This window comes from Anopheles arabiensis, assembly GCF_016920715.1.
Source record: "Anopheles arabiensis isolate DONGOLA chromosome Y unlocalized genomic scaffold, AaraD3 chrY_contig0002, whole genome shotgun sequence".
NCBI lineage: Eukaryota > Metazoa > Arthropoda > Insecta > Diptera > Culicidae > Anopheles > Anopheles arabiensis.
This window is the reverse complement of record NW_024412076.1, coordinates 47845-190785: the sequence shown is the minus strand read 5'-3', so window position 1 is coordinate 190785 and position 142941 is coordinate 47845. Positions and strand designations below refer to the sequence as shown.

General features: G+C 40.7%; 20 protein-coding genes, 2 long non-coding RNA genes and 4 pseudogenes across 22 annotated transcripts; 15 read left to right on the top strand and 11 right to left on the bottom strand.

The window, feature by feature from the left end:
* Positions 1-42644: 42644 nt before the first annotated feature.
* LOC120906958 lies at positions 42645-45554 on the bottom strand. Its single transcript, XM_040319010.1, is given in 1 exon segment — positions 42645-45554. A coding segment is annotated over 1 exon segment (2910 nt).
* A 5572-nt stretch (positions 45555-51126) lies between these two features.
* Positions 51127-51565, bottom strand: LOC120906967 (histone H2A). The gene has a single exon (XM_040319016.1). The coding sequence runs from the start codon at positions 51520-51522 to the stop codon at positions 51148-51150; it is 375 nt and encodes a 124-aa protein (XP_040174950.1). The 5' UTR covers positions 51523-51565; the 3' UTR covers positions 51127-51147.
* A 5907-nt stretch (positions 51566-57472) lies between these two features.
* LOC120906977 (histone H4-like) lies at positions 57473-57809 on the top strand. Its single transcript, XM_040319025.1, has one exon. The coding sequence runs from the start codon at positions 57497-57499 to the stop codon at positions 57806-57808; it is 312 nt and encodes a 103-aa protein (XP_040174959.1). The 5' UTR covers positions 57473-57496; the 3' UTR covers position 57809.
* A 4781-nt stretch (positions 57810-62590) lies between these two features.
* Positions 62591-63029, bottom strand: LOC120906972 (histone H2A). The gene has a single exon (XM_040319022.1). The coding sequence runs from the start codon at positions 62984-62986 to the stop codon at positions 62612-62614; it is 375 nt and encodes a 124-aa protein (XP_040174956.1). The 5' UTR covers positions 62987-63029; the 3' UTR covers positions 62591-62611.
* Positions 63030-68908: 5879 nt separating this feature from the next.
* On the top strand, positions 68909-69345 carry LOC120906968 (histone H2B). Its single transcript, XM_040319017.1, has one exon. The coding sequence runs from the start codon at positions 68951-68953 to the stop codon at positions 69323-69325; it is 375 nt and encodes a 124-aa protein (XP_040174951.1). The 5' UTR covers positions 68909-68950; the 3' UTR covers positions 69326-69345.
* Positions 69110-71337, top strand: LOC120906978 (histone H4). The gene is made up of 2 exons (XM_040319027.1): positions 69110-69118; positions 71025-71337. Exon 2 carries the CDS (start codon positions 71025-71027, stop codon positions 71334-71336), a length of 312 nt encoding a protein of 103 aa, XP_040174961.1. The 5' UTR covers positions 69110-69118; the 3' UTR covers position 71337.
* Positions 70269-84295, bottom strand: LOC120906957. Its single transcript, XM_040319009.1, has 4 exons — positions 83887-84295; positions 76137-76487; positions 71117-71315; positions 70269-70816 (listed from the first exon to the last, which is right to left on the bottom strand). Exons 1-4 carry the CDS (start codon positions 84289-84291, stop codon positions 70359-70361), a joined length of 1413 nt encoding a protein of 470 aa, XP_040174943.1. The 5' UTR covers positions 84292-84295; the 3' UTR covers positions 70269-70358.
* LOC120906971 (histone H2A) lies at positions 76110-76548 on the bottom strand. Its single transcript, XM_040319020.1, has one exon. It carries the CDS (start codon positions 76503-76505, stop codon positions 76131-76133), a length of 375 nt encoding a protein of 124 aa, XP_040174954.1. The 5' UTR covers positions 76506-76548; the 3' UTR covers positions 76110-76130.
* LOC120906969 (late histone H2B.L4-like) lies at positions 82459-82868 on the top strand. Its single transcript, XM_040319018.1, has one exon. The coding sequence runs from the start codon at positions 82474-82476 to the stop codon at positions 82846-82848; it is 375 nt and encodes a 124-aa protein (XP_040174952.1). The 5' UTR covers positions 82459-82473; the 3' UTR covers positions 82849-82868.
* A 227-nt stretch (positions 84296-84522) lies between the features above and the next one.
* Positions 84523-84859, top strand: LOC120906976 (histone H4). Its single transcript, XM_040319024.1, has one exon. The coding sequence runs from the start codon at positions 84547-84549 to the stop codon at positions 84856-84858; it is 312 nt and encodes a 103-aa protein (XP_040174958.1). The 5' UTR covers positions 84523-84546; the 3' UTR covers position 84859.
* Positions 84860-89619: 4760 nt separating this feature from the next.
* LOC120906973 (histone H2A) lies at positions 89620-90055 on the bottom strand. Its single transcript, XM_040319023.1, has one exon. The coding sequence runs from the start codon at positions 90016-90018 to the stop codon at positions 89644-89646; it is 375 nt and encodes a 124-aa protein (XP_040174957.1). The 5' UTR covers positions 90019-90055; the 3' UTR covers positions 89620-89643.
* Positions 90056-95941: 5886 nt separating this feature from the next.
* Positions 95942-96380, top strand: LOC120906974 (annotated as a pseudogene).
* On the top strand, positions 96145-98371 carry LOC120906979 (histone H4). The gene is made up of 2 exons (XM_040319028.1): positions 96145-96153; positions 98059-98371. The coding sequence occupies exon 2, from the start codon at positions 98059-98061 to the stop codon at positions 98368-98370; it is 312 nt and encodes a 103-aa protein (XP_040174962.1). The 5' UTR covers positions 96145-96153; the 3' UTR covers position 98371.
* LOC120906956 lies at positions 97303-105641 on the bottom strand. Its single transcript, XM_040319007.1, has 4 exons — positions 105233-105641; positions 103170-103520; positions 98151-98349; positions 97303-97850 (listed from the first exon to the last, which is right to left on the bottom strand). The coding sequence occupies exons 1-4, from the start codon at positions 105635-105637 to the stop codon at positions 97393-97395; spliced, it is 1413 nt and encodes a 470-aa protein (XP_040174941.1). The 5' UTR covers positions 105638-105641; the 3' UTR covers positions 97303-97392.
* On the bottom strand, positions 103143-103581 carry LOC120906970 (histone H2A). Its single transcript, XM_040319019.1, has one exon. It carries the CDS (start codon positions 103536-103538, stop codon positions 103164-103166), a length of 375 nt encoding a protein of 124 aa, XP_040174953.1. The 5' UTR covers positions 103539-103581; the 3' UTR covers positions 103143-103163.
* LOC120906975 lies at positions 103775-104213 on the top strand (annotated as a pseudogene).
* Positions 105642-106208: 567 nt separating the features above from the next.
* LOC120906955 lies at positions 106209-107149 on the top strand. Its single transcript, XM_040319006.1, has one exon. The coding sequence runs from the start codon at positions 106265-106267 to the stop codon at positions 107147-107149; it is 885 nt and encodes a 294-aa protein (XP_040174940.1). The 5' UTR covers positions 106209-106264.
* A 2257-nt stretch (positions 107150-109406) lies between these two features.
* LOC120906954 lies at positions 109407-111335 on the top strand. Its single transcript, XM_040319005.1, has one exon. The coding sequence runs from the start codon at positions 109878-109880 to the stop codon at positions 111333-111335; it is 1458 nt and encodes a 485-aa protein (XP_040174939.1). The 5' UTR covers positions 109407-109877.
* Positions 111336-111581: 246 nt separating this feature from the next.
* On the top strand, positions 111582-112027 carry LOC120906952 (histone H2B-like). Its single transcript, XM_040319004.1, has one exon. It carries the CDS (start codon positions 111582-111584, stop codon positions 112005-112007), a length of 426 nt encoding a protein of 141 aa, XP_040174938.1. The 3' UTR covers positions 112008-112027.
* A 924-nt stretch (positions 112028-112951) lies between these two features.
* Positions 112952-113451, bottom strand: LOC120906960 (annotated as a pseudogene).
* Positions 113452-113682: 231 nt separating this feature from the next.
* On the top strand, positions 113683-121853 carry LOC120906951 (annotated as a pseudogene).
* On the bottom strand, positions 118791-119229 carry LOC120906962 (histone H2A). The gene has a single exon (XM_040319013.1). It carries the CDS (start codon positions 119184-119186, stop codon positions 118812-118814), a length of 375 nt encoding a protein of 124 aa, XP_040174947.1. The 5' UTR covers positions 119187-119229; the 3' UTR covers positions 118791-118811.
* On the top strand, positions 119415-119862 carry LOC120906961 (histone H2B). Its single transcript, XM_040319012.1, has one exon. The coding sequence runs from the start codon at positions 119468-119470 to the stop codon at positions 119840-119842; it is 375 nt and encodes a 124-aa protein (XP_040174946.1). The 5' UTR covers positions 119415-119467; the 3' UTR covers positions 119843-119862.
* On the bottom strand, positions 120785-121289 carry LOC120906959 (histone H3). The gene has a single exon (XM_040319011.1). The coding sequence runs from the start codon at positions 121283-121285 to the stop codon at positions 120875-120877; it is 411 nt and encodes a 136-aa protein (XP_040174945.1). The 5' UTR covers positions 121286-121289; the 3' UTR covers positions 120785-120874.
* A 15073-nt stretch (positions 121854-136926) lies between the features above and the next one.
* LOC120906963 lies at positions 136927-137489 on the top strand. Its single transcript, XR_005740233.1, has 2 exons — positions 136927-137022; positions 137187-137489. It is a non-coding gene; the product is annotated as an uncharacterized LOC120906963 (long non-coding RNA).
* Positions 137490-139122: 1633 nt separating this feature from the next.
* Positions 139123-139665, top strand: LOC120906965. Its single transcript, XR_005740235.1, has 2 exons — positions 139123-139488; positions 139555-139665. It is a non-coding gene; the product is annotated as an uncharacterized LOC120906965 (long non-coding RNA).
* Positions 139666-142941: the final 3276 nt, after the last annotated feature.

The following is a 142941-nucleotide window of genomic DNA, read 5'->3' as shown; positions in this document are numbered from 1 at the left end:
AGATATCTTAGTTTCTAAGGATTCAGAATGAAGAAAACGACTGTTCAGAGTGAAGATATCTTTGTTTCTATGGATTCTGAATGAAGAAAATCGACTGTTCAGAGTGAGGATATCTTAGTTTCTATGGATTCAGAATGAAGAAAACGACTGTTCAGAGTGAAGATATTTTAGTTTCTAAGGATTCAGAATGAAGAAAACGACTGTTCAGAGTGAAGATATCTTAGTTTCTAAGGATTCAGAATGAAGAAAACGACTGTTCAGAGTGAAGATATTTTAGTTTCTATGGATTCAGAATGAAGAAAACGACTGTTCAGAGTGAAGATATTTTAGTTTCTATGGATTCAGAATGAAGAAAACGACTGTTCAGAGTGAAGATATCTTAGTTTATATGGATTCAGAATGAAGAAAACGACTGTTCAGAGTGAAGATATCTTAGTTTCTATGGATTCAGAATGAAGAAAACGACTGTTTAGAGTGAAGATATCTTAGTTTCTAAGGATTCAGAATGAAGAAAACGACTGTTTGGAGTGAAGATATCTTTGTTTCTATGGATTCAGAATGAAGAAGACGACTGTTCGGAGTGAAGATATCTTTGTTTCTATGGATTCAGAATGAAGAAAACGACTGTTCAGAGTGAAGATATCTTAGTTTCTACGGATTCAGAATGAAGAAAACGACTGTTCAGAGTGAAGATATCTTAGTTTCTATGGATTCAGAATGAAGAAAACGACTGTTCAGAGTGAAGATATTTTAGTTTCTAAGGATTCAGAATGAAGAAAACGACTGTTCAGAGTGAAGATATCTTAGTTTCTAAGGATTCAGAATGAAGAAAACGACTGTTCAGAGTGAAGATATTTTAGTTTCTATGGATTCAGAATGAAGAAAACGACTGTTCAGAGTGAAGATATTTTAGTTTCTATGGATTCAGAATGAAGAAAACGACTGTTCAGAGTGAAGATATTTTAGTTTCTATGGATTCAGAATGAAGAAAACGACTGTTCAGAGTGAAGATATCTTAGTTTCAATGGATTCAGAATGAAGTAAACGACTGTTCAGAGTGAAGATATCTTAGTTTCTTTGGATTCAGAATGAAGAAAACGACTGTTCAGAGTGAAGATATCTTAGTTTCTACGGATTCTGAATGAAGAAAACGACTGTTCGGAGTGAAGATATCTTAGTTTCTATGGATTCAGAATGAAGAAAACGACTGTTCAGAGTGAAGATATTTTAGTTTCTATGGATTCAGAATGAAGAAAACGACTGTTCAGAGTGAAGATATCTTAGTTTCTACGGATTCTGAATGAAGAAAACGACTGTTCAGAGTGAGGATATCTTAGTTTCTATGGATTCAGAATGAAGAAAACGACTGTTCAGAGTGAAGATATTTTAGTTTCTAAGGATTCAGAATGAAGAAAACGACTGTTCAGAGTGAAGATATCTTAGTTTCTAAGGATTCAGAATGAAGAAAACGACTGTTCAGAGTGAAGATATTTTTAGTTTCTATGGATTCAGAATGAAGAAAACGACTGTTCAGAGTGAAGATATTTTTAGTTTCTATGGATTCAAAAGAAGAAAACGACTGTTCAGAGTGAAGATATCTTAGTTTATATGGATTCAGAATGAAGAAAACGACTGTTCAGAGTGAAGATATCTTAGTTTCTATGGATTCAGAATGAAGAAAACGACTGTTCAGAGTGAAGATATCTTAGTTTCTAAGGATTCAGAATGAAGAAAACGACTGTTTGGAGTGAAGATATCTTTGTTTCTATGGATTCAGAATGAAGAAGACGACTGTTCAGAGTGAAGATATCTTAGTTTCTACGGATTCAGAATGAAGAAAACGACTGTTTAGAGTGAAGATATCTTAGTTTCTTTGGATTCAGAATGAATAAAATGACTGTTCAGAGTGAAGATATCTTAGTTCATACGGATTCAGAATGAATAAAACGACTTTTTAGAGTGAAGATATCTTAGTTTCTAAGGATTCAGAATGAATAAAATGACTGTTCAGAGTGAAGATATCTTAGTTTCAATGGATTCAGAATGAAGAAAACGACTGTTCAGAGTGAAGATATCTTAGTTTCTATGGATTCAGAATGAAGAAGACGACTGTTCAGAGTGAAGATATCTTAGTTTCTATGGATTCAGAATGAAGAAAACGACTGTTCAGAGTGAAGATATCTTAGTTTCTACGGATTCTGAATGAAGAAAACGACTGTTCAGAGTGAGGATATCTTAGTTTCTATGGATTCAGAATGAAGAAAACGACTGTTCAGAGTGAAGATATTTTAGTTTCTAAGGATTCAGAATGAAGAAAACGACTGTTCAGAGTGAAGATATCTTAGTTCATACGGATTCAGAATGAATAAAACGACTTTTAGAGTGAAGATATCTTAGTTTCTAAGGATTCAGAATGAATAAAATGACTGTTCAGAGTGAAGATATTTTAGTTTCTATGGATTCAGATTAAAGTAAACGACTGTTCAGAGTGAAGATATCTTAGTTTCTTTGGATTCAGAATGAATAAAATGACTGTTCAGAGTGAAGATATCTTAGTTCATACGGATTCAGAATGAATAAAACGACTGTTTAGAGTGAAGATATCTTAGTTTCTAAGGATTCAGAATGAATAAAATGACTGTTCAGAGTGAAGATATCTTAGTTTCAATGGATTCAGAATGAAGAAAACGACTGTTCAGAGTGAAGATATCTTAGTTTCTATGGATTCAGAATGAAGAAGACGACTGTTCAGAGTGAAGATATCTTAGTTTCTATGGATTCAGAATGAAGAAAACGACTGTTCAGAGTGAAGATATCTTAGTTTCTACGGATTCTGAATGAAGAAAACGACTGTTCAGAGTGAGGATATCTTAGTTTCTATGGATTCAGAATGAAGAAAACGACTGTTCAGAGTGAAGATATTTTAGTTTCTAAGGATTCAGAATGAAGAAAACGACTGTTCAGAGTGAAGATATCTTAGTTCATACGGATTCAGAATGAATAAAACGACTTTTAGAGTGAAGATATCTTAGTTTCTAAGGATTCAGAATGAATAAAATGACTGTTCAGAGTGAAGATATTTTAGTTTCTATGGATTCAGATTGAAGTAAACGACTGTTCAGAGTGAAGATATCTTAGTTTCTAAGGATTCAGAATGAAGAAAATGACTGTTCAGAAGGAAGATATTTTAGTTTCTATGGATTCAGAATGAAGAAAACGACTGTTTGGAGTGAAGATATCTTAGTTTCTATGGATTCAGAATGAAGAAAACGACTGTTCAGAGTGAGGATATCTTAGTTTCTATGGATTCAGAATGAAGAAGACGACTGTTCAGAGTGAAGATATTTTAGTTTCTAAGGATTCAGAATGAAGAAAACGACTGTTCAGAGTGAAGATATCTTAGTTTCTAAGGATTCAGAATGAAGAAAACGACTGTTCAGAGTGAAGATATTTTTAGTTTCTATGGATTCAGAATGAAGAAAACGACTGTTCAGAGTGAAGATATCTTAGTTTCTATGGATTCAGAATGAAGAAGACGACTGTTCAGAGTGAAGATATCTTAGTTTCTATGGATTCAGAATGAATAAAACGACTTTTTAGAGTGAAGATATCTTAGTTTCTAAGGATTCAGAATGAAGAAAACGACTGTTCAGAGTGAAGATATTTTAGTTTCTATGGATTCAGATTGAAGTAAACGACTGTTCAGAGTGAAGATATCTTAGTTTCTAAGGATTCAGAATGAAGAAAATGACTGTTCAGAAGGAAGATATTTTAGTTTCTATGGATTCAGAATGAAGAAAACGACTGTTTGGAGTGAAGATATCTTAGTTTCTACGGATTCAGAATGAAGAAAACGACTGTTCAGAGTGAAGATATCTTTGTTTCTATGGATTCAGAATGAAGAAAACGACTGTTCAGAGTGAAGATATTTTAGTTTCTACGGATTCAGAATGAAGAAAACGACTGTTCAGAGTGAAGATATCTTAGTTTCAACGGATTCAGAATGAAAAACAACTGTTCAGAGTGAAGATATCTTAGTTCATATGGATTCAGAATGAAGAAAACGACTGTTCAGAGTGAAGATATTTTAGTTTCTAAGGATTCAGAATGAAGAAAACGACTGTTCAGAGTGAAGATATCTTAGTTTCTAAGGATTCAGAATGAAGAAAACGACTGTTCAGAGTGAAGATATTTTAGTTTCTATGGATTCAGAATGAAGAAAACGACTGTTTAGAGTGAAGATATCTTAGTTTCTAAGGATTCAGAATGAAGAAAACGACTGTTTAGAGTGAAGATATCTTAGTTTCTACGGATTCAGAATGAAGAAAAAACGACTGTTCAGAGTGAAGATATCTTAGTTTCTAAGGATTCAGAATGAAGAAAACGACTGTTTAGAGTGAAGATATCTTAGTTTCTATGGATTCAGAATGAAGAAAACGACTGTTCAGAGTGAAGATATCTTAGTTTCAACGGATTCAGAATGAAAAAACAACTGTTCAGAGTGAAGATATCTTAGTTCATATGGATTCAGAATGAAGAAAACGACTGTTCAGAGTGAAGATATCTTAGTTTCTACGGATTCAGAATGAAGAAAACGACTGTTCAGAGTGAAGATATCTTAGTTTCAACGGATTCAGAATGAAAAAACAACTGTTCAGAGTGAAGATATCTTAGTTCATATGGATTCAGAATGAAGAAAACGACTGTTCAGAGTGAAGATATCTTAGTTTCTATGGATTCAGAATGAAGAAAACGACTGTTCAGAGTGAAGATATCTTAGTTTCTATGGATTCAGAATGAAGAAAACGACTGTTCAGAGTGAGGATATCTTAGTTTCTATGGATTCAGAATGAAGAAAACGACTGTTCAGAGTGAAGATATTTTAGTTTCTATGGATTCAGAATGAAGAAAACGACTGTTCAGAGTGAGGATATCTTAGTTTCTATGGATTCAGAATGAAGAAGACGACTGTTCAGAGTGAAGATATCTTAGTTTCTATGGATTCAGAATGAAGAAAACGACTGTTCAGAGTGAAGATATTTTAGTTTCTACGGATTCAGAATGAAGAAAACGACTGTTCAGAGTGAAGATATCTTAGTTTCAACGGATTCAGAATGAAAAACAACTGTTCAGAGTGAAGATATCTTAGTTCATATGGATTCAGAATGAAGAAAACGACTGTTCAGACTGAAGATATTTTAGTTTCTACGGATTCAGAATGAAGAAAACGACTGTTCAGAGTGAAGATATCTTAGTTTCAACGGATTCAGAATGAAAAAACAACTGTTCAGAGTGAAGATATCTTAGTTCATATGGATTCAGAATGAAGAAAACGACTGTTCAGAGTGAAGATATTTTAGTTTCTAAGGATTCAGAATGAAGAAAACGACTGTTCAGAGTGAAGATATCTTAGTTTCTAAGGATTCAGAATGAAGAAAACGACTGTTCAGAGTGAAGATATTTTAGTTTCTATGGATTCAGAATGAAGAAAACGACTGTTTAGAGTGAAGATATCTTAGTTTCTAAGGATTCAGAATGAAGAAAACGACTGTTCAGAGTGAAGATATCTTAGTTTCTACGGGATTCAGAATGAAAAAACGACTGTTCAGAGTGAAGATATCTTAGTTTCTATGGATTCAGAATGAAGAAAACGACTGTTCAGAGTGAGGATATCTTAGTTTCTAAGGATTCAGAATGAAGAAAACGACTGTTCAGAGTGAAGATATTTTAGTTTCTAAGGATTCAGAATGAAGAAAACGACTGTTCAGAGTGAAGATATCTTAGTTTCTAAGGATTCAGAATGAAGAAAACGACTGTTCAGAGTGAAGATATTTTAGTTTCTACGGATTCAGAATGAAGAAAACGACTGTTCAGAGTGAAGATATCTTAGTTTCTAACGGATTCAGAATGAAAACAACTGTTCAGAGTGAAGATATCTTAGTTTCTATGGATTCAGAATGAAGAAAACGACTGTTCAGAGTGAAGATATCTTAGTTTCTATGGATTCAGAATGAAGAAAACGACTGTTCAGAGTGAAGATATCTTAGTTTCTACGGATTCAGAATGAATAAAACGACTGTTCAGAGTGAAGATATCTTAGTTCTTTGGATTCAGAATGAAGAAAACGACTGTTCAGAGTGAAGATATTTTAGTTTCTACGGATTCAGAATGAAGAAAACGACTGTTCAGAGTGAAGATATTTTAGTTTCAACGGATTCAGAATGAAGAAAACGACTGTTCAGAGTGAAGATATCTTAGTTTCTATGGATTCAGAATGAAGAAAACGACTGTTCAGAGTGAAGATATCTTAGTTTCTAAGGATTCAGAATGAAGAAAACGACTGTTCAGAGTGAAGATATTTTAGTTTCTAAGGATTTAGAATGAAGTAAACGACTGTTCAGAGTGAAGATATCTTAGTTTCTAAGGATTCAGAATGAAAGAAAACGACTGTTCAGAGTGAAGATATCTTAGTTTCTAAGGATTCAGAATGAAGAAAACGACTGTTCAGAGTGAAGATATCTTAGTTTCAACGGATTCAGAATGAAGAAAACGACTGTTCAGAGTGAAGATATCTTAGTTTCTACGGATTCAGAATAAAGTAAACGACTGTTCAGAGTGAAGATATCTTAGTTTATACGGATTCAGAATGAAGAAAACGACTGTTCAGAGTGAAGATTTCTTAGTTTTGGATTCAGAATGAAGAAACGACTGTTCAGAGGAAGATATCTTAGTTTCTTTGGATTCAGAAGAAAACGACTGTTCAGAGTGAAGATTTCTTAGTTTCTTTGGATTCAGAAAGAAGAAAACGACTGTTCAGAGTGAAGATATCTTAGTTTCTATGGATTCAGAAGAAGAAACGACTGATGAATGGAGAAGATTTCTTAGTTTCTATGGATTCAGAAGAAGAAACGACTGTGGAGGAGAAGATTTCTTAGTTTCTTTGTTTTAGAAAGAAGAATCTGTTGATGAGAGATTTCTTAGTTTCTTTGATTCAGAAGAAGAAACACTGTTGAGTGAAGATATCTTAGTTTCTTTGTTTCAGAATGAAGAAACGACTGATGGAGGAGAAGATTTCTTAGTTTCTTTGTTTCAGAAAGAAGAAACTGGTTGAGAGTGAAGATTTCTTAGTTTCTTTGCATTCAGAATGAAGAAACGACTGTTCAGAGTAGATATTTTAGTTTCTTTGGATTTGGAATGAAGAAACTGACTGTTATAGAGTGAAGATTTCTTAGTTTCTTTGCATTCAGAATGAAGAAACGACTGTTCAGAGTAGAGATTCTTAGTTTCTTTGCATTCAGAATGAAGAAACGACTGTTAAAAAGTTATTTCTTAGTTTCTATGGATTTTGAAATGAAGAAACGACTGTTCAGAGTAGAAGATTTCTTAGTTTCTTTTGCATTTGGAATGAAGAATCTGGATGTTATAAGTAGAGAATTCTTAGTTTCTTTTTATTCTGAATGAAGAATCTGGACTGTTATAAAAAGTGATTTCTTAGTTTCTTTGCATTTGGAATGAAGAATCTGGATGTTTAGATGCTACTCGGTGGCTAGCAATATCGAAGTAACTGAGTTACACACTTTCGTTGACGCTTCGGAGAAAGCGTTCGCAGCAGTAGTGTACTTAAGAACATTATTAGAATAGGGGATTGACGTAAACATAGTGGCGGCAAAACGAGAGTGGCACCAATAAAACCACTCTCAATTCCTAAGCTGGAACTTCAAGCAGCAGTACTCGGAGTCAGACTCGCCGAGACTGTTAAGGAGGAATTAAGAATTACCACTGATAGGGACTATTATTGGTCAGATTCCAAAACCGTCCTAGGATGGAACAATGCCGATCCACAAAAGTACAAACAATTTGTGGCGGTAAGAATTGGAGAGATTTTAGATACTACCAATGCTAATCAATGGAAGTGGGTCTCCTCCGAAAGTAATCCTGTAGACGAAGCAACCAAGGTAGTTACAAGAAAATCTATATGGCTGATTGGCCCAGTATTTCTTAAACAAAGCGAAATTGAATATAGGGACCCCAAGCTAATCATTACTCATGAAGAAATCCGTCCAAATCTTATGATTAAAACCATAGAGAAGAGAACATTCAACTTTATAAAAACCGAATGGTGTTCAAATTGGCTAAGACTGAAGAGATCACTGGCAATCAATTTAAAATATATAGAATTTTGAAAAGCAAGGTCAAGCGATTAGCATTTTCCCCGATAGTAGAAAAGGAAAACCTGGATAAAGCAGAAAAACTCCTATTGCAAAAGGCACAATGGGAGATATACGAAGATGATTTAGTTCAGCTTTCACTCAATGGACAAGTCTCTAAAAACAGCACAATAAAGAATCTCAATCCACAAGTAATAGAAGGACTACTACGAGCAAGGGGACGATTAGCAAATATATGCTTCCTCTCCGATGACGTGAAACAACCCATAATATTACCCAAGAGGCATCACGTGACAGAATTGATCATACAGCATTATCATGAACGCTACATGCATAAAAAGATGGAAGCGGTTATTGCGGCAATCCGGCAAAGGTTTTGGGTAATCGACCTTAGGGCCGTGGTAAGAAGCGTGATCAGCAAATGCCAGCGTTGCAAAATGAACGCGCACGTCCCATTGCCCCGATGATGGCACCCTTCCAGAAAGCCGAGCCGCTGTGTTCAAAAACCCGTCACCCATACAGGTGTAGATTACTTTGGACCCATGACAGTGTCAATCGGAAGAAGGGTAGAAAAAGATGGGGAGCGATATTCACGTGTATGACAACGCGCGCTATACATCAAGAAATCGCTAAAGACTTAAGTACAAATTCCTTTATAATTTGCCTAAAAAATGTGCAGCATAGGCGTGGAAAGATTTGTCACATATACAGTGACAATGGTACAAACTTCGTTGGGGCAAACAGGCAAATAACGGAACTCATCGAAAGATGTGCAACCAACGGTATCAAATGGCACTTCAATCCCCCGGCCGCGCCTCACTTTGGAGGTGTATGGGAGAGAATGGTCCGAGAGGTCAAGAGCTTGCTGCCAAATAATGATAATATGCCAGAAGAAGTATTAAGATCGGCCTTTATCGAGATCGAATTTATTCTCAATAATAGACCTCTTACTCACATCCCCCTCGAAACTGAAGACGACGAACCTCTCACACCGTTTCACTTCTTGATAGAGTGTTCCGGAGAGGCCGAACCTACGCCAGCCGGGATTTCAGCAGCTAAAGCTAGCAGAAACAACTGAAAGAAGGCACAAGTTATCACCCAAAACTATTGGGAACGTTGGTTGAAGGAGTACCTCCCAACATTAGCCAAACGAGAAAAGTGGATAGAACGCTCAGACCCAATACAACCTGATGACTTAGTCGTCTTCCCAGACGAACAACGCGTGGGTAGGTGGTTAAAGGGCCGGGTAGTAGAAGTTTATCCCGCTAAAGACGGGCAAGTTAGATCCGCAAAGATTAAAGTTGAAAACGGCGAATACAAACGCCCTGTTATCAACTTATCAGTACTAGAAGTAAAGGGCAAGAAAATTGCAGACGTACCTTCGTGGGGAGTTAAAAGACCAGTCAACATCGCCTACGTCAAGAAATTAGCTGAACACTAAAAACTCCTCCTGCAAAAGGAGGAAGCATCTCGTAAAACCTTATAATGGCCCGGTATCTATGCATTATAAGCCTGTTAGCCGCATGGAAACTAACAGACAATCTTTCAGTTAAACCAGTTGAAGAAGCTGGTATATTCTTCGACCACGAAGGAACGCTTCTCTTGAAAAGGGGTGTGTGGGAAACAACCTTCCACACGAAAATACACCCCGAAAATGACACAGAGACTTTACTGACAATGGAGAAAGAGGTGACCACAGTATTCAAGGCACTGAGCGACATTCTTAAGCGACTAATCTTCTAAATTTGAAATTGACATTACAACAAAACATTCGACACGCACTTCATCTCTCACAGACTGCAGTAAAAGACGAACCAAACGATCTAGCGGCATATTTGGATTTTTGAAAGGTATTCTTTTGGAGAAGACGATATCGACGAACAGTAAGCCTTCTTTAGAGCTTCTGAAGACCAGAAATTGAAACATATATCGGAAGACATGACTCATAAAATCAAGCAGGGTGACAGACTTAGAAACGAACTAAATATGAAAATAGACCACATGAACGAAGGTATTTAGAGTCTTAATAAAAGCTTCAATGAAAACCAAAAAACGTACTTATAAAGCATGTCACAGAAACAATCATGCTAGCTGAAGACATAGTACAATACATTACGACAAGGTATCTAGAGTTAGAAATCCAGCCCCTTAGCATATTCGACTCGACGAAAATTTCCAAGAAGATACAATCAAGGTTACCCGATGGGTATATAATTCTAGACCACCCCGAATTTCTAGCAAAGAGTTATTTAGGGGAGAAATAATAGTACATATTGAAAACGTCATCGTTTCGCAAGAGAGATTCGAAATATTCCATATCACTGTAATACCAAACCTTAAAAACTTTACAACTCTGGACTTAGATGAAAATGTAATAGCTATAAACGATATACACTATATATACCCTACAGATATTAAGCGATACAATAGCACTCATCACGTGTCCTCCGATGTAGCCGTTAGAAGAGATTTGGATTGTTTATCCTCATCTTTCAGACATATAAAAACAGAATGCTTGTGTGGTATAAAACCAATTAAAAACTCAATAACCAAATTTGTAAAGCTCTCCCAGCCGAACAAAATCCTATACTACTCTTCTCATCCTAACGAAATATACCTCAAATGTAACAAAACACTGACACATCCCGCGTATCAAGCTGGGGTAATAACACTTAGCCAAGACTGTAAAATACAGACCAAGAACATAGAAATCCAGCCAACCATGAAAATTGAAGCTGTAGAAACAAAATGTATTTCAAGCCGCTGGCCAAAATACTGAATTTAAGCGCAGAGCAAAAAGAAGAAACAAATAGGGATCAGCTCTACCTCATGATAATTACAAGTACAATAGCCTGCGTCGCCTCTTTAATATTTGGAATAACCATAGCATTTATTATCAAACAAGTACGAGCTAAAATGTACACTTTACGCCCCCGCCGTTTAAACCGTCACCAAATAGTAACCCCTCTACGAGGAATTACGGGGGTCAGGATGTTGATGACAGCGCCGCATAATTAGGTCATGACGGCCTGGGAACTGACCGACCGAACGAAAACAATTGTAAGCAAATCTAATGTAAACAATATCGACCAAATAAAAACTGCTGATCGCGATCGATCAGCAGAAAATTAGTTTATAAGTTAGGAATAAGCATGAATAAATCGACTTTCAACCACAAGAACTCAAAGACTAAGCTGTTTGTCTGTTCCAAGCCAAGTCGGACGGTAAAATCCTCCTGTCTTGGCGCTTCCCAACGAGTTCAGACTCGGTGCGGAAAATATATGGTGGCTCCAGAGAGGATTAAAAGAGACCTCGCAACGTACAAGTCGGAGGTTAACTTCCGATCTTGAAACCCAGAGTCGGCAGGAACATACATGTCGGAGCTTCCGATCTTGACGAACGTATTCCTGACCGATAGAGAAAAACAACCGGCGCTCCAAAGGAGGAAGGTTCGTAAAAGCGGAAAACATCGCGAATGTATAATAGTAGCCAAAAACGTAAAGTGCAACAAACCAAACGAGTGCAAAAAAACGCCTGAAACAGTGCTTAAGAAGTCCAAGGTACAGAGACAGAATTCAGTAAGGCGCCGTACGATCACCGATATATTGTGATTGAATAAAGACACCGGTGGTAAAAAACGACGTTCGCTATATCGTATCGGTCGTACCACAGGTTTGTAAACAAAACAAAAAGGGTGTGTGTGTGCAGTGAAACGCAACCTCTGAAAGGGCGTTTAAAAACGGACGACCTGAGAACATCTGATCGAAAATCATTACGTAGCGTACTAGTAACAAAGTGCAGTGTAAACAATTACGCGTGTGGCACACATTCGCAGTGAGAACGTAGTAAAACCCACAAGACGCTAACGACCGCGGTCTACGGACGTTCCCGTAAAGCACCGGCAGTGTACTCCAATTACAACAACACAAGTAAATGTGCGGATCAAGAAAAGATCAACAGTTGGGGAATGTAACAATACGGGACGTGCATACAAAAAGAAATCTTCGAGCTAAATCGTATCCGGCTTTAGCATTTCCGGGAAACCACAAACATAAAGGTGTTGATAAGAGTGCGAACTAGTGGAGTAGTACGTGTCCAGCTTATTGACGTGTGTTGATACGGTGATCGGTAGCCAATGGTCATCGCCCCGGAAGACCCGATTATCTAACGAAAAGCGTGGCGGCAATACTACCCAAGCAGCGGATCTGAAGGCGACCAGAAGACAGGGGTACTGACGACACCGCGGGGGATCACCTGAAGACGACCTCGAGCAGGACAAGCAGGGGCGTTGTAAGAGCAGCAACGACACGACGACACCCATCCAGATCGGCAGCGACAGCCCAGTTACTTTATCCACCGGTTACGCAAAGTGAGTAGTATGGATATCATATTTCAAAGCAACCCGAAAGGCAATTGCAAGCTATGCAAGAACCCCGATGAGTGGGACACACAAGTTAATTGTATCGAGTGTGACAGATGGTTACATCTCAAATGTCTGAAGCTAGAAGGTCCCGTTAAAAAATATGTGTGTCCAAAATGCTACACAATAGCTGAGGAACGCAAGGGAAATAGGGAGGCCTTAATGCAAACAGAGAGGCTACTAAAAGAAAAAAACTGAAGCGGAAAAAAAGAACTAGAGAAGAAAACGAAAGGTGTGAGAAGGAAATCGAAAGACTAGAAGACATATTAAGAAATGAAGAAATACATAACCAATCCGACACAACTCACCTACAAGACGACCTACAGACACTTACAACAAACGTAAATAAAATGGCAAACTTGGGTTTTGCTCCACGCAAGAAGACAGTTTTAAAACTTCCGGATTTCTATGGCAATTATAGAACATGGCCTCGTTTAAACTACTGTTCGAAGAAACCACTCGAACAGAAAAATTTACGAATTTGGAAAACCTTGCACGGCTCCAAATTCACCTTAAGGGAGATGCATTGCGATCCGTTAGCGGGTTGATGTTGAACCCAAGTAACGTGGATGCAATCTTGGAAAGATTGGGGAGGTTATATGGCAACCCAGTTAGCATTTTTAACGCCTTACTAAAAGACCTTATGGTGGTTAAACGGGCATCTTTGGAAAATCCATCTTCGATTATTGAGTTCTGTAACGCACTGAATAACATGGTGGAAAATATGACCATGTTGAACCAAACGGAGTACTTGATGGACCAAAGGCTCCTTATAGATCTGGTCGCAAAACTCTCTCCGGACCTTAAAACCAGGTGGCTCAGAGATTCACTTAACGAGGAAGGTGACAAAATCAAAACCTTGAAAGATTTCAGCAAATGGTTGAAACCAACAGAAGACGTGGCGATCACACTTCTTGCTATGGAAGGTGGTCAAAGAGACAGACCGGCGAGGCTGAATACTCACTATTCAGCCAGCCATCAAATTCTCAAATAAAAGCTGTCTAATTTGCAGCCGTCCTCATGAAACCATATCTTGTTACAAGCTAAAGAATGCCTCAGTAAACGAAAGATGGAAAATGCTGAAGGAGAAAAACGTTTGCACTAACTGCTGCAAATTCTCTAACCATGCGGCCATTAACTGTCGCTCAAGGCCGCAGTGTACAGTGGATGGTTGTGGACGACGACACAACACCATATTGCATGAAGAAAAATTCAACTCAATGGGCGCGGCGTCAAAAGCACATTTAAATTTTCATCAAAACTCGGAACAATACCTATTTCAAGTTCTGCCAATAACTGTCTATAACGAAAACAACTCCATCGAAACATTTGCATTGATAGACCCAGGATCCTCAACGAGCCTCATGACAGAAAGCCTAAGACAAAAACTAAATCTGCATGGCCCAAGGAAGCCGTTAACACTTTCGTGGACAAATGGATGCAACCAGGTAGAGGATACAAGCACGTCGGTATCTCTGAAACTCAGAGGTCCAAACGGCAGGCTGCTTTATGTCAAGGACATTAGGACAGTAAATGAACTGGACCTACCCACTCAAAGCATCAATGCAAACGTGTTGAAGAGAGAAAAAAAGACGGTAAGTATTTCAAGCTACAAAAATGCTAAACCCACCATTCTGTTAGGACTTCCACATGCTTATTACACGCAAGCTGTGGAGTCCAAATCAGAGCGCCCAATGAACCAGTGGCACACAAAACACGCATTGGTTGGGTCGTATTTGGAAAGTGCAGAGATGGTGATGCAAAAGAAAATCAACATCTTTTCACAATACAGGATAAGAAAGAGGAGGAAGAAAAGTCAATGAGGGACCTGATGAAAGGTTTTTTCAACAGAAGAATTGGGCGTAAGGGAAACCAAATTCACCCCAAAATCAAAGGACCATGAAAGAGCCCTAAGTGTAATGAATGACACACTGAAATAAACAAATAATCAGTATGAGATTGGCCTACTTTGGAAAGATCCCAATGTATCCTTACCAAGCAGCTACGCACAGGCGCTAAGAAGGCTCGAAAGCCAAGAACGGAAAATGAAAGGTAATGACGAGATGAAAACCTGGTATAAAAATCAAATTACTGATTATGTTCAGAAAGGTTACGCTCGTAAACTAACACCATTTGAATTGCTGAATAGAGATCCAAAGATCAATTACATTCCCCATTTTATGGTCATCAATCCAAATAAGCCAACTCCAAAACCAAGACTGGTTTTCGATGCAGCTGCAAAGAACGAAGGGATTTCACTTAACTCTACTCTCTTGTCCGGACCAGACGCCACTACGTCAATTTTTGAGTATTAATCCGCTTTCGCGAATACCCTATCGCCTGTTCAGGGGACATCAAGGAGATGTTCCATCAGATACGGATCCGCAAAGAAGATCAAGTGGCTCAACGATTTTTATTCAGGGATAATCCACGCAACGAACCCCAAGTATACGTTATGAACGTCATGACCTTCGGTGCCACATGCTCTCCTGCTTGTGCCCAGTTCGTTAAAAATGAAAACGACTTAAAATATAAAGACAAATACCCCACTGCAGTGGAAGCAATAGTAAAAACCACTATGTTGATGATTATCTTGATAGTTTTCGGACTATCAATGATGCAATCAAGACTATTAACGAGGTTTGCCTCATACATGATAGAGCGCATGTCTTTATGAGAAATTTCGTTTCTAACTGTCAGGAGGTAATAAGAAGCATCCCAGATGATAGATCCTCACAACAAGAGCTGCTGCACATCTCTAATAAAGATATGAATTTTGAGAAAATTTTGGGGCAATACTGGGACAAAACAAACGATGTGTTAAGGTATAAGCTTAAGCATACCCCGTGTTCCATAATTTCAAAAAGAGCCTACTTGATGAAAATATATGATCCATTGGGGCTAGCGGCAAACTATACTACGCAAGCGAAGGTCATCATCCAAGAAATTTGGAAAACAGAACTGGATTGGGATAGCCCAGTACCAGAACGCATAATGGAACAATGGCAAAGATGGAAAGAAAGAATAAAGGAACTAGAACACATACAAATACCTAGATGCTACTCGGTGGCTAGCAATATCGAAGTAACTGAGTTACACACTTTCGTTGACGCTTCGGAGAAAGCGTTCGCAGCAGTAGTGTACTTAAGAACATTATTAGAATAGGGGATTGACGTAAACATAGTGGCGGCAAAAACGAGAGTGGCACCAATAAAACCACTCTCAATTCCTAAGCTGGAACTTCAAGCAGCAGTACTCGGAGTCAGACTCGCCGAGACTGTTAAGGAGGAATTAAGAATTACCACTGATAGGGACTATTATTGGTCAGATTCCAAAACCGTCCTAGGATGGAACAATGCCGATCCACAAAAGTACAAACAATTTGTGGCGGTAAGAATTGGAGAGATTTTAGATACTACCAATGCTAATCAATGGAAGTGGGTCTCCTCCGAAAGTAATCCTGTAGACGAAGCAACCAAGGTAGTTACAAGAAAATCTATATGGCTGATTGGCCCAGTATTTCTTAAACAAAGCGAAATTGAATATAGGGACCCCAAGCTAATCATTACTCATGAAGAAATCCGTCCAAATCTTATGATTAAAACCATAGAGAAGAGAACATTCAACTTTATAAAAACCGAATGGTGTTCAAATTGGCTAAGACTGAAGAGATCACTGGCAATCAATTTAAAATACATAGAATTTTGAAAAGCAAGGTCAAGCGATTAGCATTTTCCCCGATAGTAGAAAAGGAAAACCTGGATAAAGCAGAAAAACTCCTATTGCAAAAGGCACAATGGGAGATATACGAAGATGATTTAGTTCAGCTTTCACTCAATGGACAAGTCTCTAAAAACAGCACAATAAAGAATCTCAATCCACAAGTAATAGAAGGACTACTACGAGCAAGGGGACGATTAGCAAATATATGCTTCCTCTCCGATGACGTGAAACAACCCATAATATTACCCAAGAGGCATCACGTGACAGAATTGATCATACAGCATTATCATGAACGCTACATGCATAAAAAGATGGAAGCGGTTATTGCGGCAATCCGGCAAAGGTTTTGGGTAATCGACCTTAGGGCCGTGGTAAGAAGCGTGATCAGCAAATGCCAGCGTTGCAAAAATGAACGCGCACGTCCCATTGCCCCGATGATGGCACCCTTCCAGAAAGCCGAGCCGCTGTGTTCAAAAACCCGTCACCCATACAGGTGTAGATTACTTTGGACCCATGACAGTGTTAATCGGAAGAAGGGTAGAAAAAGATGGGGAGCGATATTCACGTGTATGACAACGCGCGCTATACATCAAGAAATCGCTAAAGACTTAAGTACAAATTCCTTTATAATTTGCCTAAAAATGTGCAGCATAGGCGTGGAAAGATTTGTCACATATACAGTGACAATGGTACAAACTTCGTTGGGGCAAACAGGCAAATAACGGAACTCATCGAAAGATGTGCAACCAACGGTATCAAATGGCACTTCAATCCCCCGGCCGCGCCTCACTTTGGAGGTGTATGGGAGAGAATGGTCCGAGAGGTCAAGAGCTTGCTGCCAAATAATGATAATATGCCAGAAGAAGTATTAAGATCGGCCTTTATCGAGATCGAATTTATTCTCAATAATAGACCTCTTACTCACATCCCCCTCGAAACTGAAGACGACGAACCTCTCACACCGTTTCACTTCTTGATAGAGTGTTCCGGAGAGGCCGAACCTACGCCAGCCGGGATTTCAGCAGCTAAAGCTAGCAGAAACAACTGAAAGAAGGCACAAGTTATCACCCAAAACTATTGGGAACGTTGGTTGAAGGAGTACCTCCCAACATTAGCCAAACGAGAAAAGTGGATAGAACGCTCAGACCCAATACAACCTGATGACTTAGTCGTCTTCCCAGACGAACAACGCGTGGGTAGGTGGTTAAAGGGCCGGGTAGTAGAAGTTTATCCCGCTAAAGACGGGCAAGTTAGATCCGCAAAGATTAAAGTTGAAAACGGCGAATACAAACGCCCTGTTATCAACTTATCAGTACTAGAAGTAAAGGGCAAGAAAATTGCAGACGTACCTTCGTGGGGAGTTAAAAGACCAGTCAACATCGCCTACGTCAAGAAATTAGCTGAACAATTAAAACTCCTCCTGCAAAAAGGAGGAAGCATCTCGTAAAACCTTATAATGGCCCGGTATCTATGCATTATAAGCCTGTTAGCCGCATGGAAACTAACAGACAATCTTTCAGTTAAACCAGTTGAAGAAGCTGGTATATTCTTCGACCACGAAGGAACGCTTCTCTTGAAAAGGGGTGTGTGGGAAACAACCTTCCACACGAAAATACACCCCGAAAATGACACAGAGACTTTACTGACAATGGAGAAAGAGGTGACCACAGTATTCAAGGCACTGAGCGACATTCTTAAGCGACTAATCTTCTAAATTTGAAATTGACATTACAACAAAACATTCGACACGCACTTCATCTCTCACAGACTGCAGTAAAAAGACGAACCAAACGATCTAGCGGCATATTTGGATTTTTGAAAGGTATTCTTTTGGAGAAGACGATATTGACGAACAGTAAGCCTTCTTTAGAGCTTCTGAAGACCAGAAATTGAAACATATATCGGAAGACATGACTCATAAAATCAAGCAGGGTGACAGACTTAGAAACGAACTAAATATGAAAATAGACCACATGAACGAAGGTATTTAGAGTCTTAATAAAAGCTTCAATGAAAACCAAAAAACGTACTTATAAAGCATGTCACAGAAACAATCATGCTAGCTGAAGACATAGTACAATACATTACGACAAGGTATCTAGAGTTAGAAATCCAGCCCCTTAGCATATTCGACTCGACGAAAATTTCCAAGAAGATACAATCAAGGTTACCCGATGGGTATATAATTCTAGACCACCCCGAATTTCTAGCAAAGAGTTATTTAGGGGAGAAATAATAGTACATATTGAAAACGTCATCGTTTCGCAAGAGAGATTCGAAATATTCCATATCACTGTAATACCAAACCTTAAAAACTTTACAACTCTGGACTTAGATGAAAATGTAATAGCTATAAACGATATACACTATATATACCCTACAGATATTAAGCGATACAATAGCACTCATCACGTGTCCTCCGATGTAGCCGTTAGAAGAGATTTGGATTGTTTATCCTCATCTTTCAGACATATAAAAACAGAATGCTTGTGTGGTATAAAACCAATTAAAAACTCAATAACCAAATTTGTAAAGCTCTCCCAGCCGAACAAAATCCTATACTACTCTTCTCATCCTAACGAAATATACCTCAAATGTAACAAAACACTGACACATCCCGCGTATCAAGCTGGGGTAATAACACTTAGCCAAGACTGTAAAATACAGACCAAGAACATAGAAATCCAGCCAACCATGAAAATTGAAGCTGTAGAAACAAAAATGTATTTCAAGCCGCTGGCCAAAATACTGAATTTAAGCGCAGAGCAAAAAGAAGAAACAAATAGGGATCAGCTCTACCTCATGATAATTACAAGTACAATAGCCTGCGTCGCCTCTTTAATATTTGGAATAACCATAGCATTTATTATCAAACAAGTACGAGCTAAAATGTACACTTTACGCCCCCGCCGTTTAAACCGTCACCAAATAGTAACCCCTCTACGAGGAATTACGGGGGTCAGGATGTTGATGACAGCGCCGCATAATTAGGTCATGACGGCCTGGGAACTGACCGACCGAACGAAAACAATTGTAAGCAAATCTAATGTAAACAATATCGACCAAATAAAAACTGCTGATCGCGATCGATCAGCAGAAAATTAGTTTATAAGTTAGGAATAAGCATGAATAAATCGACTTTCAACCACAAAAACTCAAAGACTAAGTTGTTTGTCTGTTCCAAGCCAAGTCGGACGGTAAAATCCTCCTGTCTTGGCGCTTCCCAACGAGTTCAGACTCGGTGCGGAAAATATATGGTGGCTCCAGAGAGGATTAAAAGAGACCTCGCAACGTACAAGTCGGAGGTTAACTTCCGATCTTGAAACCCAGAGTCGGCAGGAACATACATGTCGGAGCTTCCGATCTTGACGAACGTATTCCTGACCGATAGAGAAAAACAACCGGCGCTCCAAAGGAGGAGGGTTCGTAAAAGCGGAAAACATCGCGAATGTATAATAGTAGCCAAAAACGTAAAGTGCAACAAACCAAACGAGTGCAAAAAAAACGCCTGAAACAGTGCTTAAGAAGTCCAAGGTACAGAGACAGAATTCAGTAAGGCGCCGTACGATCACCGATATATTGTGATTGAATAAAGACACCGGTGGTAAAAAACGACGTTCGCTATATCGTTTCGGTCGTACCACAGGTTTGTAAACAAAACAAAAGGGTGTGTGTGTGCAGTGAAACGCAACCTCTGAAAGGGCGTTTAAAAACGGACGACCTGAGAACATCTGATCGAAAATCATTACGTAGCGTACTAGTAACAAAGTGCAGTGTAAACAATTACGCGTGTGGCACACATTCGCAGTGAGAACGTAGTAAAACCCACAAGACGCTAACGACCGCGGTCTACGGACGTTCCCGTAAAGCACCGGCAGTGTACTCCAATTACAACAACACAAGTAAATGTGCGGATCAAGAAAAGATCAACAGTTGGGGAATGTAACAATACGGGACGTGCATACAAAAAGAAATCTTCGAGCTAAACCGTATCCGGCTTTAGCATTTCCGGGAAACCACAAACATAAAGGTGTTGATAAGAGTGCGAACTAGTGGAGTAGTACGTGTCCAGCTTATTGACGTGTGTTGATACGGTGATCGGTAGCCAATGGTCATCGCCCCGGAAGACCCGATTATCTAACGAAAAAGCGTGGCGGCAATACTACCCAAGCAGCGGATCTGAAGGCGACCAGAAGACAGGGGTACTGACGACACCGCGGGGGATCACCTGAAGACGACCTCGAGCAGGACAAGCAGGGGCGTTGTAAGAGCAGCAACGACACGACGACACCCATCCAGATCGGCAGCGACAGCCCAGTTACTTTATCCACCGGTTACGCAAAGTGAGTAGTATGGATATCATATTTAAAAGCAACCCGAAAGGCAATTGCAAGCTATGCAAGAACCCCGATGAGTGGGACACACAAGTTAATTGTATCGAGTGTGACAGATGGTTACATCTCAAATGTCTGAAGCTAGAAGGTCCCGTTAAAAAAATATGTGTGTCTAAAATGCTACACAATAGCTGAGGAACGCAAGGGAAATAGGGAGGCCTTAATGCAAACAGAGAGGCTACTAAAAGAAAAAACTGAAGCGGAAAAAGAACTAGAGAAGAAAACGAAAGGTGTGAGAAGGAAATCGAAAGACTAGAAGACATATTAAGAAATGAAGAAATACATAACCAATCCGACACAACTCACCTACAAGACGACCTACAGACACTTACAACAAACGTAAATAAAATGGCAAACTTGGGTTTTGCTCCACGCAAGAAGACAGTTTTAAAACTTCCGGATTTCTATGGCAATTATAGAACATGGCCTCGTTTTAAACTACTGTTCGAAGAAACCACTCGAACAGAAAAATTTACGAATTTGGAAAACCTTGCACGGCTCCAAATTCACCTTAAGGGAGATGCATTGCGATCCGTTAGCGGGTTGATGTTGAACCCAAGTAACGTGGATGCAATCTTGGAAAGATTGGGGAGGTTATATGGCAACCCAGTTAGCATTTTTAACGCCTTACTAAAAGACCTTATGGTGGTTAAACGGGCATCTTTGGAAAATCCATCTTCGATTATTGAGTTCTGTAACGCACTGAATAACATGGTGGAAAATATGACCATGTTGAACCAAACGGAGTACTTGATGGACCAAAGGCTCCTTATAGATCTGGTCGCAAAACTCTCTCCGGACCTTAAAACCAGGTGGCTCAGAGATTCACTTAACGAGGAAGGTGACAAAATCAAAACCTTGAAAGATTTCAGCAAATGGTTGAAACCAACAGAAGACGTGGCGATCACACTTCTTGCTATGGAAGGTGGTCAAAGAGACAGACCGGCGAGGCTGAATACTCACTATTCAGCCAGCCATCAAATTCTCAAATAAAAGCTGTCTAATTTGCAGCCGTCCTCATGAAACCATATCTTGTTACAAGCTAAAGAATGCCTCAGTAAACGAAAGATGGAAAATGCTGAAGGAGAAAAACGTTTGCACTAACTGCTGCAAATTCTCTAACCATGCGGCCATTAACTGTCGCTCAAGGCCGCAGTGTACAGTGGATGGTTGTGGACGACGACACAACACCATATTGCATGAAGAAAAATTCAACTCAATGGGCGCGGCGTCAAAAGCACATTTAAATTTTCATCAAAACTCGGAACAATACCTATTTCAAGTTCTGCCAATAACTGTCTATAACGAAAACAACTCCATCGAAACATTTGCATTGATAGACCCAGGATCCTCAACGAGCCTCATGACAGAAAGCCTAAGACAAAAACTAAATCTGCATGGCCCAAGGAAGCCGTTAACACTTTCGTGGACAAATGGATGCAACCAGGTAGAGGATACAAGCACGTCGGTATCTCTGAAACTCAGAGGTCCAAACGGCAGGCTGCTTTATGTCAAGGACATTAGGACAGTAAATGAACTGGACCTACCCACTCAAAGCATCAATGCAAACGTGTTGAAGAGAAAAAAAAAGACGGTAAGTATTTCAAGCTACAAAAATGCTAAACCCACCATTCTGTTAGGACTTCCACATGCTTATTACACGCAAGCTGTGGAGTCCAAATCAGGAGCGCCCAATGAACCAGTGGCACACAAAACACGCATTGGTTGGGTCGTATTTGGAAAGTGCAGAGATGGTGATGCAAAAGAAAATCAACATCTTTTCACAATACAGGATAAGAAAGAGGAGGAAGAAAAAGTCAATGAGGGACCTGATGAAAAGGTTTTTTCAACAGAAGAATTGGGCGTAAGGGAAACCAAATTCACCCCAAAATCAAAGGACCATGAAAGAGCCCTAAGTGTAATGAATGACACACTGAAATAAACAAATAATCAGTATGAGATTGGCCTACTTTGGAAAGATCCCAATGTATCCTTACCAAGCAGCTACGCACAGGCGCTAAGAAGGCTCGAAAGCCAAGAACGGAAAATGAAAGGTAATGACGAGATGAAAACCTGGTATAAAAATCAAATTACTGATTATGTTCAGAAAGGTTACGCTCGTAAACTAACACCATTTGAATTGCTGAATAGAGATCCAAAGATCAATTACATTCCCCATTTTATGGTCATCAATCCAAATAAGCCAACTCCAAAACCAAGACTGGTTTTCGATGCAGCTGCAAAGAACGAAGGGATTTCACTTAACTCTACTCTCTTGTCCGGACCAGACGCCACTACGTCAATTTTTGGAGTATTAATCCGCTTTCGCGAATACCCTATCGCCTGTTCAGGGGACATCAAGGAGATGTTCCATCAGATACGGATCCGCAAAGAAGATCAAGTGGCTCAACGATTTTTATTCAGGGATAATCCACACAACGAACCCCAAGTATACGTTATGAACGTCATGACCTTCGGTGCCACATGCTCTCCTGCTTGTGCCCAGTTCGTTAAAAATGAAAACGACTTAAAATATAAAGACAAATACCCCACTGCAGTGGAAGCAATAGTAAAAACCACTATGTTGATGATTATCTTGATAGTTTTCGGACTATCAATGATGCAATCAAGACTATTAACGAGGTTTGCCTCATACATGATAGAGCGCATGTCTTTATGAGAAATTTCGTTTCTAACTGTCAGGAGGTAATAAGAAGCATCCCAGATGATAGATCCTCACAACAAGAGCTGCTGCACATCTCTAATAAAGATATGAATTTTGAGAAAATTTTGGGGCAATACTGGGACAAAACAAACGATGTGTTAAGGTATAAGCTTAAGCATACCCCGTGTTCCATAATTTCAAAAGAGCCTACTTGATGAAAATATATGATCCATTGGGGCTAGCGGCAAACTATACTACGCAAGCGAAGGTCATCATCCAAGAAATTTGGAAAACAGAACTGGATTGGGATAGCCCAGTACCAGAACGCATAATGGAACAATGGCAAAGATGGAAAGAAAGAATAAAGGAACTAGAACACATACAAATACCTAGATGCTACTCGGTGGCTAGCAATATCGAAGTAACTGAGTTACACACTTTCGTTGACGCTTCGGAGATAGCGTTCGCAGCAGTAGTGTACTTAAGAACATTATTAGAATAGGGGATTGACGTAAACATAGTGGCGGCAAAAACGAGAGTGGCACCAATAAAACCACTCTCAATTCCTAAGCTGGAACTTCAAGCAGCAGTACTCGGAGTCAGACTCGCCGAGACTGTTAAGGAGGAATTAAGAATTACCACTGATAGGGACTATTATTGGTCAGATTCCAAAACCGTCCTAGGATGGAACAATGCCGATCCACAAAAGTACAAACAATTTGTGGCGGTAAGAATTGGAGAGATTTTAGATACTACCAATGCTAATCAATGGAAGTGGGTCTCCTCCGAAAGTAATCCTGCAGACGAAGCAACCAAGGTAGTTACAAGAAAATCTATATGGCTGATTGGCCCAGTATTTCTTAAACAAAGCGAAATTGAATATAGGGACCCCAAGCTAATCATTACTCATGAAGAAATCCGTCCAAATCTTATGATTAAAACCATAGAGAAGAGAACATTCAACTTTATAAAAACCGAATGGTGTTCAAATTGGCTAAGACTGAAGAGATCACTGGCAATCAATTTAAAATATATAGAATTTTTGAAAAGCAAGGTCAAGCGATTAGCATTTTCCCCGATAGTAGAAAAGGAAAACCTGGATAAAGCAGAAAAACTCCTATTGCAAAAGGCACAATGGGAGATATACGAAGATGATTTAGTTCAGCTTTCACTCAATGGACAAGTCTCTAAAAACAGCACAATAAAGAATCTCAATCCACAAGTAATAGAAGGACTACTACGAGCAAGGGGACGATTAGCAAATATATGCTTCCTCTCCGATGACGTGAAACAACCCATAATATTACCCAAGAGGCATCACGTGACAGAATTGATCATACAGCATTATCATGAACGCTACATGCATAAAAAGATGGAAGCGGTTATTGCGGCAATCCGGCAAAGGTTTTGGGTAATCGACCTTAGGGCCGTGGTAAGAAGCGTGATCAGCAAATGCCAGCGTTGCAAAAATGAACGCGCACGTCCCATTGCCCCGATGATGGCACCCTTCCAGAAAGCCGAGCCGCTGTGTTCAAAAACCCGTCACCCATACAGGTGTAGATTACTTTGGACCCATGACAGTGTCAATCGGAAGAAGGGTAGAAAAAGATGGGGAGCGATATTCACGTGTATGACAACGCGCGCTATACATTAAGAAATCGCTAAAGACTTAAGTACAAATTCCTTTATAATTTGCCTAAAAATGTGCAGCATAGGCGTGGAAAGATTTGTCACATATACAGTGACAATGGTACAAACTTCGTTGGGGCAAACAGGCAAATAACGGAACTCATCGAAAGATGTGCAACCAACGGTATCAAATGGCACTTCAATCCCCCGGCCGCGCCTCACTTTGGAGGTGTATGGGAGATAATGGTCCGAGAGGTCAAGAGCTTGCTGCCAAATAATGATAATATGCCAGAAGAAGTATTAAGATCGGCCTTTATCGAGATCGAATTTATTCTCAATAATAGACCTCTTACTCACATCCCCCCTCGAAACTGAAGACGACGAACCTCTCACACCGTTTCACTTCTTGATAGAGTGTTCCGGAGAGGCCGAACCTACGCCAGCCGGGATTTCAGCAGCTGAAGCTAGCAGAAACAACTGAAAGAAGGCACAAGTTATCACCCAAAACTATTGGGAACGTTGGTTGAAGGAGTACCTCCCAACATTAGCCAAACGAGAAAAGTGGATAGAACGCTCAGACCCAATACAACCTGATGACTTAGTCGTCTTCCCAGACGAACAACGCGTGGGTAGGTGGTTAAAGGGCCGGGTAGTAGAAGTTTATCCCGCTAAAGACGGGCAAGTTAGATCCGCAAAGATTAAAGTTGAAAACGGCGAATACAAACGCCCTGTTATCAACTTATCAGTACTAGAAGTAAAGGGCAAGAAAATTGCAGACGTACCTTCGTGGGGAGTTAAAAGACCAGTCAACATCGCCTACGTCAAGAAATTAGCTGAACAATTAAAAACTCCTCCTGCAAAAAGGAGGAAGCATCTCGTAAAACCTTATAATGGCCCGGTATCTATGCATTATAAGCCTGTTAGCCGCATGGAAACTAACAGACAATCTTTCAGTTAAACCAGTTGAAGAAGCTGGTATATTCTTCGACCACGAAGGAACGCTTCTCTTGAAAAGGGGTGTGTGGGAAACAACCTTCCACACGAAAATACACCCCGAAAATGACACAGAGACTTTACTGACAATGGAGAAAGAGGTGACCACAGTATTCAAGGCACTGAGCGACATTCTTAAGCGACTAATCTTCTAAATTTGAAATTGACATTACAACAAAACATTCGACACGCACTTCATCTCTCACAGACTGCAGTAAAAAGACGAACCAAACGATCTAGCGGCATATTTGGATTTTTGAAAGGTATTCTTTTGGAGAAGACGATATTGACGAACAGTAAGCCTTCTTTAGAGCTTCTGAAGACCAGAAATTGAAACATATATCGGAAGACATGACTCATAAAATCAAGCAGGGTGACAGACTTAGAAACGAACTAAATATGAAAATAGACCACATGAACGAAGGTATTTAGAGTCTTAATAAAAGCTTCAATGAAAACAAAAAAAAACGTACTTATAAAGCATGTCACAGAAACAATCATGCTAGCTGAAGACATAGTACAATACATTACGACAAGGTATCTAGAGTTAGAAATCCAGCCCCTTAGCATATTCGACTCGACGAAAATTTCCAAGAAGATACAATCAAGGTTACCCGATGGGTATATAATTCTAGACCACCCCCGAATTTCTAGCAAAGAGTTATTTAGGGGAGAAATAATAGTACATATTGAAAACGTCATCGTTTCGCAAGAGAGATTCGAAATATTCCATATCATTGTAATACCAAACCTTAAAAACTTTACAACTCTGGACTTAGATGAAAATGTAATAGCTATAAACGATATACACTATATATACCCTACAGATATTAAGCGATACAATAGCACTCATCACGTGTCCTCCGATGTAGCCGTTAGAAGAGATTTGGATTGTTTATCCTCATCTTTCAGACATATAAAAACAGAATGCTTGTGTGGTATAAAACCAATTAAAAACTCAATAACCAAATTTGTAAAGCTCTCCCAGCCGAACAAAATCCTATACTACTCTTCTCATCCTAACGAAATATACCTCAAATGTAACAAAACACTGACACATCCCGCGTATCAAGCTGGGGTAATAACACTTAGCCAAGACTGTAAAATACAGACCAAGAACATAGAAATCCAGCCAACCATGAAAATTGAAGCTGTAGAAACAAAAATGTATTTCAAGCCGCTGGCCAAAATACTGAATTTAAGCGCAGAGCAAAAAGAAGAAACAAATAGGGATCAGCTCTACCTCATGATAATTACAAGTACAATAGCCTGCGTCGCCTCTTTAATATTTGGAATAACCATAGCATTTATTATCAAACAAGTACGAGCTAAAATGTACACTTTACGCCCCCCGCCGTTTAAACCGTCACCAAATAGTAACCCCTCTACGAGGAATTACGGGGGTCAGGATGTTGATGACAGCGCCGCATAATTAGGTCATGACGGCCTGGGAACTGACCGACCGAACGAAAACAATTGTAAGCAAATCTAATGTAAACGATATCGACCAAATAAAAACTGCTGATCGCAATCGATCAGCAGAAAATTAGTTTATAAGTTAGGAATAAGCATGAATAAATCGACTTTCAACCACAAGAACGCAAAGACTAAGTTGTTTGTCTGTTCCAAGCCAAGTCGGACGGTAATATCCTCGTGTCTTGGCGCTTCCTAACGAGTTCAGACTCGGTGCGGAAAATATATGGTGGCTCCAGAGAGGATTAATAGAGACCTCGCAACGTACAAGTCGGAGGTTAACTTCCGATCTTGAAACCCAGAGTCGGCAGGAACATACAAGTCGGAGCTTCCGATCTTGACGAACGTATTCCTGACCGATAGAGAAAAACAACCGGCGCTCCAAAGGAGGAAGGTTCGTAAAAGCGGAAAACATCGCGAATGTATAATAGTAGCCAAAAACGTAAAGTGCAACAAACCAAACGAGTGCAAAAAAAAACGCCTGAAACAGTGCTTAAGAAGTCCAAGGTACAGAGACAGAATTCAGTAAGGCGCCGTACGATCACCGATATATTGTGATTGAATAAAGACACCGGTGGTAAAAAAAAACGACGTTCGCTATATCGTATCGGTCGTACCACAGGTTTGTAAACAAAACAAAAAGGGTGTGTGTGTGCAGTGAAACGCAACCTCTGAAAGGGCGTTTAAAAACGGACGACCTGAGAACATCTGATCGAAAATCATTACGTAGCGTACTAGTAACAAAGTGCAGTGTAAACAATTACGCGTGTGGCACACATTCGCAGTGAGAACGTAGTAAAACCCACAAGACGCTAACGAACGCGGTCTACGGACGTTCCCGTAAAGCACCGGCAGTGTACTCCAATTACAACAACACAAGTAAATGTGCGGATCAAGAAAAGATCAACAGTTGGGGAATGTAACAATACGGGACGTGCATACAAAAAGAAATCTTCGAGCTAAACCGTATCCGGCTTTAGCATTTCCGGGAAACCACAAACATAAAGGTGTTGATAAGAGTGCGAACTAGTGGAGTAGTACGTGTCCAGCTTATTGACGTGTGTTGATACGGTGATCGGTAGCCAATGGTCATCGCCCCGGAAGACCCGATTATCTAACGAAAAAGCGTGGCGGCAATACTACCCAAGCAGCGGATCTGAAGGCGACCAGAAGACAGGGGTACTGACGACACCGCGGGGGATCACCTGAAGACGACCTCGAGCAGGACAAGCAGGGGCGTTGTAAGAGCAGCAACGACACGACGACACCCATCCAGATCGGCAGCGACAGCCCAGTTACTTTATCCACCGGTTACGCAAAGTGAGTAGTATGGATATCATATTTAAAAGCAACCCGAAAGGCAATTGCAAGCTATGCAAGAACCCCGATGAGTGGGACACACAAGTTAATTGTATCGAGTGTGACAGATGGTTACATCTCAAATGTCTGAAGCTAGAAGGTCCCGTTAAAAAATATGTGTGTCCAAAATGCTACACAATAGCTGAGGAACGCAAGGGAAATAGGGAGGCCTTAATGCAAACAGAGAGGCTACTAAAAGAAAAAACTGAAGCGGAAAAAAGAACTAGAGAAGAAAACGAAAGGTGTGAGAAGGACACAACTCACCTACAAGACGACCTACAGACACTTACAACAAACGTAAATAAAATGGCAAACTTGGGTTTTGCTCCACGCAAGAAGACAGTTTTAAAACTTCCGGATTTCTATGGCAATTATAGAACATGGCCTCGTTTTAAACTACTGTTCGAAGAAACCACTCGAACAGAAAAATTTACGAATTTGGAAAACCTTGCACGGCTCCAAATTCACCTTAAGGGAGATGCATTGCGATCCGTTAGCGGGTTGATGTTGAACCCAAGTAACGTGGATGCAATCTTGGAAAGATTGGGGAGGTTATATGGCAACCCAGTTAGCATTTTTAACGCCTTACTAAAAGACCTTATGGTGGTTAAACGGGCATCTTTGGAAAATCCATCTTCGATTATTGAGTTCTGTAACGCACTGAATAACATGGTGGAAAATATGACCATGTTGAACCAAACGGAGTACTTGATGGACCAAAGGCTCCTTATAGATCTGGTCGCAAAACTCTCTCCGGACCTTAAAACCAGGTGGCTCAGAGATTCACTTAACGAGGAAGGTGACAAAATCAAAACCTTGAAAGATTTCAGCAAATGGTTGAAACCAACAGAAGACGTGGCGATCACACTTCTTGCTATGGAAGGTGGTCAAAGAGACAGACCGGCGAGGCTGAATACTCACTATTCAGCCAGCCATCAAATTCTCAAATAAAAGCTGTCTAATTTGCAGCCGTCCTCATGAAACCATATCTTGTTACAAGCTAAAGAATGCCTCAGTAAACGAAAGATGGAAAATGCTGAAGGAGAAAAACGTTTGCACTAACTGCTGCAAATTCTCTAACCATGCGGCCATTAACTGTCGCTCAAGGCCGCAGTGTACAGTGGATGGTTGTGGACGACGACACAACACCATATTGCATGAAGAAAAATTCAACTCAATGGGCGCGGCGTCAAAAGCACATTTAAATTTTCATCAAAACTCGGAACAATACCTATTTCAAGTTCTGCCAATAACTGTCTATAACGAAAACAACTCCATCGAAACATTTGCATTGATAGACCCAGGATCCTCAACGAGCCTCATGACAGAAAGCCTAAGACAAAAACTAAATCTGCATGGCCCAAGGAAGCCGTTAACACTTTCGTGGACAAATGGATGCAACCAGGTAGAGGATACAAGCACGTCGGTATCTCTGAAACTCAGATGTCCAAACGGCAGGCTGCTTTATGTCAAGGACATTAGGACAGTAAATGAACTGGACCTACCCACTCAAAGCATCAATGCAAACGTGTTGAAGAGAGAAAAAAAAGACGGTAAGTATTTCAAGCTACAAAATGCTAAACCCACCATTCTGTTAGGACTTCCACATGCTTATTACACGCAAGCTGTGGAGTCCAAATCAGGAGCGCCCAATGAACCAGTGGCACACAAAACACGCATTGGTTGGGTCGTATTTGGAAAGTGCAGAGATGGTGATGCAAAAGAAAATCAACATCTTTTCACAATACAGGATAAGAAAGAGGAGGAAGAAAAGTCAATGAGGGACCTGATGAAAAGGTTTTTTCAACAGAAGAATTGGGCGTAAGGGAAACCAAATTCACCCCAAAATCAAAGGACCATGAAAGAGCCCTAAGTGTAATGAATGACACACTGAAATAAACAAATAATCAGTATGAGATTGGCCTACTTTGGAAAGATCCCAATGTATCCTTACCAAGCAGCTACGCACAGGCGCTAAGAAGGCTCGAAAGCCAAGAACGGAAAATGAAAGGTAATGACGAGATGAAAACCTGGTATAAAAATCAAATTACTGATTATGTTCAGAAAGGTTACGCTCGTAAACTAACACCATTTGAATTGCTGAATAGAGATCCAAAGATCAATTACATTCCCCATTTTATGGTCATCAATCCAAATAAGCCAACTCCAAAACCAAGACTGGTTTTCGATGCAGCTGCAAAGAACGAAGGGATTTCACTTAACTCTACTCTCTTGTCCGGACCAGACGCCACTACGTCAATTTTTGGAGTATTAATCCGCTTTCGCGAATACCCTATCGCCTGTTCAGGGGACATCAAGGAGATGTTCCATCAGATACGGATCCGCAAAGAAGATCAAGTGGCTCAACGATTTTTATTCAGGGATAATCCACGCAACGAACCCCAAGTATACGTTATGAACGTCATGACCTTCGGTGCCACATGCTCTCCTGCTTGTGCCCAGTTCGTTAAAAATGAAAACGACTTAAAATATAAAGACAAATACCCCACTGCAGTGGAAGCAATAGTAAAAACCACTATGTTGATGATTATCTTGATAGTTTTCGGACTATCAATGATGCAATCAAGACTATTAACGAGGTTTGCCTCATACATGATAGAGCGCATGTCTTTATGAGAAATTTCGTTTCTAACTGTCAGGAGGTAATAAGAAGCATCCCAGATGATAGATCCTCACAACAAGAGCTGCTGCACATCTCTAATAAAGATATGAATTTTGAGAAAATTTTGGGGCAATACTGGGACAAAACAAACGATGTGTTAAGGTATAAGCTTAAGCATACCCCGTGTTCCATAATTTCAAAAAGAGCCTACTTGATGAAAATATATGATCCATTGGGGCTAGCGGCAAACTATACTACGCAAGCGAAGGTCATCATCCAAGAAATTTGGAAAACAGAACTGGATTGGGATAGCCCAGTACCAGAACGCATAATGGAACAATGGCAAAGATGGAAAGAAAGAATAAAGGAACTAGAACACATACAAATACCTAGATGCTACTCGGTGGCTAGCAATATCGAAGTAACTGAGTTACACACTTTCGTTGACGCTTCGGAGAAAGCGTTCGCAGCAGTAGTGTACTTAAGAACATTATTAGAATAGGGGATTGACGTAAACATAGTGGCGGCAAAAACGAGAGTGGCACCAATAAAACCACTCTCAATTCCTAAGCTGGAACTTCAAGCAGCAGTACTCGGAGTCAGACTCGCCGAGACTGTTAAGGAGGAATTAAGAATTACCACTGATAGGGACTATTATTGGTCAGATTCCAAAACCGTCCTAGGATGGAACAATGCCGATCCACAAAAGTACAAACAATTTGTGGCGGTAAGAATTGGAGAGATTTTAGATACTACCAATGCTAATCAATGGAAGTGGGTCTCCTCCGAAAGTAATCCTGTAGACGAAGCAACCAAGGTAGTTACAAGAAAATCTATATGGCTGATTGGCCCAGTATTTTTTAAACAAAGCGAAATTGAATATAGGGACCCCAAGCTAATCATTACTCATGAAGAAATCCGTCCAAATCTTATGATTAAAACCATAGAGAAGAGAACATTCAACTTTATAAAAACCGAATGGTGTTCAAATTGGCTAAGACTGAAGAGATCACTGGCAATCAATTTAAAATATATAGAATTTTTGAAAAGCAAGGTCAAGCGATTAGCATTTTCCCCGATAGTAGAAAAGGAAAACCTGGATAAAGCAGAAAAACTCCTATTGCAAAAGGCACAATGGGAGATATACGAAGATGATTTAGTTCAGCTTTCACTCAATGGACAAGTCTCTAAAAACAGCACAATAAAGAATCTCAATCCACAAGTAATAGAAGGACTACTACGAGCAAGAGGACGATTAGCAAATATATGCTTCCTCTCCGATGACGTGAAACAACCCATAATATTACCCAAGAGGCATCACGTGACAGAATTGATCATACAGCATTATCATGAACGCTACATGCATAAAAAGATGGAAGCGGTTATTGCGGCAATCCGGCAAAGGTTTTGGGTAATCGACCTTAGGGCCGTGGTAAGAAGCGTGATCAGCAAATGCCAGCGTTGCAAAAATGAACGCGCACGTCCCATTGCCCCGATGATGGCACCCTTCCAGAAAGCCGAGCCGCTGTGTTCAAAAAACCCTTCACCCATACAGGTGTAGATTACTTTGGACCCATGACAGTGTCAATCGGAAGAAGGGTAGAAAAAGATGGGGAGCGATATTCACGTGTATGACAACGCGCGCTATACATTAAGAAATCGCTAAAGACTTAAGTACAAATTCCTTTATAATTTGCCTAAAAAATGTGCAGCATAGGCGTGGAAAGATTTGTCACATATACAGTGACAATGGTACAAACTTCGTTGGGGCAAACAGGCAAATAACGGAACTCATCGAAAGATGTGCAACCAACGGTATCAAATGGCACTTCAATCCCCCGGCCGCGCCTCACTTTGGAGGTGTATGGGAGAGAATGGTCCGAGAGGTCAAGAGCTTGCTGCCAAATAATGATAATATGCCAGAAGAAGTATTAAGATCGGCCTTTATCGAGATCGAATTTATTCTCAATAATAGACCTCTTACTCACATCCCCCCTCGAAACTGAAGACGACGAACCTCTCACACCGTTTCACTTCTTGATAGAGTGTTCCGGAGAGGCCGAACCTACGCCAGCCGGGATTTCAGCAGCTAAAGCTAGCAGAAACAACTGAAAGAAGGCACAAGTTATCACCCAAAACTATTGGGAACGTTGGTTGAAGGAGTACCTCCCAACATTAGCCAAACGAGAAAAGTGGATAGAACGCTCAGACCCAATACAACCTGATGACTTAGTCGTCTTCCCAGACGAACAACGCGTGGGTAGGTGGTTAAATGGCCGGGTAGTAGAAGTTTATCCCGCTAAAGACGGGCAAGTTAGATCCGCAAAGATTAAAGTTGAAAACGGCGAATACAAACGCCCTGTTATCAACTTATCAGTACTAGAAGTAAAGGGCAAGAAAATTGCAGACGTACCTTCGTGGGGAGTTAAAAGACCAGTCAACATCGCCTACGTCAAGAAATTAGCTGAACAAAAACTCCTCCTGCAAAAAGGAGGAAGCATCTCGTAAAACCTTATAATGGCCCGGTATCTATGCATTATAAGCCTGTTAGCCGCATGGAAACTAACAGACAATCTTTCAGTTAAACCAGTTGAAGAAGCTGGTATATTCTTCGACCACGAAGGAACGCTTCTCTTGAAAAGGGGTGTGTGGGAAACAACCTTCCACACGAAAATACACCCCGAAAATGACACAGAGACTTTACTGACAATGGAGAAAGAGGTGACCACAGTATTCAAGGCACTGAGCGACATTCTTAAGCGACTAATCTTCTAAATTTGAAATTGACATTACAACAAAACATTCGACACGCACTTCATCTCTCACAGACTGCAGTAAAAAGACGAACCAAACGATCTAGCGGCATATTTGGATTTTTGAAAGGTATTCTTTTGGAGAAGACGATATTGACGAACAGTAAGCCTTCTTTAGAGCTTCTGAAGACCAGAAATTGAAACATATATCGGAAGACATGACTCATAAAATCAAGCAGGGTGACAGACTTAGAAACGAACTAAATATGAAAATAGACCACATGAACGAAGGTATTTAGAGTCTTAATAAAAGCTTCAATGAAAACCAAAAAACGTACTTATAAAGCATGTCACAGAAACAATCATGCTAGCTGAAGACATAGTACAATACATTACGACAAGGTATCTAGAGTTAGAAATCCAGCCCCTTAGCATATTCGACTCGACGAAAATTTCCAAGAAGATACAATCAAGGTTACCCGATGGGTATATAATTCTAGACCACCCCCGAATTTCTAGCAAAGAGTTATTTAGGGGAGAAATAATAGTACCTATTGAAAACGTCATCGTTTCGCAAGAGAGATTCGAAATATTCCATATCACTGTAATACCAAACCTTAAAAACTTTACAACTCTGGACTTAGATGAAAATGTAATAGCTATAAACGATATACACTATATATACCCTACAGATATTAAGCGATACAATAGCACTCATCACGTGTCCTCCGATGTAGCCGTTAGAAGAGATTTGGATTGTTTATCCTCATCTTTCAGACATATAAAAACAGAATGCTTGTGTGGTATAAAACCAATTAAAAACTCAATAACCAAATTTGTAAAGCTCTCCCAGCCGAACAAAATCCTATACTACTCTTCTCATCCTAACGAAATATACCTCAAATGTAACAAAACACTGACACATCCCGCGTATCAAGCTGGGGTAATAACACTTAGCCAAGACTGTAAAATACAGACCAAGAACATAGAAATCCAGCCAACCATGAAAATTGAAGCTGTAGAAACAAAAATGTATTTCAAGCCGCTGGCCAAAATACTGAATTTAAGCGCAGAGCAAAAAGAAGAAACAAATAGGGATCAGCTCTACCTCATGATAATTACAAGTACAATAGCCTGCGTCGCCTCTTTAATATTTGGAATAACCATAGCATTTATTATCAAACAAGTACGAGCTAAAATGTACACTTTACGCCCCCCGCCGTTTAAACCGTCACCAAATAGTAACCCCTCTACGAGGAATTACGGGGGTCAGGATGTTGATGACAGCGCCGCATAATTAGGTCATCACGGCCTGGGAACTGACCGACCGAACGAAAACAATTGTAAGCAAATCTAATGTAAACAATAACGACCAGAATAAAAACTGCTGATCGCGATCGATCAGCAGAAAATTAGTTTATAAGTTAGGAATAAGCATGAATAAATCGACTTTCAACCACAAGAACTCAAAGACTAAGTTGTTTGTCTGTTCCAAGCCAAGTCGGACGGTAAAATCCTCGTGTCTTGGCGCTTCCCAACGAGTTCAGACTCGGTGCGGAAAATATATGGTGGCTCCAGAGAGGATTAATAGAGACCTCGCAACGTACAAGTCGGAGGTTAACTTCCGATCTTGAAACCCAGAGTCGGCAGGAACATACAAGTCGGAGATTAGCTTCCGATCTTGACGAACGTATTCCTGACCGATAGAGAAAAACAACCGGCGCTCCAAAGGAGGAAGGTTCGTAAAAGCGGAAAACATCGCGAATGTATAATAGTAGCCAAAAACGTAAAGTGCAACAAACCAAACGAGTGCAAAAAAAAACGCCTGAAACAGTGCTTAAGAAGTCCAAGGTACAGAGACAGAATTCAGTAAGGCGCCGTACGATCACCGATATATTGTGATTGAATAAAGACACCGGTGGTAAAAAAAAACGACGTTCGCTATATCGTATCGGTCGTACCACAGGTTTGTAAACAAAACAAAAAGGGTGTGTGTGTGCAGTGAAACGCAACCTCTGAAAGGGCGTTTAAAAACGGACGACCTGAGAACATCTGATCGAAAATCATTACGTAGCGTACTAGTAACAAAGTGCAGTGTAAACAATTACGCGTGTGGCACACATTCGCAGTGAGAACGTAGTAAAACCCACAAGACGCTAACGACCGCGGTCTACGGACGTTCCCGTAAAGCACCGGCTGTGTACTCCAATTACAACAACACAAGTAAATGTGCGGATCAAGAAAAGATCAACAGTTGGGGAATGTAACAATACGGGACGTGCATACAAAAAGAAATCTTCGAGCTAAATCGTATCCGGCTTTAGCATTTCCGGGAAACCACAAACATAAAGGTGTTGATAAGAGTGCGAACTAGTGGAGTAGTACGTGTCCAGCTTATTGACGTGTGTTGATACGGTGATCGGTAGCCAATGGTCATCGCCCCGGAAGACCCGATTATCCAACGAAAAAGCGTGGCGGCAATACTACCCAAGCAGCGGATCTGAAGGCGACCAGAAGACAGGGGTACTGACGACACCGCGGGGGATCACCTGAAGACGACCTCGAGCAGGACAAGCAGGGGCGTTGTAAGAGCAGCAACGACACGACGACACCCATCCAGATCGGCAGCGACAGCCCAGTTACTTTATCCACCGGTTACGCAAAGTGAGTAGTATGGATATCATATTTAAAAGCAACCCGAAAGGCAATTGCAAGCTATGCAAGAACCCCGATGAGTGGGACACACAAGTTAATTGTATCGAGTGTGACAGATGGTTACATCTCAAATGTCTGAAGCTAGAAGGTCCCGTTAAAAAATATGTGTGTCCAAAATGCTACACAATAGCTGAGGAACGCAAGGGAAATAGGGAGGCCTTAATGCAAACAGAGAGGCTACTAAAAGAAAAAACTGAAGCGGAAAAAGAACTAGAGAAGAAAACGAAAGGTGTGAGAAGGAAATCGAAAGACTAGAAGACATATTAAGAAATGAAGAAATACATAACCAATCCGACACAACTCACCTACAAGACGACCTACAGACACTTACAACAAACGTAAATAAAATGGCAAACTTGGGTTTTGCTCCACGCAAGAAGACAGTTTTAAAACTTCCGGATTTCTATGGCAATTATAGAACATGGCCTCGTTTTAAACTACTGTTCGAAGAAACCACTCGAACAGAAAAATTTACGAATTTGGAAAACCTTGCACGGCTCCAAATTCACCTTAAGGGAGATGCATTGCGATCCGTTAGCGGGTTGATGTTGAACCCAAGTAACGTGGATGCAATCTTGGAAAGATTGGGGAGGTTATATGGCAACCCAGTTAGCATTTTTAACGCCTTACTAAAAGACCTTATGGTGGTTAAACGGGCATCTTTGGAAAATCCATCTTCGATTATTGAGTTCTGTAACGCACTGAATAACATGGTGGAAAATATGACCATGTTGAACCAAACGGAGTACTTGATGGACCAAAGGCTCCTTATAGATCTGGTCGCAAAACTCTCTCCGGACCTTAAAACCAGGTGGCTCAGAGATTCACTTAACGAGGAAGGTGACAAAATCAAAACCTTGAAAGATTTCAGCAAATGGTTGAAACCAACAGAAGACGTGGCGATCACACTTCTTGCTATGGAAGGTGGTCAAAGAGACAGACCGGCGAGGCTGAATACTCACTATTCAGCCAGCCATCAAATTTCAAATAAAAGCTGTCTAATTTGCAGCCGTCCTCATGAAACCATATCTTGTTACAAGCTAAAGAATGCCTCAGTAAACGAAAGATGGAAAATGCTGAAGGAGAAAAACGTTTGCACTAACTGCTGCAAATTCTCTAACCATGCGGCCATTAACTGTCGCTCAAGGCCGCAGTGTACAGTGGATGGTTGTGGACGACGACACAACACCATATTGCATGAAGAAAAATTCAACTCAATGGGCGCGGCGTCAAAAGCACATTTAAATTTTCATCAAAACTCGGAACAATACCTATTTCAAGTTCTGCCAATAACTGTCTATAACGAAAACAACTCCATCGAAACATTTGCATTGATAGACCCAGGATCCTCAACGAGCCTCATGACAGAAAGCCTAAGACAAAAACTAAATCTGCATGGCCCAAGGAAGCCGTTAACACTTTCGTGGACAAATGGATGCAACCAGGTAGAGGATACAAGCACGTCGGTATCTCTGAAACTCAGAGGTCCAAACGGCAGGCTGCTTTATGTCAAGGACATTAGGACAGTAAATGAACTGGACCTACCCACTCAAAGCATCAATGCAAACGTGTTGAAGAGAGAAAAAAAAAGACGGTAAATATTTCAAGCTACAAAAATGCTAAACCCACCATTCTGTTAGGACTTCCACATGCTGATTACACGCAAGCTGTGGAGTCCAAATCAGGAGCGCCCAATGAACCAGTGGCACACAAAACACGCATTGGTTGGGTCGTATTTGGAAAGTGCAGAGATGGTGATGCAAAAGAAAATCAACATCTTTTCACAATACAGGATAAGAAAGAGGAGGAAGAAAAGTCAATGAGGGACCTGATGAAAAGGTTTTTTCAACAGAAGAATTGGGCGTAAGGGAAACCAAATTCACCCCAAAAATCAAAGGACCATGAAAGAGCCCTAAGTGTAATGAATGACACACTGAAATAAACAAATAATCAGTATGAGATTGGCCTACTTTGGAAAGATCCCAATGTATCCTTACCAAGCAGCTACGCACAGGCGCTAAGAAGGCTCGAAAGCCAAAAACGGAAAATGAAAGGTAATGACGAGATGAAAACCTGGTATAAAAATCAAATTACTGATTATGTTCAGAAAGGTTACGCTCGTAAACTAACACCATTTGAATTGCTGAATAGAGATCCAAAGATCAATTACATTCCCCATTTTATGGTCATCAATCCAAATAAGCCAACTCCAAAACCAAGACTGGTTTTCGATGCAGCTGCAAAGAACGAAGGGATTTCACTTAACTCTACTCTCTTGTCCGGACCAGACGCCACTACGTCAATTTTTGGAGTATTAATCCGCTTTCGCGAATACCCTATCGCCTGTTCAGGGGACATCAAGGAGATGTTCCATCAGATACGGATCCGCAAAGAAGATCAAGTGGCTCAACGATTTTTATTCAGGGATAATCCACGCAACGAACCCCAAGTATACGTTATGAACGTCATGACCTTCGGTGCCACATGCTCTCCTGCTTGTGCCCAGTTCGTTAAAAATGAAAACGACTTAAAATATAAAGACAAATACCCCACTGCAGTGGAAGCAATAGTAAAAACCACTATGTTGATGATTATCTTGATAGTTTTCGGACTATCAATGATGCAATCAAGACTATTAACGAGGTTTGCCTCATACATGATAGAGCGCATGTCTTTATGAGAAATTTCGTTTCTAACTGTCAGGAGGTAATAAGAAGCATCCCAGATGATAGATCCTCACAACAAGAGCTGCTGCACATCTCTAATAAAGATATGAATTTTGAGAAAATTTTGGGGCAATACTGGGACAAAACAAACGATGTGTTAAGGTATAAGCTTAAGCATACCCCGTGTTCCATAATTTCAAAAAGAGCCTACTTGATGAAAATATATGATCCATTGGGGCTAGCGGCAAACTATACTACGCAAGCGAAGGTCATCATCCAAGAAATTTGGAAAACAGAACTGGATTGGGATAGCCCAGTACCAGAACGCATAATGGAACAATGGCAAAGATGGAAAGAAAGAATAAAGGAACTAGAACACATACAAATACCTAGATGCTACTCGGTGGCTAGCAATATCGAAGTAACTGAGTTACACACTTTCGTTGACGCTTCGGAGAAAGCGTTCGCAGCAGTAGTGTACTTAAGAACATTATTAGAATAGGGGATTGACGTAAACATAGTGGCGGCAAAACGAGAGTGGCACCAATAAAACCACTCTCAATTCCTAAGCTGGAACTTCAAGCAGCAGTACTCGGAGTCAGACTCGCCGAGACTGTTAAGGAGGAATTAAGAATTACCACTGATAGGGACTATTATTGGTCAGATTCCAAAACCGTCCTAGGATGGAACAATGCCGATCCACAAAAGTACAAACAATTTGTAGCGGTAAGAATTGGAGAGATTTTAGATACTACCAATGCTAATCAATGGAAGTGGGTCTCCTCCGAAAGTAATCCTGTAGACGAAGCAACCAAGGTAGTTACAAGAAAATCTATATGGCTGATTGGCCCAGTATTTTTTAAACAAAGCGAAATTGAATATAGGGACCCCAAGCTAATCATTACTCATGAAGAAATCCGTCCAAATCTTATGATTAAAACCATAGAGAAGAGAACATTCAACTTTATAAAAACCGAATGGTGTTCAAATTGGCTAAGACTGAAGAGATCACTGGCAATCAATTTAAAATATATAGAATTTTTGAAAAGCAAGGTCAAGCGATTAGCATTTTCCCCGATAGTAGAAAAGGAAAACCTGGATAAAGCAGAAAAACTCCTATTGCAAAAGGCACAATGGGAGATATACGAAGATGATTTAGTTCAGCTTTCACTCAATGGACAAGTCTCTAAAAACAGCACAATAAAGAATCTCAATCCACAAGTAATAGAAGGACTACTACGAGCAAGAGGACGATTAGCAAATATATGCTTCCTCTCCGATGACGTGAAACAACCCATAATATTACCCAAGAGGCATCACGTGACAGAATTGATCATACAGCATTATCATGAACGCTACATGCATAAAAAGATGGAAGCGGTTATTGCGGCAATCCGGCAAAGGTTTTGGGTAATCGACCTTAGGGCCATGGTAAGAAGCGTGATCAGCAAATGCCAGCGTTGCAAAATGAACGCGCACGTCCCGTCGGAATGCAGTTCACTTATTTGACCACGACGTGCAATCAAACGACGAAGTGCATTGATAAATGCTGTTGATGTTAAATCGCCAACCAGTTCGATATGTACCGCTCTTGTTGAAAAACATACAAATATGGCGATGTATGCTTTAATCGGACTTCTGTTGCGTATGGTTTGTTTTATATAGATTGGTTCGCAATAGTCTACTCCGCATACTGAGAATGGCCTTGTTGGTGTGACTCGTGATGTTGGCAAATCGGCGATACTTTGCTTAATCAGTGTGGGTTTGGTCTTAAAACATGCGTGGCAACTGTGGTACACAGACTTGCATAAATTGCGACCGCCAATTATCCAAAAGCTTTGGCGTAGTGTTGTTAAAAGCAGTTGTGGTGCAGCATGCAGCTTACTCAAGTGTATCGAAACAGCTAGTAGTGCGGACAGTGGATGTTTCGATGATAATATTACCGGGTGTTTTTCTGATTCCAATAGATGTGCGTTTTTGAGCCGGCCACCAATGCGCAGAATACCTTGCATATCTATGAAAGGGGAAATCCATTTCAATTTGGAGTTCTTCGGAATCTCTTTGCCCTTCTGCAGGTGTTGTATCTCTTCGGAAAAGTTGTCTTGTTGCGAAAGATAACACAGTTTGAGTTCTGCTGCTTTTAGTTCGTCTACAGTGAGCGGTGGGATGTCCTTAGCATGGACCTTGTTTCCTACACGACGCTTTGCGTTTTCTTTAAAGCGCAAACAATATGCAACAACTCTTTGCAGTTTGTGGTAGATCGAAAATCGTGAGAACAAATTGTTTCGAAATTCGCAGATTAATGCTGTGCTTGCAACCCTTGACGATAGTTTTTCTTCTTCTGCGCTCTCATCTTCGCTTGGTGATGGTGTGTTCTGTGGCCATTTTTCCGAGTTGCGTGCTAACCAATGTGGCCCGTGCCACCAACGCTCACACACTAGCAACTTTTCCGGAGTTAAACCTAGCGAAATGTCGTCTGCTGGATTGTCCGAGCCTGGAACATGCTTCCAGCATTGTATTCCAGCCGTTTACTGAATTTTTGCAACCCTGTTTGCAACGAAGGGCTTCCATCGATTTAGTGCTGAATTCAGCCAGTGAAGGACAGTCATGGAATCGGTCAAACAGATGGTGGTAGCAGAAATTTTCAGTGATTGCCGGACTTTCTCATATAGGAGTGTGGCTAGTCGCGCTGCACATAATTCCAATCGAGCGATGGAATGTGAATTGGATAACGCAACGACCTTTGACTTGGCTGTTAGCAGTTGCACGGTGACTCTCTCCATGCTTTCAGCCCGAATGAAGCAACAAGCACCATATGCTAGTTGTGATGCGTCAGCAAAGATATGAATTTGCAGACTTGTTGCCGTGCAATGCGATATGTACCGTGGGACTGTCAAATTGCGTAGTGAAGATAATGTAGAGTGAAATTTCGACCATTCATGCTGTAAGTGCGATGGTAGCTCGCTGTCCCAGTCATATGCCTTTCCATTAATCTTGAGAGCCCATAGTTGCTGCATAAACATCTTTGCGATGATGATCGTTGGGCCCAGTAACCCGAGGGGATCAAATATCTTGGCGATATATGACAAAATTAACCTTTTCGTCATGCTGGTAGGTGGTAGGTGGTATCTCAATACGAAACCGTAGTGTATCAGTTGCCGGTTCCCAAACGATGCCTAGTGCGGATACTGGTTTCGATCTCTTCCACTCGTGCGTGAGTTGTACCGCCACATCTTCTGTAGAAACGTTCTGCAATGCTTCGGTGCGGTTCGATGCCCATTTCTTCAGCGTGAAACCAGCTGAATTTAGCATGTCTGAGATTTGCCTTTGTATAACGATTGCTTCGGACAAATCATCGGTACCCGTTAGCAAATCATCTACGTAAAAATCGTTCATGACCGCATTCATTGCCAAAAGATACTCTTCCTTGTGATCAAGAGCAATCTGTTTTAGGGTCCTGGTTGCTAAAAATGGAGCAGAGGCTGTGCCGTACGTAACCGTCTGTAGCTCAAATGTCGATATAGGATCTGCAGGATGTTCTCTGTACCGGATGCGCAGATAGTTACGGTCATGAGGGCTATGTAAAATTTGCCGATACATCTTCTCTACGTCTGCAGTGAGAGCAATGGCACGAGAACGAAACCGAAGAATAATCGATAAAAGATCTTCTTGAACGACTGGTCCCACTAAGAGTTTCTCGTTCAATGAGTAACCACTCGAAGTCTTATAGGATGCATCGAACACGATACGCACCTTCGTGGTTGTGCTTGATTCCTTAACGACAGTGTGATGTGGGAACTAGTAATGCTCTACAGAATCGTTTGCAGGACTGGTAAGTCGCTTCATATGCTCCAAATGCTCATATTCTCTCATAAATTTCACATACTTTTCTTTCATTTTAGCATTGGTGTTCAACCGCCGTTCGATACAACGCAGTCTGCGATCGGCTATTTCCTTCGACTCTCCTAAAACGATATTAGGGTTGGAGTTAAATGGCAAACTAACGACATACCTTCCACTTGAGTTGCGAACAGTTGTTGCTACGAAATGCTTCTCGCAAGCATTCTCCTCAACCGATAGCACAGGATCCTCGGCTATGGTTTCACTCTCCCAGAACCGCTGCATGGTCTCCTCCAGTGGGGTGTCGTATGCAGATAGATGGCACAGCCGCGGACCGACTGACGAATGATGAGTGTTGCCGGTGACAACCCAACCAAAGTGGGTTTCGACCAGCCACGGTTTGCCTCTACCGATAGAGCGCTTGCGACCGGTGTGGAGCTCCCAGAACGTATCGCCTCCGATGACGATGTCGATTTGCCCCGGACTGTTAAAGGTGCTGTCCGCCAATGCCACGTCCGGCATTTTCCATGAAGAGACGTCCGTTGGTGATGTAGGGATGTTTGCGGATGGCGTGTCCAGAACCAAGAAAGTCATCTCCGTTGCGAAGGGTTGTGTCTTGGACTGAACGGTAGCGACGATGGAACCCTTGATCTGCTGTACTGCATTGCCGATGCCCGATACAGCGACGTTGACCCTTTTGCGACTCGTCAGCAGTTTCCGTGCGAACTCCTCTGCGATGAAATTAGACATGGATCCCGAATCCAACAAAGCCCTTGCTTCATGGGTGTTTCCGTAGTCATCCTTGATCTGGATGTTTGCCGTCGCCAGAAACACATTGTCTTCATTCGACTGAGCTGACAATGTTACCGTTGCGGGTGGAGCATAGGGTGGTGAATGATGTAGAAGTGTGTGATGACGCTCACGACACGTGCGACACGAATAATCCGACTTGCACGCTTTAACCTGATGATTGCTGCTCAAACAGTTCCAGCACACCCGCTTCGATGCAACGACGTCCCGTCGCTGTTGGACCTCCTTGGCGATGAACACTGGACAATTGCGCAGTGTGTGGTCTTTGGAACACTCCAATGGACACTTTGGCTGTTGGGTGTGCGCAGTCGATGCAGCAGGAGCCGAGCGAGATATAGTTGCATTCGCGATGAATCTCCGTTGCCCTGGTTGACGAATGAGACCGGCCACCTTGATACCACTAGCTGCTTGATCCTTCACGAAGTTGTTGGTCGATTTCAAGATTTGGATACGATCTTGCACGAAGTCGATCACATCCTTATATTTGTCCGTCGTGAAGTGCACGGAATGTTTCTCCCAAGCCAACAATGTCTCTCGATCCAACTTCATCAGCAGCATGTTTGAGAGGGGTGTGTCCCACGAGTCAACCGGTTCGTTCAGCTTTTTCAACCCGTTGACGAAGCGGGTGAATTCATCCACCAGGTGTGTGAGCTTGTCAACGCACACCAATTGCACTCCCGGAAGGTAGTGCAATTTGCGATAGTATTCGCGAATCAAAAGACGAGAATTGTCGTACCGTTTAAGAAGCGCCGCCCAGGTAACCGAATAGTTGTCCGCCGTTAAAGGTGTATGCTCGAAGGGTACCACCGCGTCCCCCTTCAACGATGACAATAAGTATTGGAGCTTCGCGATAGATGGAAGCTCGGCGAAAGCGTCGATAATTGCGATGAAGCGATCTCGGAAAGAAAGCCATTTTGTGTGATCTCCGTCAAATGTTGGAAGTTCGATTTTGGGCAATCGTAAATTTGGCGCGTGGGGTCGACCGAATGCAAGCGTTGAGGAAGCCAAGCCCGTTGTATCGTTGAGCGAACTTTCTTCCTTAGGCTGTCTTTCCCGTAGAAATGATTTTAGCTTACGACAGCGTTCTTCAATGTCGATCCGTTCCATTATGCTGGCTTCGACCGCTTCGTCTTTATCTTCAAGCTCTTCCAGTTTCGAAACTGCGGTGAAAAACTCTTCCTTATGTTTCGCCAGATCTTCTAACACCTCCGGAATCTGCTTGACATCATCACTCGAATATTTCGCCTGGAACCGTTCCAGCGATTTTATGTTCTCCAGGGCGATCCTCTTTTTCAGTTGCACTGCTTTAATTTTCTTATCCATTGCACAAAGAAAATACTGCGATATCACACGAAAATAACGAACAAAGCGATGGCGCGAAATTCAAAATGATGGCGTGTAACCGACCGTTGCCCTTGATGCGGGGCGATATGCGATGGTGGGAATTGTCACGGAATGACTTGCACACTTGACGACGAATACCGAATTCCACTCTTGAGGCAGAAAGAAACTTATTTCTTCTCCGTATATCAATATCCGGTTCGAAGGACCAAAAATGTGAAATATATTCACGAAAAGGGGCTGGCTGTGATATTTGGAGGAAATTTGAATAGGAAAGTGTACACCTTTATCACTGGTCGGTTTGCAACTGTATATTCGTTTGTCCTTTTTGTATATAATATTTCATGCAGTTCATAATTCATGCAGATCGAGCAGTTTCTCACGTCGAGTAGTTTATAACCTAATCTTAGTTTCCTAACGCTTTGTTTCATGTACAATTCAAATTTAAGTTAAAAATAATTATCCAAATTCCAACAATAGCATATGTCGGGAAGTACCCGTATCTGGTATATGTTATATAGTTCCAATAAACTCAGTGGTAAAATAAAAACCCTTTGGTTTACAAATATATGATTGTCACAGCAGATCTGACTTTCCTACGGTTATTACGGCCGATACGAAGAAGTGAAGCTGTGAGATAAAATGATTGAAATAATTTTAATCTTTGTTTTGTACTCCTTACTAACTTACTTATCCGGCGCTACAACCGCTTTGCGGTCTTGGCCTGCCTCAGGAGTGTTCGAAACCGCTCACGGTCTCGCGCCTTCGTCTGCCAGTCCGTTATCCCGGCCTTAATGGCGGACGCCTCCACGCCATCTTGCCACCTCAATTTGGGACCACCTACCACGCCTCCTCTGTCTTTGTGGACGGCCTAAAAAGACTTTATGGGCTGGGTCGTTTGTACTCCTAGGATTACATATTCTTCTATTTTTTAATTGAAACGAGACATAAATTTTATCCCGTGTGAATCCTGATAACTGAGCTGGTAATAAACACCCTTTGTAGGCCCTGATACAATAGTAATTAAATATTTTCTCGGTCAATCCAGAAGCGTTCTGACCGGTCGTACACTTTAGACCAACGCCAGGTTTTTGCATTCAAAAACAATGAGAATATATTGTGGAAGTTGTTATTAACACGGAAACAACAGTTATATATCAATTGTTGCTCTGAATTATATTAATATTTATATTTTATTCTGCCAGGATATCGAATCGAAATTTAGATTCTTGTTTTTAATTCTGAGAAGTGGAGATAATCTGTAATAAATAACATTAAAACTATGTTTTTAAGCAGCAATAGATTTATAAAAAATTAATTTGAATGTATGAAGACGGCCGTAAGAAGACTACCAACATCCATAATCAACTGTCCAGACCTTGACACAACTTAAAAACTCAATAAAATGTTTATGATAATGATTTAACGATTATAAACGAAAACTTCAGCCTGTACGGAATCTGAATTAAATCGTCTGTATTTCTCAACATAAGCTCGAAACTGTCCAAAATATTAATCAAACTATGGAGGGTGATTTATGTTATATTTCAATATTTCAAGAAAAATGATTAGAAATCTTCATTTTATTTTCAAATGTAGAAGGTTTGTAATTCTAAAGTGTGATTAACTCACTTTGATTTAACCGATTCAATCGGAGAAAAAATAACGAAAATATCAACTTTCCTGAAGTGACAGTAATGCAACTCGATTCGTTTACATATGCTAGTTTAACAAAAATATGCTTCAAAAATATCAATAATCAAAGTAATATTTATGTTTACTATGAATTCTGTCCAAAAAGAAATCGAAAATCGAGTTTTCTATTAATGAAAAAATTGCAAATTTTAGATATTTATTAGAAAGCGCTAACAAATGTCAATTAAGAGCTACCCGCCAGATACTTCATGCAAGAATTGCTAGCAGGGTGATATCACGATGTAAAATTGATTTCAACTCCAAAATCTATGCTGTTCACTGAATGCCATATATTTTCTTGGGATACTGACTTCATTTGGTATACTGACTTAGCGATGCTCCGCGACCGATGTTTCCATTTTAATTTTTACAATTGGTGATTTTTCCCCACCTTCCGTTATCATACAAATGTTTCCCAGTTATTATCCAAGACAAACACCCTTGGACCTCATAGATCGCATAATTAATTATTTGGTAAAAGTAACGCTCAGCCCTCTACGTTACGCTAGCGTTACACGTAACGCTTGTTTAGCGCAAACTCAAGCATCATTTTTTTAAAGCCTGGTTTTACCGTCATGTATAAGCAAAATGAATAGATAATCAATCATGTTGTATTTTTGATTATTTTTATGCAATAATGAGAATATGACAAAATTGAAAACAAATAAAAAGAAGTTCAGGAATCATCTTTGAAGAGAAGACTTATGGAAAATATATGAATACAAAAAATTATCACATTATTATTATATTTTTTATTTTTTACATCAATAACCGATGCTTATAACTACTTTGAGAAATATTTTAATACAATTCTACAAATGGATATGGATGTTATCATAAAAAAAACTTAGTTATTTATTTGTCAAACTATTGGTATTACAAGAATTTTTAATGTTATAAAAGTATTTTTTAACCTCGTTAAGCGCCCTTGCAAAAAGCCCTCGCACCCAAAGCAACTATCATTCCAAATTGCCATAAACGTAAACGTTATGTTTATGTTTATTTGTCTATCGATGGACAATAATGCCCACTCGAACCATTTTAGCAATGTTTTACAATGAGTTCTTTACAATGGATTACAATAACATAAAACATAAAACATGACATAAAAATGTGCACTATGGAACCAAATTTAACACAGAAACACGATCATTAAACTCAGTTGGCAAAATCCTCGGCTCAAAAGCGTCGCTGACTGCGTTGAAAGCACGGCACATGAGTAGGAATGGGTCAGAGGAGCCAAATTGCGTTCTACGATCGTCGAGGGCCAACATTGCCCGAGTCCGGAGCGGCCTGGCCGGAACGTACAGGTTGATGGCAGCCAGTAGTGACGGAGAGTCAATACGGCCGTCGAGAAGTCCCGTGATGAACGACAACCTGGCTTTTCGTATACGCTCACTTAGGGTGGGTAGCCCGAGTAGTAAACACCTAGTCCGGTAATCGAGCCTTTGGTTCCATGAGCGAAGTGCAAATCGTGAAATTTTGCGCTGGATTGATTCCAATCGAGCTAACGGACGCGCTGCAGTTGGCCACCATACGATATTTGCATATTCCATTAATGACCGGATAAGTGAGCAATAGAGCGCCTTGGTGCAAGGTATATCAATAAGCTCGCGAGTCATATTGATAACTAGTCCTAGCATTCTATTGCTGGTGGCTACTACGTGATCCAGCTGATCCTTAAATGATAGTTTTGTATCGAGCAAAACACCTAGATCCTTAACACATTGTTTTCGCGCCAAGGACTGTCCATCAAGCGCATATTCATACAATGATGGGCAGCGAGAACGACTGAAAGTAATGGCTTCACATTTATGTGTGCATAGGGATAAAGCATTACGGTTGCACCAACACTGGAACTCATGCAAGGAAGTTTGCAGTCGGGCGTGGTCTTCTGGTTCACGAATAACACGAAAAATTTTCGCGTCATCTGCGTACAGTAGATGACGCGAAAGCTCAGAAGGATCAATGTCGCGTCGTTGATGAAAAGAAGGAACAGCAAAGGACCCAGGTTGCTGCCCTGCGGGACTCCAGAAGATGCATGCACTGGACTTGACATGTACGGGCCTAACTTCACAGAATATTGACGATCTGTAAGGTACGATCTAAGCCACATTATCATAGGGTTTGGGAGACCAAGTAAGTCGAGTTTCGCTAGCAAGATGGAGTGCGATACACTGTCGAATGCTGCCTTGATATCCGTGTAAATAGCATCTAGTTGTAAACCGTTATCGATAGATTTATGGCATTTGCTAACACATTCTAGTAGATTAGTCGTTGTAGATCGCCTGGGTACAAAACCATGTTGATTCACACTAATATAGTTGCAGGCCGAGGCCAACAATGGCTCGTAGATTAGCATTTCGAACACCTTTGCACACACGCTGAGTGAGGTTATGCCACGATAGTTTACAGCATCATTCTTAGGAAAGATTCCACATCTCAGGGACTCCTTAAAAATCTTCATCAGCGAGGGAGCAAGCGCAGAAGCACACCACTTTAGGATAACGGCCGGTATACCATCTGGGCCAGGGGTATATGAGGATTTGACACGTTTGATGGCAGAGGTGAACGTATCGACAGTGATGACTGGTAGCATAGGGAGCAGTGCACCAACAGGTGTGTTAGAGAGAGCATCGGCCACATCTTCTGGACCAGTAGTTTGAGAAGCGCATATATTAACGTTAATACTAATACAAACGTTAATAGGCAATCAATTCATTTCATGTGTTTAATTTATCTAAATAAACTTTCACTATTTTGTATTTTCTACTTTGGGAATATTACTCCAATCAAAAGCTGTTCGCGTTTTGAGAACTTTAAACTGTAAGACTATTTTGGCTATATCATCGTACCTTAATGAATAATAATAAATCTGTATTGTAATTGTATTTTAAGTATTAAATCGCATTGATATCGAATTATCCTAAAGCAAATAACCAAAATTTTCTGCGAAATGTAAAATATTTTATATACAACAGGTGTGCACCGGTCGGTAGCGAAGATGACAAAAACTCTATAAAATGCTGCTTGGGAATTTTAAAACGGCAAGTAACGCTACTCCTATGTAACGTAGAGGGCTGAGCCTTACTTTTACCAATTATTTAGATGGCGTTACTACCGGTTGCAGAGACTTTGATCACCACTAGATGGCGTTATTGAATGTGGAGTGACATATGCGTTAGGGGCATTTCAATCCATTGTATTTTATTGGCATTCCTACTTTGCAAATGAAAGTATCGTTTTAAAAAAGAAATACTATAAAATGCTACACATATTTGGGTACATGGTTATGTAGATGACGGGTAAAAGGAATCATTGTTGAGATTGTTTGTTTGTATGAATCTTCCTTATTTTTGGTCCCCCTGTTTTAAAGCCATTTCCAACATTTCCCGATATAAAGAAAATCAAACTTTTGTGAGAACTTAATTTCTCCTTAATGCAACACATTTTTCGTTGACCGATACTTTCAACATTTTCTCGTGGTTAACGATAAATCAGGTAAAAGTGTCCTTTACTGTTTTCAGAAAAGGTCAACACACAAGTATCACTGCTTGCATTTCTATGGTAAAACCAACTCTCTTGACAAAGCTACCTGGAAAAATGCACACATCGCTAACGATATGCTGCATTTTGTAAAATTCGTAGTGATGGGTTACAGAATTAAAAACATCAAATGATGCTTTTGTGCCAAAGAAAGGCACATTTTTACCTACATTTTGTACACAGTTTTATGCACGGTTCTTGATATATCGGGATTTTTTTCCTTTCTAGTTCTCCCATATCAGCATAAATCGAATAAAATGTCTTTGGCAAAGTTATTTGTCGCCCTGAAAAGGACGGTTTTGGGTTTGAGATGAAGGAAGCTTTGTCACACAGTTTAAGCCTTCTTTTCGGTCTTCTTGGGCAGCAGCACGGCCTGAATGTTGGGCAGCACACCACCCTGAGCGATGGTTACTCCGGACAGCAGCTTGTTCAACTCCTCGTCGTTGCGGATGGCCAGCTGCAGATGACGCGGGATGATGCGCGTCTTCTTGTTGTCACGGGCAGCGTTTCCGGCCAACTCAAGCACTTCAGCGGCCAAGTATTCCATGACGGCTGCCAGATACACGGGTGCTCCGGCACCGACGCGCTCGGCATAGTTACCCTTGCGCAGGAGACGATGAATACGGCCAACGGGGAACTGAAGACCGGCACGGTTGGAACGGGACTTTGCCTTTCCCTTTACCTTTCCTCCCTTTCCACGGCCAGACATGGTTAGATTTGATTGGGGAACGTTTGTAAGGGATCACGAACAACACGATGTTCCCTTTGAGAAGGGTCTTTTTATACTAGAACAATTTTGACCCGACCGATGCTTATATAGCAGCTCATTCGTGCTGCCCGATACTCGTTTGGAATTTTTCGAGCTGCACGATACGTATTCTCTCTCACAGCCCGTTATAAGCGATCGGAGAGCTTGGAATTTTTCTAGAACGCAATCACCCAGTACGCCTCCAACCGACTTGTGACAGCTGAAGTGTGCGGACGTATTTCTTATACCTCCTGCTCTGTAGTCTGTGATTTGTTACCCGGTATTTTCCTCTTTGTTTCGTGTGCGACCTTGCTGTGAAGTGTTAACTGTTACCTTAGCCGTTCAATGCAGTCCTTTTCAGGACTGGTTTTACGTGGTTAGGGATAATATCTGTATCACAGTGAAGTGTTTGTTGGTGTGGTGATTTTGTGATTTTAACAGTGATTTGAAATTGAAATAAACAGTTGTTTTAAAGATACATTTTTACATTGGGCCGACAACATGTCAGACCCTCCCCCCCTTAGGGGGGAATTTTCCCCCTCCCGGGACCACTCGTAGAGTGAGACCTATGCCCCCGTGGATGGACAAAGACAATGAGAATGGTGAACTAAAGTATTTGGTGCTTCAAATGGCAAATGATTCTGTCTTGCCCGTAAACCCGTTCATCGTAGGTAAAACCATCAAGGACGCCGTTGGCAGTGATCTTAGTGAGTTTGGCCGTAAAATCGACAGTGGAAAGAAGCTTTTGCTGAAAACTAGGAACCAAAGCCACTTCGAGAAGCTTCAAAAATTACAAAGTTAATCGATGGATCCCTTGTGAAAGTTGCTCCTCATGTGACCCTCAATAGTGTTCAGTGTGTAATTTTTGCCCCGGATCTAAAAGGATTAAGTGATGAAGATATTCTGGAGAACTTGAGTGACCAAAAAGTAATGAATGCTCGACGTTTTACGCGTAAAGTGAATGGTGAAATTGTGCCAACAAACATTTTTCTGCTTCGAATCAATGCTACCTCCATTCCGGAGTTTATTCGCCTTGGTGCTTTACAAGTGAAAACAAGAGCCTATTACCCGAAACCAATGCAGTGTTTTAAGTGTGGACAGTTTGGACATACACAGATTCACTGTAAACTGTCGCCTACCTGCACTAACTGTGGTACCCCTGCGCATGGAGAGTGCACCGTAGATCCCGTGTGCATAAACTGCAAGGACAACCACAGCACCACGTCTCGTACCTGTCCCCGCTACATTCAAGAAGAACAGGTCATCAAGTACAAGATCGACAACAACTGTTCTTACGGTGAGGCACGTAAAGTTCTGCTTAATGCTACCCATTCCACAAATTCTAGTCCCATTCAAAACCGCATCACATACGCACAACAGACACACACAGTAGATGAAAAAGACACCCAAATTGAAGAACTCAAGAAAAAGAATGAATCTCTAGAAAAATGATAATTTTGCTTACACAAACAGCAACTAATCTAACAACAAAAATCGAAGATCAGGATAAAACTATGAAAAGAATGTGCAAGAATTTTGAAAAGAGTTTAGAAAAAAGAAAATAGAATCTCAAATGGAAATTGAAGAGGATGAAAGTGAAGAAGAATTAGACGATTTTAGCACGGAAGAAAGCACGGAAGAAAGCACTGAAGAAGAAACTGAAGAAGATAATGAAGACGAAAAAGTAGAAAAAGTAAAACATGTAAAACAAAATGACGCAGACGAACAAAATAACACCACTAACAAACGGAAACGTTCCCACCAAAAGAACACCCCCTCCTCGGAAGAGGAATCCCAACCCCGAAAAATCATCCCCATCTCTCCCTCATCCCAATCCCCCGACCCTCCCACATCCAATCCTTCTCCCTCTGTTGCCTCTAAAAAACTCTTAGGTCTAACACGAAATCTGTAGATTAGTTTATAATTTCAATATTAACAATATCCTTCTGATTATAAGCATAAACTTTTATCCATTTTTCCTTTACTACATAATTCAATTCATCATATCAATCGAATAACTATTCATCCATATTTGCATTATCCTGGAATATCAGAAGCATGAACCAAAATATAGAAGAACTAAAACTACTAATCAATAGACACGATCCAACAATAATCACCCTTCAAGAAGTAATGACAGTTTCCTCTCTCCTTAGCTCTCCTCTTAATAGATACAATTGGTACACTAACATACACCCAACTATACCTCATCATAGTGTAGCTGTAGGCATTTTAAAACACATTCCATCAAATAGAATAGCTTTATCCACTAATCTTCCCGCAGTAGTTGTATAAATTTCTTCTCCCGTACAATGCTCCATAGTATGTTTATATCTTTCTCATTCAATCAACCCTTTTACAATAATTTCCGATCTCACTAGTACCTTTCAGCAAATAAATAATAATTTAATTGTTTTAGGGGATTTTAATGCCCAACATACCACCTGGGGATGCTCGACCTCATGTAACAGAGGGAACAGCATTGCTTGTGTTTTTGAAACAATTGGTCTGGAAGTAATTTCAAACCGATCTGCTACACGTATTTCTCCCATAAACGGCAAAGGCTCCATACTTGACTACTGCGCTGTGTCATCTTCTATGGCACAGCAGTTCACAGTTACAGTTTCTAATGACACTCATGGTAGTGATCATTTTCCACTTTTAATCCACAGTAGTTTAAATCCCCAGCGGCCTCTTCTCCGCCCCAGGTGGAAATATGAGGAGGCCAATTGGGCAGCATATCAAAGAGAAATAATATTCAATCTTCCACTTGATGAAAATCCCCTCTCTCTCGCTTTACTGCATGCATTGAATACGCCGCTTCTCGGAGTATTCCCCGTACAACTGGAAAACCTGGAAAAGATGTGAGCCATGGTGGAACGCAACAGTTGCTGCAGCTATTAAAGCTCGCAGAGCTGCTTTGCGTAAATTTCGCCGAGCTAGCGAAAATCCGGATAATTTTTTCACACCAATTTTTGCTGAGGAATTTCGTACAGCCAATCGACTTGCCAAGGAAGCAGTTCGTCTTGCCAAAAGAATTACTGGGATAATTTCATTAATGAAATTAATCCTCAGTTATCTAGCAAGGAAGTGTGGAGGCGAGTCGGTTGTTTGAATGGTAAAAATCAACAAAGCTCCACAATAGTTCTCAAAACCCAGGACACTATCATTGCCCCTGCTGAAGTACCTGAAGCCTTTGCCATCCACTTTTCTGATGTTTCTGCCACACACAATTATCCGAGTAATTTTCAAACCCATAAACTTAACACTGAATCTGTTCCAATTTCTTTCCCTGATGCCACTGAACATAGATACAATAGTCTTTTCACATTAACTGAACTCCATTGGGCATTAAGGAAATGTAAAGGTAGATCTGCTGGTCCCGATAACATAGGATATCCCTTACTGCAAAACCTCCCTGTAGAATCTAAATCCACCCTTCTTAACATTTACAATAGTATTTGGTCTTCTGGTAATATTCCTAATGATTGGAAAAGTAGTTTAACTATCCCCATACCCAAACCTAACAAACCTAACCACAACGTTGATAGCTACCGTCCAATCTCCTCCTTAGCTGCATGGGTAAAGTTTTAGAACGCATGGTTAATCGCCGCCTCTCGCAAGAATTAGAAGACAGAAACCTGCTTAGCTCTGACCAACACGCTTTTCGGAGCGGGTTGGGCACGGAAAACATATTTTGCCAAATTAGATGATACTATTCAAAAATCAATAGACCAGGATCATCACATAGACTTTGCCATCATAGATATTTCCAAAGCTTTTGATCGCACTTGGCGCCATTCCATTCTTTCTCAACTAGCTTTTTGGGGCTTTGGTGGCCGGCTCACTAATTTCATAGACAATTTTTTACAGACAGATCATTTAGAGTCCTAATCGGTAATAGTGTTTCTAATCCATATCCTCTAGAAAACGGTGTCCCTCAGGGCGCCATCCTTTCTCCTACACTTTTCCTTATCAGTATAGAATCTCTGTTTTGCTCCATTCCATATGAAATCAAACCTTTTGTCTATGCCGATGATATCATTCTGGTCTCTTCATCGAGATCTGTTAGCACGTCTCGTCAGCTTCTCCAAAAAGGAGTTGACAAGATAAGGCAATGGTCTCGGTGGACAGGTCATGAAATATCCCATTCCAAATCTCAAATCCTTCATATCTGCAAAATGGGCTTTCATCGCAAACTACCAATCAAACTTCACAACCACATCATACCAAATGTAAACTCAGCGAAAATATTAGGTGTTACATTTGACACAAAACTTACTTTCATTCCCCACTCCAACCGGATAAGAAAAGAAGCAAAACCAGACTTAACCTCTTTAGGATGTTAGGAGCTGGACAACATCGTGCATCACGTCTAACACTTCTGCAGATTCTCAATTGCTGGCTGCTTCCCAAAATTCTCTACGGTATTGAGATTGTCTCTCGGCAACGAGAAAACTTTGAGAAGCGTATTGCTCCCATATACCATACAGCCATCCGCCTTTCAACTGGAGCCTTCTGCACCAGTCCAATCCTCTCTCTACTTTGTGAGAGCGGACTTCTTCCTTTTGATTACATTATCACCAACAGATTAACAGCAGCAGCAGGACGCATCCTAGAGAAGGACATCAAAGCCGAATCATTTATCAACAGAGTCAATGCACAATTTCATGCCCTTACCAACAACCAGCTTCCCCATATCAGCAAGCTTACCGGACGCGGAGGACGCCCTTGGTATCGTCAACCGCCTACAATTGACTGGTCTTTAAAAGATAAACTACGTGCAGGAAATTGCAGCCATATCGCCGGCCATCATTTTACCAGTCTCATCCAAAGCAAATACCAGAATCACCATCATATCTTTACCGACGGCTCTGTCCTTAATGAATCCGCCGGTTTCGGTATTTTCTCCTCCAACAACAGTTGTGCCATCAAACTACCAGACCATACCTCTATATTCTCAGCTGAAGCAATAGCCATGATAGTCGCCGCGCAAGAAGGTATTTGCCTTAATAAACCAAATATTATTTTCACCGACAGTGCCAGTGTTTTAGCCGCCCTAGAACATGGTAACATCCGAGATCCGTACATCCAACTATTAGATCAACTAGATAACTCCCCGGTTATAACATTCTGCTGGATACCTGGTCACTCGAGTATCAGCGGAAACGAGAAAGCTGACTAACTTGCAAACCAGGGTCGGCTCCGTCCTCCAGAAAACAACACAACCATAGCCCGCAGAGACTTCAACAAATGGAGCAAAACAATAGTTGACAAAAATGGAACCTCACCTGGCACCGGAAACAAAATTCTATTCTTCGAACCATCAAACCATCAACAACAGCCTGGAAAGACACACACTCCAGCCAGAACCAACGAGTGCTATCACGCCTCAGGATTGGACACACCCGGCTTACACATTCCTATCTCCTAGAAAAGTCCAGTCCACCGTTATGCAGCTTTTGTGGCGTAAACATTACTGTTCGTCATATTCTCACCGATTGCCATGGATATACCACCGAACGCGCCTTATGCCATCTTGATACCAGCATAGACATCATCCTATCACCCGACCCCAAATGTCAGCGAAAACTCCTCAAATTCCTCCGTATGACAAACCTTTATGAAGAAATTTAGTTTATCAGAGTAATATGTGTCGTAAATTAATATTGATCTTAATTTGATAATTAAATAAATTGATCTTCCTTTTAGTTTTACGCTTAGTTTTAAGGTAACCGAGCAAACTCGGATTAAGGTTTACACAGGGAGGAAATGCCCTGGGTAAGAAGATTGTTAGGTTTTAGTAGTTTCCGAAGAGGCGAATGAAGCCGAAAGGCTCAAAGTCTCTATAAAAATCAATAACAAAAAAAAAAAAAAAATTCGTGATCGTCAATTTGAAGTGTGAACATCGTGAACGTACAATCCTGTGCTCATCATGACTGGAAGAGGAAAGGGAGGAAAAGGTTTGGGTAAAGGAGGAGCCAAGCGTCACCGAAAAGTGCTGCGAGATAACATCCAGGGCATTACCAAGCCCGCCATCCGCCGTTTGGCTCGGCACGGAGGAGTGAAACGTATCTCCGGCCTCATCTACGAGGAAACCCGTGGCGTCCTGAAAGTGTTTCTGGAGAATGTGATCCGTGATGCGGTCACTTACACTGAACACGCCAAGCGTAAGACCGTCACCGCTATGGATGTGGTGTATGCTCTGAAGCGTCAGGGCCGCACTCTGTACGGTTTCGGAGGTTAAATTCAACGTGCTCTAACAAACCTCCAAATGGAGTCTCAAATCAAACGGTCCTTTTCAGGACCACAATACATTACTCAAGAGCTGTGTCTTTCGCAACATTAAAATGTTTTATTTGAGAGAAAAAATGTCTTTGATGGCTTCTGATGGTGGGCGTATAACATTTTACTCGCATAACAAGCACTCACACTGCTGTATATTCAGTGCATTTACATGAGATGTCGTTTTGTTAATGTGATTTTTAACTTATACGTGTGCGTTTGAAGCGTTCTCAAAGGCAACGGTTAAAGCGTTGGTTAAAATGAATCATTTTTCTTTCTTGCTTTTTTTATCTAAATTTTCTAATAAAAATATTTTTTAGGGCAAACCTCTAATCTTCTTGAAGCAACAATCGCCGCGTGGATCATACCGTTTTTTTTTTGCATCAGCTCGAATATGACTTAAACATTTGCATCGTTCCTATATACTTGGGATAACTCATCAAAAAAGGAAAACTGGTGATAAAAAACTACACCGTTTACATCAAGTTTGTGAATTTATTATAACAGCTAACAGCGTCAATGCTGCCTTTGACTCCGTAAATCACTCAACGCTAATTTCAAAACTATCAAGCTATTGGCTCTCCTGTTATTTAAGTGTTTGACATGTTACAATGAATATTTCGTCCGGAGTTCCACAAGGCAGTATTCTCGGCCCTATTCTTTTTAAAATTTTCATAGATCAATGTTATGTACGTTATACCAGATTGCGAAAAATTGTTTTATGCAGATGAAATGAAAACGTTCCTACCGGTATCTGATCAAACCGATTGTTTAACTGTTCTAAATTGTTTAATTGGATTTAACCCATGGTGGAATTCCAATTTGATGCGTCTCAACATATCAAAATGCTCTGTTACATCCTGCCCTAGGAACATTTTAGAAAATATTAGAAGACTGGAAAATATTAGAAAGAAAAAACAAAGAATATAAATGTTAATGCGGCATTGTATAGGATTTTCCCTTTCACTACAAAATTAAAATCTATGGCTCTAGTATTCTCTAGGAAAATACCAACACAATTATTCATTCATATTCTTTGGAAAGGGCTAACAAGTCTCAAGCAAAAGCTACCCGTCAGATACTTTAAGTAAGATTTGCTAGCAAAATGATATGAAGATGTAGAATTAACTCAAACTCCAAAGTCTATGCTGTTAACTGAATGCCATATATTTTCTTGGGATACTGACTTCATTTGGTATACTGACTTAGCGATGCTCCGCGACCGATGTTTCCATTTTAATTTTTACAATTGGTGATTTTTCCCCACCTTCCGTTATCATACAAATGTTTCCCAGTTATTATCCAAGACAAACACCCTTGGACCTCATAGATCGCATAATTAATTATTTGGTAAAAGTAACGCTCAGCCCTCTACGTTACGCTAGCGTTACACGTAACGCTTGTTTAGCGCAAACTCAAGCATCATTTTTTAAAGCCTGGTTTTACCGTCATGTATAAGCAAAACGAATAGATAATCAATCATGTTGTATTTTTGATTATTTTTATGCAATAATGAGAATATGACAAAATTGAAAACAAATAAAAAGAAGTTCAGGAATCATCTTTGAAGAGAAGACTTATGGAAAATATATGAATACAAAAAATTATCACATTATTATTATATTTTTTATTTTTTTACATCAATAACCGATGCTTATAACTACTTTGAGAAATATTTTAATACAATTCTACAAATGGATATGGATGTTATCATAAAAAAAACTTAGTTATTTATTTGTCAAACTATTGGTATTACAAGAATTTTTAATGTCATAAAAGTATTTTTTAACCTCGTTAAGCGCCCTTGCAAAAAAAGCCCTCGCACCCAAAGCAACTATCATTCCAAATTGCCATAAACGTAAACGTTATGTTTATGTTTATTTGTCTATCGATGGACAATAATGGCCTCTCGAACCATTTTAGCAATGTTTTACAATGAGTTCTTTACAATGGATTACAATAACATAAAACATAAAACATGACATAAAAATGTGCACTATGGAACCAAATTTAACACAGAAACACGATCATTAAACTCAGTTGGCAAAATCCTCGGCTCAAAAGCGTCGCTGACTGCGTTGAAAGCACGGCACATGAGTAGGAATGGGTCAGAGGAGCCAAATTGCGTTCTACGATCGTCGAGGGCCAACATTGCCCGAGTCCGGAGCGGCCTGGCCGGAACGTACAGGTTGATGGCAGCCAGTAGTGACGGAGAGTCAATACGGCCGTCGAGAAGTCCCGTGATGAACGACAACCTGGCTTTTCGTATACGCTCACTTAGGGTGGGTAGCCCGAGTAGTAAACACCTAGTCCGGTAATCGAGCCTTTGGTTCCATGAGCGAAGTGCAAATCGTGAAATTTTGCGCTGGATTGATTCCAATCGAGCTAACGGACGCGCTGCAGTTGGCCACCATACGATATTTGCATATTCCATTAATGACCAGATAAGTGAGCAATAGAGCGCCTTGGTGCAAGGTATATCAATAAGCTCGCGAGTCATATTGATAACTAGTCCTAGCATTCTATTGCTGGTGGCTACTACGTGATCCAGCTGATCCTTAAATGATAGTTTTGTATCGAGCAAAACACCTAGATCCTTAACACATTGTTTTCGCGCCAAGGACTGTCCATCAAGCGCATATTCATACAATGATGGGCAGCGAGAACGACTGAAAGTAATGGCTTCACATTTATGTGTGCATAGGGATAAAGCATTACGGTTGCACCAACACTGGAACTCATGCAAGGAAGTTTGCAGTCGGGCGTGGTCTTCTGGTTCACGAATAACACGAAAAATTTTCGCGTCATCTGCGTACAGTAGATGACGCGAAAGCCGGAAGGATCAATGTCGCGTCGTTGATGAAAAGAAGGAACAGCAAAGGACCCAGGTTGCTGCCCTGCGGGACTCCAGAAGATGCATGCACTGGACTTGACATGTACGGGCCTAACTTCACAGAATATTGACGATCTGTAAGGTACGATCTAAGCCACATTATCATAGGGTTTGGGAGACCAAGTAAGTCGAGTTTCGCTAGCAAGATGGAGTGCGATACACTGTCGAATGCTGCCTTGATATCCGTGTAAATAGCATCTAGTTGTAAACCGTTATCGATAGATTTATGGCATTTGCTAACACATTCTAGTAGATTAGTCGTTGTAGATCGCCTGGGTACAAAACCATGTTGATTCACACTAATATAGTTGCAGGCCGAGGCCAACAATGGCTCGTAGATTAGCATTTCGAACACCTTTGCACACACGCTGAGTGAGGTTATGCCACGATAGTTTACAGCATCATTCTTAGGAAAGATTCCACATCTCAGGGACTCCTTAAAAATCTTCATCAGCGAGGGAGCAAGCGCAGAAGCACACCACTTTAGGATAACGGCCGGTATACCATCTGGGCCAGGGGTATATGAGGATTTGACACGTTTGATGGCAGAGGTGAACGTATCGACAGTGATGACTGGTAGCATAGGGAGCAGTGCACCAACAGGTGTGTTAGAGAGAGCATCGGCCACATCTTCTGGACCAGTAGTTTGAGAAGCGCATATATTAACGTTAATACTAATACAAACGTTAATAGGCAATCAATTCATTTCATGTGTTTAATTTATCTAAATAAACTTTCACTATTTTGTATTTTCTACTTTGGGAATATTACTCCAATCAAAAGCTGTTCGCGTTTTGAGAACTTTAAACTGTAAGACTATTTTGGCTATATCATCGTACCTTAATGAATAATAATAAATCTGTATTGTAATTGTATTTTAAGTATTAAATCGCATTGATATCGAATTATCCTAAAGCAAATAACCAAAATTTTCTGCGAAATGTAAAATATTTTATATACAACAGGTGTGCACCGGTCGGTAGCGAAGATGACAAAAACTCTATAAAATGCTGCTTGGGAATTTTAAAACGGCAAGTAACGCTACTCCTATGTAACGTAGAGGGCTGAGCCTTACTTTTACCAATTATTTAGATGGCGTTACTACCGGTTGCAGAGACTTTGATCACCACTAGATGGCGTTATTGAATGTGGAGTGACATATGCGTTAGGGGCATTTCAATCCATTGTATTTTATTGGCATTCCTACTTTGCAAATGAAAGTATCGTTTTAAAAAAGAAATACTATAAAATGCTACACATATTTGGGTACATGGTTATGTAGATGACGGGTAAAAGGAATCATTGTTGAGATTGTTTGTTTGTATGAATCTTCCTTATTTTTGGTCCCCCTGTTTTAAAGCCATTTCCAACATTTCCCGATATAAAGAAAATCAAACTTTTGTGAGAACTTAATTTCTCCTTAATGCAACACATTTTTCGTTGACCGATACTTTCAACATTTTCTCGTGGTTAACGATAAATCAGGTAAAAGTGTCCTTTACTGTTTTCAGAAAAAGGTCAACACACAAGTATCACTGCTTGCATTTCTATGGTAAAACCAACTCTCTTGACAAAGCTACCTGGAAAAATGCACACATCGCTAACGATATGCTGCATTTTGTAAAATTCGTAGTGATGGGTTACAGAATTAAAAACATCAAATGATGCTTTTTGTGCCAAAGAAAGGCACATTTTTACCTACATTTTGTACACAGTTTTATGCACGGTTCTTGATATATCGGGATTTTTTTCCTTTCTAGTTCAGCATAAATCGAATCAGCATAAATCGAATAAAATGTCTTTGGCAAAGTTATTTGTCGCCCTGAAAAGGACGGTTTTGGGTTTGAGATGAAGGAAGCTTTGTCACACAGTTTAAGCCTTCTTTTCGGTCTTCTTGGGCAGCAGCACGGCCTGAATGTTGGGCAGCACACCACCCTGAGCGATGGTTACTCCGGACAGCAGCTTGTTCAACTCCTCGTCGTTGCGGATGGCCAGCTGCAGATGACGCGGGATGATGCGCGTCTTCTTGTTGTCACGGGCAGCGTTTCCGGCCAACTCAAGCACTTCAGCGGCCAAGTATTCCATGACGGCTGCCAGATACACGGGTGCTCCGGCACCGACGCGCTCGGCATAGTTACCCTTGCGCAGGAGACGATGAATACGGCCAACGGGGAACTGAAGACCGGCACGGTTGGAACGGGACTTTGCCTTTCCCTTTACCTTTCCTCCCTTTCCACGGCCAGACATGGTTAGATTTGATTGGGGAACGTTTGTAAGGGATCACGAACAACACGATGTTCCCTTTGAGAAGGGTCTTTTTTATACTAGAACAATTTTGACCCGACCGATGCTTATATAGCAGCTCATTCGTGCTGCCCGATACTCGTTTGGAATTTTTCGAGCTGCACGATACGTATTCTCTCTCACAGCCCGTTATAAGCGATCGGAGAGCTTGGAATTTTTCTAGAACGCAATCACCCAGTACGCCTCCAACCGACTTGTGACAGCTGAAGTGTGCGGACGTATTTCTTATACCTCCTGCTCTGTAGATTTGTTACCCGGTATTTTTCCTCTTTGTTTCGTGTGCGACCTTGCTGTGAAGTGTTACTTTTAGTTGTTCAATGCAGTCCTTTTCAGGACTGGTTTTACGTGGTTAGGGATAATATCTGTATCACAGTGAAATGTTTGTTGGTGTGGTGATTCTGTGATTTAAACAGTGATTTGAAATTGAAATAAATAATTGTTTTAAAGAAATATTTTTACATTGGGCCGACAACATGTCAGACCCTCCCCCCTTAGGGGGGAATTTTCCCCCTCCCGGGACCACTCGTAGAGTGAGACCTATGCCCCCGTGGATGGACAAAGACAATGAGAATGGTGAACTAAAGTATTTGGTGCTTCAAATGGCAAATGATTCTGTCTTGCCCGTAAACCCGTTCATCGTAGGTAAAACCATCAAGGACGCCGTTGGCAGTGATCTTAGTGAGTTTGGCCGTAAAATCGACAGTGGAAAGAAGCTTTTGCTGAAAACTAGGAACCAAAGCCACTTCGAGAAGCTTCAAAAATTACAAAGTTAATCGATGGAACCCTTGTGAAAGTTGCTCCTCATGTGACCCTCAATAGTGTTCAGTGTGTAATTTTTGCCCTGGATCTAAAAGGATTAAGTGATGAAGATATTCTGGAGAACTTGAGTGACCAAAAAGTAATGAATGCTCGACGTTTTACGCGTAAAGTGAATGGTGAAATTGTGCCAACAAACATTTTTCTGCTTCGAATCAATGCTACCTCCATTCCGGAGTTTATTCGCCTTGGTGCTTTACAAGTGAAAACAAGAGCCTATTACCCGAAACCAATGCAGTGTTTTAAGTGTGGACAGTTTGGACATACACAGATTCACTGTAAACTGTCGCCTACCTGCACTAACTGTGGTACCCCTGCGCATGGAGAGTGCACCGTAGATCCCGTGTGCATAAACTGCAAGGACAACCACAGCACCACGTCTCGTACCTGTCCCCGCTACATTCAAGAAGAACAGGTCATCAAGTACAAGATCGACAACAACTGTTCTTACGGTGAGGCACGTAAAGTTCTGCTTAATGCTACCCATTCCACAAATTCTAGTCCCATTCAAAACCGCATCACATACGCACAACAGACACACACAGTAGATGAAAAAGACACCCAAATTGAAGAACTCAAGAAAAAGAATGAATCTCTAGAAAAATGATAATTTTGCTTACACAAACAGCAACTAATCTAACAACAAAAATCGAAGATCAGGATAAAACTATGAAAAGAATGTGCAAGAATTTTGAAAAGAGTTTAGAAAAAAAGAAAATAGAATCTCAAATGGAAATTGAAGAGGATGAAAGTGAAGAAGAATTAGACGATTTTAGCATGGAAGAAAGCACGGAAGAAAGCACTGAAGAAGAAACTGAAGAAGATAATGAAGACGAAAAAGTAGAAAAAGTAAAACATGTAAAACAAAATGACGCAGACGAACAAAATAACACCACTAACAAACGGAAACGTTCCCACCAAAAGAACACCCCCTCCTCGGAAGAGGAATCCCAACCCCGAAAAATCATCCCCATCTCTCCCTCATCCCAATCCCCCGACCCTCCCACATCCAATCCTTCTCCCTCTGTTGCCTCTAAAAAACTCTTAGGTCTAACACGAAATCTGTAGATTAGTTTATAATTTCAATATTAACAATATCCTTCTGATTATAAGCATAAACTTTTATCCATTTTTCCTTTACTACATAATTCAATTCATCATATCAATCGAATAACTATTCATCCATATTTGCATTATCCTGGAATATCAGAAGCATGAACCAAAATATAGAAGAACTAAAACTACTAATCAATAGACACGATCCAACAATAATCACCCTTCAAGAAGTAATGACAGTTTCCTCTCTCCTTAGCTCTCCTCTTAATAGATACAATTGGTACACTAACATACACCCAACTATACCTTATCATAGTGTAGCTGTAGGCATTTTAAAACACATTCCATCAAATAGAATAGCTATATCCACTAATCTTCCCGCAGTAGTTGTAGAAATTTCTTCTCCCGTACAATGCTCCATAGTATGTTTATATCTTTCTCATTCAATCAACCCTTTTACAATAATTTCCGATCTCACTAGTACCTTTCAGCAAATAAATAATAATTTAATTGTTTTAGGGGATTTTAATGCCCAACATACCACCTGGGGATGCTCGACCTCATGTAACAGAGGGAACAGCATTGCTTGTGTTTTTGAAACAATTGGTCTGGAAGTAATTTCAAACCGATCTGCTACACGTATTTCTCCCATAAACGGCAAAGGCTCCATACTTGACTACTGCGCTGTGTCATCTTCTATGGTACAGCAGTTCACAGTTACAGTTTCTAATGACACTCATGGTAGTGATCATTTTCCACTTTTAATCCACAGTAGTTTAAATCCCCAGCGGCCTCTTCTCCGCCCCAGGTGGAAATATGAGGAGGCCAATTGGGCAGCATATCAAAGAGAAATAATATTCAATCTTCCACTTGATGAAAATCCCCCTCTCTCGCTTTACTGCATGCATTGAATACGCCGCTTCTCGGAGTATTCCCCGTACAACTGGAAAACCTGGAAAAGATGTGAGCCATGGTGGAACGCAACAGTTGCTGCAGCTATTAAAGCTCGCAGAGCTACTTTGCGTAAATTCCGCCGAGCTAGCAAAAATCCAGATAATTTTTTCACACCAATTTTTGCTGAGGAATTTCGTACAGCCAATCGACTTGCCAAGGAAGCAGTTCGTCTTGCCAAAAGAATTACTGGGATAATTTCATTAATGAAATTAATCCTCAGTTATCTAGCAAGGAAGTGTGGAGGCGAGTCGGTTGTTTGAATGGTAAAAATCAACAAAGCTCCATAATAGTTCTCAAAACCCAGGACACTATCATTGCCCCTGCTGAAGTACCTGAAGCCTTTGCCATCCACTTTTCTGATGTTTCTGCCACACACAATTATCCGAGTAATTTTCAAACCCATAAACTTAACACTGAATCTGTTCCAATTTCTTTCCCTGATGCCACTGAACATAGATACAATAGTCTTTTCACATTAACTGAACTCCATTGGGCATTAAGGAAATGTAAAGGTAGATCTGCTGGTCCCGATAACATAGGATATCCCTTACTGCAAAACCTCCCTGTAGAATCTAAATCCACCCTTCTTAACATTTACAATAGTATTTGGTCTTCTGGTAATATTCCTAATGATTGGAAAAGTAGTTTAACTATCCCCATACCCAAACCTAACAAAACTAACCACAACGTTGATAGCTACCGTCCAATCTCCCTCCTTAGCTGCATGGGTAAAGTTTTAGAACGCATGGTTAATCGCCGCCTCTCGCAAGAATTAGAAGACAGAAACCTGCTTAGCTCTGACCAACACGCTTTTCGGAGCGGGTTGGGCACGGAAAACATATTTTGCCAAATTAGATGATACTATTCAAAAATCAATAGACCAGGATCATCACATAGACTTTGCCATCATAGATATTTCCAAAGCTTTTGATCGCACTTGGCGCCATTCCATTCTTTCTCAACTAGCTTTTTGGGGCTTTGGTGGCCGGCTCACTAATTTCATAGACAATTTTTTTACAGACAGATCATTTAGAGTCCTAATCGGTAATAGTGTTTCTAATCCATATCCTCTAGAAAACGGTGTCCCTCAGGGCGCCATCCTTTCTCCTACACTTTTCCTTATCAGTATAGAATCTCTGTTTTGCTCCATTCCATATGAAATCAAACCTTTTGTCTATGCCGATGATATCATTCTGGTCTCTTCATCGAGATCTGTTAGCACGTCTCGTCAGCTTCTCCAAAAAGGAGTTGACAAGATAAGGCAATGGTCTCGGTGGACAGGTCATGAAATATCCCATTCCAAATCTCAAATCCTTCATATCTGCAAAATGGGCTTTCATCGCAAACTACCAATCAAACTTCACAACCACATCATACCAAATGTAAACTCAGCGAAAATATTAGGTGTTACATTTGACACAAAACTTACTTTCATTCCCCACTCCAACCGGATAAGAAAAGAAGCAAAACCAGACTTAACCTCTTTAGGATGTTAGGAGCTGGACAACATCGTGCATCACGTCTAACACTTCTGCAGATTCTCAATAGCTGGCTGCTTCCCAAAATTCTCTACGGTATTGAGATTGTCTCTCGGCAACGAGAAAACTTTGAGAAGCGTATTGCTCCCATATACCATACAGCCATCCGCCTTTCAACTGGAGCCTTCTGCACCAGTCCAATCCTCTCTCTACTTTGTGAGAGCGGACTTCTTCCTTTTGATTACATTATCACCAACAGATTAACAGCAGCAGCAGGACGCATCCTAGAGAAGGACATCAAAGCCGAATCATTTATCAACAGAGTCAATGCACAATTTCATGCCCTTACCAACAACCAGCTTCCCCATATCAGCAAGCTTACCGGACGCGGAGGACGCCCTTGGTATCGTCAACCGCCTACAATTGACTGGTCTTTAAAAGATAAACTACGTGCAGGAAATTGCAGCCATATCGCCGGCCATCATTTTACCAGTCTCATCCAAAGCAAATACCAGAATCACCATCATATCTTTACCGACGGCTCTGTCCTTAATGAATCCGCCGGTTTCGGTATTTTCTCCTCCAACAACAGTTGTGCCATCAAACTACCAGACCATACCTCTATATTCTCAGCTGAAGCAATAGCCATGATAGTCGCCGCGCAAGAAGGTATTTGCCTTAATAAACCAAATATTATTTTCACCGACAGTGCCAGTGTTTTAGCCGCCCTAGAACATGGTAACATCCGAGATCCGTACATCCAACTATTAGATCAACTAGATAACTCCCCGGTTATAACATTCTGCTGGATACCTGGTCACTCGAGTATCAGCGGAAACGAGAAAGCTGACCAACTTGCAAACCAGGGTCGGCTCCGTCCTCCAGAAAACAACACAACCATAGCCCGCAGAGACTTCAACAAATGGAGCAAAACAATAGTTGACAAAAATGGAACCTCACCTGGCACCGGAAACAAAATTCTATTCTTCGAACCATCAAACCATCAACAACAGCCTGGAAAGACACACACTCCAGCCAGAACCAACGAGTGCTATCACGCCTCAGGATTGGACACACCCGGCTTACACATTCCTATCTCCTAGAAAAGTCCAGTCCACCGTTATGCAGCTTTTGTGGCGTAAACATTACTGTTCGTCATATTCTCACCGATTGCCATGGATATACCACCGAACGCGCCTTATGCCATCTTGATACCAGCATAGACATCATCCTATCACCCGACCCCAAATGTCAGCGAAAACTCCTCAAATTCCTCCGTATGACAAACCTTTATGAAGAAATTTAGTTTATCAGAATAATATGTGTCGTAAATTAATATTGATCTTAATTTGATAATTAAATAAATTGATCTTCCTTTTAGTTTTAAGCTTAGTTTTAAGGTAACCGAGCAAACTCGGATTAAGGTTTACACAGGGAGGAAATACCCTGGGTAAGAAGATTGTTAGGTTTAAGTAGTTTCCGAAGAGGCGAATGAAGCCGAAAGGCTCAAAGTCTCTATAAAAATCAATAAAAAAAAAAGAACGCAATCACATTATGAATCATACACATCGTGTCCCAGTGTTGAGTGAATTTTTCCGTCGAAATGGCACCCAAAACCAGTGGAAAAGCTGCGAAGAAGTCTGGCAAGGCCCAGAAAAATATTTCCAAGTCCGACAAGAAAAAGAAGCGCAAGACCCGCAAGGAAAGCTACGCTATTTACATCTACAAAGTGTTGAAGCAAGTCCACCCGGATACTGGCATTTCTTCGAAGGCCATGAGCATCATGAACAGTTTCGTCAACGATATCTTCGAACGCATTGCTGCTGAGGCATCCCGCTTGGCGCACTACAACAAGCGTTCGACGATCACGTCCCGCGAAATCCAAACCGCTGTTCGTCTGCTGCTGCCTGGTGAGCTTGCCAAGCACGCCGTCTCCGAAGGAACGAAGGCTGTCACAAAGTACACCAGCTCGAAGTAAGCCACTGAAATGATTGGCTTCATTCTCTCAAATCGGTCCTTTTCAGGACCACAAATCGCATTCAAACAAAGAATTATCCTTCGTTTCATCTGCACCAGCGAATTAGCGCTGTAATTTCAGGGTGTCCGTCTTCGTCAACGTTATTGTTCAGTTTGTTGCGTTTGCCTGTACAAAATGGCATTAGTGCAGTAAACGCAGCCATATCCTAGGTTTGTTTGCGAACTATGTCATCCACAATGATGCTGTGATTCACATTAAAGTTCTGCGTTGTTCATTGTAAATACTAATGTTAAATGGAACCTTAGCACATTAAAAAAAAAACAAAACATTTAAAAAAAAGTCCGCACTGTTTGGAAGCGTTTTGCGTGGTGAAATTGCAAATGGAGTTTCGTGTATCATGAATTTTGAATAGAAGTTGTTTCGCTCGTTGTACGACAATCATTTTTTAATTTAAATTTTCCTCGCGCATACGAGGTTAATTTATCGACAAAGCAACCAATAGCAGCTTATGTGTCGTGAGTCAAATGTTGTTATAGATTTGTTCGATTTTAAACTTGCTAATAAGTATTGAAGGGTCGTCTTCTTGAGCATTTTAATTTACGTTTGTATAAGCATCAGTTAAGCTGTTTGAGTTGAATATTTGTTGTAAAATATATATTCATCCTGTTCATTCGTAGTTTGTTGTAAGCAGCGATGTTGGTATAGTAGTCATAGGTAATATAGATGGTAATAAAGTATTGATCAATATAGTCAAAATCCTCAGATGCCCTATTAAAAAGCGAAACTTTGACAAGAAAAAGTTAAAATACCTCTCATAACGATGATTATTTAAAACAAATTTTCCCCCTTTTCACACTTTCCTCGTTATAACAAAACGACCTACATGAAGGCTTGCATTCGTATGTACAATTTCATAATAGCAATCGAAAGAAAATTCTTGATGTGTTCAACAGTATTGGTGGTCCTGAAAAGGACCGTTTTGAGAAGGAAATGCCCCGTTTAGACAGGGACCGCTTCCGGATGCATGGACGATTTAGGCACGCTCTCCGCGGATGCGACGGGCCAGCTGGATGTCCTTGGGCATGATGGTGACGCGCTTGGCGTGGATGGCGCACAGATTCGTGTCTTCGAACAGACCAACCAGATACGCCTCGCTGGCTTCCTGCAGCGCCATGACGGCTGAGCTCTGGAAGCGGAGATCAGTCTTGAAGTCCTGGGCGATCTCACGCACCAAGCGCTGGAAGGGCAGCTTGCGGATGAGCAGCTCGGTCGACTTCTGGTAGCGACGGATTTCTCGGAGGGCCACCGTTCCCGGACGGTAACGATGCGGCTTCTTCACTCCTCCGGTGGCCGGGGCACTTTTACGAGCAGCCTTGGTGGCCAGCTGCTTGCGAGGAGCCTTACCTCCAGTCGATTTACGAGCGGTTTGCTTGGTACGAGCCATTTCACTTCGGTAGCGTAGGTTTCGTTGGGCACGAAGCGAACTTGTTTCTTTAACAAAAGTTGAACGTAAAATGATGAAACTGCTCGAACAACAGCTCTATTTATGCGCTTGTCAACCCTCATTTTCTCTCATCTTAAGAGCAAGGGGAAATGCGTGGATGAAAAAGTACAAATAGGGACGTTGAGCTCGAAAACGCTCATTCGTGATCGTCAATTTGAAGTGTGAACATCGTGAACGTACAATCCTGTGCTCATCATGACTGGAAGAGGAAAGGGAGGAAAAGGTTTGGGTAAAGGAGGAGCCAAGCGTCACCGAAAAGTGCTGCGAGATAACATCCAGGGCATTACCAAGCCCGCCATCCGCCGTTTGGCTCGGCGCGGAGGAGTGAAACGTATCTCCGGCCTCATCTACGAGGAAACCCGTGGCGTCCTGAAAGTGTTTCTGGAGAATGTGATCCGTGATGCGGTCACTTACACTGAACACGCCAAGCGTAAGACCGTCACCGCTATGGATGTGGTGTATGCTCTGAAGCGTCAGGGCCGCACTCTGTACGGTTTCGGAGGTTAAATTCAACGTGCTCTAACAAACCTCCAAATGGAGTCTCAAATCAAACGGTCCTTTTCAGGACCACAATACATTACTCAAGAGCTGTGTCTTTCGCAACATTAAAATGTTTTATTTGAGAGAAAAATGTCTTTGATGGCTTCTGATGGTGGGCGTATAACATTTTACTCGCATAACAAGCACTCACACTGCTGTATATTCAGTGCATTTACATGAGATGTCGTTTTGTTAATGTGATTTTTAACTTATACGTGTGCGTTTGAAGCGTTCTCAAAGGCAACGGTTAAAGCGTTGGTTAAAATGAATCATTTTTCTTTCTTGCTTTTTTTATCTAAATTTTCTAATAAAAATATTTTTTAGGGCAAACCTCTAATCTTCTTGAAGCAACAATCGCCGCGTGGATCATACCGTTTTTTTTTTGCATCAGCTCGAATATGACTTAAACATTTGCATCGTTCCTATATACTTGGGATAACTCATCAAAAAAGGAAAACTGGTGATAAAAAACTACACCGTTTACATCAAGTTTGTGAATTTATTATAACAGCTAACAGCGTCAATGCTGCCTTTGACTCCGTAAATCACTCAACGCTAATTTCAAAACTATCAAGCTATTGGCTCTCCTGTTATTTAAGTGTTTGACATGTTACAATGAATATTTCGTCCGGAGTTCCACAAGGCAGTATTCTCGGCCCCATTCTTTTTAAAATTTTCATAGATCAATGTTATGTACGTTATACCAGATTGCGAAAAATTGTTTTATGCAGATGAAATAAAAACGTTCCTACCGGTATCTGATCAAACCGATTGTTTAACTGTTCTAAATTGTTTAATTGGATTTAACCCATGGTGGAATTCCAATTTGATGCGTCTCAACATATCAAAATGCTCTGTTACATCCTGCCCTAGGAACATTTTAGAAAATATTAGAAGACTGGAAAATATTAGAAAGAAAAACAAAGAATATAAATGTTAATGCGGCATTGTATAGGATTTTCCCTTTCACTACAAAATTAAAATCTATGGCTCTAGTATTCTCTAGGAAAATACCAACACAATTATTCATTCATATTCTTTGGAAAGGGCTAACAAGTCTCAAGCAAGAGCTACCCGTCAGATACTTTAAGTAAGATTTGCTAGCAAAATGATATGAAGATGTAGAATTAACTCAAACTCCAAAGTCTATGCTGTTAACTGAATGCCATATATTTTCTTGGGATACTGACTTCATTTGGTATACTGACTTAGCGATGCTCCGCGACCGATGTTTCCATTTTAATTTTTACAATTGGTGATTTTTCCCCACCTTCCGTTATCATACAAATGTTTCCCAGTTATTATCCAAGACAAACACCCTTGGACCTCATAGATCGCATAATTAATTATTTGGTAAAAGTAACGCTCAGCCCTCTACGTTACGCTAGCGTTACACGTAACGCTTGTTTAGCGCAAACTCAAGCATCATTTTTTTTAAAGCCTGGTTTTACCGTCATGTATAAGCAAAACGAATAGATAATCAATCATGTTGTATTTTTGATTATTTTTATGCAATAATGAGAATATGACAAAATTGAAAACAAATAAAAAGAAGTTCAGGAATCATCTTTGAAGAGAAGACTTATGGAAAATATATGAATACAAAAAATTATCACATTATTATTATATTTTTTATTTTTTACATCAATAACCGATGCTTATAACTACTTTGAGAAATATTTTAATACAATTCTACAAATGGATATGGATGTTATCATAAAAAAACTTAGTTATTTATTTGTCAAACTATTGGTATTACAAGAATTTTTAATGTCATAAAAGTATTTTTTAACCTCGTTAAGCGCCCTTGCAAAAAGCCCTCGCACCCAAAGCAACTATCATTCCAAATTGCCATAAACGTAAACGTTATGTTTATGTTTATTTGTCTATCGATGGACAATAATGCCCTCTCGAACCATTTTAGCAATGTTTTACAATGAGTTCTTTACAATGGATTACAATAACATAAAACATAAAACATGACATAAAAATGTGCACTATGGAACCAAATTTAACACAGAAACACGATCATTAAACTCAGTTGGCGAAATCCTCGGCTCAAAAGCGTCGCTGACTGCGTTGAAAGCACGGCACATGAGTAGGAATGGGTCAGAGGAGCCAAATTGCGTTCTACGATCGTCGAGGGCCAACATTGCCCTAGTCCGGAGCGGCCTGGCCGGAACGTACAGGTTGATGGCAGCCAGTAGTGACGGAGAGTCAATACGGCCGTCGAGAAGTCCCGTGATGAACGACAACCTGGCTTTTCGTATACGCTCACTTAGGGTGGGTAGCCCGAGTAGTAAACACCTAGTCCGGTAATCGAGCCTTTGGTTCCATGAGCGAAGTGCAAATCGTGAAATTTTGCGCTGGATTGATTCCAATCGAGCTAACGGACGCGCTGCAGTTGGCCACCATACGATATTTGCATATTCCATTAATGACCAGATAAGTGAGCAATAGAGCGCCTTGGTGCAAGGTATATCAATAAGCTCGCGAGTCATATTGATAACTAGTCCTAGCATTCTATTGCTGGTGGCTACTACGTGATCCAGCTGATCCTTAAATGATAGTTTTGTATCGAGCAAAACACCTAGATCCTTAACACATTGTTTTCGCGCCAAGGACTGTCCATCAAGCGCATATTCATACAATGATGGGCAGCGAGAACGACTGAAAGTAATGGCTTCACATTTATGTGTGCATAGGGATAAAGCATTACGGTTGCACCAACACTGGAACTCATGCAAGGAAGTTTGCAGTCGGGCGTGGTCTTCTGGTTCACGAATAACACGAAAAATTTTCGCGTCATCTGCGTACAGTAGATGATTATCAGCCGGAAGGATCAATGTCGCGTCGTTGATGAAAAGAAGGAACAGCAAAGGACCCAGGTTGCTGCCCTGCGGGACTCCAGAAGATGCATGCACTGGACTTGACATGTACGGGCCTAACTTCACAGAATATTGACGATCTGTAAGGTACGATCTAAGCCACATTATCATAGGGTTTGGGAGACCAAGTAAGTCGAGTTTCGCTAGCAAGATGGAGTGCGATACACTGTCGAATGCTGCCTTGATATCCGTGTAAATAGCATCTAGTTGTAAACCGTTATCGATAGATTTATGGCATTTGCTAACACATTCTAGTAGATTAGTCGTTGTAGATCGCCTGGGTACAAAACCATGTTGATTCACACTAATATAGTTGCAGGCCGAGGCCAACAATGGCTCGTAGATTAGCATTTCGAACACCTTTGCACACACGCTGAGTGAGGTTATGCCACGATAGTTTACAGCATCATTCTTAGGAAAGATTCCACATCTCAGGGACTCCTTAAAAATCTTCATCAGCGAGGGAGCAAGCGCAGAAGCACACCACTTTAGGATAACGGCCGGTATACCATCTGGGCCAGGGGTATATGAGGATTTGACACGTTTGATGGCAGAGGTGAACGTATCGACAGTGATGACTGGTAGCATAGGGAGCAGTGCACCAACAGGTGTGTTAGAGAGAGCATCGGCCACATCTTCTGGACCAGTAGTTTGAGAAGCGCATATATTAACGTTAATACTAATACAAACGTTAATAGGCAATCAATTCATTTCATGTGTTTAATTTATCTAAATAAACTTTCACTATTTTGTATTTTCTACTTTGGGAATATTACTCCAATCAAAAGCTGTTCGCGTTTTGAGAACTTTAAACTGTAAGACTATTTTGGCTATATCATCGTACCTTAATGAATAATAATAAATCTGTATTGTAATTGTATTTTAAGTATTGAATCGCATTGATATCGAATTATCCTAAAGCAAATAACCAAAATTTTCTGCGAAATGTAAAATATTTTATATACAACAGGTGTGCACCGGTCGGTAGCGAAGATGACAAAAACTCTATAAAATGCTGCTTGGGAATTTTAAAACGGCAAGTAACGCTACTCCTTTGTAACGTAAAGGGCTGAGCCTTACTTTTACCAATTATTTAGATGGCGTTACTACCGGTTGCAGAGACTTTGATCACCACTAGATGGCGTTATTGAATGTGGAGTGACATATGCGTTAGGGGCATTTCAATCCATTGTATTTTATTGGCATTCCTACTTTGCAAATGAAAGTATCGTTTTAAAAAAAAGGCATACTATAAAATGCTACACATATTTGGGTACATGGTTATGTAGATGACGGGTAAAAGGAATCATTGTTGAGATTGTTTGTTTGTATGAATCTTCCTTATTTTTGGTCCCCCTGTTTTAAAGCCATTTCCAACATTTCCCGATATAAAGAAAATCAAACTTTTGTGAGAACTTAATTTCTCCTTAATGCAACACATTTTTCGTTGACCGATACTTTCAACATTTTCTCGTGGTTAACGATAAATCAGGTAAAAGTGTCCTTTACTGTTTTCAGAAAAGGTCAACACACAAGTATCACTGCTTGCATTTCTATGGTAAAACCAACTCTCTTGACAAAGCTACTGGAAAAATGCACACATCGCTAACGATATGCTGCATTTTGTAAAATTCGTAGTGATGGGTTACAGAATTAAAAACATCAAATGATGCTTTTTGTGCCAAAGAAAGGCACATTTTTTACCTACATTTTGTACACAGTTTTATGCACGGTTCTTGATATATCGGGATTTTTTTTCCTTTCTAGTTCTCCCATATCAGCATAAATCGAATAAAATGTCTTTGGCAAAGTTATTTGTCGCCCTGAAAAGGACGGTTTTGGGTTTGAGATGAAGGAAGCTTTGTCACACAGTTTAAGCCTTCTTTTCGGTCTTCTTGGGCAGCAGCACGGCCTGAATGTTGGGCAGCACACCACCCTGAGCGATGGTTACTCCGGACAGCAGCTTGTTCAACTCCTCGTCGTTGCGGATGGCCAGCTGCAGATGACGCGGGATGATGCGCGTCTTCTTGTTGTCACGGGCAGCGTTTCCGGCCAACTCAAGCACTTCAGCGGCCAAGTATTCCATGACGGCTGCCAGATACACGGGTGCTCCGGCACCGACGCGCTCGGCATAGTTACCCTTGCGCAGGAGACGATGAATACGGCCAACGGGGAACTGAAGACCGGCACGGTTGGAACGGGACTTTGCCTTTCCCTTTACCTTTCCTCCCTTTCCACGGCCAGACATGGTTAGATTTGATTGGGGAACGTTTGTAAGGGATCACGAACAACACGATGTTCCCTTTGAGAAGGGTCTTTTTTATACTAGAACAATTTTGACCCGACCGATGCTTATATAGCAGCTCATTCGTGCTGCCCGATACTCGTTTGGAATTTTTCGAGCTGCACGATACGTATTGTCTCTCACAGCCCGTTATAAGCGATCGGAGAGCTTGGAATTTTTCTAGAACGCAATCACCCAGTACGCCTCCAACCGACTTGTGACAGCTGAAGTGTGCGGACGTATTTCTTATACCTCCTGCTCTGTAGTCTGTGATTTGTTACCCGGTATTTTCCTCTTTGTTTCGTGTGCGACCTTGCTGTGAAGTGTTAACTGTTACCTTAGTTGTTCAATGCAGTCCTTTTCAGGACTGGTTTTACGTGGTTAGGGATAATATCTGTATCACAGTGAAGTGTTTGTTGGTGTGGTGATTTTGTGATTTTAACAGTGATTTGAAATTGAAATAAACAGTTGTTTTAAAAGATACATTTTTACATTGGGCCGACAACATGTCAGACCCTCCCCCCTTAGGGGGGAATTTTCCCCCTCCCGGGACCACTCGTAGAGTGAGACCTATGCCCCGTGGATGGACAAAGACAATGAGAATGGTGAACTAAAGTATTTGGTGCTTCAAATGGCAAATGATTCTGTCTTGCCCGTAAACCCGTTCATCGTAGGTAAAACCATCAAGGACGCCGTTGGCAGTGATCTTAGTGAGTTTGGCCGTAAAATCGACAGTGGAAAGAAGCTTTTGCTGAAAACTAGGAACCAAAGCCACTTCGAGAAGCTTCAAAAATTACAAAGTTAATCGATGGATCCCTTGTGAAAGTTGCTCCTCATGTGACCCTCAATAGTGTTCAGTGTGTAATTTTTGCCCCGGATCTAAAAGGATTAAGTGATGAAGATATTCTGGAGAACTTGAGTGACCAAAAAGTAATGAATGCTCGACGTTTTACGCGTAAAGTGAATGGTGAAATTGTGCCAACAAACATTTTTCTGCTTCGAATCAATGCTACCTCCATTCCGGAGTTTATTCGCCTTGGTGCTTTACAAGTGAAAACAAGAGCCTATTACCCGAAACCAATGCAGTGTTTTAAGTGTGGACAGTTTGGACATACACAGATTCACTGTAAACTGTCGCCTACCTGCACTAACTGTGGTACCCCTGCGCATGGAGAGTGCACCGTAGATCCCGTGTGCATAAACTGCAAGGACAACCACAGCACCACGTCTCGTACCTGTCCCCGCTACATTCAAGAAGAACAGGTCATCAAGTACAAGATCGACAACAACTGTTCTTACGGTGAGGCACGTAAAGTTCTGCTTAATGCTACCCATTCCACAAATTCTAGTCCCATTCAAAACCGCATCACATACGCACAACAGACACACACAGTAGATGAAAAAGACACCCAAATTGAAGAACTCAAGAAAAAGAATGAATCTCTAGAAAAATGATAATTTTGCTTACACAAACAGCAACTAATCTAACAACAAAAATCGAAGATCAGGATAAAACTATGAAAAGAATGTGCAAGAATTTTGAAAAGAGTTTAGAAAAAAGAAAATAGAATCTCAAATGGAAATTGAAGAGGATGAAAGTGAAGAAGAATTAGACGATTTTAGCACGGAAGAAAGCACGGAAGAAAGCACTGAAGAAGAAACTGAAGAAGATAATGAAGACGAAAAAGTAGAAAAAGTAAAACATGTAAAACAAAATGACGCAGACGAACAAAATAACACCACTAACAAACGGAAACGTTCCCACCAAAAGAACACCCCCTCCTCGGAAGAGGAATCCCAACCCCGAAAAATCATCCCCATCTCTCCCTCATCCCAATCCCCCGACCCTCCCACATCCAATCCTTCTCCCTCTGTTGCCTCTAAAAAACTCTTAGGTCTAACACGAAATCTGTAGATTAGTTTATAATTTCAATATTAACAATATCCTTCTGATTATAAGCATAAACTTTTATCCATTTTTCCTTTACTACATAATTCAATTCATCATATCAATCGAATAACTATTCATCCATATTTGCATTATCCTGGAATATCAGAAGCATGAACCAAAATATAGAAGAACTAAAACTACTAATCAATAGACACGATCCAACAATAATTACCCTTCAAGAAGTAATGACAGTTTCTCTCTCCTTAGCTCTCCTCTTAATAGATACAATTGGTACACTAACATACACCCAACTATACCTCATCATAGTGTAGCTGTAGGCATTTTAAAACACATTCCATCAAATAGAATAGCTTTATCCACTAATCTTCCCGCAGTAGTTGTAGAAATTTCTTCTCCCGTACAATGCTCCATAGTATGTTTATATCTTTCTCATTCAATCAACCCTTTTACAATAATTTCCGATCTCACTAGTACCTTTCAGCAAATAAATAATAATTTAATTGTTTTAGGGGATTTTAATGCCCAACATACCACCTGGGGATGCTCGACCTCATGTAACAGAGGGAACAGCATTGCTTGTGTTTTTGAAACAATTGGTCTGGAAGTAATTTCAAACCGATCTGCTACACGTATTTCTCCCATAAACGGCAAAGGCTCCATACTTGACTACTGCGCTGTGTCATCTTCTATGGCACAGCAGTTCACAGTTACAGTTTCTAATGACACTCATGGTAGTGATCATTTTCCACTTTTAATCCACAGTAGTTTAAATCCCCAGCGGCCTCTTCTCCGCCCCAGGTGGAAATATGAGGAGGCCAATTGGGCAGCATATCAAAGAGAAATAATATTCAATCTTCCACTTGATGAAAATCCCCTCTCTCGCTTTACTGCATGCATTGAATACGCCGCTTCTCGGAGTATTCCCCGTACAACTGGAAAACCTGGAAAAGATGTGAGCCATGGTGGAACGCAACAGTTGCTGCAGCTATTAAAGCTCGCAGAGCTGCTTTGCGTAAATTTCGCCGAGCTAGCGAAAATCCGGATAATTTTTTCACACCAATTTTTGCTGAGGAATTTCGTACAGCCAATCGACTTGCCAAGGAAGCAGTTCGTCTTGCCAAAAGAATTACTGGGATAATTTCATAAATGAAATTAATCCTCAGTTATCTAGCAAGGAAGTGTGGAGGCGAGTCGGTTGTTTGAATGGTAAAAATCAACAAAGCTCCACAATAGTTCTCAAAACCCAGGACACTATCATTGCCCCTGCTGAAGTACCTGAAGCCTTTGCCATCCACTTTTCTGATGTTTCTGCCACACACAATTATCCGAGTAATTTTCAAACCCATAAACTTAACACTGAATCTGTTCCAATTTCTTTCCCTGATGCCACTGAACATAGATACAATAGTCTTTTCACATTAACTGAACTCCATTGGGCATTAAGGAAATGTAAAGGTAGATCTGCTGGTCCCGATAACATAGGATATCCCTTACTGCAAAACCTCCCTGTAGAATCTAAATCCACCCTTCTTAACATTTACAATAGTATTTGGTCTTCTGGTAATATTCCTAATGATTGGAAAAGTAGTTTAACTATCCCCATACCCAAACCTAACAAACCTAACCACAACGTTGATAGCTACCGTCCAATCTCCCTCCTTAGCTGCATGGGTAAAGTTTTAGAACGCATGGTTAATCGCCGCCTCTCGCAAGAATTAGAAGACAGAAACCTGCTTAGCTCTGACCAACACGCTTTTCGGAGCGGGTTGGGCACGGAAACATATTTTGCCAAATTAGATGATACTATTCAAAAATCAATAGACCAGGATCATCACATAGACTTTGCCATCATAGATATTTCCAAAGCTTTTGATCGCACTTGGCGCCATTCCATTCTTTCTCAACTAGCTTTTTGGGGCTTTGGTGGCCGGCTCACTAATTTCATAGACAATTTTTTACAGACAGATCATTTAGAGTCCTAATCGGTAATAGTGTTTCTAATCCATATCCTCTAGAAAACGGTGTCCCTCAGGGCGCCATCCTTTCTCCTACACTTTTCCTTATCAGTATAGAATCTCTGTTTTGCTCCATTCCATATGAAATCAAACCTTTTGTCTATGCTGATGATATCATTCTGGTCTCTTCATCGAGATCTGTTAGCACGTCTCGTCAGCTTCTCCAAAAGGAGTTGACAAGATAAGGCAATGGTCTCGGTGGACAGGTCATGAAATATCCCATTCCAAATCTCAAATCCTTCATATCTGCAAAATGGGCTTTCATCGCAAACTACCAATCAAACTTCACAACCACATCATACCAAATGTAAACTCAGCGAAAATATTAGGTGTTACATTTGACACAAAACTTACTTTCATTCCCCACTCCAACCGGATAAGAAAAGAAGCAAAAACCAGACTGAACCTCTTTAGGATGTTAGGAGCTGGACAACATCGTGCATCACGTCTAACACTTCTGCAGATCCTCAATAGCTGGCTGCTTCCCAAAATTCTCTACGGTATTGAGATTGTCTCTCGGCAACGAGAAAACTTTGAGAAGCGTATTGCTCCCATATACCATACAGCCATCCGCCTTTCAACTGGAGCCTTCTGCACCAGTCCAATCCTCTCTACTTTGTGAGAGCGGACTTCTTCCTTTTGATTACATTATCACCAACAGATTAACAGCAGCAGCAGGACGCATCCTAGAGAAGGACATCAAAGCCGAATCATTTATCAACAGAGTCAATGCACAATTTCATGCCCTTACCAACAACCAGCTTCCCCATATCAGCAAGCTTACCGGACGCGGAGGACGCCCTTGGTATCGTCAACCGCCTACAATTGACTGGTCTTTAAAAGATAAACTACGTGCAGGAAATTGCAGCCATATCGCCGGCCATCATTTTACCAGTCTCATCCAAAGCAAATACCAGAATCACCATCATATCTTTACCGACGGCTCTGTCCTTAATGAATCCGCCGGTTTCGGTATTTTCTCCTCCAACAACAGTTGTGCCATCAAACTACCAGACCATACCTCTATATTCTCAGCTGAAGCAATAGCCATGATAGTCGCCGCGCAAGAAGGTATTTGCCTTAATAAACCAAATATTATTTTCACCGACAGTGCCAGTGTTTTAGCCGCCCTAGAACATGGTAACATCCGAGATCCGTACATCCAACTATTAGATCAACTAGATAACTCCCCGGTTATAACATTCTGCTGGATACCTGGTCACTCGAGTATCAGCGGAAACGAGAAAGCTGACCAACTTGCAAACCAGGGTCGGCTCCGTCCTCCAGAAAACAACACAACCATAGCCCGCAGAGACTTCAACAAATGGAGCAAAACAATAGTTGACAAAAATGGAACCTCACCTGGCACCGGAAACAAAATTCTATTCTTCGAACCATCAAACCATCAACAACAGCCTGGAAAGACACACACTGCAGCCAGAACCAACGAGTGCTATCACGCCTCAGGATTGGACACACCCGGCTTACACATTCCTATCTCCTAGAAAAGTCCAGTCCACCGTTATGCAGCTTTTGTGGCGTAAACATTACTGTTCGTCATATTCTCACCGATTGCCATGGATATACCACCGAACGCGCCTTATGCCATCTTGATACCAGCATAGACATCATCCTATCACCCGACCCCAAATGTCAGCGAAAACTCCTCAAATTCCTCCGTATGACAAACCTTTATGAAGAAATTTAGTTTATCAGAATAATATGTGTCGTAAATTAATATTGATCTTAATTTGATAATTAAATAAATTGATCTTCCTTTTAGTTTTAAGCTTAGTTTTAAGGTAACCGAGCAAACTCGGATTAAGGTTTACACAGGGAGGAAATGCCCTGGGTAAGAAGATTGTTAGGTTTAAGTAGTTTCCGAAGAGGCGAATGAAGCCGAAAGGCTCAAAGTCTCTATAAAAATCAATAAAAAAAAAAGAACGCAATCACATGTTGAATCATACACATCGTGTCCCAGTGTTGAGTGAATTTTTCCGTCGAAATGGCACCCAAACCAGTGGAAAAGCTGCGAAGAAGTCTGGCAAGGCCCAGAAAAATATTTCCAAGTCCGACAAGAAAAAAGAAGCGCAAGACCCGCAAGGAAAGCTACGCTATTTACATCTACAAAGTGTTGAAGCAAGTCCACCCGGATACTGGCATTTCTTCGAAGGCCATGAGCATCATGAACAGTTTCGTCAACGATATCTTCGAACGCATTGCTGCTGAGGCATCCCGCTTGGCGCACTACAACAAGCGTTCGACGATCACGTCCCGCGAAATCCAAACCGCTGTTCGTCTGCTGCTGCCTGGTGAGCTTGCCAAGCACGCCGTCTCCGAAGGAACGAAGGCTGTCACAAAGTACACCAGCTCGAAGTAAGCCACTGAAATGATTGGCTTCATTCTCTCAAATCGGTCCTTTTCAGGACCACAAATCGCATTCAAACAAAGAATTATCCTTCGTTTCATCTGCACCAGCGAATTAGCGCTGTAATTTCAGGGTGTCCGTCTTCGTCAACGTTATTGTTCAGTTTGTTGCGTTTGCCTGTACAAAATGGCATTAGTGCAGGTAAACGCAGCCATATCCTAGGTTTGTTTGCGAACTATGTCATCCACAATGATGCTGTGATTCACATTAAAGTTCTGCGTTGTTCATTGTAAATACTAATGTTAAATGGAACCTTAGCACATTAAAAAAAAAACAAAACATTTAAAAAAAGTCCGCACTGTTTGGAAGCGTTTTGCGTGGTGAAATTGCAAATGGAGTTTCGTGTATCATGAATTTTGAATAGAAGTTGTTTCGCTCGTTGTACGACAATCATTTTTTAATTTAAATTTTCCTCGCGCATACGAGGTTAATTTATCGACAAAGCAACCAATAGCAGCTTATGTGTCGTGAGTCAAATGTTGTTATAGATTTGTTTGATTTTAAACTTGCTAATAAGTATTGAAGGGTCGTCTTCTTGAGCATTTTAATTTACGTTTGTATAAGCATCAGTTAAGCTGTTTGAGTTGAATATTTGTTGTAAAATATATATTCATCCTGTTCATTCGTAGTTTGTTGTAAGCAGCGATGTTGGTATAGTAGTCATAGGTAATATAGATGGTAATAAAGTATTGATCAATATAGTCAAAATCCTCAGATGCCCTATTAAAAGCGAAACTTTGACAAGAAAAAGTTAAAATACCTCTCATAACGATGATTATTTAAAACAAATTTTACCCCTTTTCACACTTTCCTCGTTATAACAAAACGACCTACATGAAGGCTTGCATTCGTATGTACAATTTCATAATAGCAATCGAAAGAAAATTCTTGATGTGTTCAACAGTATTGGTGGTCCTGAAAAGGACCGTTTTGAGAAGGAAATGCCCCGTTTAGACAGGGACCGCTTCCGGATGCATGGACGATTTAGGCACGCTCTCCGCGGATGCGACGGGCCAGCTGGATGTCCTTGGGCATGATGGTGACGCGCTTGGCGTGGATGGCGCACAGATTCGTGTCTTCGAACAGACCAACCAGATACGCCTCGCTGGCTTCCTGCAGCGCCATGACGGCTGAGCTCTGGAAGCGGAGATCAGTCTTGAAGTCCTGGGCGATCTCACGCACCAAGCGCTGGAAGGGCAGCTTGCGGATGAGCAGCTCGGTCGACTTCTGGTAGCGACGGATTTCTCGGAGGGCCACCGTTCCCGGACGGTAACGATGCGGCTTCTTCACTCCTCCGGTGGCCGGGGCACTTTTACGAGCAGCCTTGGTGGCCAGCTGCTTGCGAGGAGCCTTACCTCCAGTCGATTTACGAGCGGTTTGCTTGGTACGAGCCATTTCACTTCGGTAGCGTAGGTTTCGTTGGGCACGAAGCGAACTTGTTTCTTTAACAAAAGTTGAACGTAAAATGATGAAACTGCTCGAACAACAGCTCTATTTATGCGCTTGTCAACCCTCATTTTCTCTCATCTTAAGAGCAAGGGGAAATGCGTGGATGAAAAAGTACAAATAGGGACGTTGAGCTCGAAAACGCTCATTCGTGATCGTCAATTTGAAGTGTGAACATCGTGAACGTACAATCCTGTGCTCATCATGACTGGAAGAGGAAAGGGAGGAAAAGGTTTGGGTAAAGGAGGAGCCAAGCGTCACCGAAAAGTGCTGCGAGATAACATCCAGGGCATTACCAAGCCCGCCATCCGCCGTTTGGCTCGGCGCGGAGGAGTGAAACGTATCTCCGGCCTCATCTACGAGGAAACCCGTGGCGTCCTGAAAGTGTTTCTGGAGAATGTGATCCGTGATGCGGTCACTTACACTGAACACGCCAAGCGTAAGACCGTCACCGCTATGGATGTGGTGTATGCTCTGAAGCGTCAGGGCCGCACTCTGTACGGTTTCGGAGGTTAAATTCAACGTGCTCTAACAAACCTCCAAATGGAGTCTCAAATCAAACGGTCCTTTTCAGGACCACAATACATTACTCAAGAGCTGTGTCTTTCGCAACATTAAAATGTTTTATTTGAGAGAAAAAATGTCTTTGATGGCTTCTGATGGTGGGCGTATAACATTTTACTCGCATAACAAGCACTCACACTGCTGTATATTCAGTGCATTTACATGAGATGTCGTTTTGTTAATGTGATTTTTAACTTATACGTGTGCGTTTGAAGCGTTCTCAAAGGCAACGGTTAAAGCGTTGGTTAAAATGAATCATTTTTCTTTCTTGCTTTTTTATCTAAATTTTCTAATAAAAATATTTTTTAGGGCAAACCTCTAATCTTCTTGAAGCAACAATCGCCGCGTGGATCATACCGTTTTTTTGCATCAGCTCGAATATGACTTAAACATTTGCATCGTTCCTATATACTTGGGATAACTCATCAAAAAAGGAAAACTGGTGATAAAAACTACACCGTTTACATCAAGTTTGTGAATTTATTATAACAGCTAACAGCGTCAATGCTGCCTTTGACTCCGTAAATCACTCAACGCTAATTTCAAAACTATCAAGCTATTGGCTCTCCTGTTATTTAAGTGTTTGACATGTTACAATGAATATTTCGTCCGGAGTTCCACAAGGCAGTATTCTCGGCCCTATTCTTTTAAAATTTTCATAGATCAATGTTATGTACGTTATACCAGATTGCGAAAAATTGTTTTATGCAGATGAAATGAAAACGTTCCTACCGGTATCTGATCAAACCGATTGTTTAACTGTTCTAAATTGTTTAATTGGATTTAACCCATGGTGGAATTCCAATTTGATGCGTCTCAACATATCAAAATGCTCTGTTACATCCTGCCCTAGGAACATTTTAGAAAATATTAGAAGACTGGAAAATATTAGAAAGAAAAAACAAAGAATATAAATGTTAATGCGGCATTGTATAGGATTTTCCCTTTCACTACAAAATTAAAATCTATGGCTCTAGTATTCTCTAGGAAAATACCAACACAATTATTCATTCATATTCTTTGGAAAGGGCTAACAAGTCTCAAGCAAGAGCTACCCGTCAGATACTTTAAGTAAGATTTGCTAGCAAAATGATATGAAGATGTAGAATTAACTCAAACTCCAAAGTCTATGCTGTTAACTGAATGCCATATATTTTCTTGGGATACTGACTTCATTTGGTATACTGACTTAGCGATGCTCCGCGACCGATGTTTCCATTTTAATTTTTACAATTGGTGATTTTTCCCCACCTTCCGTTATCATACAAATGTTTCCCAGTTATTATCCAAGACAAACACCCTTGGACCTCATAGATCGCATAATTAATTATTTGGTAAAAGTAACGCTCAGCCCTCTACGTTACGCTAGCGTTACACGTAACGCTTGTTTAGCGCAAACTCAAGCATCATTTTTTAAAGCCTGGTTTTACCGTCATGTATAAGCAAAACGAATAGATAATCAATCATGTTGTATTTTTGATTATTTTTATGCAATAATGAGAATATGACAAAATTGAAAACAAATAAAAAGAAGTTCAGGAATCATCTTTGAAGAGAAGACTTATGGAAAATATATGAATACAAAAAATTATCACATTATTATTATATTTTTTATTTTTTACATCAATAACCGATGCTTATAACTACTTTGAGAAATATTTTAATACAATTCTACAAATGGATATGGATGTTATCATAAAAAACTTAGTTATTTATTTGTCAAACTATTGGTATTACAAGAATTTTTAATGTCATAAAAGTATTTTTTAACCTCGTTAAGCGCCCTTGCAAAAAGCCCTCGCACCCAAAGCAACTATCATTCCAAATTGCCATAAACGTAAACGTTATGTTTATGTTTATTTGTCTATCGATGGACAATAATGCCCTCTCGAACCATTTTAGCAATGTTTTACAATGAGTTCTTTACAATGGATTACAATAACATAAAACATAAAACATGACATAAAAATGTGCACTATGGAACCAAATTTAACACAGAAACACGATCATTAAACTCAGTTGGCGAAATCCTCGGCTCAAAAGCGTCGCTGACTGCGTTGAAAGCACGGCACATGAGTAGGAATGGGTCAGAGGAGCCAAATTGCGTTCTACGATCGTCGAGGGCCAACATTGCCCGAGTCCGGAGCGGCCTGGCCGGAACGTACAGGTTGATGGCAGCCAGTAGTGACGGAGAGTCAATACGGCCGTCGAGAAGTCCCGTGATGAACGACAACCTGGCTTTTCGTATACGCTCACTTAGGGTGGGTAGCCCGAGTAGTAAACACCTAGTCCGGTAATCGAGCCTTTGGTTCCATGAGCGAAGTGCAAATCGTGAAATTTTGCGCTGGATTGATTCCAATCGAGCTAACGGACGCGCTGCAGTTGGCCACCATACGATATTTGCATATTCCATTAATGACCGGATAAGTGAGCAATAGAGCGCCTTGGTGCAAGGTATATCAATAAGCTCGCGAGTCATATTGATAACTAGTCCTAGCATTCTATTGCTGGTGGCTACTACGTGATCCAGCTGATCCTTAAATGATAGTTTTGTATCGAGCAAAACACCTAGATCCTTAACACATTGTTTTCGCGCCAAGGACTGTCCATCAAGCGCATATTCATACAATGATGGGCAGCGAGAACGACTGAAAGTAATGGCTTCACATTTATGTGTGCATAGGGATAAAGCATTACGGTTGCACCAACACTGGAACTCATGCAAGGAAGTTTGCAGTCGGGCGTGGTCTTCTGGTTCACGAATAACACGAAAAATTTTCGCGTCATCTGCGTACAGTAGATGATTATCAGCCGGAAGGATCAATGTCGCGTCGTTGATGAAAAGAAGGAACAGCAAAGGACCCAGGTTGCTGCCCTGCGGGACTCCAGAAGATGCATGCACTGGACTTGACATGTACGGGCCTAACTTCACAGAATATTGACGATCTGTAAGGTACGATCTAAGCCACATTATCATAGGGTTTGGGAGACCAAGTAAGTCGAGTTTCGCTAGCAAGATGGAGTGCGATACACTGTCGAATGCTGCCTTGATATCCGTGTAAATAGCATCTAGTTGTAAACCGTTATCGATAGATTTATGGCATTTGCTAACACATTCTAGTAGATTAGTCGTTGTAGATCGCCTGGGTACAAAACCATGTTGATTCACACTAATATAGTTGCAGGCCGAGGCCAACAATGGCTCGTAGATTAGCATTTCGAACACCTTTGCACACACGCTGAGTGAGGTTATGCCACGATAGTTTACAGCATCATTCTTAGGAAAGATTCCACATCTCAGGGACTCCTTAAAAATCTTCATCAGCGAGGGAGCAAGCGCAGAAGCACACCACTTTAGGATAACGGCCGGTATACCATCTGGGCCAGGGGTATATGAGGATTTGACACGTTTGATGGCAGAGGTGAACGTATCGACAGTGATGACTGGTAGCATAGGGAGCAGTGCACCAACAGGTGTGTTAGAGAGAGCATCGGCCACATCTTCTGGACCAGTAGTTTGAGAAGCGCATATATTAACGTTAATACTAATACAAACGTTAATAGGCAATCAATTCATTTCATGTGTTTAATTTATCTAAATAAACTTTCACTATTTTGTATTTTCTACTTTGGGAATATTACTCCAATCAAAAGCTGTTCGCGTTTTGAGAACTTTAAACTGTAAGACTATTTTGGCTATATCATCGTGCCTTAATGAATAATAATAAATCTGTATTGTAATTGTATTTTAAGTATTAAATCGCATTGATATCGAATTATCCTAAAGCAAATAACCAAAATTTTCTGCGAAATGTAAAATATTTTATATACAACAGGTGTGCACCGGTCGGTAGCGAAGATGACAAAAACTCTATAAAATGCTGCTTGGGAATTTTAAAACGGCAAGTAACGCTACTCCTATGTAACGTAGAGGGCTGAGCCTTACTTTTACCAATTATTTAGATGGCGTTACTACCGGTTGCAGAGACTTTGATCACCACTAGATGGCGTTATTGAATGTGGAGTGACATATGCGTTAGGGGCATTTCAATCCATTGTATTTTATTGGCATTCCTACTTTGCAAATGAAAGTATCGTTTTAAAAAAGAAATACTATAAAATGCTACACATATTTGGGTACATGGTTATGTAGATGACGGGTAAAAGGAATCATTGTTGAGATTGTTTGTTTGTATGAATCTTCCTTATTTTTGGTCCCCCTGTTTTAAAGCCATTTCCAACATTTCCCGATATAAAGAAAATCAAACTTTTGTGAGAACTTAATTTCTCCTTAATGCAACACATTTTTCGTTGACCGATACTTTCAACATTTTCTCGTGGTTAACGATAAATCAGGTAAAAGTGTCCTTTACTGTTTTCAGAAAAGGTCAACACACAAGTATCACTGCTTGCATTTCTATGGTAAAACCAACTCTCTTGACAAAGCTACCTGGAAAAATGCACACATCGCTAACGATATGCTGCATTTTGTAAAATTCGTAGTGATGGGTTACAGAATTAAAAACATCAAATGATGCTTTTTGTGCCAACGAAAGGCACATTTTTTACCTACATTTTGTACACAGTTTTATGCACGGTTCTTGATATATCGGGATTTTTTTCCTTTCTAGTTCTCCCATATCAGCATAAATCGAATAAAATGTCTTTGGCAAAGTTATTTGTCGCCCTGAAAAGGACGGTTTTGGGTTTGAGATGAAGGAAGCTTTGTCACACAGTTTAAGCCTTCTTTTCGGTCTTCTTGGGCAGCAGCACGGCCTGAATGTTGGGCAGCACACCACCCTGAGCGATGGTTACTCCGGACAGCAGCTTGTTCAACTCCTCGTCGTTGCGGATGGCCAGCTGCAGATGACGCGGGATGATGCGCGTCTTCTTGTTGTCACGGGCAGCGTTTCCGGCCAACTCAAGCACTTCAGCGGCCAAGTATTCCATGACGGCTGCCAGATACACGGGTGCTCCGGCACCGACGCGCTCGGCATAGTTACCCTTGCGCAGGAGACGATGAATACGACCAACGGGGAACTGAAGACCGGCACGGTTGGAACGGGACTTTGCCTTTCCCTTTACCTTTCCTCCCTTTCCACGGCCAGACATGGTTAGATTTGATTGGGGAACGTTTGTAAGGGATCACGAACAACACGATGTTCCCTTTGAGAAGGGTCTTTTATACTTTTTTTTTTTTTGTTATTGATTTTTATAGAGACTTTGAGCCTTTCGGCTTCATTCGCCTCTTCGGAAACTACTTAAACCTAACAATCTTCTTACCCAGGGCATTTCCTCCCTGTGTAAACCTTAATCCGAGTTTGCTCGGTTACCTTAAAACTAAGCTTAAAACTAAAAGGAAGATCAATTTATTTAATTATCAAATTAAGATCAATATTAATTTACGACACATATTATTCTGATAAACTAAATTTCTTCATAAAGGTTTGTCATACGGAGGAATTTGAGGAGTTTTCGCTGACATTTGGGGTCGGGTGATAGGATGATGTCTATGCTGGTATCAAGATGGCATAAGGCGCGTTCGGTGGTATATCCATGGCAATCGGTGAGAATATGACGAACAGTAATGTTTACGCCACAAAAGCTGCATAACGGTGGACTGGACTTTTCTAGGAGATAGGAATGTGTAAGCCGGGTGTGTCCAATCCTGAGGCGTGATAGCACTCGTTGGTTCTGGCTGGAGTGTGTGTCTTTCCAGGCTGTTGTTGATGGTTTGATGGTTCGAAGAATAGAATTTTGTTTCCGGTGCCAGGTGAGGTTCCATTTTTGTCAACTATTGTTTTGCTCCATTTGTTGAAGTCTCTGCGGGCTATGGTTGTGTTGTTTTCTGGAGGACGGAGCCGACCCTGGTTTGCAAGTTGGTCAGCTTTTCTCGTTTCCGCTGATACTCGAGTGACCAGGTATCCAGCAGAATGTTATAACCGGGGAGTTATCTAGTTGATCTAATAGTTGGATGTACGGATCTCGGATGTTACCATGTTCTAGGGCGGCTAAAACACTGGCACTGTCGGTGAAAATAATATTTGGTTTATTAAGGCAAATACCTTCTTGCGCGGCGACTATCATGGCTATTGCTTCAGCTGAGAATATAGAGGTATGGTCTGGTAGTTTGATGGCACAACTGTTGTTGGAGGAGAAAATACCGAAACCGGCGGATTCATTAAGGACAGAGCCGTCGGTAAAGATATGATGGTGATTCTGGTATTTGCTTTGGATGAGACTGGTAAAATGATGGCCGGCGATATGGCTGCAATTTCCTGCACGTAGTTTATCTTTTAAAGACCAGTCAATTGTAGGCGGTTGACGATACCAAGGGCGTCCTCCGCGTCCGGTAAGCTTGCTGATATGGGGAAGCTGGTTGTTGGTAAGGGCATGAAATTGTGCATTGACTCTGTTGATAAATGATTCGGCTTTGATGTCCTTCTCTAGGATGCGTCCTGCTGCTGCTGTTAATCTGTTGGTGATAATGTAATCAAAAGGAAGAAGTCCGCTCTCACAAAGTAGAGAGAGGATTGGACTGGTGCAGAAGGCTCCAGTTGAAAGGCGGATGGCTGTATGGTATATGGGAGCAATACGCTTCTCAAAGTTTTCTCGTTGCCGAGAGACAATCTCAATACCGTAGAGAATTTTGGGAAGCAGCCAGCTATTGAGGATCTGCAGAAGTGTTAGACGTGATGCACGATGTTGTCCAGCTCCTAACATCCTAAAGAGGTTCAGTCTGGTTTTTGCTTCTTTTCTTATCCGGTTGGAGTGGGGAATGAAAGTAAGTTTTGTGTCAAATGTAACACCTAATATTTTCGCTGAGTTTACATTTGGTATGATGTGGTTGTGAAGTTTGATTGGTAGTTTGCGATGAAAGCCCATTTTGCAGATATGAAGGATTTGAGATTTGGAATGGGATATTTCATGACCTGTCCACCGAGACCATTGCCTTATCTTGTCAACTCCTTTTGGAGAAGCTGACGAGACGTGCTAACAGATCTCGATGAAGAGACCAGAATGATATCATCAGCATAGACAAAAGGTTTGATTTCATATGGAATGGAGCAAAACAGAGATTCTATACTGATAAGGAAAAGTGTAGGAGAAAGGATGGCGCCCTGAGGGACACCGTTTTCTAGAGGATATGGATTAGAAACACTATTACCGATTAGGACTCTAAATGATCTGTCTGTAAAAAAATTGTCTATGAAATTAGTGAGCCGGCCACCAAAGCCCCAAAAAGCTAGTTGAGAAAGAATGGAATGGCGCCAAGTGCGATCAAAAGCTTTGGAAATATCTATGATGGCAAAGTCTATGTGATGATCCTGGTCTATTGATTTTTGAATAGTATCATCTAATTTGGCAAAATATGTTTCGTGCCCAACCCGCTCCGAAAAGCGTGTTGGTCAGAGCTAAGCAGGTTTCTGTCTTCTAATTCTTGCGAGAGGCGGCGATTAACCATGCGTTCTAAAACTTTACCCATGCAGCTAAGGAGGGAGATTGGACGGTAGCTATCAACGTTGTGGTTAGGTTTGTTAGGTTTGGGTATGGGGATAGTTAAACTACTTTTCCAATCATTAGGAATATTACCAGAAGACCAAATACTATTGTAAATGTTAAGAAGGGTGGATTTAGATTCTACAGGGAGGTTTTGCAGTAAGGGATATCCTATGTTATCGGGACCAGCAGATCTACCTTTACATTTCCTTATTGCCCAATGGAGTTCAGTTAATGTGAAAAGACTATTGTATTTATGTTCAGTGGCATCAGGGAAAGAAATTGGAACAGATTCAGTGTTAAGTTTATGGGTTTGAAAATTACTCGGATAATTGTGTGTGGCAGAAACATCAGAAAAGTGGATGGCAAAGGCTTCAGGTACTTCAGCAGGGGCAATGATAGTGTCCTGGGTTTTGAGAACTATTGTGGAGCTTTGTTGATTTTTACCATTCAAACAACCGACTCGCCTCCACACTTCCTTGCTAGATAACTGAGGATTAATTTCATTAATGAAATTATCCCAGTAATTCTTTTTGGCAAGACGAACTGCTTCCTTGGCAAGTCGATTGGCTGTACGAAATTCCTCAGCAAAAATTGGTGTGAAAAAATTATCCGGATTTTTGCTAGCTCGGCGGAATTTACGCAAAGCAGCTCTGCGAGCTTTAATAGCTGCAGCAACTGTTGCGTTCCACCATGGCTCACATCTTTTTCCAGGTTTTCCAGTTGTACGGGGAATACTCCGAGAAGCGGCGTATTCAATGCATGCAGTAAAGCGAGAGAGAAGGGGATTTTCATCAAGTGGAAGATTGAATATTATTTCTCTTTGATATGCTGCCCAATTGGCCTCCTCATATTTCCACCTGGGGCGGAGAAGAGGCCGCTGGGGATTTAAACTACTGTGGATTAAAAGTGGAAAATGATCACTACCATGAGTGTCATTAGAAAATGTAACTGTGAACTGCTGTGCCATAGAAGATGACACAGCGCAGTAGTCAAGTATGGAGCCTTTGCCGTTTATGGGAGAAATACGTGTAGCAGATCGGTTTGAAATTACTTCCAGACCAATTGTTTCAAAAACACAAGCAATGCTGTTCCCTCTGTTACATGAGGTCGAGCATCCCCAGGTGGTATGTTGGGCATTAAAATCCCCTAAAACAATTAAATTATTATTAATTTGCTGAAAGGTACTAGTGAGATCGGAAATTATTGTAAAGGGTTGATTGAATGAGAAAGATATAAACATACTATGGAGCATTGTACGGGAGAAGAAATTTCTACAACTACTGCGGGAAGATTAGTGGATATAGCTATTCTATTTGATGGAATGTGTTTTAAAATGCCTACAGCTACACTATGATGAGGTATGGTTGGGTGTATGTTAGTGTACCAATTGTATCTATTAAGAGGAGAGCTGAGGAGAGAGGGAACTGTCATTACTTCTTGAAGGGTGATTATTGTTGGATCGTGTCTATTGATTAGTAGTTTTAGTTCTTCTATATTTTGGTTCATGCTTCTGATATTCCAGGATAATGCAAATATGGATGAATAGTTATTCGATTGATATGATGAATTGAATTATGTAGTAAAGGAAAAATGGATAAAAGTTTATGCTTATAATCAGAAGGATATTGTTAATATTGAAATTATAAACTAATCTACAGATTTCGTGTTAGACCTAAGAGTTTTTTTAGAGGCAACAGAGGGAGAAGGATTGGATGTGGGAGGGTCGGGGGATTGGGATGAGGGAGAGATGGGGATGATTTTTCGGGGTTGGGATTCCTCTTCCGAGGAGGGGTGTTCTTTTGGTGGGAACGTTTCCGTTTGTTAGTGGTGTTATTTTGTTCGTCTGCGTCATTTTGTTTTACATGTTTTACTTTTTCTACTTTTTCGTCTTCATTATCTTCTTCAGTTTCTTCTTCAGTGCTTTCTTCCGTGCTTTCTTCCGTGCTAAAATCGTCTAATTCTTCTTCACTTTCATCCTCTTCAATTTCCATTTGAGATTCTATTTTCTTTTTTCTAAACTCTTTCAAAATTCTTGCACATTCTTTTCATAGTTTTATCCTGATCTTCGATTTTTGTTGTTAGATTAGTTGCTGTTTGTGTAAGCAAAATTATCATTTTTCTAGAGATTCATTCTTTTTCTTGAGTTCTTCAATTTGGGTGTCTTTTTCATCTACTGTGTGTGTCTGTTGTGCGTATGTGATGCGGTTTTGAATGGGACTAGAATTTGTGGAATGGGTAGCATTAAGCAGAACTTTACGTGCCTCACCGTAAGAACAGTTGTTGTCGATCTTGTACTTGATGACCTGTTCTTCTTGAATGTAGCGGGGACAGGTACGAGACGTGGTGCTGTGGTTGTCCTTGCAGTTTATGCACACGGGATCTACGGTGCACTCTCCATGCGCAGGGGTACCACAGTTAGTGCAGGTAGGCGACAGTTTACAGTGAATCTGTGTATGTCCAAACTGTCCACACTTAAAACACTGCATTGGTTTCGGGTAATAGGCTCTTGTTTTTACTTGTAAAGCACCAAGGCGAATAAACTCCGGAATGGAGGTAGCATTGATTCGAAGCAGAAAAATGTTTGTTGGCACAATTTCACCATTCACTTTACGCGTAAAACGTCGAGCATTCATTACTTTTTGGTCACTCAAGTTCTCCAAAATATCTTCATCACTTAATCCTTTTAGATCCGGAGCAAAAATTACACACTGAACACTATTGAGGGTCACATGAGGAGCAACTTTCACAAGGGATCCATCGATTAACTTTGTAATTTTTGAAGCTTCTCGAAGTGGCTTTGGTTCCTAGTTTTCAGCAAAAGCTTCTTTCCACTGTCGATTTTACGGCCAAACTCACTAAGATCACTGCCAACGGCGTCCTTGATGGTTTTACCTACGATGAACGGGTTTACGGGCAAGACAGAATCATTTGCCATTTGAAGCACCAAATACTTTAGTTCACCATTCTCATTGTCTTTGTCCATCCACGGGGGCATAGGTCTCACTCTACGAGTGGTCGCGGGAGGGAAAATTCCCCCCTAAGGGGGGAGGGTCTGACATGTTGTCGGCCCAATGTAAAAATGTATCTTTTAAAACAACTGTTTATTTCAATTTCAAATCACTGTTAAAATCACAAAATCACCACACCAACAAACACTTCACTGTGATACAGATATTATCCCTAACCACGTAAAACCAGTCCTGAAAAGGACTGCATTGAACGGCTAAGGTAACAGTTAACACTTCACAGCAAGGTCGCACACGAAACAAAGAGGAAAATACCGGGTAACAAATCACAGACTACAGAGCAGGAGGTATAAGAAATACGTCCGCACACTTCAGCTGTCACAAGTCGATTGTTGTCTTTTTATACTAGAACAATTTTGACCCGACCGATGCTTATATAGCAGCTCATTCGTGCTGCCCGATACTCGTTTGGAATTTTTCGAGCTGCACGATACGTATTCTCTCTCACAGCCCGTTATAAGCGATCGGAGAGCTTGGAATTTTTCTAGAACGCAATCACATGTTGAATCATACACATCGTGTCCCAGTGTTGAGTGAATTTTTCCGTCGAAATGGCACCCAAAACCAGTGGAAAAGCTGCGAAGAAGTCTGGCAAGGCCCAAAAAATATTTCCAAGTCCGACAAGAAAAAGAAGCGCAAGACCCGCAAGGAAAGCTACGCTATTTACATCTACAAAGTGTTGAAGCAAGTCCACCCGGATACTGGCATTTCTTCGAAGGCCATGAGCATCATGAACAGTTTCGTCAACGATATCTTCGAACGCATTGCTGCTGAGGCATCCCGCTTGGCGCACTACAACAAGCGTTCGACGATCACGTCCCGCGAAATCCAAACCGCTGTTCGTCTGCTGCTGCCTGGTGAGCTTGCCAAGCACGCCGTCTCCGAAGGAACGAAGGCTGTCACAAAGTACACCAGCTCGAAGTAAGCCACTGAAATGATTGGCTTCATTCTCTCAAATCGGTCCTTTTCAGGACCACAAATCGCATTCAAACAAAGAATTATCCTTCGTTTCATCTGCACCAGCGAATTAGCGCTGTAATTTCAGGGTGTCCGTCTTCGTCAACGTTATTGTTCAGTTTGTTGCGTTTGCCTGTACAAAATGGCATTAGTGCAGGTAAACGCAGCCATATCCTAGGTTTGTTTGCGAACTATGTCATCCACAATGATGCTGTGATTCACATTAAAGTTCTGCGTTGTTCATTGTAAATACTAATGTTAAATGGAACCTTAGCACATTAAAAAAAAAACAAAACATTTAAAAAAGTCCGCACTGTTTGGAAGCGTTTTGCGTGGTGAAATTGCAAATGGAGTTTCGTGTATCATGAATTTTGAATAGAAGTTGTTTCGCTCGTTGTACGACAATCATTTTTTAATTTAAATTTTCCTCGCGCATACGAGGTTAATTTATCGACAAAGCAACCAATAGCAGCTTATGTGTCGTGAGTCAAATGTTGTTATAGATTTGTTTGATTTTAAACTTGCTAATAAGTATTGAAGGGTCGTCTTCTTGAGCATTTTAATTTACGTTTGTATAAGCATCAGTTAAGCTGTTTGAGTTGAATATTTGTTGTAAAATATATATTCATCCTGTTCATTCGTAGTTTGTTGTAAGCAGCGATGTTGGTATAGTAGTCATAGGTAATATAGATGGTAATAAAGTATTGATCAATATAGTCAAAATCCTCAGATGCCCTATTAAAAAGCGAAACTTTGACAAGAAAAAGTTAAAATACCTCTCATAACGATGATTATTTAAAACAAATTTTACCCCTTTTCACACTTTCCTCGTTATAACAAAACGACCTACATGAAGGCTTGCATTCGTATGTACAATTTCATAATAGCAATCGAAAGAAAATTCTTGATGTGTTCAACAGTATTGGTGGTCCTGAAAAGGACCGTTTTGAGAAGGAAATGCCCCGTTTAGACAGGGACCGCTTCCGGATGCATGGACGATTTAGGCACGCTCTCCGCGGATGCGACGGGCCAGCTGGATGTCCTTGGGCATGATGGTGACGCGCTTGGCGTGGATGGCGCACAGATTCGTGTCTTCGAACAGACCAACCAGATACGCCTCGCTGGCTTCCTGCAGCGCCATGACGGCTGAGCTCTGGAAGCGGAGATCAGTCTTGAAGTCCTGGGCGATCTCACGCACCAAGCGCTGGAAGGGCAGCTTGCGGATGAGCAGCTCGGTCGACTTCTGGTAGCGACGGATTTCTCGGAGGGCCACCGTTCCCGGACGGTAACGATGCGGCTTCTTCACTCCTCCGGTGGCCGGGGCACTTTTACGAGCAGCCTTGGTGGCCAGCTGCTTGCGAGGAGCCTTACCTCCAGTCGATTTACGAGCGGTTTGCTTGGTACGAGCCATTTCACTTCGGTAGCGTAGGTTTCGTTGGGCACGAAGCGAACTTGTTTCTTTAACAAAAGTTGAACGTAAAATGATGAAACTGCTCGAACAACAGCTCTATTTATGCGCTTGTCAACCCTCATTTTCTCTCATCTTAAGAGCAAGGGGAAATGCGTGGATGAAAAAGTACAAATAGGGACGTTGAGCTCGAAAACGCTCATTCGTGATCGTCAATTTGAAGTGTGAACATCGTGAACGTACAATCCTGTGCTCATCATGACTGGAAGAGGAAAGGGAGGAAAAGGTTTGGGTAAAGGAGGAGCCAAGCGTCACCGAAAAGTGCTGCGAGATAACATCCAGGGCATTACCAAGCCCGCCATCCGCCGTTTGGCTCGGCGCGGAGGAGTGAAACGTATCTCCGGCCTCATCTACGAGGAAACCCGTGGCGTCCTGAAAGTGTTTCTGGAGAATGTGATCCGTGATGCGGTCACTTACACTGAACACGCCAAGCGTAAGACCGTCACCGCTATGGATGTGGTGTATGCTCTGAAGCGTCAGGGCCGCACTCTGTACGGTTTCGGAGGTTAAATTCAACGTGCTCTAACAAACCTCCAAATGGAGTCTCAAATCAAACGGTCCTTTTCAGGACCACAATACATTACTCAAGAGCTGTGTCTTTCGCAACATTAAAATGTTTTATTTGAGAGAAAAATGTCTTTGATGGCTTCTGATGGTGGGCGTATAACATTTTACTCGCATAACAAGCACTCACACTGCTGTATATTCAGTGCATTTACATGAGATGTCGTTTTGTTAATGTGATTTTTAACTTATACGTGTGCGTTTGAAGCGTTCTCAAAGGCAACGGTTAAAGCGTTGGTTAAAATGAATCATTTTTCTTTCTTGCTTTTTTTATCTAAATTTTCTAATAAAAATATTTTTTAGGGCAAACCTCTAATCTTCTTGAAGCAACAATCGCCGCGTGGATCATACCGTTTTTTTTTTGCATCAGCTCGAATATGACTTAAACATTTGCATCGTTCCTATATACTTGGGATAACTCATCAAAAAAGGAAAACTGGTGATAAAAAACTACACCGTTTACATCAAGTTTGTGAATTTATTATAACAGCTAACAGCGTCAATGCTGCCTTTGACTCCGTAAATCACTCAACGCTAATTTCAAAACTATCAAGCTATTGGCTCTCCTGTTATTTAAGTGTTTGACATGTTACAATGAATATTTCGTCCGGAGTTCCACAAGGCAGTATTCTCGGCCCTATTCTTTTTAAAATTTTCATAGATCAATGTTATGTACGTTATACCAGATTGCGAAAAATTGTTTTATGCAGATGAAATGAAAACGTTCCTACCGGTATCTGATCAAACCGATTGTTTAACTGTTCTAAATTGTTTAATTGGATTTAACCCATGGTGGAATTCCAATTTGATGCGTCTCAACATATCAAAATGCTCTGTTACATCCTGCCCTAGGAACATTTTAGAAAATATTAGAAGACTGGAAAATATTAGAAAGAAAAAACAAAGAATATAAATGTTAATGCGGCATTGTATAGGATTTTCCCTTTCACTACAAAATTAAAATCTATGGCTCTAGTATTCTCTAGGAAAATACCAACACAATTATTCATTCATATTCTTTGGAAAGGGCTAACAAGTCTCAAGCAAAAGCTACCCGTCAGATACTTTAAGTAAGATTTGCTAGCAAAATGATATGAAGATGTAGAATTAACTCAAACTCCAAAGTCTATGCTGTTAACTGAATGCCATATATTTTCTTGGGATACTGACTTCATTTGGTATACTGACTTAGCGATGCTCCGCGACCGATGTTTCCATTTTAATTTTTACAATTGGTGATTTTTCCCCACCTTCCGTTATCATACAAATGTTTCCCAGTTATTATCCAAGACAAACACCCTTGGACCTCATAGATCGCATAATTAATTATTTGGTAAAAGTAACGCTCAGCCCTCTACGTTACGCTAGCGTTACACGTAACGCTTGTTTAGCGCAAACTCAAGCATCATTTTTTAAAGCCTGGTTTTACCGTCATGTATAAGCAAAACGAATAGATAATCAATCATGTTGTATTTTTGATTATTTTTATGCAATAATGAGAATATGACAAAATTGAAAACAAATAAAAAGAAGTTCAGGAATCATCTTTGAAGAGAAGACTTATGGAAAATATATGAATACAAAAAATTATCACATTATTATTATATTTTTTATTTTTTACATCAATAACCGATGCTTATAACTACTTTGAGAAATATTTTAATACAATTCTACAAATGGATATGGATGTTATCATAAAAAAACTTAGTTATTTATTTGTCAAACTATTGGTATTACAAGAATTTTTAATGTCATAAAAGTATTTTTTAACCTCGTTAAGCGCCCTTGCAAAAAAAGCCCTCGCACCCAAAGCAACTATCATTCCAAATTGCCATAAACGTAAACGTTATGTTTATGTTTATTTGTCTATCGATGGACAATAATGGCCTCTCGAACCATTTTAGCAATGTTTTACAATGAGTTCTTTACAATGGATTACAATAACATAAAACATAAAACATGACATAAAAATGTGCACTATGGAACCAAATTTAACACAGAAACACGATCATTAAACTCAGTTGGCGAAATCCTCGGCTCAAAAGCGTCGCTGACTGCGTTGAAAGCACGGCACATGAGTAGGAATGGGTCAGAGGAGCCAAATTGCGTTCTACGATCGTCGAGGGCCAACATTGCCCGAGTCCGGAGCGGCCTGGCCGGAACGTACAGGTTGATGGCAGCCAGTAGTGACGGAGAGTCAATACGGCCGTCGAGAAGTCCCGTGATGAACGACAACCTGGCTTTTCGTATACGCTCACTTAGGGTGGGTAGCCCGAGTAGTAAACACCTAGTCCGGTAATCGAGCCTTTGGTTCCATGAGCGAAGTGCAAATCGTGAAATTTTGCGCTGGATTGATTCCAATCGAGCTAACGGACGCGCTGCAGTTGGCCACCATACGATATTTGCATATTCCATTAATGACCGGATAAGTGAGCAATAGAGCGCCTTGGTGCAAGGTATATCAATAAGCTCGCGAGTCATATTGATAACTAGTCCTAGCATTCTATTGCTGGTGGCTACTACGTGATCCAGCTGATCCTTAAATGATAGTTTTGTATCGAGCAAAACACCTAGATCCTTAACACATTGTTTTCGCGCCAAGGACTGTCCATCAAGCGCATATTCATACAATGATGGGCAGCGAGAACGACTGAAAGTAATGGCTTCACATTTATGTGTGCATAGGGATAAAGCATTACGGTTGCACCAACACTGGAACTCATGCAAGGAAGTTTGCAGTCGGGCGTGGTCTTCTGGTTCACGAATAACACGAAAAATTTTCGCGTCATCTGCGTACAGTAGATGATTATCAGCCGGAAGGATCAATGTCGCGTCGTTGATGAAAAGAAGGAACAGCAAAGGACCCAGGTTGCTGCCCTGCGGGACTCCAGAAGATGCATGCACTGGACTTGACATGTACGGGCCTAACTTCACAGAATATTGACGATCTGTAAGGTACGATCTAAGCCACATTATCATAGGGTTTGGGAGACCAAGTAAGTCGAGTTTCGCTAGCAAGATGGAGTGCGATACACTGTCGAATGCTGCCTTGATATCCGTGTAAATAGCATCTAGTTGTAAACCGTTATCGATAGATTTATGGCATTTGCTAACACATTCTAGTAGATTAGTCGTTGTAGATCGCCTGGGTACAAAACCATGTTGATTCACACTAATATAGTTGCAGGCCGAGGCCAACAATGGCTCGTAGATTAGCATTTCGAACACCTTTGCACACACGCTGAGTGAGGTTATGCCACGATAGTTTACAGCATCATTCTTAGGAAAAATTCCACATCTCAGGGACTCCTTAAAAATCTTCATCAGCGAGGGAGCAAGCGCAGAAGCACACCACTTTAGGATAACGGCCGGTATACCATCTGGGCCAGGGGTATATGAGGATTTGACACGTTTGATGGCAGAGGTGAACGTATCGACAGTGATGACTGGTAGCATAGGGAGCAGTGCACCAACAGGTGTGTTAGAGAGAGCATCGGCCACATCTTCTGGACCAGTAGTTTGAGAAGCGCATATATTAACGTTAATACTAATACAAACGTTAATAGGCAATCAATTCATTTCATGTGTTTAATTTATCTAAATAAACTTTCACTATTTTGTATTTTCTACTTTGGGAATATTACTCCAATCAAAAGCTGTTCGCGTTTTGAGAACTTTAAACTGTAAGACTATTTTGGCTATATCATCGTACCTTAATGAATAATAATAAATCTGTATTGTAATTGTATTTTAAGTATTAAATCGCATTGATATCGAATTATCCTAAAGCAAATAACCAAAATTTTCTGCGAAATGTAAAATATTTTATATACAACAGGTGTGCACCGGTCGGTAGCGAAGATGACAAAAACTCTATAAAATGCTGCTTGGGAATTTTAAAACGGCAAGTAACGCTACTCCTATGTAACGTAGAGGGCTGAGCCTTACTTTTACCAATTATTTAGATGGCGTTACTACCGGTTGCAGAGACTTTGATCACCACTAGATGGCGTTATTGAATGTGGAGTGACATATGCGTTAGGGGCATTTCAATCCATTGTATTTTATTGGCATTCCTACTTTGCAAATGAAAGTATCGTTTTAAAAAAGAAATACTATAAAATGCTACACATATTTGGGTACATGGTTATGTAGATGACGGGTAAAAGGAATCATTGTTGAGATTGTTTGTTTGTATGAATCTTCCTTATTTTTGGTCCCCCTGTTTTAAAGCCATTTCCAACATTTCCCGATATAAAGAAAATCAAACTTTTGTGAGAACTTAATTTCTCCTTAATGCAACACATTTTTCGTTGACCGATACTTTCAACATTTTCTCGTGGTTAACGATAAATCAGGTAAAAGTGTCCTTTACTGTTTTCAGAAAAGGTCAACACACAAGTATCACTGCTTGCATTTCTATGGTAAAACCAACTCTCTTGACAAAGCTACCTGGAAAAATGCACACATCGCTAACGATATGCTGCATTTTGTAAAATTCGTAGTGATGGGTTACAGAATTAAAAACATCAAATGATGCTTTTTGTGCCAAAGAAAGGCACATTTTTTACCTACATTTTGTACACAGTTTTATGCACGGTTCTTGATATATCGGGATTTTTTTCCTTTCTAGTTCTCCCATATCAGCATAAATCGAATAAAATGTCTTTGGCAAAGTTATTTGTCGCCCTGAAAAGGACGGTTTTGGGTTTGAGATGAAGGAAGCTTTGTCACACAGTTTAAGCCTTCTTTTCGGTCTTCTTGGGCAGCAGCACGGCCTGAATGTTGGGCAGCACACCACCCTGAGCGATGGTTACTCCGGACAGCAGCTTGTTCAACTCCTCGTCGTTGCGGATGGCCAGCTGCAGATGACGCGGGATGATGCGCGTCTTCTTGTTGTCACGGGCAGCGTTTCCGGCCAACTCAAGCACTTCAGCGGCCAAGTATTCCATGACGGCTGCCAGATACACGGGTGCTCCGGCACCGACGCGCTCGGCATAGTTACCCTTGCGCAGGAGACGATGAATACGGCCAACGGGGAACTGAAGACCGGCACGGTTGGAACGGGACTTTGCCTTTCCCTTTACCTTTCCTCCCTTTCCACGGCCAGACATGGTTAGATTTGATTGGGGAACGTTTGTAAGGGATCACGAACAACACGATGTTCCCTTTGAGAAGGGTCTTTTATACTAGAACAATTTTGACCCGACCGATGCTTATATAGCAGCTCATTCGTGCTGCCCGATACTCGTTTGGAATTTTTCGAGCTGCACGATACGTATTCTCTCTCACAGCCCGTTATAAGCGATCGGAGAGCTTGGAATTTTTCTAGAACGCAATCACATGTTGAATCATACACATCGTGTCCCAGTGTTGAGTGAATTTTTCCGTCGAAATGGCACCCAAAACCAGTGGAAAAGCTGCGAAGAAGTCTGGCAAGGCCCAAAAAATATTTCCAAGTCCGACAAGAAAAAGAAGCGCAAGACCCGCAAGGAAAGCTACGCTATTTACATCTACAAAGTGTTGAAGCAAGTCCACCCGGATACTGGCATTTCTTCGAAGGCCATGAGCATCATGAACAGTTTCGTCAACGATATCTTCGAACGCATTGCTGCTGAGGCATCCCGCTTGGCGCACTACAACAAGCGTTCGACGATCACGTCCCGCGAAATCCAAACCGCTGTTCGTCTGCTGCTGCCTGGTGAGCTTGCCAAGCACGCCGTCTCCGAAGGAACGAAGGCTGTCACAAAGTACACCAGCTCGAAGTAAGCCACTGAAATGATTGGCTTCATTCTCTCAAATCGGTCCTTTTCAGGACCACAAATCGCATTCAAACAAAGAATTATCCTTCGTTTCATCTGCACCAGCGAATTAGCGCTGTAATTTCAGGGTGTCCGTCTTCGTCAACGTTATTGTTCAGTTTGTTGCGTTTGCCTGTACAAAATGGCATTAGTGCAGGTAAACGCAGCCATATCCTAGGTTTGTTTGCGAACTATGTCATCCACAATGATGCTGTGATTCACATTAAAGTTCTGCGTTGTTCATTGTAAATACTAATGTTAAATGGAACCTTAGCACATTAAAAAAAAAACAAAACATTTAAAAAAGTCCGCACTGTTTGGAAGCGTTTTGCGTGGTGAAATTGCAAATGGAGTTTCGTGTATCATGAATTTTGAATAGAAGTTGTTTCGCTCGTTGTACGACAATCATTTTTTTAATTTAAATTTTCCTCGCGCATACGAGGTTAATTTATCGACAAAGCAACCAATAGCAGCTTATGTGTCGTGAGTCAAATGTTGTTATAGATTTGTTTGATTTTAAACTTGCTAATAAGTATTGAAGGGTCGTCTTCTTGAGCATTTTAATTTACGTTTGTATAAGCATCAGTTAAGCTGTTTGAGTTGAACATTTGTTGTAAAATATATATTCATCCTGTTCATTCGTAGTTTGTTGTAAGCAGCGATGTTGGTATAGTAGTCATAGGTAATATAGATGGTAATAAAGTATTGATCAATATAGTCAAAATCCTCAGATGCCCTATTAAAAAGCGAAACTTTGACAAGAAAAAGTTAAAATACCTCTCATAACGATGATTATTTAAAACAAATTTTACCCCTTTTCACACTTTCCTCGTTATAACAAAACGACCTACATGAAGGCTTGCATTCGTATGTACAATTTCATAATAGCAATCGAAAGAAAATTCTTGATGTGTTCAACAGTATTGGTGGTCCTGAAAAGGACCGTTTTGAGAAGGAAATGCCCCGTTTAGACAGGGACCGCTTCCGGATGCATGGACGATTTAGGCACGCTCTCCGCGGATGCGACGGGCCAGCTGGATGTCCTTGGGCATGATGGTGACGCGCTTGGCGTGGATGGCGCACAGATTCGTGTCTTCGAACAGACCAACCAGATACGCCTCGCTGGCTTCCTGCAGCGCCATGACGGCTGAGCTCTGGAAGCGGAGATCAGTCTTGAAGTCCTGGGCGATCTCACGCACCAAGCGCTGGAAGGGCAGCTTGCGGATGAGCAGCTCGGTCGACTTCTGGTAGCGACGGATTTCTCGGAGGGCCACCGTTCCCGGACGGTAACGATGCGGCTTCTTCACTCCTCCGGTGGCCGGGGCACTTTTACGAGCAGCCTTGGTGGCCAGCTGCTTGCGAGGAGCCTTACCTCCAGTCGATTTACGAGCGGTTTGCTTGGTACGAGCCATTTCACTTCGGTAGCGTAGGTTTCGTTGGGCACGAAGCGAACTTGTTTCTTTAACAAAAGTTGAACGTAAAATGATGAAACTGCTCGAACAACAGCTCTATTTATGCGCTTGTCAACCCTCATTTTCTCTCATCTTAAGAGCAAGGGGAAATGCGTGGATGAAAAAAGTACAAATAGGGACGTTGAGCTCGAAAACGCTCATTCGTGATCGTCCATTTAACGTTCAACCATACTTACCTGGCCATTCGTGATCGTCCATTATAAAAAGACATTCGACTTGTGACAGCTGAAGTGTGCGGACGTATTTCTTATACCTCCTGCTCTGTAGTCTGTGATTTGTTACCCGGTATTTTTCCTCTTTGTTTCGTGTGCGACCTTGCTGTGAAGTGTTACTTTTAGCCGTTCAATGCAGTCCTTTTCAGGACTGGTTTTACGTGGTTAGGGGTAATATCTGTATCACAGTGGAATGTTTGTTGGTGTGGTGATTCTGTGATTTAAACAGTGATTTGAAATTGAAATAAATAATTGTTTTAAAGAAATATTTTTACATTGGGCCGACAACATGTCAGACCCTCCCCCCTTAGGGGGGAATTTTCCCCCTCCCGGGACCACTCGTAGAGTGAGACCTATGCCCCCGTGGATGGACAAAGACAATGAGAATGGTGAACTAAAGTATTTGGTGCTTCAAATGGCAAATGATTCTGTCTTGCCCGTAAACCCGTTCATCGTAGGTAAAACCATCAAGGACGCCGTTGGCAGTGATCTTAGTGAGTTTGGCCGTAAAATCGACAGTGGAAAGAAGCTTTTGCTGAAAACTAGGAACCAAAGCCACTTCGAGAAGCTTCAAAAAATTACAAAGTTAATCGATGGAACCCTTGTGAAAGTTGCTCCTCATGTGACCCTCAATAGTGTTCAGTGTGTAATTTTTGCCCCGGATCTAAAAGGATTAAGTGATGAAGATATTCTGGAGAACTTGAGTGACCAAAAAGTAATGAATGTTCGGCGTTTTACGCGTAAAGTGAATGGTGAAATTGTACCAACAAATATTTTTCTGCTTCGAATCAATGCTACCTCCATTCCGGAGTTTATTCGCCTTGGTGCTTTACAAGTAAAAACAAGAGCCTATTACCCGAAACCAATGCAGTGTTTTAAGTGTGGACAGTTTGGACATACACAGATTCACTGTAAACTGTCGCCTACCTGCACTAACTGTGGTACCCCTGCGCATGGAGAGTGCACCGTAGATCCCGTGTGCATAAACTGCAAGGACAACCACAGCACCACGTCTCGTACCTGTCCCCGCTACATTCAAGAAGAACAGGTCATCAAGTACAAGATCGACAACAACTGTTCTTACGGTGAGGCACGTAAAGTTCTGCTTAATGCTACCCATTCCACAAATTCTAGTCCCATTCAAAACCGCATCACATACGCACAACAGACACACACAGTAGATGAAAAAGACACCCAAATTGAAGAACTCAAGAAAAAGAATGAATCTCTAGAAAAATGATAATTTTGCTTACACAAACAGCAACTAATCTAACAACAAAAATCGAAGATCAGGATAAAACTATGAAAAGAATGTGCAAGAATTTTGAAAAGAGTTTAGAAAAAAGAAAATAGAATCTCAAATGGAAATTGAAGAGGATGAAAGTGAAGAAGAATTAGACGATTTTAGCACGGAAGAAAGCACGGAAGAAAGCACTGAAGAAGAAACTGAAGAAGATAATGAAGACGAAAAAGTAGAAAAAGTAAAACATGTAAAACAAAATGACGCAGACGAACAAAATAACACCACTAACAAACGGAAACGTTCCCACCAAAAGAACACCCCTCCTCGGAAGAGGAATCCCAACCCCGAAAAATCATCCCCATCTCTCCCTCATCCCAATCCCCCGACCCTCCCACATCCAATCCTTCTCCCTCTGTTGCCTCTAAAAAACTCTTAGGTCTAACACGAAATCTGTAGATTAGTTTATAATTTCAATATTAACAATATCCTTCTGATTATAAGCATAAACTTTTATCCATTTTTCCTTTACTACATAATTCAATTCATCATATCAATCGAATAACTATTCATCCATATTTGCATTATCCTGGAATATCAGAAGCATGAACCAAAATATAGAAGAACTAAAACTACTAATCAATAGACACGATCCAACAATAATCACCCTTCAAGAAGTAATGACAGTTCCCTCTCTCCTCAGCTCTCCTCTTAATAGATACAATTGGTACACTAACATACACCCAACCATACCTCATCATAGTGTAGCTGTAGGCATTTTAAAACACATTCCATCAAATAGAATAGCTATATCCACTAATCTTCCCGCAGTAGTTGTAGAAATTTCTTCTCCCGTACAATGCTCCATAGTATGTTTATATCTTTCTCATTCAATCAACCCTTTTACAATAATTTCCGATCTCACTAGTACCTTTCAGCAAATAAATAATAATTTAATTGTTTTAGGGGATTTTAACGCCCAACATACCACCTGGGGATGCTCGACCTCATGTAACAGAGGGAACAGCATTGCTTGTGTTTTTGAAACAATTGGTCTGGAAGTAATTTCAAACCAATCCGCTACACGTATTTCTCCCATAAACGGCAAAGGCTCCATACTTGACTACTGCGCTGTGTCATCTTCTATGGCACAGCAGTTCACAGTTACAGTTTCTAATGACACTCATGGCAGTGATCATTTTCCACTTTTAATCCACAGTAGTTTAAATCCCCAGCGGCCTCTTCTCCGCCCCAGGTGGAAATATGAGGAGGCCAATTGGGCAGCATATCAAAGAGAAATAATATTCAATCTTCCACTTGATGAAAATCCCCTCTCTCGCTTTACTGCATGCATTGAATACGCTGCTTCTCGGAGTATTCCCCGTACAACTGGAAAACCTGGAAAAGATGTGAGCCATGGTGGAACGCAACAGTTGCTGCAGCTATTAAAGCTCGCAGAGCTACTTTGCGTAAATTCCGCCGAGCTAGCAAAAATCCAGATAATTTTTTCACACCAATTTTTGCTGAGGAATTTCGTACAGCCAATCGACTTGCCAAGGAAGCAGTTCGTCTTGCCAAAAGAATTACTGGGATAATTTCATTAATGAAATTAATCCTCAGTTATCTAGCAAGGAAGTGTGGAGGCGAGTCGGTTGTTTGAATGGTAAAAATCAACAAAGCTCCATAATAGTTCTCAAAACCCAGGACACTATCATTGCCCCTGCTGAAGTACCTGAAGCCTTTGCCATCCACTTTTCTGATGTTTCTGCCACACACAATTATCCGAGTAATTTTCAAACCCATAAACTTAACACTGAATCTGTTCCAATTTCTTTCCCTGATGCCACTGAACATAGATACAATAGTCTTTTCACATTAACTGAACTCCATTGGGCATTAAGGAAATGTAAAGGTAGATCTGCTGGTCCCGATAACATAGGATATCCCTTACTGCAAAACCTCCCTGTAGAATCTAAATCCACCCTTCTTAACATTTACAATAGTATTTGGTCTTCTGGTAATATTCCTAATGATTGGAAAAGTAGTTTAACTATCCCCATACCCAAACCTAACAAACCTAACCACAACGTTGATAGCTACCGTCCAATCTCCCTCCTTAGCTGCATGGGTAAAGTTTTAGAACGCATGGTTAATCGCCGCCTCTCGCAAGAATTAGAAGACAGAAACCTGCTTAGCTCTGACCAACACGCTTTTCGGAGCGGGTTGGGCACGGAAAACATATTTTGCCAAATTAGATGATACTATTCAAAAATCAATAGACCAGGATCATCACATAGACTTTGCCATCATAGATATTTCCAAAGCTTTTGATCGCACTTGGCGCCATTCCATTCTTTCTCAACTAGCTTTTTGGGGCTTTGGTGGCCGGCTCACTAATTTCATAGACAATTTTTTTACAGACAGATCATTTAGAGTCCTAATCGGTAATAGTGTTTCTAATCCATATCCTCTAGAAAACGGTGTCCCTCAGGGCGCCATCCTTTCTCCTACACTTTTCCTTATCAGTATAGAATCTCTGTTTTGCTCCATTCCATATGAAATCAAACCTTTTGTCTATGCTGATGATATCATTCTGGTCTCTTCATCGAGATCTGTTAGCACGTCTCGTCAGCTTCTCCAAAAAGGAGTTGACAAGATAAGGCAATGGTCTCGGTGGACAGGTCATGAAATATCCCATTCCAAATCTCAAATCCTTCATATCTGCAAAATGGGCTTTCATCGCAAACTACCAATCAAACTTCACAACCACATCATACCAAATGTAAACTCAGCGAAAATATTAGGTGTTACATTTGACACAAAACTTACTTTCATTCCCCACTCCAACCGGATAAGAAAAGAAGCAAAAACCAGACTGAACCTCTTTAGGATGTTAGGAGCTGGACAACATCGTGCATCACGTCTAACACTTCTGCAGATCCTCAATAGCTGGCTGCTTCCCAAAATTCTCTACGGTATTGAGATTGTCTCTCGGCAACGAGAAAACTTTGAGAAGCGTATTGCTCCCATATACCATACAGCCATCCGCCTTTCAACTGGAGCCTTCTGCACCAGTCCAATCCTCTCTCTACTTTGTGAGAGCGGACTTCTTCCTTTTGATTACATTATCACCAACAGATTAACAGCAGCAGCAGGACGCATCCTAGAGAAGGACATCAAAGCCGAATCATTTATCAACAGAGTCAATGCACAATTTCATGCCCTTACCAACAACCAGCTTCCCCATATCAGCAAGCTTACCGGACGCGGAGGACGCCCTTGGTATCGTCAACCGCCTACAATTGACTGGTCTTTAAAAGATAAACTACGTGCAGGAAATTGCAGCCATATCGCCGGCCATCATTTTACCAGTCTCATCCAAAGCAAATACCAGAATCACCATCATATCTTTACCGACGGCTCTGTCCTCAACGAATCCGCCGGTTTCGGTATTTTCTCCTCCAACAACAGTTGTGCCATCAAACTACCAGACCATACCTCTATATTCTCAGCTGAAGCAATAGCCATGATAGTCGCCGCGCAAGAAGGTATTTGCCTTAATAAACCAAATATTATTTTCACCGACAGTGCCAGTGTTTTAGCCGCCCTAGAATATGGTAACATCCGAGATCCGCACATCCAACTATTAGATCAACTAGATAACTCCCCGGTTATAACATTCTGCTGGATACCTGGTCACTCGAGTATCAGCGGAAACGAGAAAGCTGACCAACTTGCAAACCAGGGTCGGCTCCGTCCTCCAGAAAACAACACAACCATAGCCCGCAGAGACTTCAACAAATGGAGCAAAACAATAGTTGACGAAAAATGGAACCTCACCTGGCACCGGAAACAAAATTCTATTCTTCGAACCATCAAACCATCAACAACAGCCTGGAAAGACACACACTCCAGCCAGAACCAACGAGTGCTATCACGCCTCAGGATTGGACACACCCGGCTTACACATTCCTATCTCCTAGAAAAGTCCAGTCCACCGTTATGCAGCTTTTGTGGCGTAAACATTACTGTTCGTCATATTCTCACCGATTGCCATGGATATACCACCGAACGCGCCTTATGCCATCTTGATACCAGCATAGACATCATCCTATCACCCGACCCCAAATGTCAGCGAAAACTCCTCAAATTCCTCCGTATGACAAACCTTTATGAAGAAATTTAGTTTATCAGAATAATATGTGTCGTAAATTAATATTGATCTTAATTTGATAATTAAATAAATTGATCTTCCTTTTAGTTTTAAGCTTAGTTTTAAGGTAACCGAGCAAACTCGGATTAAGGTTTACACAGGGAGGCAATGCCCTGGGTAAGAAGATTGTTAGGTTTAAGTAGTTTCCGAAGAGGCGAATGAAGCCGAAAGGCTCAAAGTCTCTATAAAAATCAATAAAAAAAAAAAGAACGCAATCACATGTTGAATCATACACATCGTGTCCCAGTGTTGAGTGAATTTTTCCGTCGAAATGGCACCCAAACCAGTGGAAAAGCTGCGAAGAAGTCTGGCAAGGCCCAGAAAAATATTTCCAAGTCCGACAAGAAAAAGAAGCGCAAGACCCGCAAGGAAAGCTACGCTATTTACATCTACAAAGTGTTGAAGCAAGTCCACCCGGATACTGGCATTTCTTCGAAGGCCATGAGCATCATGAACAGTTTCGTCAACGATATCTTCGAACGCATTGCTGCTGAGGCATCCCGCTTGGCGCACTACAACAAGCGTTCGACGATCACGTCCCGCGAAATCCAAACCGCTGTTCGTCTGCTGCTGCCTGGTGAGCTTGCCAAGCACGCCGTCTCCGAAGGAACGAAGGCTGTCACAAAGTACACCAGCTCGAAGTAAGCCACTGAAATGATTGGCTTCATTCTCTCAAATCGGTCCTTTTCAGGACCACAAATCGCATTCAAACAAAGAATTATCCTTCGTTTCATCTGCACCAGCGAATTAGCGCTGTAATTTCAGGGTGTCCGTCTTCGTCAACGTTATTGTTCAGTTTGTTGCGTTTGCCTGTACAAAATGGCATTAGTGCAGGTAAACGCAGCCATATCCTAGGTTTGTTTGCGAACTATGTCATCCACAATGATGCTGTGATTCACATTAAAGTTCTGCGTTGTTCATTGTAAATACTAATGTTAAATGGAACCTTAGCACATTAAAAAAAAAAACAAAACATTTAAAAAAAGTCCGCACTGTTTGGAAGCGTTTTGCGTGGTGAAATTGCAAATGGAGTTTCGTGTATCATGAATTTTGAATAGAAGTTGTTTCGCTCGTTGTACGACAATCATTTTTTAATTTAAATTTTCCACGCGCATACGAGGTTAATTTATCGACAAAGCAACCAATAGCAGCTTATGTGTCGTGAGTCAAATGTTGTTATAGATTTGTTTGATTTTAAACTTGCTAATAAGTATTGAAGGGTCGTCTTCTTGAGCATTTTAATTTACGTTTGTATAAGCATCAGTTAAGCTGTTTGAGTTGAACATTTGTTGTAAAATATATATTCATCCTGTTCATTCGTAGTTTGTTGTAAGCAGCGATGTTGGTATAGTAGTCATAGGTAATATAGATGGTAATAAAGTATTGATCAATATAGTCAAAATCCTCAGATGCCCTATTAAAAAGCGAAACTTTGACAAGAAAAAGTTAAAATACCTCTCATAACGATGATTATTTAAAACAAATTTTCCCCCTTTTCACACTTTCCTCGTTATAACAAAACGACCTACATGAAGGCTTGCATTCGTATGTACAATTTCATAATAGCAATCGAAAGAAAATTCTTGATGTGTTCAACAGTATTGGTGGTCCTGAAAAGGACCGTTTTGAGAAGGAAATGCCCCGTTTAGACAGGGACCGCTTCCGGATGCATGGACGATTTAGGCACGCTCTCCGCGGATGCGACGGGCCAGCTGGATGTCCTTGGGCATGATGGTGACGCGCTTGGCGTGGATGGCGCACAGATTCGTGTCTTCGAACAGACCAACCAGATACGCCTCGCTGGCTTCCTGCAGCGCCATGACGGCTGAGCTCTGGAAGCGGAGATCAGTCTTGAAGTCCTGGGCGATCTCACGCACCAAGCGCTGGAAGGGCAGCTTGCGGATGAGCAGCTCGGTCGACTTCTGGTAGCGACGGATTTCTCGGAGGGCCACCGTTCCCGGACGGTAACGATGCGGCTTCTTCACTCCTCCGGTGGCCGGGGCACTTTACGAGCAGCCTTGGTGGCCAGCTGCTTGCGAGGAGCCTTACCTCCAGTCGATTTACGAGCGGTTTGCTTGGTACGAGCCATTTCACTTCGGTAGCGTAGGTTTCGTTGGGCACGAAGCGAACTTGTTTCTTTAACAAAAGTTGAACGTAAAATGATGAAACTGCTCGAACAACAGCTCTATTTATGCGCTTGTCAACCCTCATTTTCTCTCATCTTAAGAGCAAGGGGAAATGCGTGGATGAAAAAGTACAAATAGGGACGTTGAGCTCGAAAACGCTCATTCGTGATCGTCAATTTGAAGTGTGAACATCGTGAACGTACAATCCTGTGCTCATCATGACTGGAAGAGGAAAGGGAGGAAAAGGTTTGGGTAAAGGAGGAGCCAAGCGTCACCGAAAAGTGCTGCGAGATAACATCCAGGGCATTACCAAGCCCGCCATCCGCCGTTTGGCTCGGCGCGGAGGAGTGAAACGTATCTCCGGCCTCATCTACGAGGAAACCCGTGGCGTCCTGAAAGTGTTTCTGGAGAATGTGATCCGTGATGCGGTCACTTACACTGAACACGCCAAGCGTAAGACCGTCACCGCTATGGATGTGGTGTATGCTCTGAAGCGTCAGGGCCGCACTCTGTACGGTTTCGGAGGTTAAATTCAACGTGCTCTAACAAACCTCCAAATGGAGTCTCAAATCAAACGGTCCTTTTCAGGACCACAATACATTACTCAAGAGCTGTGTCTTTCGCAACATTAAAATGTTTTATTTGAGAGAAAAATGTCTTTGATGGCTTCTGATGGTGGGCGTATAACATTTTACTCGCATAACAAGCACTCACACTGCTATATATTCAGTGCATTTACATGAGATGTCGTTTTGTTAATGTGATTTTTAACTTATACGTGTGCGTTTGAAGCGTTCTCAAAGGCAACGGTTAAAGCGTTGGTTAAAATGAATCATTTTTCTTTCTTGCTTTTTTATCTAAATTTTCTAATAAAAATATTTTTTAGGGCAAACCTCTAATCTTCTTGAAGCAACAATCGCCGCGTGGATCATACCGTTTTTTTTGCATCAGCTCGAATATGACTTAAACATTTGCATCGTTCCTATATACTTGGGATAACTCATCAAAAAAGGAAAACTGGTGATAAAAAACTACACCGTTTACATCAAGTTTGTGAATTTATTATAACAGCTAACAGCGTCAATGCTGCCTTTGACTCCGTAAATCACTCAACGCTAGTTTCAAAACTATCAAGCTATTGGCTCTCCTGTTATTTAAGTGTTTGACATGTTACAATGAATATTTCGTCCGGAGTTCCACAAGGCAGTATTCTCGGCCCTATTCTTTTTAAAATTTTCATAGATCAATGTTATGTACGTTATACCAGATTGCGAAAAATTGTTTTATGCAGATGAAATGAAAACGTTCCTACCGGTATCTGATCAAACCGATTGTTTAACTGTTCTAAATTGTTTAATTGGATTTAACCCATGGTGGAATTCCAATTTGATGCGTCTCAACATATCAAAATGCTCTGTTACATCCTGCCCTAGGAACATTTTAGAAAATATTAGAAGACTGGAAAATATTAGAAAGAAAAAACAAAGAATATAAATGTTAATGCGGCATTGTATAGGATTTTCCCTTTCACTACAAAATTAAAATCTATGGCTCTAGTATTCTCTAGGAAAATACCAACACAATTATTCATTCATATTCTTTGGAAAGGGCTAACAAGTCTCAAGCAAGAGCTACCCGTCAGATACTTTAAGTAAGATTTGCTAGCAAAATGATATGAAGATGTAGAATTAACTCAAACTCCAAAGTCTATGCTGTTAACTGAATGCCATATATTTTCTTGGGATACTGACTTCATTTGGTATACTGACTTAGCGATGCTCCGCGACCGATGTTTCCATTTTAATTTTTACAATTGGTGATTTTTCCCCACCTTCCGTTATCATACAAATGTTTCCCAGTTATTATCCAAGACAAACACCCTTGGACCTCATAGATCGCATAATTAATTATTTGGTAAAAGTAACGCTCAGCCCTCTACGTTACGCTAGCGTTACACGTAACGCTTGTTTAGCGCAAACTCAAGCATCATTTTTTTTAAAGCCTGGTTTTACCGTCATGTATAAGCAAAACGAATAGATAATCAATCATGTTGTATTTTTGATTATTTTTATGCAATAATGAGAATATGACAAAATTGAAAACAAATAAAAAGAAGTTCAGGAATCATCTTTGAAGAGAAGACTTATGGAAAATATATGAATACAAAAAATTATCACATTATTATTATATTTTTTATTTTTTACATCAATAACCGATGCTTATAACTACTTTGAGAAATATTTTAATACAATTCTACAAATGGATATGGATGTTATCATAAAAAAAACTTAGTTATTTATTTGTCAAACTATTGGTATTACAAGAATTTTTAATGTTATAAAAGTATTTTTTAACCTCGTTAAGCGCCCTTGCAAAAAGCCCTCGCACCCAAAGCAACTATCATTCCAAATTGCCATAAACGTAAACGTTATGTTTATGTTTATTTGTCTATCGATGGACAATAATGGCCTCTCGAACCATTTTAGCAATGTTTTACAATGAGTTCTTTACAATGGATTACAATAACATAAAACATAAAACATGACATAAAAATGTGCACTATGGAACCAAATTTAACACAGAAACACGATCATTAAACTCAGTTGGCGAAATCCTCGGCTCAAAAGCGTCGCTGACTGCGTTGAAAGCACGGCACATGAGTAGGAATGGGTCAGAGGAGCCAAATTGCGTTCTACGATCGTCGAGGGCCAACATTGCCCGAGTCCGGAGCGGCCTGGCCGGAACGTACAGGTTGATGGCAGCCAGTAGTGACGGAGAGTCAATACGGCCGTCGAGAAGTCCCGTGATGAACGACAACCTGGCTTTTCGTATACGCTCACTTAGGGTGGGTAGCCCGAGTAGTAAACACCTAGTCCGGTAATCGAGCCTTTGGTTCCATGAGCGAAGTGCAAATCGTGAAATTTTGCGCTGGATTGATTCCAATCGAGCTAACGGACGCGCTGCAGTTGGCCACCATACGATATTTGCATATTCCATTAATGACCGGATAAGTGAGCAATAGAGCGCCTTGGTGCAAGGTATATCAATAAGCTCGCGAGTCATATTGATAACTAGTCCTAGCATTCTATTGCTGGTGGCTACTACGTGATCCAGCTGATCCTTAAATGATAGTTTTGTATCGAGCAAAACACCTAGATCCTTAACACATTGTTTTCGCGCCAAGGACTGTCCATCAAGCGCATATTCATACAATGATGGGCAGCGAGAACGACTGAAAGTAATGGCTTCACATTTATGTGTGCATAGGGATAAAGCATTACGGTTGCACCAACACTGGAACTCATGCAAGGAAGTTTGCAGTCGGGCGTGGTCTTCTGGTTCACGAATAACACGAAAAATTTTCGCGTCATCTGCGTACAGTAGATGACGCGAAAGCTCGGAAGGATCAATGTCGCGTCGTTGATGAAAAGAAGGAACAGCAAAGGACCCAGGTTGCTGCCCTGCGGGACTCCAGAAGATGCATGCACTGGACTTGACATGTACGGGCCTAACTTCACAGAATATTGACGATCTGTAAGGTACGATCTAAGCCACATTATCATAGGGTTTGGGAGACCAAGTAAGTCGAGTTTCGCTAGCAAGATGGAGTGCGATACACTGTCGAATGCTGCCTTGATATCCGTGTAAATAGCATCTAGTTGTAAACCGTTATCGATAGATTTATGGCATTTGCTAACACATTCTAGTAGATTAGTCGTTGTAGATCGCCTGGGTACAAAACCATGTTGATTCACACTAATATAGTTGCAGGCCGAGGCCAACAATGGCTCGTAGATTAGCATTTCGAACACCTTTGCACACACGCTGAGTGAGGTTATGCCACGATAGTTTACAGCATCATTCTTAGGAAAGATTCCACATCTCAGGGACTCCTTAAAAATCTTCATCAGCGAGGGAGCAAGCGCAGAAGCACACCACTTTAGGATAACGGCCGGTATACCATCTGGGCCAGGGGTATATGAGGATTTGACACGTTTGATGGCAGAGGTGAACGTATCGACAGTGATGACTGGTAGCATAGGGAGCAGTGCACCAACAGGTGTGTTAGAGAGAGCATCGGCCACATCTTCTGGACCAGTAGTTTGAGAAGCGCTTATATTAACGTTAATACTAATACAAACGTTAATAGGCAATCAATTCATTTCATGTGTTTAATTTATCTAAATAAACTTTCACTATTTTGTATTTTCTACTTTGGGAATATTACTCCAATCAAAAGCTGTTCGCGTTTTGAGAACTTTAAACTGTAAGACTATTTTGGCTATATCATCGTACCTTAATGAATAATAATAAATCTGTATTGTAATTGTATTTTAAGTATTGAATCGCATTGATATCGAATTATCCTAAAGCAAATAACCAAAACTTTCTGCGAAATGTAAAATATTTTATATACAACAGGTGTGCACCGGTCGGTAGCGAAGATGACAAAAACTCTATAAAATGCTGCTTGGGAATTTTAAAACGGCAAGTAACGCTACTCCTATGTAACGTAAAGGGCTGAGCCTTACTTTTACCAATTATTTAGATGGCGTTACTACCGGTTGCAGAGACTTTGATCACCACTAGATGGCGTTATTGAATGTGGAGTGACATATGCGTTAGGGGCATTTCAATCCATTGTATTTTATTGGCATTCCTACTTTGCAAATGAAAGTATCGTTTTAAAAAAGAAATACTATAAAATGCTACACATATTTGGGTACATGGTTATGTAGATGACGGGTAAAAGGAATCATTGTTGAGATTGTTTGTTTGTATGAATCTTCCTTATTTTTGGTCCCCCTGTTTTAAAGCCATTTCCAACATTTCCCGATATAAAGAAAATCAAACTTTTGTGAGAACTTAATTTCTCCTTAATGCAACACATTTTTCGTTGACCGATACTTTCAACATTTTCTCGTGGTTAACGATAAATCAGGTAAAAGTGTCCTTTACTGTTTTCAGAAAAAGGTCAACACACAAGTATCACTGCTTGCATTTCTATGGTAAAACCAACTCTCTTGACAAAGCTACCTGGAAAAATGCACACATCGCTAACGATATGCTGCATTTTGTAAAATTCGTAGTGATGGGTTACAGAATTAAAAACATCAAATGATGCTTTTTGTGCCAAAGAAAGGCACATTTTTACCTACATTTTGTACACAGTTTTATGCACGGTTCTTGATATATCGGGATTTTTTTCCTTTCTAGTTCTCCCATATCAGCATAAATCGAATAAAATGTCTTTGGCAAAGTTATTTGTCGCCCTGAAAAGGACGGTTTTGGGTTTGAGATGAAGGAAGCTTTGTCACACAGTTTAAGCCTTCTTTTCGGTCTTCTTGGGCAGCAGCACGGCCTGAATGTTGGGCAGCACACCACCCTGAGCGATGGTTACTCCGGACAGCAGCTTGTTCAACTCCTCGTCGTTGCGGATGGCCAGCTGCAGATGACGCGGGATGATGCGCGTCTTCTTGTTGTCACGGGCAGCGTTTCCGGCCAACTCAAGCACTTCAGCGGCCAAGTATTCCATGACGGCTGCCAGATACACGGGTGCTCCGGCACCGACGCGCTCGGCATAGTTACCCTTGCGCAGGAGACGATGAATACGGCCAACGGGGAACTGAAGACCGGCACGGTTGGAACGGGACTTTGCCTTTCCCTTTACCTTTCCTCCCTTTCCACGGCCAGACATGGTTAGATTTGATTGGGGAACGTTTGTAAGGGATCACGAACAACACGATGTTCCCTTTGAGAAGGGTCTTTTATACTAGAACAATTTTGACCCGACCGATGCTTATATAGCAGCTCATTCGTGCTGCCCGATACTCGTTTGGAATTTTTCGAGCTGCACGATACGTATTCTCTCTCACAGCCCGTTATAAGCGATCGGAGAGCTTGGAATTTTTCTAGAACGCAATCACATGTTGAATCATACACATCGTGTCCCAGTGTTGAGTGAATTTTTCCGTCGAAATGGCACCCAAAACCAGTGGAAAAGCTGCGAAGAAGTCTGGCAAGGCCCAGAAAAATATTTCCAAGTCCGACAAGAAAAAGAAGCGCAAGACCCGCAAGGAAAGCTACGCTATTTACATCTACAAAGTGTTGAAGCAAGTCCACCCGGATACTGGCATTTCTTCGAAGGCCATGAGCATCATGAACAGTTTCGTCAACGATATCTTCGAACGCATTGCTGCTGAGGCATCCCGCTTGGCGCACTACAACAAGCGTTCGACGATCACGTCCCGCGAAATCCAAACCGCTGTTCGTCTGCTGCTGCCTGGTGAGCTTGCCAAGCACGCCGTCTCCGAAGGAACGAAGGCTGTCACAAAGTACACCAGCTCGAAGTAAGCCACTGAAATGATTGGCTTCATTCTCTCAAATCGGTCCTTTTCAGGACCACAAATCGCATTCAAACAAAGAATTATCCTTCGTTTCATCTGCACCAGCGAATTAGCGCTGTAATTTCAGGGTGTCCGTCTTCGTCAACGTTATTGTTCAGTTTGTTGCGTTTGCCTGTACAAAATGGCATTAGTGCAGGTAAACGCAGCCATATCCTAGGTTTGTTTGCGAACTATGTCATCCACAATGATGCTGTGATTCACATTAAAGTTCTGCGTTGTTCATTGTAAATACTAATGTTAAATGGAACCTTAGCACATTAAAAAAAAAACAAAACATTTAAAAAAGTCCGCACTGTTTGGAAGCGTTTTGCGTGGTGAAATTGCAAATGGAGTTTCGTGTATCATGAATTTTGAATAGAAGTTGTTTCGCTCGTTGTACGACAATCATTTTTTAATTTAAATTTTCCTCGCGCATACGAGGTTAATTTATCGACAAAGCAACCAATAGCAGCTTATGTGTCGTGAGTCAAATGTTGTTATAGATTTGTTTGATTTTAAACTTGCTAATAAGTATTGAAGGGTCGTCTTCTTGAGCATTTTAATTTACGTTTGTATAAGCATCAGTTAAGCTGTTTGAGTTGAACATTTGTTGTAAAATATATATTCATCCTGTTCATTCGTAGTTTGTTGTAAGCAGCGATGTTGGTATAGTAGTCATAGGTAATATAGATGGTAATAAAGTATTGATCAATATAGTCAAAATCCTCAGATGCCCTATTAAAAAGCGAAACTTTGACAAGAAAAAGTTAAAATACCTCTCATAACGATGATTATTTAAAACAAATTTTCCCCCTTTTCACACTTTCCTCGTTATAACAAAACGACCTACATGAAGGCTTGCATTCGTATGTACAATTTCATAATAGCAATCGAAAGAAAATTCTTGATGTGTTCAACAGTATTGGTGGTCCTGAAAAGGACCGTTTTGAGAAGGAAATGCCCCGTTTAGACAGGGACCGCTTCCGGATGCATGGACGATTTAGGCACGCTCTCCGCGGATGCGACGGGCCAGCTGGATGTCCTTGGGCATGATGGTGACGCGCTTGGCGTGGATGGCGCACAGATTCGTGTCTTCGAACAGACCAACCAGATACGCCTCGCTGGCTTCCTGCAGCGCCATGACGGCTGAGCTCTGGAAGCGGAGATCAGTCTTGAAGTCCTGGGCGATCTCACGCACCAAGCGCTGGAAGGGCAGCTTGCGGATGAGCAGCTCGGTCGACTTCTGGTAGCGACGGATTTCTCGGAGGGCCACCGTTCCCGGACGGTAACGATGCGGCTTCTTCACTCCTCCGGTGGCCGGGGCACTTTTACGAGCAGCCTTGGTGGCCAGCTGCTTGCGAGGAGCCTTACCTCCAGTCGATTTACGAGCGGTTTGCTTGGTACGAGCCATTTCACTTCGGTAGCGTAGGTTTCGTTGGGCACGAAGCGAACTTGTTTCTTTAACAAAAGTTGAACGTAAAATGATGAAACTGCTCGAACAACAGCTCTATTTATGCGCTTGTCAACCCTCATTTTCTCTCATCTTAAGAGCAAGGGGAAATGCGTGGATGAAAAAGTACAAATAGGGACGTTGAGCTCGAAAACGCTCATTCGTGATCGTCAATTTGAAGTGTGAACATCGTGAACGTACAATCCTGTGCTCATCATGACTGGAAGAGGAAAGGGAGGAAAAGGTTTGGGTAAAGGAGGAGCCAAGCGTCACCGAAAAGTGCTGCGAGATAACATCCAGGGCATTACCAAGCCCGCCATTCGCCGTTTGGCTCGGCGCGGAGGAGTGAAACGTATCTCCGGCCTCATCTACGAGGAAACCCGTGGCGTCCTGAAAGTGTTTCTGGAGAATGTGATCCGTGATGCGGTCACTTACACTGAACACGCCAAGCGTAAGACCGTCACCGCTATGGATGTGGTGTATGCTCTGAAGCGTCAGGGCCGCACTCTGTACGGTTTCGGAGGTTAAATTCAACGTGCTCTAACAAACCTCCAAATGGAGTCTCAAATCAAACGGTCCTTTTCAGGACCACAATACATTACTCAAGAGCTGTGTCTTTCGCAACATTAAAATGTTTTATTTGAGAGAAAAAATGTCTTTGATGGCTTCTGATGGTGGGCGTATAACATTTTACTCGCATAACAAGCACTCACACTGTTGTATATTCAGTGCATTTACATGAGATGTCGTTTTGTTAATGTGATTTTTAACTTATACGTGTGCGTTTGAAGCGTTCTCAAAGGCAACGGTTAAAGCGTTGGTTAAAATGAATCATTTTTCTTTCTTGCTTTTTTATCTAAATTTTCTAATAAAAATATTTTTTAGGGCAAACCTCTAATCTTCTTGAAGCAACAATCGCCGCGTGGATCATACCGTTTTTTTTGCATCAGCTCGAATATGACTTAAACATTTGCATCGTTCCTATATACTTGGGATAACTCATCAAAAAAGGAAAACTGGTGATAAAAAACTACACCGTTTACATCAAGTTTGTGAATTTATTATAACAGCTAACAGCGTCAATGCTGCCTTTGACTCCGTAAATCACTCAACGCTAATTTCAAAACTATCAAGCTATTGGCTCTCCTGTTATTTAAGTGTTTGACATGTTACAATGAATATTTCGTCCGGAGTTCCACAAGGCAGTATTCTCGGCCCTATTCTTTTAAAATTTTCATAGATCAATGTTATGTACGTTATACCAGATTGCGAAAAATTGTTTTATGCAGATGAAATGAAAACGTTCCTACCGGTATCTGATCAAACCGATTGTTTAACTGTTCTAAATTGTTTAATTGGATTTAACCCATGGTGGAATTCCAATTTGATGCGTCTCAACATATCAAAATGCTCTGTTACATCCTGCCCTAGGAACATTTTAGAAAATATTAGAAGACTGGAAAATATTAGAAAGAAAAAACAAAGAATATAAATGTTAATGCGGCATTGTATAGGATTTTCCCTTTCACTACAAAATTAAAATCTATGGCTCTAGTATTCTCTAGGAAAATACCAACACAATTATTCATTCATATTCTTTGGAAAGGGCTAACAAGTCTCAAGCAAGAGCTACCCGTCAGATACTTTAAGTAAGATTTGCTAGCAAAATGATATGAAGATGTAGAATTAACTCAAACTCCAAAGTCTATGCTGTTAACTGAATGCCATATATTTTCTTGGGATACTGACTTCATTTGGTATACTGACTTAGCGATGCTCCGCGACCGATGTTTCCATTTTAATTTTTACAATTGGTGATTTTTCCCCACCTTCCGTTATCATACAAATGTTTCCCAGTTATTATCCAAGACAAACACCCTTGGACCTCATAGATCGCATAATTAATTATTTGGTAAAAGTAACGCTCAGCCCTCTACGTTACGCTAGCGTTACACGTAACGCTTGTTTAGCGCAAACTCAAGCACCATTTTTTTAAAGCCTGGTTTTACCGTCATGTATAAGCAAAACGAATAGATAATCAATCATGTTGTATTTTTGATTATTTTTATGCAATAATGAGAATATGACAAAATTGAAAACAAATAAAAAGAAGTTCAGGAATCATCTTTGAAGAGAAGACTTATAGAAAATATATGAATACAAAAAAATTATCACATTATTATTATATTTTTTATTTTTTACATCAATAACCGATGCTTATAACTACTTTGAGAAATATTTTAATACAATTCTACAAATGGATATGGATGTTATCATAAAAAAAACTTAGTTATTTATTTGTCAAACTATTGGTATTACAAGAATTTTTAATGTTATAAAAGTATTTTTTTAACCTCGTTAAGCGCCCTTGCAAAAAAGCCCTCGCACCCAAAGCAACTATCATTCCAAATTGCCATAAACGTAAACGTTATGTTTATGTTTATTTGTCTATCGATGGACAATAATGGCCTCTCGAACCATTTTAGCAATGTTTTACAATGAGTTCTTTACAATGGATTACAATAACATAAAACATAAAACATGACATAAAAATGTGCACTATGGAACCAAATTTAACACAGAAACACGATCATTAAACTCAGTTGGCGAAATCCTCGGCTCAAAAGCGTCGCTGACTGCGTTGAAAGCACGGCACATGAGTAGGAATGGGTCAGAGGAGCCAAATTGCGTTCTACGATCGTCGAGGGCCAACATTGCCCGAGTCCGGAGCGGCCTGGCCGGAACGTACAGGTTGATGGCAGCCAGTAGTGACGGAGAGTCAATACGACCGTCGAGAAGTCCCGTGATGAACGACAACCTGGCTTTTCGTATTCGCTCACTTAGGGTGGGTAGCCCGAGTAGTAAACACCTAGTTCGGTAATCGAGCCTTTGGTTCCATGAGCGAAGTGCAAATCGTGAAATTTTGCGCTGGATTGATTCCAATCGAGCTAACGGACGCGCTGCAGTTGGCCACCATACGATATTTGCATATTCCATTAATGACCGGATAAGTGAGCAATAGAGCGCCTTGGTGCAAGGTATATCAATAAGCTCGCGAGTCATATTGATAACTAGTCCTAGCATTCTATTGCTGGTGGCTACTACGTGATCCAGCTGATCCTTAAATGATAGTTTTGTATCGAGCAAAACACCTAGATCCTTAACACATTGTTTTCGCGCCAAGGACTGTCCATCAAGCGCATATTCATACAATGATGGGCAGCGAGAACGACTGAAAGTAATGGCTTCACATTTATGTGTGCATAGGGATAAAGCATTACGGTTGCACCAACACTGGAACTCAAGCAAGGAAGTTTGCAGTCGGGCGTGGTCTTCTGGTTCACGAATAACACGAAAAATTTTCGCGTCATCTGCGTACAGTAGATGATTATCAGCCGGAAGGATCAATGTCGCGTCGTTGATGAAAAGAAGGAACAGCAAAGGACCCAGGTTGCTGCCCTGGGGGACTCCAGAAGATGCATGCACTGGACTTGACATGTACGGGCCTAACTTCACAGAATATTTATTTATTTATTTATTTATTTATTTATTTATTTCATACACAACTGACGGACCATTGTGTCTAATCGGCAACCTTATAATTAAATTAAGATATATATAACAATGATCACTTATGACCTATAAATAGAACTCTAGCTAACATTAAATATGACGTAGACGCAATTTCTTCTTGAAAGTAGATGTAGACATACTAAAATCGAACAAATCTAACACTTCATTGAACTCGAGGGACATACGTATAATAAGGTGTCCCTGGCTATGGTTGTTGCGGGTACGCGGTACACGGAGATGGAAATTGGATCTAAGAATCCGACAGGGAGCGAACAAACTGATGCTGGCTTGTAATGCCGGGGAATCGATCTCTCCGTTAAGAAGCCGGAATATGAAAAGGCATTGGGCATTTTTACGTCGAGAGCAGAGTGGTTCAAGTCCGAGAAGCAGACACCGCTGATGGTAGGTGGGCCGAGCGTGGTGGGATTGCCAAGGAAGGAGTCGAACCGCGTAGCTGGTGAGTCTCCGTTGAATGGCTTCGAGGCGATTGATGTCACCAACGCCATGCGGGCACCAGATCGGACAGCAGTACTCCAGGCACGACCTTACGATGGCACAGAAGATAGACTTGACGCACATGGGATCGGTAAACTCGCTACAGGTCCGCGTAATTAAACCAAGAAGCTGATTTCCCTTCGCAACAACGCTATCAATGTGAGGGCGAAATGACATCTTCTGATCGAGTAGCACCCCCAGATCACGGATACATGTCGTGCGAGCCAAAGCCGTGTTGAGCATAGTGTATGTAAACGTGATGGGGTGACGGGCTCTGCTGAATGATATACACTGACGTTTATCAGCACACACTTGGAGGGCGTTTCTGCTGCACCAGCTATCCAGATTCTCAAGGATCGTTTGAAGGCGTACGCCAGTCACTGTCGTTTCTAACTGGAGCGAATATTTTTACATCATCGGCGTACATTAGGTGTTGGCCTGGCGGTAAAACGAAAGATAGATCATTTATATATAGGGTAGCGGTCCCAAATTACTCGCTTGAGGCACACCGGAGGAGCTGGTGAAGGAGTGAGAACGATGAGATCCTATGCTTATGTAGTACGAACGACCAGTTAAATATGAACGCAGCCAGGTGATGTGCCAGTCGAGGAAACCGAGTTTTTAGCTTCGAGAGTAGAATATCTTGAGAGATACTATCGAACGCAGCCTTGAAGTCGATATATACTGCATCAACTTGAGTACCACGATCCATGTTGCAGTCGTCAACTCGTACGACGTAACAACTGGCCACAATGAGTTCCCGAATAGACCGTGTCCTCATACGTAGGATTGACTATCCTTCTATAGTAACAATAAGTCACTCAAAGAAAAGCTCACTTCGCTAGTGGGTACAGGCAGGCCTTCATCGACAGCGGTTGTTGTGCCAAAGAAGAAGAAGATAGTTATGTTATAACATTATGTACGAAGAAAGCGAATTGAATGATGATTATTTTATATGTTTCGTTTAAAGCTTTCGTTTTTTTGTTCAAAAGAAGGTTAGCGTACAGAAGACAACGTTTACATAAAATTTTCTCAATGAGCAAATTGCGTAAGAAAACACGACATCAGTTTTAATAAAAACTCAGCAAGAATTAAAACAAAATTGCTATACTTTATTCCACTTAACATTCGCTACTGTATACGCGATGGTGCTCACAGGATAGCACAAAAGATTCTCGATCGAATATCAGGGTCTGAATATGATAATTAAGCCCCATGGACTTTCCGGTCAAAAAGAACCGGTTGTGTTGTAATTTTGTGACAGTACGGCATCGATAGACATGTTAACAACAATACTGATTTGAAATTCCTTAATTTGAAGGCAGTTTGATTGAAGAAAATGACTTGATTGATTCAAGATATCTTAGTTTCTAGGATCTGATAATGAAAAACACGACTTTTCAGATTTAGGTTTTAAGATTTCAGATTTAAGATTTCATGGTTTCTAGGATCTCAGAAACAAAAAACGACTTTTCAGATTCAAGATTCCTTAGTTTCTAGGAAAAATCACTAAAAAGATGATTTTTATTCAATATTTCTTAGTTTCAAGGCAGCATGACAAAAACTACAATTTGTTAGTTTCTAGCAACTCTGAAAGAAGAGAACAAGTTTTTGATTCAAGATTTTTTAGTTTCTAGCGACTTTGAATGAAGAAAACGACCATTCTGATTCATGAGTTTTTAGTTTCTGGCCGCTCTGATTGACAAAAACGACTTTCTGATGAAAGATTTCAAAATTTCTATGTGTTTGGAATGAAAAAATAACTTTGCTGATGGAAGATTTTTAGTTTCAGTCATTTCGTTTAGTCGTTCGCAGTCTCCAATAACTCACTCGTACGTCCTAAATTCTGTGCAAGTCAATCGTGTTTGTGTCGTAAAAGACCTCGATGTCTGGCTTGACAGAGGCCTCACCTTCAGCCACCACATTGACACAGTTGTGAATCAGGCGCGGAAAATATTGGGTCTCCTAAAGAAAACTGTTTGCGATTTCTCCGACCCAATGTGCCTGAAGACTCTGTTCTGCTTTCTGGTCAGATCGATTTTGGAGGACTGCTCAGTAGTTTGGTCCCTTACATCTCGAATCCACGTGGAACGTATAAAGCGGGTGCAGCGATCGTTCACCAGGTTTGCTATATGTAAAATCCTGGGTGGATTGTCCTCCCCATGCCTCCTTACGAGGGCAGGTGGCGGCAGCTTGGCCTAGAACTATTGGAAAACCGCCGTTCCCTTCCCCAATCCACCTTTATTGCCGCATTACTCCTTGGTATTATTGATTCTCCTTCCCTTCTTTCTTCTATCCCTTTCTACGCCCCTAACCGTGTTCTTCGTTACCGCCCTCCCCTAGTGATCCCTTCCCGCCGAACTGCAATGGGCCGTAATGACCCCCTTCTTCGTGCAATTCGTCGATTCAAATGTGTTTATTCTATATTTGATTTCAACCTTCCCTTATCCTGTTCCCTAATCCCAAGCTGTCTTAATTTTTAATTTTTACTTGTCAAGGCCCGATAAAATCTACCGGATGTCCTCAAATTTCGACTTATTTTCAAACTCTACACGTTCAGTGGCATCAACCATGATTCAAACACCTATTTGTTCTTATTTGTTCTTACAACTGTGTTAAGCTTGTAACTTCCTGGTTGTTACAGTTCTTACTGTACATTGCAGAACCGTTAAATATCGATGGGACTACTTTTGAGCCATACTGATGTACATCTTAAATAACCATAAAAAAACCAAGTCACGCAATTTTTTATTTTTTTAACTGGTGTTCAAAAATAAGGTTATTTGTTACGCACGTAAAGTACCAATGAATCTTATTTACTTACACTTATAAGTAATAACAATGATAATCATGATTGGCGAATTTTGTGGCCATTTTGATAAAACAGAAAGTTTAGTAGCTGCATTCCTACTTATTTTCAATCGAACTGATACGTTCCATGCCTCTGTTGACACAAATGTATAATTTTTTATTATTATTTTTTGATTATCGGCGTGATTTTTTGGAAAGCATAGCTAAGTAGTAACCTCAACAACGTGTTCATTGAATAATGTATTAATGTGCAGTGGATTAATAAATTAGGATGCCGCTAATACATATACAACATGTTAAGATCCAATCCCAATTGCGTACTTAAAAACATAAATTTTTGAAATTCTCACTTCTGTTTCAATCCATCTTCTGTTTTTGTGCCCATAAATGTAAGATTGAACTACAAAAGATGATATCGCACGTGGTTTGAATTCCTTTTCTTCTCTTTTTTCGACTTATGTTTCATACGTTAGGTAATAAGTAATAGATGCTTAGAACAATTTCAATGTAAATTTGCTCGGTCTTTAATTTCATGAGGGTCATTTCCAAAAACGCCATCGAAATTTTATTTTATTATCCTGAAACTAATTTTGAAGTATTCAATGGAATTGGTATTTGTGTATGAGACAATTGTTATTGTTGTGCCACATATTAAATTTCAACAGTGAACATATCCCCTCATATAACCTTTCCAAATGGGTAGTTCCAATATTCCGATCTATACTGTTATACATCCTGTAATAAGTAGTTCTTCCCACCTGCGAGCAAATCGTTACAAATTCAGTTTTAAATTTCAAGCCATCAACATCCGCCGCATTCTCGCTCGAAATTTCGCATATGCTAAAAAATATGGCCGCTTAGGGTCTCTCGACTACATCCGCCTCTTATTGGGATGCGTTTTCCTTGTTCCGACTCAGCCAATACAGTCGTTGTCGCTTAATTTTGACTCTAACTCACTTATTTTTGTCTCGAAGGCACCAATTTTTGGCAGCGTTTCACGATTTTTGTCTCGAAGGCATCTATTTTTGACAGTGCGCATCAATTTTTGCCTCGAAGGCATCAATTTTTGACTGTGAGTCAATCACTTTATTTACAAAATTTTATGTAATTTCTGAAACTGTGTGTTCTGAAATGATTGAAGTTAAGTTAAATAGTTAAAAATTTTATTGCTAGAATTTAAAATAAAACAATTGTTTTGCCAATTTTTTCAGTTTCAATGGAGTGAAAAAAAATGCCACGTATTTTCAGCTGTAAACAAAAGCTTTAGAAATTTTAAAATTTCATGATTTTTTCTCAAAAACAATCTATATACAAAGTTTTTGTATTTTTTGTGAGTTGTGGAATGACAATTGTTAAAAATCTGCTTGAATACCTTGTAAAATTGTCATTATTCCTACAAGAGTCAAAAATTGATGCGCACTGTCAAAATTTATGCTTAGAGGCAAAAATTCATGCGCACTGTCAAAAATTAATGCCTTAGAGCCAAAATTTGGTGGCAACGACTGTATTGCGGAGTAGTAGATTTGAGGGAGTAGTATATTTGAGGCGGTCCCGTGGTACGTGGTCGTCAACTCGAACGACTCATTAACATGCCCGTCATGGGTTCAAGCCCAGAATGGACCGTCCGCCCGTAGCAAGGATTGAATATCCGGCTACGTGGTAATGAATCTCGAAAGCCTGTATAGGCCAGCAGGTCCGCGTAGGACTTTACGACAAATAGAAAAAGATTTGAGGGAGTGTACATGTTCGACATCCCGGGTATAGCAACCCGTTTTACAGGATTTTATGTACCACACTTATCTGCCGATGACGACGGTGTATGTAGTATTCGAGGTGCTTAAACACCAATAATGAGTATGGTTAGCTTTATTAATGATTGAATGAATTGGAATATAAACCATTTCACAATTAAGCTATTTTGCATTGTTTTGAAACATGTTTTTTTTAAATATTGCCTTGAATATCTTGATTTATAATAGGAAGGGGTGTGAAATGGAACACGTTATCAACATGTGGCTAATTTGCAACTTTAACTATTAAAAAATATCATTATATCCATTACCATGTGTTTTAAAATCGGTTTGTGTTAACAAAAATCTAAGTAACCATTGCCCTCATTACCCGAGGGGTGGCAGTGTGGCATGGAGCAAGTCCTTTCGCAGCAACGCGCGTTGCTAAGAGAGCTCTGCTCTCACCGCTTTCTCTCTCTCGCTGAATGTTTACTCTCACGTCATGGTGGCGATTTTCGATTTTATATATAGTGAGAAGGAAGTAATGGGTTTGGTGCAATTTTCTACAAATTTAGGACATTGGTTTGTTTTATTAACAATTCATAGCTATCGTTTAGCTTCTGCTCGATGTTGACAACAGCTCTAGTTGCTGACACTATAGGCCATGGAAAACTGTCGCTTATGGGTTGTTCGAGCAGCTACGCGAATCGTGCAGATTTGAACTGCGAATCGGATCACATCCGCGCCCGTTGATGTACACATCTCTATCGATCTTAAATTAGTAAATAGAGGGCGAAAAGGCTTTTTCCCTCTCTTCATCACCAGCAATTTCTTACAACGGCTTCGGTAATTATTAGCAGCAAAAACCAAAGAAAGAAAAGGAAACTTTATCCGAAAACTATTCGCGACGAAACATGGGTGTTTTGGAACATAATGTATAAGCTGATCCTGCTTTGGATTAATCCTGCTTTGGATGTGTAATTTATTCGAATTGTTAAGTGTTTATCTATCTTTGCCTACGCTGCGCTTTTGGTGATGAATTCTCGGTTCACCTACTTTTTATAAATATGGCTCAATTGTTTTTGTATGAACGATGTGGCCTAAATTCTTCCGAGGTGTGTTGCTATGGTGTGCATGTGTTTGTGTCTGATAGTGTTTATTGTAATTAGTGTTAAATGTGTTTAATGAAAATAGTAAAGAATTTTGTAAATCGAAAAAGTGTTGTAATTGTGCAATACTATATAAATATAATAAATTACCATTAATTATTAATTATATGTAGTTAAATTAAATGTGATAATTATAAATTTAACTTTGATTTGATGTTCAATTGCATGCCGAGGTGCCAGCGATTGAAATTTGGGCTTTGATGAAATTGGGTTATCCTATGAAAAGTATGTGTAGATTAAAAAAAGTGCGTTAGCCATGCTGAAAAATTGTTTAAAGCTTTTATTAATGGTAAATGTTTTGCAGTACTGGAATTAAGCGGGATAAAATTGACGGAAAGCGCACTACGCTAATGGGGAGTATTATACAGAAAATCTAATCACATCTCCAGTCTTTTAACCACAACAACACTGCCTCAATTATACACGGATAGTGGAGCAAGAAAAAAGTAAACATACCTGTTTCTACATATAAGAAGTATTCATTCGATGTTGTTTTCCTGCGATGAATGTTAGCGTTCCAAACTGTGGCAGCATTTGAGTCATCGACAAACTGAGACAACCCTTACCTTACCATGCGGGGTAAAAGGACCTTATTTATGAAGCTGAAATGAAAAAAACTTCCTTTCCAGTTGGTATATACAAAAGGTATTAAAAAATACCAATTGAATACTCCAGCCAGCACCACGAGGAAGTCGAAAGGAAATGGCCAGCCATGCTAGAAGAAAAAATATTATTATGTCTATATGAGGTTACGCAAATATCGAAAATCAACGTGTGACTTTCCCAGCTTCCAACAAAGGCTGAAAACAATAATCAGGGTGCATTTTGCGGAAGTGATATTCCACCAAATACTGATTCAGGTGCGTAATGCGGTTTGTGCCTTTTTCTTGAGGAAATCTTTAAAAACAACGCCATAGATTTTCGATTTTTGCGTATCAATGAACTTATTGTCGGGATGAACGAAATTTTTGAATGGTTAACCATGCCATGGCTGTACCCAACCTCGGCTAACGAAACATATCCTCCCAAGAGTCGGTTAGGATTGTTGTGCCATCATCTACGTTGTCGCATATTAACCGAGTCAACGTATCAGCGTTCCGATGCTCTACTCGATGCAGAAAAATTTCATTCGTCTCCCGACAAATTCCACCCACCAACCACTCTCTGTCACTCTCTGTGCGAATGAGCCGTCCACGGTTGTACTTTCGTGAGGTAATTTTTGTCTCATCGATTTCGACTGTCTTGCTAGGGCCGCCAATTTTTGATGGCGCTAGCATTGCGACAACATTGAAAAGGAGGAGACGTATATTACAGAAATGGTCAATTACCGTTATCTTGCTGAGCTGCAGCTGCTTCACCACTTCTGCCACGCTGACATTCATACTCCACAGGTACAGCAACAGGACCTCCTGCATCAGTGTAAGTCTGGATCCTTCAAAGAAAAATCCAGCACGGACACTGACTTCCGCGTTTTTGCACAAACGTCCTGTGCACACCCACTTGCAGCGATCCTTCCTCCCCTTTACGTTTTTACGCAGCCGCATCGGCTGCTCGCACTTCCGGCACAGCTGAACAGCCTGCAATAGCTTATGGTCTATAAGCCATTCGACTGCTGCAACAGGCTCATGCAGCTTAAGCACCAGCGATGCAAACGTTTCTGTCGCCCCAAAATTGGTAGAATGAAGTTGAAATATTATTACAGCTTGTTCGTACATTACTCTTAATGTTCACCCTTTTGTCTTCTGATGTGGCGCAACAACCACAGTAAGATAGGGCATCAAACATTATCAAACAATTACCAACACGATAATGCAACCAATTCAATTCAAAAACAAAGTTTATCCGATATTTTAAACTGGAAAATAATATTAAGTGGAAACACACTGTAACCATAAAACCATAAATAATGTGGAAAGTCTTAATTCAAACATTGGGAATGGAGAATAATAATATTCTATTATTATTCGCCGCCAAATTCTAACTGAAGGGTTAACATTTTCAGGCGGTATTATATGAACTGGATATTAGATATAAGAATCGAGATCGTAACAGGGTCGGAAATGAACAGCGATATAGCCTCGGGCCGTAGTTGGAAGACCTATGCTCTATACTATCTTAAATTTGCATTTTTAAAATTAAGCAAAAGTGTAAAGCCAAATGCATTGGAGCCCCTCAAAATGAGTTCCCATGATGACAAATGTTTCACTTAACCATCAATTATCAATACTCAACAAATACCTCTCTTATTATTTTGCGTAACAACCATCGTCGATCAAGGCCTGCCTTTTATACCACTAATTGATTGGACTATCGGTGGGTTATCGGCTACCCGTTACTATAGTTACTAAGGGGAGCACGGTCCATATGGGACTTGAACCCATATTGAGCATGTTGTAAAAAACTCGTTTTAAATTTTGCATAAAAAGCAATATCATTTGTGTTTTTGGTACATTGTAGCATATCTGCTATACAAAACTTATCATAATTCACACTATTAGCTATAGACACATTGTAACACACTTTGGAAAGCCAAACCACACCATTGTAACACATTCATTATAACTCATTCAGCAAATCAGATCATACCATAGCAACGCAACCGGAGGAACCGGAAGGCCGTCCATTCAAACAAATAACAGATGTGACACACATATCAAAAACAACCGAAACGCACAACATAAGCAGGAACAGCATGTAACCCAAAGCAGGAACAGTATATGTATTAAACCCAAAACAGGAACTTAGTGACAAGAACCATCGTTCTTGTCAAGAAAAGACAAACGTAACTAGCTGAGTGAAAACAATAACTTTCCAACATACAACCCGGAACCAAATGTGAGAAACCCTTAACTTCTTTTGAGTATAAATAAATCAACTCCAACCGTGGCAAGTCAGATTCGTTCGGACTGTCAAGATAGGACATTACGCTGCCTAAAACCTTCACCTTCCAACTTATTTCAATAGTTTAGTTATGTCCCCCTACCCAAGGTAAGGCTTCTAAATTCCAACGTTTCCAGTAAGGGAAACCCCTTTCGGGTTTCTATGATCGCCTGGACGATCAAGTGTCGAAAAGTCCGCTACCAACGAAGTTTTATGCCACCTCGATACATGTCAGCGAAACACTGACCTACCGCGATGGTACGCGTTGATCAGTTGTACCGTATGTACACTCATCAGAATACTTGGCAACCATATCTAAAACCAAACCCATTACACTACCTACTCTAAGGAAGGATCATTACACTACCACCACGAAATCTTCTAGTTGAATTTGTACAGAATAAAATTAAGTAAGTCTTATCTCGCAACCTATCCAATTCACATCTCTTTCACGTTAATCTTTATCAAATCGAAAGAACGCGCGAAAAAATATTTGGTTGAATCTAGCAAGGTAGAATATAGAGGAGGTGTCTTCTTATCGTTTGGCTTGTTGCCGTTTTGAGATTCAGTTTGACAACAGCCGTCGATATTTGTTTACAGGCAGCAGCTGCATTATAACGTGTAAAATGCCGATTTATAGAGTGTGGATGCAAAACACATTTTTTATTGCTAAACAAATGTTTATTAAACGAAAACAATTCATTTATCCTATCCAAATACCAGCAACACTCCTCGCATTTGACAACTGCCGTCGATCCTGGTTTTGTGCTTTTTTCTAAAGCCTCGATGCTCAATTGTTCTACATGACGACACCTCCTTTCTACTCACTTTGGACTCTAGTGCATTTTGACAATTCGTCACTTGACGTAAGGTCCTCAGGATTCAAACTTTGTTCACATTTAATAAATTTGTTCATATAATTTATCGACCCCAAATTTTCGATTAAACATTCTTTAAAAATATATTTTGGACTTTGCGAGTTCTTATTTAACATTAAAACATGGATTAAAGTGTGTTATTTTGTGTTATTCCGTGAATTTATTCTATGACTAATTGTGTTTTCGACATTTTTGATGACAAAAACTAAGAAAGCATTATTTTTTCAATTTTCACATTAATTACTCATTATCTACGAGTCGCATGGACAATTTACATGAGATTAGAACTCTCACTCACATGATTTTAAATTTCGTGCATAAACAAATCGTCAAATCTTTTGTTATTAAATTTAATGTTTTTGTTAAATATTAAAATAAATATTAAAGGTCAATTCGTTGGCACAGTGGTGTTTTCCGTCAATCCCGATAGAGGACACTATCGAAGTAGAGTCGTGCTGATAACGATCGGGCCGAGCAGTCCCGATAACAAAAACATTTCTGAACGTGGCAAAGGTTACGATCTTTAGCCATTCTTTCACCGATTCCTGAACCAAGCGACTGAATTTTTAGCTACAATAAACTTACTACGTTATTTAAAAAACGCATGTGTATCTCATATTTATTGTACATTCGGGTGAACGAAAGAATTCTGTTGATAACGTCTCAACAGTTTTCGATAAAATCAATAGAGACACAAAAATGCACGTAAAAACAAAAAAAAATCTTTTCTATTTGCTAAGCTTTGTGTGCGGAAACCTATGGTTAACGGTTTTAAAATGCCATAAAGTCCCTCAACTATAGCTACCCCAAAAGGCCGTTATCCATCACCTGATATTTTCAATCCACCTTGATCACACTACGTGTCTGGTGCGAACGCAACGATAATAATTCTAATTCATATATTAAAAACATTATATAAAACCATGTTCATCCAAACGCTTCATTAGTTCACATTTTAAACTCAACAGTCAGTCAAGACGAACGTTAGAAACAAGGGAATAAAGATTCGGGTAAAAATCAACAAAAAGCAAGGCGTAGTTTCAAAATAAATACAAGATCGCACGGTTATAAATTGTTTTATAACATGCAGCCGCATAAACACTGTTTCATGAAAACATCAATAATGAGGACGACTCAACATAGCAGGATGTAACCATAACTAAGGACCACTAGCTCCGCTACCCTAAACAAACGATTTTAGAAATGTTAAAAAATACAAAACATCTATGCTGCTATGTGCCATCAAAACATATGCTAAAATAGGTAAAAAGGTCTCGCACGCATAAATCAGTGCAATAAAACTGCACCGCTGTACTCTTAGGAAAACCCGGGCAAGTTATTAGCCCGGAAACCAGTAACGGGTAATAAATATTCTCAGATCAGGCATCACATTATGCGTCTTGGAAAACAGGTACCGGTGAAGAGAAAACGGGTCGCCAAAAACCGCGTCTATGTATTTGGTACAATTAAACGGCCGAACCGGACGACGGTTTCGAAAACCTAAAAGAAAATTCTTAGATCAACTAGAATTTACCCCTCCTATGCCTAGCACTAATACACACTCACAGCTCATAGACTAAACATAAATATTGATAGAAATTGTTAACATATAAACCATAAATTTTTTTAAAAATAAACCACTTACAATCTTGAAATGAACGAGAGCAGTCACGTCCGCGTTTCATTTTCCTTTCACAAGATAAAACACGTCTTCGTGTAGAATTCACACTTGTGATTTGTTGTGTCGTTTTTTCCTTTCTTGTCAAATTGATATTGTAATGTTTGTTTTGTATGCGTCGTACGTTTGTGTATTATTTGTAATTGAGCGGATTCATCATATTTAAAATTACTTATTTTCTAATGAGTTGTACGATTTTCCAACATTTCTATACAATTTCCTACTTACACTAATATCTCATACAATTTTTCTTGTGTTTGCAATGTTTTTCAATTAGACTCAATGAAATCGGCCAATCTAGAACTGGAAGTTGCCGATGTAAAGCATTCCATAATCGCTATGATGCTTTCAAAGAAAACGTTAAAATACGATATAAGGCGATTTCAGTTCCGTCATTTTGCGCAGCATAAACAAGTACAGCTCAACAACGTTTTGTTAGAGGAGAAATCATCCAGCCATGTTTTCGCAATCAGCCTGTGTACAAGTAAGAGGGGAAAGGAACAAAGGCAACTAATGTTTGGAATCCCATATGTCTATACAAGGGCGGTGCTTATATTTGAAAAAAAAAACAATTTCGGGAATGCTAGGAACAATTTAATTCCTTACTCGATGATTCAAAATATAATAGAATGATCTGTACTTTTACAGGTTCACATAAAAACAAATGAGCTGCACACCGCTGTTGTCGAGAAAGTAATTCTTGCCATGATATCGTCCTGCAGAACGGACAACAATCAGGCCCTCCATAAGCTGCTACACGTTGCGGTCTGCGAAGAGAATTATAATGTTTGACACACCACCGTCACGAACATAGGGTTCTGTATCACTCGCCGGTATAGTGTAAATTAGATATAGGCAAGTAGAGGAATTAGTGAGCTGCCGCATTATTGATCGCTTTATTCCTAAAAAATATGATTCGCCCGCTCGAATAAAAACAATTAAAATATCGTATGATTTTGTTTTGCTCCTGGGGAAAAAACAATTGGAAATCAATAACACTGTCGGGCCTATACAAAATCCAAAAATCTGCGTTTAAAATCAGAGGTTTTTTAAATTGCGGATAAGTTCAACTTCAACCTTCAAATCACATTCGGAAGCGTTCGAACGTATTTCCGCGTTGCTGCGTTGAAATCGTTCGTGTTTGAGTTTTGTTGAGCTGTTCCTATCGGAAGTTCTGCTGTGTTGAAATGTTTTGTTCCTGCATCCTACGAGAATTTGTTCCTGCTTGGTTTCCTGATTTTATATGTACGTGATTTCTGTTTCATCAGCGACTGCTGTACAGTGTTATTGACCCTGCCCAATACGCTCAGAGATTAATTCGCACCAGCACGACAACCATTATTTTTTCCGTTCATTATAAGGGCTCACCAAGTGAGCAGAGCCGATAGCATACGATTCTATCTTTACCATTAACATGAGAGGAACAGAGCTTATACCCCGAACATACCCGAACGGTATGCGTGCTTCACTCATCAGTTTCTAAAGGCAAGGACAAGGCAAATGAGACACAGAAAAATTTCCTCACGGCTACACATATCCTTTTGATGCGTTGTCTATGCGTCTCGTTCGGTATCACAGCAACATACGGCAGGTAAGCAGTACATATGCTGCTACCTGATACGCACACATGTTTATCGAACACAACTATTCAGTTCGGCTAGGTAAACTTCACGAGGACGCCGAAACAAAAGGGCACAGACTTTTTCATGGTTTTGTATGATTTCGGCTGTTTTGGACCGTGCGTGTAGGCGACCCATCCGGACCCATCTGGACTCATCCAGACTGATCCAGACTCATTCGGACTCATTCAGACTCATTCGGACTGATCCGGACTCATTCGGACTGATTCAGACTGCTCCGGACTGATCCGGACTCATTTTAACTGATCCGGAGTAATCCAGATTGATCCGGAGTAACCCAGATTGATCCGGAATGATCTGGAGTGATCCGGACTGATCCGGAGTTGAATCCGGTAGTGATCCGAAGTCGGAGTCATATTTTGCGCACCGGAGTCGGAGTTGATCCATGACTCCGCTCCGGATTACCCATCACTACTGACTATCCTGTTATGTGTAATCAGTAAAACAGCGGTAATTGTTGTGGTAATCAAAACGGTTGTTGTGCCAAAAGAAGAAAAAGAATTCTGCCTTTCATCCGAATTTATCAAACATGCCTTGTGTCATGGAAGCACACAGTCGTGTTCTTTGCATTTACAGAACATTGGCCAGGAACCAGGTTGAAACATGTAGATTGTATGAGTCGTTATCCTGTGCTTGTAATGATAGTGAACGATGATGTAACAGCGAATATAGGTGAAGCGCAAAATAAAGATGAAACCATGAAAGCTGTACGAGACATACTTGTTAGCAAACCTTATGAATCTTATAAACTAAAAAGCGGATTTGTTTTTAAAACAGTTGACGGTATTGATTTGTTGGTTATACAGTCAGAATTCAATAGTTGAACGCTCGATAGTTGGCTGACAGTTAAATTAAAAAGCATGCGTTTGTATGGGAAAACCAGTTTTTGAAAATTTAACAAAAATCTCATGTCCTGCCGAGAATTTTTTTTGTATGGAATAACGTGCCAACTAAAAAGCACATATTCAATAGTTGGCAGGGAATCGAAGTTTAACCAATGATTTCAGACTGTACCAAAATTGATGGTGTTGTGATCGTATTGTTGCTCACCCCTGGAGACAGCCGCCGATACCAGTCAGGCGACCGACGCAACGAGAGAGGCGAAAACTAGATAGGCAAGGCGAAAATCAGGAGAATTAGAATTAAGGAATTGCTCGCTCTCTTCCGATCTGGCTTTGGTGGCGAACGGTTGTGTGTCAGCGTGGCACGGATATACCATTTTTGTTCTAATATAAGTTGTAAATTGTAGTTTGTGTTCGCGTCATTACTATCAACGTTTCATCGGCCATCCGAACACAAAAGATGGAATGGTAAATAATTTGGTATTAAGCATAATAACAACTAACACTATTGTTACACATTTATAACATATTCAGCAAATCAGACCAAAGCAACAAACCCGAAGAGTTCAGGCCACACAGTCCATGCAAAAACAACCGAAACATGCAACATAAGCAAAAGCAATCGTCACCGTCACCGAGAACACATAGCAACGTACAAGCGCGGTGACGATTGCACCCATTTGCCCATGACCTTCTTGCCCAATACATCAAAACTGCAGCATAAGCAAGCAGCGACGAAAACACCGCACACCCTCCCAGACACATTGTAAATTAAAACCACATAGAAACTCCCCACCTAGTAAAATACAAAACAAAAATAAGAAATTGCACCGAACCAATATATTTTATCGATAAATAAGACCAAGAAAGGAAGTAACATCTCCTAAAAGCTTCGCCTACCCTAACTTATTTCGAGTTTCCAGTAAGGGGAACCTCTTCTGGGTTCCTATGATCGCCTGAACGATCAACTGCCGGGGGTAATCCGTCTACTTTATGAGTCCATTCCACCTCGTGCTACGTGCCTAAACCGTACGTACGTGCTAAAATCGTATCCCCCCCCCACTTACCACCGCCCCCCCCCCCGCTCAAAAGGGATGGTGCCCGACGGCCCCGCGTTCGATCAAATTACTGGCTTATCCCGAATAATTCGACTGCCGTGCTGTAGAAAAATGAAAACAAAATGACAGGTGTGGATTCGATCATATGTTGATGTATGCGTATAACCCCGAATGGCTGGTGTTGTTGATGTGCCGTAGAGTGGGTAAAAAACTACGTACAGTCTGTTCCCGAGTTACGCGGTTTCTGGGTTCCCGAGGAATCCGCGTAACTCGAATATCCGCGTAAGTCAAATTTCGCGATTTTTTTACCAAAACACAATTGGTTACTCGGTGGTTTTTATTCAATTTAGTACTTTTTTATACTTTTTCATTTATTTGATACGATTTTTACAGAATATCCGATATTTTTCGCTTGTAAGTGGATTAGCAAAACTGCAATTCATACTGCATTGCACATTTCTTCCAGCAAATTGTACTGATTTGACATTTGATCTGTCAAATTTAGAAAACCGCGTATCTCAGAATCCGCGTAAGTCGAGAACCACGTAACTCGGGAACAGACTGTACAGTGGAGCGCCATTTATCCGTGCTATTGCGTTATGAGGAGGATATTTAACAAAAACACTATAATTCATGGCAAATTTGAAATATTCTTATGGAAAAACATGAAGTAAATAAAAACTTGGTTATTTTTATTAAAAAATAAGAAAATTTTCCCAAACCTAATCAGAAATTGGTGATAAAATATTTAATTTGACTCATTATCCGTGTTATTTGCTTATCCGGGCGAGGTCAAGTCTCGAGAAGCTCGGATAAACGGCGCTCCACTGTATCACAATCGAATCCACTCCTGCCATATACGGACATCACACGAAGCGTAAACTTTGGCGTGTACTGGACCATTTTAATTTTGACACTTAAAAGTTTTCATTGAGACGAAATTGATATATTTTTTGAATTTCTGTGCAGATATCCGTTACAAACATATTCCCTAAGATTCCACAACTCCCCGATCTTGACATTTTTTTTGGTCCCAAATACAGTCGTATCTCGGGGGACACCTGTACGCGGTTTTCCAAATTTGACAAATAAAATGTCAAATCAGTACAATTTGCTTCAAGTTTGATAGAAATTTCATTTTTTCTAACAAATTGAAACCGCTTAAAAGCCAGAAATATTAGAATGTTCTGGTATACGGGTATGATAAATGAATTGTTTTCGATTCATAAACATTTGTAGAGCACTAAAAACTAGTATTTTGCATCCACATTTTATAAATCGGTATTTTTCAAGCTATATTGCGACTGCTGCCTGTAATCAAATATCGACGGCTGTTGTCAAACTGAATCTCAAAAAGGCAGTGGTAATCGCTACTGCGGGCGTGCGTGCGGACAAATCAAAATTGTTTGATTCTGTCCCAAGGTCTGTTGAAATACCAGGTCACGTATTAACCCCGTTTTCACAGCTAAGCTGAAGAAGAATCAGCTAAGGGATGTGATTGTATGTGTGCGACGCTAGTTTGGAATGTTTACGATCTGAACGATACGAAACAACAAGAAGGAAATTAAGTAAACATTTAAGTTGAAATCATTGTTCAGTGATTTATGATTCACATGAATTATTCATCGCCCAATGTCAGCACTATTACAATCTAATATTCATGGCTCATTTTATCATCTGGAAAGTAGTAAAGATACTACAGTTCCTTGTGATATGGTAGTCTATAATAATATAAACATCATCTGATTCTATATTTTAGTTGCCTCCTAGACTAGACCGTTTATATCAAATTCAATTCGATTAAATAGAATAAACGTGCCAACGGTGAGTTTGGTCACCCGTCCTAACTATATGTAGCCATTTGGTTGTGGTTTCCGTGCCGGATGGTGGCATATGATTCTCGTACACATGACGAGGAGCCTGTGTTTACCATGACGAGACAGTATCGGTCCTTACCGTTTTTATATATTGTGTTGTTTATTTATATTGTACTAATATTTTGATGCATTACTTTAAAAATATACATTTAAAACCAAAGAACACAAAACTATTTTTGGCGCTTTTAAATTCCATCCATCCAGATCCAGAGAAACATTACAGAACCAACGTGATTTAGTTTTTGAGCTAGCCTAATATACAATTATGGAAGTGATGTTTTCGACGTAAGGTATGATATTTGGTTTTACGAATGTATTCATTTTACTAAATTTATTTTGTCTTGTATGTCCGATATGGGTTTTAAATAAGCGAATCGCACTACTCTTACAAGCTGAACCAAACATATTTTATAAAAAAAATTGTATGACTTAATGCAAAACTAGAATCGAAATAGCATAGAATAGGAATTGATAATCGTCACGTGACCAGACCACTCAATAGCGTTGAAAGAAGGTATAACGAGCCCGTTGCTTCCAAAACTCAGCTGGGATGGGTTATATACGGTTTCTGTCCAATCGCCAAGAACGTCCCAGGTGCGACATACTTGAATTTGCATGTGCGCTCGTGTGATGGAGTAAGTGAAGAGCTACAAAATAAATCGTTGAAGAAGCATTTTGCACTAGAAACCATCAGAGCCGAGAGACCGTCTAAAGAGAGGCAGTCTAGAGAAGATGAAATGTTGACCCAACAGGAGCTAGCGGATGCAGAAAACACTTTGGTTAAGCATATCGAACCGGGAGCATACTCACGTGATAGCTGTAGTTCAATGCGTCAAACTGAGATCGTTCATTCCAGGCGTAGCGATTCGGAGAAGGACAGTTCGCTTCACACCGTCCTTGACGGCCGAGGGCTACTAGTAGTGGACGGGCGTTTGATCAACGCCAGTGCACGCAACCCGCCAACGAGTGGTTGAATCATATTGCTT

Bases quoted from the DNA above. Each gene is read 5' to 3' on its own strand.
- LOC120906967 (XM_040319016.1), bottom strand. From the start codon at position 51,522: ATGTCTGGCCGTGGAAAGGGAGGAAAGGTAAAGGGAAAGGCAAAGTCC.
- LOC120906977 (XM_040319025.1), top strand. From the start codon at position 57,497: ATGACTGGAAGAGGAAAGGGAGGAAAAGGTTTGGGTAAAGGAGGAGCC.
- LOC120906972 (XM_040319022.1), bottom strand. From the start codon at position 62,986: ATGTCTGGCCGTGGAAAGGGAGGAAAGGTAAAGGGAAAGGCAAAGTCC.
- LOC120906968 (XM_040319017.1), top strand. From the start codon at position 68,951: ATGGCACCCAAAACCAGTGGAAAAGCTGCGAAGAAGTCTGGCAAGGCC.
- LOC120906978 (XM_040319027.1), top strand. From the start codon at position 71,025: ATGACTGGAAGAGGAAAGGGAGGAAAAGGTTTGGGTAAAGGAGGAGCC.
- LOC120906971 (XM_040319020.1), bottom strand. From the start codon at position 76,505: ATGTCTGGCCGTGGAAAGGGAGGAAAGGTAAAGGGAAAGGCAAAGTCC.
- LOC120906969 (XM_040319018.1), top strand. From the start codon at position 82,474: ATGGCACCCAAACCAGTGGAAAAGCTGCGAAGAAGTCTGGCAAGGCCC.
- LOC120906957 (XM_040319009.1), bottom strand. From the start codon at position 84,291: ATGGCTCGTACCAAGCAAACCGCTCGTAAATCGACTGGAGGTAAGGCT. The intron at 71,316-76,136 runs GCTTAAACTGTG...GAAACCGTACAG, and splicing joins CCAAGAAGACCGAAAAGAAG to AGTGCGGCCCTGACGCTTCA. The intron at 70,817-71,116 runs GTAATGCCCTGG...CTTTTGTTAAAG, and splicing joins AACGGCGGATGGCGGGCTTG to AAACAAGTTCGCTTCGTGCC.
- LOC120906976 (XM_040319024.1), top strand. From the start codon at position 84,547: ATGACTGGAAGAGGAAAGGGAGGAAAAGGTTTGGGTAAAGGAGGAGCC.
- LOC120906973 (XM_040319023.1), bottom strand. From the start codon at position 90,018: ATGTCTGGCCGTGGAAAGGGAGGAAAGGTAAAGGGAAAGGCAAAGTCC.
- LOC120906979 (XM_040319028.1), top strand. From the start codon at position 98,059: ATGACTGGAAGAGGAAAGGGAGGAAAAGGTTTGGGTAAAGGAGGAGCC.
- LOC120906970 (XM_040319019.1), bottom strand. From the start codon at position 103,538: ATGTCTGGCCGTGGAAAGGGAGGAAAGGTAAAGGGAAAGGCAAAGTCC.
- LOC120906956 (XM_040319007.1), bottom strand. From the start codon at position 105,637: ATGGCTCGTACCAAGCAAACCGCTCGTAAATCGACTGGAGGTAAGGCT. The intron at 103,521-105,232 runs GCCTAAATCGTC...GGCCGTGGAAAG, and splicing joins GTCGCATCCGCGGAGAGCGT to GGAGGAAAGGTAAAGGGAAA. The intron at 98,350-103,169 runs GCTTAAACTGTG...GAAACCGTACAG, and splicing joins CCAAGAAGACCGAAAAGAAG to AGTGCGGCCCTGACGCTTCA.
- LOC120906955 (XM_040319006.1), top strand. From the start codon at position 106,265: ATGCCCCCGTGGATGGACAAAGACAATGAGAATGGTGAACTAAAGTAT.
- LOC120906954 (XM_040319005.1), top strand. From the start codon at position 109,878: ATGGGCTTTCATCGCAAACTACCAATCAAACTTCACAACCACATCATA.
- LOC120906952 (XM_040319004.1), top strand. From the start codon at position 111,582: ATGTTGAATCATACACATCGTGTCCCAGTGTTGAGTGAATTTTTCCGT.
- LOC120906962 (XM_040319013.1), bottom strand. From the start codon at position 119,186: ATGTCTGGCCGTGGAAAGGGAGGAAAGGTAAAGGGAAAGGCAAAGTCC.
- LOC120906961 (XM_040319012.1), top strand. From the start codon at position 119,468: ATGGCACCCAAAACCAGTGGAAAAGCTGCGAAGAAGTCTGGCAAGGCC.
- LOC120906959 (XM_040319011.1), bottom strand. From the start codon at position 121,285: ATGGCTCGTACCAAGCAAACCGCTCGTAAATCGACTGGAGGTAAGGCT.